Here is a 122,246-nt window from a genome sequence, read left to right as displayed (position 1 = left end):
TTAATGATTTATGTTATGAAAAAACCTTCCTAACAAATAGCTGCAGACAGAAAAGATGACATGCTCACTTCTGCCTTGCTGAATAAATATCAGAGATGACTGGTGATAAATGACGGGCATGTCTGAGGCATGCATAACTTGGTATGGCACTTTAAACAATTTTTTAAAAAGACATTGGCCCTTCCTTGAAACTGTTTAAATCTGAGTGTCTAAAGCTATGCTCTTATTAGGGACCTAAATATAGGGGCCCTGATTTTTCAAAGGTGCTGAGCAATCCCAGATCCTGTTGACTTGAAATAGATTTGTGGATGTTCAGTTCCTCTGAAAATCAGGTCACTTATATTTAGATGCCTAAATATGGATTTAGGAGGCCCACTTCAGGCTCGCACAGCCCTGGTCTACACTAGGGCATTATTTCGAAATTATCCCTTTTAGGTCAAATTTATAAGTGGAGAGTCCATATTACCAAGCCTGTTATTTTGAAATAACAGACTGCTTATTTCACATCCGTACTTCTACTTTCCTCAGGGAATAACATTAATTTTGAAATAGTTATTTTGAAATAGCAGTATTGTGGATGCGCTGGTGCCACTATTTAGAAATAACTACTCCCCAGAGTAATTCAAACTAATTACCCCCCAGTGCTTCCTTGGGTTCTAAGGTAGTGTGTCTACATTAACAGAGCCTGCCTCAGACTAATTTCAAGGCTTCTTTGTAGCGGGGATACGCTATTTCATTTTTGTAAAATTGGGAGTTAAGTCAAATTTAGTTATTTTGAAATAGTTTTCTAGTGCAGGCTTACCCTTACACTCTGCTTTTGAGAACTTGGGAGAAAGAGCCTATACTACTGTAAGGTTCTGAGCTCTTCCTGAGAGATGCTGATGGTCTGAACTCCCACCTCTCAGGAGATCCTAAACTCCTACAAAGGGTAAGACTTTAAATTAGACACACCTAGAATATTAAAATGAAGAAAGCAAGGGAGTAGGGAAAGGAGGGATGAGTGTAAGGAATATTAAAATGATGAGTCTAATAACTACAAATGAATCATATAAGCTCTGAGATATATGTTGCAGTGACACTTACGCTCAGTGCTGTGAAAAGAGAATTAAAATTGTTACCCTAGCATCAATAATCCTTGGATTTGACTTTAAACAAGCACCTCCTCCACATGAAATAATTAAGATATACAAGGCCAGGCACAGAACAAGGAGAATTCTGTAGGCAGTCAGATTGGGTTTCTCAAAGTGACTAATGGCATTCCACAAGGGGTCACTTTTGTTATGTGAAGGTGGGGAAGAACTACGAGTTTGGATTAAAGATGAAACAATATATTCAGCAAATGAAATAAACATAATAAAACTAGTTGAAGACAAACAACAGCAACTCAGTGCATTTAATGCCCATGAAGTTAGATGGAGTCTTTAGCATGCACAGTAAAATATGTAAAACAGGTAATTTATACTGTCTGGATTAAGTTTCTAAATTACATTGCAAACAAAGCCAATGAGCTCTGAGTGATGTCACAGTCATTAATGGGGCTTCTTTCCTGGACAACCTCACAGGAACTCTCCTCTGTACTGTCCAGTGACATTAAACATGCAAGTTGCTGCAGGAAGTTCTGCAGGCCAGGCATGGTCAATGTTGTATATTGGGTTGTAGATATAGATCTTGTTGTTATGGTAACTGAGTAGGTCACTGGGATCAGCCCAGCTATTCTGGGCTTGTTCTAGTGAGTTCTGTGCTATGCAATAAAATGGACACTTGCACCTACTCCCGCTCTCTGCCTTTCCACTGATTTCTTCCAATGCTGTGAAACTCTATTTGACATAACAGTCAATACCCTGCCTTCTGGGGCAAATGGTATCGTCAGAGTTTCTGGTATCTGGGTGACACTGTGGCGCTAGTGAGGCCTAGTTATTCTGTAGCTGGCACCATGTGGATTCTCTCTCCAGTTCATTTCAGCCAACCCTGTACCCCAGTCCAGTAACTTCTCCCCTATAATGATGTCAGATACAGTCCCCCTCCTTCATTCATATTGTCCCTTTGCCAATAGAGGGCTTGTGGCAAAGAGTAGGACATGACACACTCCCCAAACATGTGTCTCCTTGACAACTAGACACCTGTGGGTAGCCTGTAGTAGATGACCTGGGCTCTGGTTGCGGGGCTATTTCATTGCTGTGTACATTTCCAGTCTTGGGCTGGCACCCCAGCTCTGGGACCCTCCTGTCTCACAGGGTTCTACACCCTGAGCTCCAGACTGAGCCCAGAATCTAGCACAGCACTGAAACAGCCCCACAGCCCTAGCTCTGCAAGCTCAAGTCGGCTGGAATGGACCAGTTGCGGGTGACTAGTTGATTAGGTAGCCATACCCAAGAGCCTCCGCTACCCTAATATATATAAATAAAGATGAATAAAAAATATTCAGCAAGTAGTTTATTTTCTGGAAAATATATTTTTGATTGACCTAAAACCATCTGTATTGTATTCAATGAACAGTTCTGAATTGAAATGTCAAAATGTTTTGGAAATGTTGAAATTAAATGTTTTGTTGTAACCTGGCTTGACATTATTTTCAATACACTGAAATTTTTGAAAAATACCATTTTTAGTTTGTCTCAGAAAGATTCCTTTTTTGATGTTTTGGAATTGCATGGAATAGAAACAATCTATCCTTCATTTAGGTCAACGTATAAGTGCCACATCGAGGCCAGGCTACAAGGAAAATGGGATGCTGTGGCTTACAAACTCTTCCTTTGTTCTCAGCAAAGATATTCCCATAACTGTTGCTTGTGACTAACATTAACTAAAGATGACAGATGATTCCTTCATCACATTTTATCAGTGACCTATAACAAATGTTCACATCTCATGCTGTCAAATTTTAACTCACTGAATGAGTGTAAAAGCTTCTCTGGCATACCACTAGTTAAACACCAGTATTTTCCAACTGCTGTACTTCATCTGCACTAGAACCAGAACTTATTGTGAAAATATAGAAGCCAAATCCCATGTCTGTACAACAATAATTATGGTTTTACCTAGTGCCCCTGGGGCATCACCAGGTAATTTCTTAGTAGGCCTAACCTACTGTTCCCATGCAGATCTTGTAAGCATGGGGAGTTTAGCTATGGGTTGTCCTTCATTGGGCTGAATCTCTGGGGATATTTGAGATTTGAGCATCACTACTGTCATCTCTCCAAGGGTTAGAATCCAAAGGGAGAAACAGTAGGGCAGCTTTCAGGGTCAAACTGCTGTTTGACTCAGCTGTCAAACAGTTCTGTGATTCTAAAATGCCAATAGCAGGTAATACAGACTCAGACGTATCTGGATCCTGCAAGCTGAAGTGCAGGATTTTCTATAAGATACTCATCTTTGATGTCAGTGTAAACTAAAGTCTGCTGGCTGAGGTGGATGAATCAATGCGTGTGGACAGTACACTCTGCAGTTGACTGTCCTTACCCCAAATATAGTTTAAAATGTCTTTTTTTTAATTGACTTCGCAGTACCTGGCTAGTGGTCAAAACGTGATTTTGATTTAAAGTTTTGATAGGTCCTGAACCATCTTTGCAGTTGACTTTATGCATGGCAGTTAGACCATTTTTCTTCAGATATATAGTTGTTTTTTCCATTCAGCTAAGATCTTGTGTATATTTGGATTACCTATGTTTCTTATGAATGCCTGGGCCTCTCAGAGTAACTCCTGATCTCTAACCCAAGAATCGTATCTGGTTTTATTAGCTTATCCCCTTTTAACAGTTGCTTCTGTAGCAATTCTATAGGACTCTTGAAATTTCTGTTTTTAAACTGGGCATATGATGGAAAAAATTGTCTGAGGACGCTCCATCAGCTGAGACCTAGAAGCACAGGTTTGCTGGCAGATAAGCTTCTTACCCAAATATAAGAAATTAGAGTGAGAAGCTGGTAGCATCATGTCTTATGCAGTTATACATATCCTTGGAAATGGAAGTGCTTATTCTACTTCTGCTTTTTCTCTGCACAAATCCTCTGTGTGAAGACTGTGATCACGAACATCAATATCCTGTTCCCTATCATTTCCATTCACCAAACTGTGGGCTACAAAATTAATGGACAGAGAGAAAACCAGTCTACTCCAGGGGCTGAGGGAAGGTGGAAATATTGAGACTGATTTGGGGCTACCCGAGCTGAGACCTTACTCTTTCTATGCAGCTCTGCATTGTGTGACAACACCGGGGATAATGCTTTCAGCTACCAATGCCTCAGTCCTAGGGAAACATTGAAAACTGGAGGAAGTTCAGGGGAAGAACAACAAAATGATCAAGAGGCTGAAGGGATGGGTGGATATAAGAGTAGAGACTGAAAGAGCAAAATCAGGGTCAACTAAGTTGGAGGACATGGTAACCACCTAGAAACTTTTAAAGGGAGAGAAATGAAATGAAAGGACACCTATGACTGATTTATTTTGTATCTTTCAACTATGATTTCAGAGTTGACAGCCCATCAGTAGAATGGGAAAGTTCACAGTTCTCTCAAAGGCCTGAAAAAGGAAGAAGAGCCTTGGTTACATTGGCCATAAATTAGCCAGATGTGATCACTCTGAATCTACCAGGCATTTGCAGAAGGTTGATCTTACATGCTGGTTTAGAACACTTCTCATTGGGATATTATGTGACTTCTAACTTATTATATTTAACTTTCAGGTTGTCCTGGAGACCCAGTTGAGATCTTACAGAATTAGTTGATATAAAATTTTAAGGGAAGGCTTAAAATCCAAAAGGCCATCAAATAGAGTTCAGAGCAACTCTGATATTAGAAAATAAAATAATATTGAGAATACAATTCAATCACCATGGATATTAATTCATACAGTTTTGCATTCCTGGATGTATAGTATCCCTCCTATATAATTATTTCAAGAAATTAAACCGTGAAACATCTGAGTGAGAAACTGAATGTTTCAAATGCTTTTCACATCATGGGTTTTGATTTCAGTGCAATCCATGTGCTAGATAGAACCCACTGAGTTTTTCCTGTAAATATGTAAGAGAAGCTTGTTAATAAAGTCAGTAGTGGGTTTTCACATTTTTATTGTTTTATTTTAATGGTAACAACATCTTCTCATGATGGTGCAGAAAGTATCCCAGGTCAGAGAGCTGGAGGCTAATACTCTAAGGAAATATACTGGTAGGAGCTTGCTATCTGTTTTGTTGCTGCTGAGGGTGAGGAAGTAGAGGAGAGAGGCCAGCCTGCTCATGAATGTTAGACTGTCTTAGACAGATATGCTAATGGGCTCCATAGCTCCCTCTTTCTCATGTAAAGCTGAGGAAAGGTCAAACTCTCGGCCTCCAAAGCTCAGTGGGCTTTATTCCTTGTGCTGTATCTTCTCCTCTTTGTGGGTGACAAGAGCTGTACTGAAAAAAATAGGGAGTTTTGTGCTGCCACCACTTCCTGCAGCATCCTGAGACCACAGGTCTGAACATCCCAATCCCGTGGATCTCTGTGGTTGCTGTATAGTGCATAGTGTTCTTTTTGACAACTACAAGCAATGGCAACATGGCTGATTTCGTGCTATGCTTATAATGGCCTCACCCCCAGACCTACTGATGTGGGGGGAGGGGAAGAAAGGGGCCAGTTGCTCTGGGTTCCAGCAATTCTAAAGATCCCTGTGCTCCAGCTAGCGCGGAGGGCTGGTGAGGGGGGAACCATGTAGTCCACGCAGCCCTGAGGGCTGGCTGCCTCAACATCACACATACACATTTCCCAGGGGCCCAGCAATCTTGTCCATTCCCCTGCTTACCCCAGCCACTTCTGATCATGTGATCTATCCCATGTGGTGGTCACCTGGTGCATAGCATAATTTAATGCTGCTCTGACTGGAAACACAATTATTAATTGTTATGCAGGGAAAGTAGAGACACTTCTGCATTAATCAAACGAGAAACAATAAACAGTGAGAATAGCTTTTGTCATGGGTCTCTGGGTAATTAAGAATCAAAGTAACAGGTGGTGTGTGTGTGTGTGTTTCTCATCTCTCTCTCTCTATCTTTATTCACAGTATCCTTGGGCAACATCTTTCTCTGACTTCCTCATATACCTGCATTCCTCCTGTCAGACTAAGACCAGTCAGACCAGTTTCTGGGCTAAAAGAAAGATTTAAAAAAAACCTCCTCCAGAATCATGGTAATTTCTTTGTTCATTACCCTGAATGAATCTGAGTTTGCCATAGAACCGTGGTATCCAACATGGTAGTCACTAGCCACAAGTAGCTATTTGGCCTACTAAATGTGTCTAGTTGGTTTGAACAGTGTGGCTATTTGGCCACTTGAATGTAGCTAGTTTGCTATGGCTATGTCTATGTCTACACACTGCGGTGTTATTTCAGGATATCGAAATACCATAGGTATCCTGAAATAGCTATTCCACATCTTTTGAGCACGTCCATTTTTCAAAATATAATGGGCTTGCTATTCCGACGTCCCTGTAAACATCATTCCATGAGGAGTAAGAGATGTTTCAGAATAGCGATTTATTTCAAAATAAGTGCTGTGTAGACAGCACCAAATTTCAAAATAAGCTATTTTGAAATTGACTCGAAATAAGCTACTCAATTTGCATAGCTCAAATTGCATAGCTTATTTCGAGCTCCGGGTGCAGTATAGATGCACCCTATAGCAGTGGCCACCAGAGCGGGTACTGCTTCAGAACTGGTTGGACACTAGAGCCACAGAGCTTTTAATGCCTCATTCCTTACTCTGTCTACAAAAGAGATACCAGACCACCTCCCAGCAGCTCAGCATCCTCATATTCTATATTGTTCAGAGCATACGATTGCTTAAAGAGATACATTCCTAAAGAGCTTAATAGAACAAGTTATAAAAAAGAAAAAGCTGAACTGTGTAGCAATCGTTCCTTGTGAATTTTAGATGCTGTGGACCAGCCGTGGGTTCACAACACCGATATATGCAACCAAGCTTTTAAAATGTCAGATATCCTCTCCAGGTGTGCTGTGGCACCTTATAGACTAACCGAAGTGTTGGAGCATAAGCTTTCATGGGCAAAGACCCACTTCGTCAGGATGCATGTTGATACATGCATCTGACAAAGTGGGTCTTTGCCCACGAAAGCTTATGCTCCAACACTTTGGTTAGTCTATAAGATGCCACAGGACTCCTTGCCGCTTTTGCAGATTCAGACTAACACGGCTACCGCTCTGATTCCCCTCTCCGGGTGTGGCACTAAAAGCTCAATTGGAAGCAGATCAGTAGCTATGCTATATGCAAAATTAATGTCTCCTCAAAGCAGAATCAGAAATTACGTAGCTGATACGTAGATACTACAAGCTTGGTGTTAATACCGAAGGAATAAACCAACTTTGCAAGTTTACAGACATACTTTCAAGAAGCACATACAGGAAGCCATCAGGCAGAAGCAGCACCCAATTACAATACAGTTTTTTGGTTGCTTCCAGGCTGCTGAGCGTGCGAGCGCTTCTTTGGAATATGGATCTGATGGGGTAATTCTGATCTCTGCTCAGTTAGGGCTCTTCTCCACGTTATGGGCTATAAAAGTGTCTTTTGGATTCAGCTTCTCTGTGCCATTAAATATTTGTAGGTTATGATGGAAATAATATGCTGAGAACAAGTTTTCTCAAGAGAAAAATGTCTCCTGGAAGCTGGATTTCCCCTATGAGTATTAGATTCCATTAGCCCTCATGATAAACCAGATTTATTTTTCTAACCTTATTTGGGTCATACTGTGTAGCCAACAACAATACACTTATAGGCAAAGCTTCCACTGACTTCAAAGCCAGTATTAGTCTGTGCATAGAGAACAAGGTCCAGCCCACACAGGATAAAAGGATTAAACCAAAATAGCTTTAAAGCATGAAATTACTGGTTGATATTTGTAGGTGCTATTTAAATCGCAAAAATCATTCTGGGAGCCCCCAAAATACTAGGTCAATGATTGGGTGATTGAATGGGACATAGTTAGTTAACCAGCCATGTCAGAAATTTGGTGTTTTCTTTGTCACCTTAAATTTTTGTGTAAAGCTTGGTCTGGAATTTTTTTAGATTGTTAGCCAGTTCTACAGACTCTCATCTCTCTCAGCCCTAGCACTCAATCCTGCTCTTGCTGATGATCCTTTGATATATCTTCCATTACACAACAAACTGTGAAACACCCATTGATTTCTAAGGAAGCAAGCTCAGGCCCCACAAGACATATCTAAATTCCCTTATAAGTAGACTTTTAAATCTTAATGTTTCTGTCCAACTGCTGAGACCCCTCAGGGATAATTCTGTGTTATTTAAACAGAATGTTGCAACTGCAACTCAAAGGTTGAAAAGTGTTGAGGTGGATTTATTGCTTTCACTAATTCATTGGCTCTGTGTAAGCTGCATTGTCCTGGGCCTTCAGTATCTGCATGAAAATTAGACTGGTTTATGGGGAATCATAAGAGGAGAACTGAAATTTCTGAGTATTCCCCTTCAGCGGGGATTTCCTTTCCTATTTCCTTCAATGTACAGCTCACAACATCTTTTTTTTTTTCCTCTGAAAAAGCTACACAAAATGTGCTCATAATTTCCGGTAGCTTTTTCTGATTCTTTTGTCAGAAGAGGCTTTTCTGACATGTGGCCCATCTAGACTGGGCCAAATGTCAGAAAAAAGCCCTTCTTTCAGAAGCCCCTGAAAAGAGCACGTTTGCTCTTCCCCCCCAAAAAGCAGAAGGCAGTATAAATAAAGGTTCTGACATAGGAGGAGAGATGCACTCACTTCTGTTTTAGCTGGGGAATAGGAGGGACTTAGCTTCCAGGGAAGCGACAGCCTTCCTGGCACAGAGCAGGGCTGGGGAACCTCTGGCCAGGAACGTTCCTAGGCTGCAGGGCCTGAGGTTACTAGGGCTGCAGGGAGATAGCCAAAGCAGCAGTCACTTTTTTTTTTTTGAACACTAAGGATTCTGAAAAAAAAAAAAACCAAAAATGTATATATTTTTAGCCCATCATTTTCTTTGACCTGGTGACTTTTACAAACCATCCACTTTTAGTTGAGCATAAAGAAACCAGGTGATTCCTTTAGCTGTAACAGAAACATGTCTGGAACAAGAGAGAAATTGCCCCTCATCTCAGCTGACAATGTTAGTTAAATTATCTCAGCCTCCAAGACTGAGCTCAGTCTTTGCTTCCTCCTTGATCTCAGCATCCTTTCAGTGGAGATGCTGAGAGGACAACTCTTTGCCATATTTTAGGGCTGAAGTCACCAGTCCCAAAGTTCCTATTAGCCCATGCCACCTCCATAAACAGCCTGGAGAGGAGAAAAAAATATTCATGCCTTAACCTAGATTAATGAGTGGGCCACATAAGTGGCCGTCCTTCATCTCAGTAGGCCACAAGATTGATTTTTTTATTACAAATGTTTGCATTAAAAAAACCAAAAGTGTGTGGTAAGATGGAGCAGAGGTGCGGCTTGGGAAAGCTGTGGAGTGGAGCTGAGGTGGGACTTGTAGTGGAGGAGGGATTGCCCTGGGTCCTGCACTTGTGGCCCGGGGTGGGGGGTTGCCCCAGGCCTTGTGCCCTCCTACGGATGTCCCAGACACGGCGTGAAGGTGTCCTGAGGTGCATATGGAGGACTCTGGCAGCTGGAGGATGAACAGGATTGAGAAGCTTTGGCAGCTGGGAAGACAGGTCTGAGTGTCCTGTAAATGAGGAGAGGTGATTTGGCAGTGGGGAGGGGGTATTTGTCAGTGAGCTTTCACCTTCAGCTAGGCTAGCCCTGGTTTGTTTTGGAGCACACACCAATCTAATACAAAGGCAAGTTTCCCAGACTCTGAGTTAACAGAACAGCAGAGGACATCTAGTAAAACCCTTAAAATGCAATACAGCTTTTGCTGTTAAGATATTTAATCAGATGTGGTCCTTGCCCAAATGAGTGTGATGAGATATGCTTCCTTTTAATCCTGTCATTGTAGGAAACATTTAATCAGGAACTGCTGTAATTGTTAAGATACAGACTCAGACCCTCAAAGGCACTTGGGCACCTAGTTCCTATTGGAAATCAGTAGGAATAGTTGCATGCATAAATGCTTTTGAGGAGCCAGGCCACAGTTCTAATGCCACCACAGAAGGACGCTGGTCCACATTTCCACCATAACCATACAGCTGTTTCTGTCATTCCATAGGTTTCTCTTAATTGGAATCAGCAATAACTATGATAACCATTGTATTTAGCAAATGTTGACTTTTAATGATGGCAATAAAATTTACCCCTTATATTTGCACTTTTCATCTGAAGATCTCAAGTCATTTTTCAGAGGGAAAGTATCATTCCATGAGTCTCATGGCATGAAAACTCTGCATCTCATATTCACAGCTTACCAAACCACTGAGAATGATTAGAAGAAATGCATTTGTCACTGGCCAGTTTTCCAAGCACTGTGACTTTGTTAGGATGGGAAATCAGACAGTGACATCTTGTATTACTAAGAGCAATACAGGCAGTCCCCTAGTTACGTGGATCCGACTAATTCGGATCCGCAGTTAGGAACGGGGCTTCTCTCGCCCCCAAGGACGCGAGCGGCGGGATGCCCAGATGCGCCACGTTCCCGCCGCCCGCGTCCTCCGGGGCGAGAAAAGCTGCTCCGCGTCTCCCTGGTCTGCTGGGGGGGGCCCCCCAGCAGACCAGGGAGACGCGGAGCAAAGCCGCGGAGCACGCAGGCAGCGGGACAACCCAGACGCGCTGCGGAGGATGCGGGCAGGACCGCAGGACCCCACCACCCGCGTCTCCCTGGTCTGCTGGGGGGGGGGGGGCGCAGCTAGTGCGCCCCCCCCCCCCAGCAGACCAGGCTTTTCTCACTGATGACGCCTGGGGTAGAGCAGATGGGGCGCTGCCGGGTTGGTCCCGCAGCGCCGCTGCTCGGCGCTACTGGACCAACCTGGCAGCACCCCAGCTGCTCTGCCCCAGTGTCCCCAAGTCAGCCGCTGCTGAAACTGACCAGTGGCTGACAACAGGAAGCCCGCGGCAGAGTTGCTCTGCCGCGGGCTTCCTGGAATCAGCCGCTGATCAGTTTCAGCAGCGGCTGACTTGGGGACACCTGAGGTAGAGAAACTGGGGTGCTGCCGGGTTGGTCCCCGCAGCGCTGAGGTGCGGCGCTGCCGGGACCTACCCGGCAGCGCCCCAGCTGCTCTGTCCCAGGCATCCAAATTCAGCCGCTGTTGAAACTGATCAGTGGCTGATTCCAGGAAGCCCAGGGCAGAGCAACTCTGCCTTGGGCTTTCTGTAGTCAGCCCCTGGTCAGTTTCAGCAGAGGCTGAATCTGGACGCCAGTTCCGACTTACATACAAATTTAACTTAAGAACAAACCTACAGTCCCTATCTTGTACGTAACCCGGGGACTGCCTGTACTCACATAACATAGGAATAGATGTGACTAAGAACAGTGCATTTATTCAGATTTGTGGATGGAAAATTTTACAGTACTGTATATTGAAATGCAGCAAGAAGGAAAAAGTCACTGAATTGGAGTCTATTTTAGTAACAAGTATTCTGAGATATAACATATGTTGCAATTTATATATAAGGAAGTTATATCAGGAATGAAATCTGCCTTGGGATGCCTATTTATAATTAGTCTAATGAATTAAACAATAAATTTGTGTGTTTAAAATGGAAAGTGAATATTCCATCAATCTGCCTTTCTTTTGTCAATGACTGATTCCAGAAATCCCTGGTTTTAGCTAAGCAATCGTTCAGGGTATTGCTAAAGTTTGGTGATTGGATAGACGGACATGACTGCATCTCAAGCAATTAGACCCAAATATTCACTCATCAAACGCTATGGGATTTGGGTATATCATGGCAAGAAAATGAGTGGTTCCTCTGGATCACAAGTGGAAAAAGGCTGAGAATTATTGCTGTAATTTATTACTCTTGCTATCCTGGCTGCAGCAGGTCAATGTGTACAAGATTATGCTATAATTTACAAAGATCAGCAGCAAGACAGAATAATTTTCAATGCCATGTTTGCAAAGGCTTCCCACATTGAGGATGGAAATAATTACTGTAAATATTGTGATATTTAGGATCCTTGTATGTCTGTTTCTAGTTTCCTTGCTTTACCATATTTATGTATGTTAGTCTATCAGTAAACATGATCTCAAAGTAAACAAATACATGAAATAACTTTTGCAATAAAGAAGACAGTGTGATCTGATGGTTAGCATTTGAGTTTGGGAGTAAGTACTACTAGGTAGAAGTAGTTGTGGGGGAGGGGAAAACAACTTCAGAAAAAAATTTAAAAGTTGAAAGTTATTTTCATTTAGAAAGATTAAACTCCTATCCATATTTCATTTTTAAGGCAGAATTATTTTACTGGAAATAACTTTTCACAAAAGCATTACTGAAAACATTGTTATCAAAGCTGTTGCTGAAATTTTTCATTTGCCCAAAATCCAGTTTTCAATAATGATTTTTTAAATTAATTTCAAACCCAGAGTCTAGTAAATACAAATACCAATAATAACTTCAGTAACTTTTCAATTACAAATGTAATGAAATATTTTTGAAAACCAGAAAAAAATCCATAATGTTGAAATTTGTTGTTGCAAATTTAGTAAGAAAAAAGGCATATTTTTAAAAAATTAAAAAATATGAACCAGGTCTACTCCTGGATTTTCTGTTCTTGACTCTGTCACAGCCTGTCTGTGTCATAGTTCATACTACTGCAAAATACATATATTGTGAAGCTTAACATTTATTTATTAAGCACACTGAAATGTGTGTAAGAAAGTTGCTATAATTTTGTTTATGTGCAAATATTCTAGCTTAAATGGTGAAAATCCAGGAAACATGGAACTAGAGCTGCATTCTGTTCTGCTAATTAAATACACTATATCAATTACCCACTCACTATTTTGGGTACAGCCTGTCAACCACAAAACTTAGCAAAATCATCAGGATTGAGCATTTCAGCCTTAGCTATGATTCTTTTTGCTTTTATTAGTTTCAACCAAAGTTTTAATATTGATTTTACATAGAAACATAGTTTTTATGAGGCAATTTCTTTCTGTTTTTAGTTTTGGGGAAATAAAACCTTGAAGTGTAGAACAGCTGAGTTTCTGAAATATACAGGGCTTGATTCTCATTTACACTAAGGTTGCTTCCTGCTGCCAGAGTAGTGTAAAAGGGTGCGAGTGTAGAAAAGATTCAAACCCAAAATTTTCAATCACAGTGGCACTACTGTTCTTTCAGAGCACATGTGACTAATACAGATTTTTCCCACCGGACCCGAGTCAGATTCTACCTTGTAAAATGACTGTGCTATTTCAGTTAAAGTCAATAGGGCTAATTGACTTAACTGAGTTTATGACACATACACCATCTGAAGAGCTGTCTCAGGATGACTGGTCAGCATATATAAATGGCAGAATTTGACCATGGATCTCTGGGAAAAATCAATATATTCAACACTCTATGCACTTTGAAGCTATCTGTTCTGGGATCATAAAGTTCTATGCAGAATATATTCGAAATACAAGCTGGTCATCAAAATTTAAAAGGTTGAGACACTAAAGCTTGCAAATTCTGTGCAGTTACATTAAACCTATACAGTGCTGGAACACTCACTGTTTGCAGTTGACTTTTTCCAATGCACCATGAAATTTTGGAATAAGTATTTTTAATCACGTAAATAGCAAGAACAATATGGACCAAATTTACATTTCACACCATGCCTGAAACTGATGCTGCCCTGCATGTGCAATATATAAGCCATTTAAAGCACATATTGGAAGTGTGTGTGTGTATTATAGTTTAAACAGATAAAGGTATATATCTTTCTCTCCCACGAACCTCTAATCAGCAGATGGTACATAGAGGGCTGTATTGAAGTTAATGGCCTATTTGCACTAGCTGATGATCTTATTTAGTAGTTTATATATATATAGATGTGTGTGTGTGTGTGTGTGTGTGTACACACACACACACACACACACACACACACACACACACACATCTATATATATATAAATTACTAAATAAGATCATCAGGTAGTGCAAATAGGCCATTAACTTCAATACAGCCCTCTATGTACCATCTGCTGATTAGAGGTTCGTGGGAGAAAAAGATATATACCTTTACCTGTTTAAACTATAATTTTAGGAGGTGTTTGAATACTAAAGTTATGGGTGCTATATTAACTAGATAAAGGTTTTTGAAAATTACTCAGTACATGATTTCTGCAATAAATAATTTAAAGGTGACCTGAAATGGTAAAAGTAACTTTATCAGGGATGTATGAAAGCTCCTGATAACAGCTAGCATACGACATGTCTTCGGAGTCAAGGGAACCCACATTCATGTAGTCTCTCATGAACCCATGCACAGTAAATAGAGCTTAAAGAAACTTGCTAATTCCGGTTTGAGTTGTCTTTTTTATCATATCAGGACTGAGTTTTGTTCTAAGTTCCCAAAAGCATGAAAGAAAAAAACATTGCATCTTAGATAATGTGCTAAGTAACTTTTGACTATATTGAACATTTATCGTATTCTTAGAAACACTCATTTATTATTTACATTTTTATGTATTGTTATTATACCTGTTTTAAGCATTCGCTCTGTGCTTGAGCTTTAAGTCATGTAGAAGTCAATAGCTCTCCTTTGGAAACCTATAATGCTAACATTATTAGAATCACTGTTACTTTTGCAGATAGTCTATAAGACATTAAGCATTTAATATTAAGTATTACATATTTAATAATAATTCAGAGTGAACTGTTTTCTCCAAATGCCATATCAGTGACCAGCAGAGGGCGCCATAGTCTTCTTTTCTGTAAAGATTTATTTGACAATTACCTTGCCGCAGGTTCAAAGGGATAGCCGAGTTAGTCTGCAACTGGAAAAACTTAAAAAACAATGAATAGTCTAGTATTACCTTAAAGACTAACAAAACATGTAGATGGTATCATGAGCTTTCGTGGGCAAAACCCACTTCTTCCTCTGATTTATGTATAGACACATAAATCGAATGCTGAGAGCAGCTCCAGCTGGCACCTGTACTCCTTGCAGTTGCTTGTGTTGGCCTCTGGCTGTGTGGACACCACCAAGCTCGGCTTAAGGCAAGCTGACTCCAGCTACGTATCTTAAGCCAACCTTCCAGGTCTAGTGTAGACCTGGCCTTACTGAGAAACTCATTGACTGAAAACAAGTCAATTTGGGAGGAAGCATGATCTAGTCTAGTGTGTTTTGTAAAGTCGCTTCTTGATGTTAAAAGATCTCAGTCCCATTTGCAGCTCTGTCCCTGATTTGCAGCGCGACTGACATAGTCTGTGGATTTGTCATTTATAACCTGTTTTTGCTTTCATTTTTGTATCTGTAAAGTGGGGATAATAATATTTACCTAATTTAAATGTAGAGTATAAGGTTTGGCATTACAGAAATGAAAGATGCAGCTTGTGATATTATCACTACTGCCACATGGAAACCTGTGCTTTGTTTCCCAGTGCTGCATAATATGATCACACTTAGGACAGGGCAGATGTCTTGTTTTGTGCTATTTCTATTAACTCTGCTATCTAATATAATGTGTGCTTTTAACTATTGTTCCTTTTAATAATTGCATTGCAACATATTTTTTATGCTGTGTTTTCAGTGAACAAATAGACACGTATATTATGAATAAGGCCAAAGGATAGATGGACACAAATCAGACATCAGGAATGGTAACACACATAAACCTGTAGGGGAACATTTTAACCTCCTGGACATTGTATAATGGATTTAAATGTAGCCATCCTTCAACAAAAGAATTCTATCACCCAATTACAGAGGGAGATAGTTGAACTGGAATTCATTTACAAGTTCAATACTATCAGTTTAGGATTGAATAAAGATCTTAACCGGTCAACACACTAAAAATGCAATTTCCCCACCTTTAATATTCACGTTTTCACACCAAATACTGTGAATGAGGCACATGTAGCCTGACTTAATTAGCTTCATTAATATCTGTCATACAATTGACAGGTAACTTCTTTTGCTGTTATTTTCTGCAATTTCCACTCCAACTCATCTGATGAATCTGGTGTTGGTGAGTTGTCTGGTCACCTCAATGGGTTTTACCCATGAAAGCTACCACAAGACTGCTCGTTGCATTTCCAGTTCAGACAGTTTATATACTTATGGCCATGGTGTGAGTGTATGGATGGGATTATGGGACTATATCAGCAATTTATTAACAATTGCATAGAACACAACAGTATGGCTATGTCTACACTCGCGGCTTCTTGCGCAAGTACGGCCGTTCTTGTGCAAGAATCTGCAAAGCGTCCACACTGCCCGCCTGCTCTTGCGCAAGTAAATTTACAGTACAGCATGGTAAGAGGGGGCTCCTTGCGCAAGAGCTACACTCTTTTTTGACAGGTGTAAGCCCCCTTGCGCAGGAGCTCTTGCGCAAGAGGGCAGTGTGGACGCTCAGCAGGGATTTCTTGCATAAGAAAGCCCGATGGCTAAAATGTCCATCAGAGCTTTCTTGCAGAAGAAAGCATCCACACTGCCCTGGGCGCTCTTGCGCAAAAGCGCAGTGCGCACATGGCAGTGTGGATGTTTTCTTGCGCAAGAGTTCTTGCACAAGAACACTTGCACAAGATGTTCTTGCGCAAGAAGCCACGAGTGTAGACATAGCCTGTGAGTGTTACTGTATTTCAAGAAAGCATATAGCTGGGAATTAAAAATGAAATTCTGATAAGCTCATTCATGCTGACTAGTACCTTACTCCACGAGTAGGTCCCATAATTTCAATGGTCCTATTCATGGAGGAGGATGCTACTCAGGATAATGAAAGTGACCCTAAAATTGGTCCCTAAAAATGTAGTGAGCTGCTCTCTAGGAAGAAGGATTAAAATGATACCAGCACAAGATATGTTAGAGATCCCTGAAGACTTTACAATGAAGTAAATAGGCATGAATTCCTCTTCAAAAGAATTCAAAGAACAAGAAATGGCTAGTGTGGTTTTAAAAGGATCTGCTCAAAGATCTGAGAGTTAATTAGAGCCTGTACTAGAAGCAGAGAAAGCAGGAAGGAAGGAAACAAGCAAAATATTCTGTACAGAATTAAAGCCTTTTCAGGGATGGAAAAGGCGGTAGGAGAACAGGAGCATCGCTTCGGCATCAGCCTCGGTCGGCAGCCCCGCTGTCTCCCAGCTTCACTGGGCAACTCAATAGGTGGCAGTGGGACTGCTGGGCTCTTTGCTGTGCAGCAATCCCACTCCCAGGTTCTTGGCCCCACTGCCAGGCAGCCCCGGAGTCTGGCTCCTAGCCCTGTTGGGCAGCCGTGCTGCCTTCCTGTCCTTCCAGGCAGCTGTGCCACTTGGCAGTAGCAGGGCTGCCAGGCTCCTGGTTGTGCTGCTGGGTAGCCCTGCTGCCTCCCGGTCTTTTCAGACAGTTTCACTGCTGGGCTCCAATTTTGCTGCCACAGGGCAGCTCCACTACTAGGCTCTAGCCCCCTTGCAGGGTGCTCAGCCACCAGCCTTTCACCAGGACTCTCTGGTCCTGAGACATCTGTGGTCCTGACGGATCAGGGATGTTGCTGGATCAGGATAGTCTCAGTTAAGAGAGGTTCAAACTGTACTGAAAACGAGGGTTCTTGGCTTCCTTTCCCCCAAGGGACTGCCCACATGAGTCAGGGTTACGGCATCAAACATTATTATTTGCTAATAATACCTTTTTCCCCAGGAGTAGATAAGTTTCTATTTCTTCTACTGAGTTGGCCAAATGCAGATATTTATTTTTTATTGCTTTTCTGTGACAAAACCACAGTTAAACTATGTTTGGGAAGAAACTATGTTTGAGTCACTGTTTGTACTTGTCTGCAGTTACTAAGTGGAATGAAATGCCTTGTAAGTGAGGAGTCCTGGGGTCAGGAAGAATAAATAGTTGTAATTCATGGAATAGCTGCTGATTTCTGGATCTGTAAAGCTTCAGGGCAAGGGAAAATTCACAGGCTTTGCACAAAACAATGTTTAAAAAAAAGAGGAACATCTTATTCAATGTGGTCAGCATTATGGCTACACAGTGTTTTATAAACAAAACCTGTATAAAGCTGACTAATTTCTGTATGGAAGTTTATCTTTGTTGAATCACGCACTACACAGAAAAGCGAGAGCAATAATTATTATGCATACTAAAGGCATTTGCCATCTTCAGTTTATTTGGATATGAAACAGCTGCTTTACTCTAATTTTGAAAAGTACAGATTTCAGTACAGACTTCTGCTTTAGTTAGCCAAGAGAAAGATCAGGTACACAAGCATCCTTTTCCCTTGAAGTGACTTTCATTTTGGGCATGATGTGTATGTGTATGGGGGAGAAGGGTGTGTGTGTATATGGGAGGAAAAGAGGCTAGCAGCTACTGAGACTCTATCTCTCTATTTCCTATCACAAAAAAACATGCACAAGCTCTTATATTACAGGAAATAGTAATATCTAATGTTCAATTCTCAGAAGCTTGTACTTCTACCTTTTGATTTGGTATACTTCAAAGCCTCCCCATGGATTCCAGAAAGCTGACTATAAATTAAATGGCAAGCCAAATTCTAATCGTGGGGGCTTCAGTATTAGCCAGTACAGCTGGCAACAGTTGTAGTAAATCTCTCCTCTCTCGTTCTGTCTTTCCATAAAGCCCAATATCTGGAGATTGTGGGTCCTGGTTTCATTTTCCAAAGCTGCAGTTCCCCCTATTTGGGATTTCATTCTCTCTCATCCTAGAGCTCTGTCAAGCTCTCTGAGCTGCACTGGCAATGGCCTGAGTCAATGATGATTGGTGCTAGCAATGCCCCACTGCTATATATATTGGACAAACAGGACAGTCTATGCGGGAAAGAATCAATGGATACAAATCAGATATACGTAAAGAAAACACTTTAATCTTCCTAATCACTGTTTAAAAGATCTTCAAGTGGCTGTCTTGTGTCAAACCAATTCTACTAGCCAGATACACAGAGAAGCATTGGAATTAGAGTTCATCCACAAATCCAATTCTCATGCTAACGGACTCAATCGTGATGAAGGATGGTTGGGACACCATCAATCTAACAGTCAATAAAGGTGCAAATAGCTCTTTGTGTAGATTCTTACATCCGGAAGGATACTATCAATTGACTTTGATTCTTATCTACTTCGTTTTAACTACCCAGTCTTCAGATACTTACTGATTCCCTCTGCCTTCCTGATTTTCTATACCCTCTGCTCCCTGTCTCCCACTCCCCTCCTTTTCTCTCTCCACCCCTCCTCTCCCCACTTCTCTCCTATTTATTTTGGGTCTGCACATCCTAAACTCAAAACTCCAGTCATCTGAAGAAGTGAGCTGTGCCCACGAAAGCTCATGATACCAGCTACATGTTTTGTTAGTCTATAAAGTGCTACCAGACCATTTGTTGTTTTTTTCTATACAGACTAACTCGGCTACCCCCTGAAGCTTATTTCTCTACAGTCCATTTTAACCCATGTATTTGGGCAAAAGAATCACTTTTATCTTTTCCTAAGATCCTCAAACAATGTACAAAGACACGCGATAGCCATATTTTACTATCTGGAAACTATATGCCCCAGAGTGCTCCAGCCCGGGCATTTTAACAGAGCAGGACAGAGGAGGAAGCAATTTTGGATATGTCCACACCCAAATGAAGATGTAATTGTTGCTTTAATTTAGCTAAGTAGGGTTAACCACCCAATACTTGCTCACCAAAGACCCTGGGCACATTCTCAGTTTGCTAGCTTACACTGAAATCCATCTGTGCCACCACATCCTCACTACTTTTGTTACCTGCACCAACTAGATTAAAACTAATATGCATACACCTCCCCACACACCAGTTATACCTTAATTTACTATGGAGACATACCCTTTGCAAAAGAGACAGATTTAAGCATTTCTTAAGCACAAATAAATATTGGAGGGAAAAAGCTAGCTTGTGTTCCATTGGCATGGCAACTCTACCTTTTGTTTCTCAGCTATTAATATCTCCTGCAGAGAAATATATGAAGAATTTTCCGAAACAGATTCCAACTCTCCTCCGGAAGGACTGCCTAAAACGGATCATCAGGCAGTTAAACATCCTTCCTTCTCTAATAACTTTGATGAGCTATTTAATAAATAAATATCTACTTATCTCATAGAGCTGGAAGGGACTTTGAGAGGTCATTGAGTCTAGTTCCCAACCTGCACAGCAGGACCAAGGACTTCCCTGATAGATTTGCCCCCACATTCCTAAATGGCCCCCTTAAGGATTGAACTCATAACTGTAGGTTTAGCACACCAATGCTCAAACCACTGAGCTATCCTTCCCTCCCGCCTTGTAGGGTCCCCTGAACTTTGATGATTTGGGGAAGGGAAAATCAGCACTTGTGCTGTCTAAAGGTTCATTTTGCTTATTTACAGTTGTTTAGACAGAGAAAAAGCTTTTTCTTTAATTTATGTATTGCATGCATTATTTTAGCATCTAGAGACCCAGCCACAATTGGGCCCCTTGTGCCAAGTGCTGTACAAACAAATTCTACAAATAACAGTGAAGCAGCGAAGGTAAAGGTAAGGTGGGAGGTCATGAGCAAATATCTTAATTTTCACTGATACTTTCTAGATTATCCTAAATCAAAATGTCATGTCTTGGCATATATGGGATGCTTCTTTTTCCAAGTAATTTCTATTGCATTTTTAACATCCACTAATACCATATTTATACTTTATCTTCGTCTCCTTGTTGATCATAACTTGAAAGGTCCAGAGATAGCACTGGTGGGTCTGCTGTTAGAACATATGTAAAATTTGAGACAGTCTTCCTTGTGCATCCAAAACACTCACTCACTTTATTGCTGTGGAAGTTTTGGGTGAACACAGAATCCAGGATCTAATTAATACTGACATTTTGGATTTGCAAATTTTATGTGATGGTAGAAGTATAAAATCTCTCCTCATCTCCAAACAACAAGATGTCTAGAACATTTTCCTTTTGTTTACTGTCTGCCTTTCAAATTCTGATAGGATAAGACACCAATGAGCCTGATAGTAATTAACAGCATGTGGAGATAAAGTACAACTTTTGCATATCTGTTCCATTGTTCCACTGTCACTTGCTTTTTCACATGCCATTCCTATTGTTCTGTGAATAATAGTGCTTCATCTCTGTTCACTGCAATCAGTTCTTTGTATATGTTAGAAATTGGCTGTACCTATTGTCATTGGGTTTCCTCTAATCATGTTTTTTGCTATTCTGAAGTCTGTACATAGTGCCTCTCTTTTGTGCCTTTCCTTGCATAAGGTTTAAATGTGCAGATAGTGACAAGGTCAATGTGGTAAATCTTGAGATGTTTATACTGTGCTTTTTATGTACATATAGAATTTTAAAAATTTATTCTTGCTCCATCCCAACCCTGTCCTACTTCCTAAAATGTCCTATTATTTTCCTTTGGTTAGGCCTCCATCTTGGGAGAGAATGGGAGACAGGATGGATTAAATTTTTCAGATCAGAAGTTTAATATTTCTCATATGACCTTATGACAGTTGGGATATTTGTGATGTTTGATTTTTATGTAGCCAAATTCCTTGTCCTTGGTGACCATATTAATTATGTTCTGTTTCCCATCTCCTTTCCCCCAGATTACATCCTAGTTTTTAATAAATGAGGAAGAAGAGTGTTTGTGGTTTTGTGGAAAGTAATTACATAACTCTAACAATGATTTCTTTTTCTGAGTCCTTAACATAGATATTTATTTTGAAGACTGTACAAAGTGGCCTCTACTGTAGTGGGAAGAATGCTTCACCTAGGCTATGTCTAGACTGCAAGCCTCTTTCGAAAGAGAGCGTCTAGACTACACGTTGAACTTTCGAAAAAGCGGCTTGCTTTTTCAAAAGAAAGCATCCAGTGAGTCTGGATGCTCTCTTTCGAAGAAGCCCTATTTACATTGAAGAACGCCTTCTTTCGAAAGAGGAACTTTCGAAAGAAGGCGTTCTTCCTCGTGAAATGAGGTTTACCGCCATCGAAAGAAAAGCCGCGTTCTTTCGATTTAATTTCGAAAGAACGCGGCTTGAGTCTGGACGCAGGTGAGGTTTTTTCGAAAAAAGGCTACTTTTTTCGGAAAAACCCCCTGAGTCTGGACACAGCCCTAGGCAGGGCAAGGAAGATCTGAGTACAAGTCCCTGTTCTGTGGAAATTCAAATTGGTGTCTCCCACATCCCATGTATGTGCCCTAGCCATTGGATTAATGTTTTCAAGGAGGAACATGCTCACTCAAACTTGTGAATAATTTTGAGTCAACCAAAACTGCACTTTTCAGAGAATAAACTATTCTGCAGAATTTCATCCAGATCCACTTATAACCTTTTACTTCCTTGCACATATATGTAAGATGAGATACACCCTTGCCCTTTGTGTGCCTCTTTCCCTTGGGCATCTGAATTTGCCTGTGGGGCAAAGTGATTTGCTCTCCCCTAACAGAATTTTGCTATATAGTATCCCTTTTCTTTCTCTTTTCTGCCCATTGTGCTTCCATTGCTGTATAGACATATTTAGATTTATGATGATCAAATCCCAAAAGGTTCATAGGTTCAACTTTAATAAACAAACATTCACATGCCAAGTTAGTGTGAAGTAAACTTTATGAGGCTGAGTCCTTCCTTCAAGCCCCCTCCTTCTGTGTGACCTTCTGAGATTCCCATGGTCTGACCTCAAAAACAATTTTCCTTCTCAACAGGCCTCAGTTCCGTCCTTCCCAGTGGTCAGCCCTCTCCTTCTACAGTATTCTGTATTTTTTTCCCTGGCATAACTACTGTATTGTGTGTTTACACAGTGAGATAAACATATACCAATGTCACATTATCTTTTGATGATCTATTCATCAGGTAACTCTACTCTTTTTGGACAATAAAAACTTTCAATGGGCCCATGTCAGTAGTTGCCCCTTCACATCCTTGATATTAGGTGACTGTAGAGGGAAGCCTATAGCTCTCTTACCCTGTTAAGAATAATAAAAAAGGAGGCTAAATTCTGTAATCTAAGATGACATTTGGAGAGAAGTCAGCACACTCTTCTCCCACAGTCTTCGACAGTCTCAGCAGAAATCTTCAGGCGATTATAATCTGTAGGGATATGTGACCTATTTGAAACTTCTTATAAATATTTCTGAAAGTTTGTTTGTTTGTCCCCAAAGATCTCAGAAACAGTAAGAGCTAGAAACACCAAATTATGAACGGATACTACTGATTTCCTAACTTAAATAACTGGATTGGTTATCTCTCAAAATCGGTTCCCCCGGTTCCTCCAGAGCCCCAATTGGGCCCACTGATAATTCCAAAAGATCTAAAAAATGGTAAGACTAGAAACACCAAATTTTGCACGGATACTACTGATTTCCTAACTTAAATAACTGGATTGGTCATATCTCTAAATTGGTTCTCCCAGCTCCCCCCAGAACCCCAACTGAGACCACTGATAATTCCGAAAGATCTCTGAAACGGTAAGAGCTAGAAACACCAGATTTTGCATGGCTACTACTGATTTCCTAATTTAAATAACTTGATTGGTTATATCTCAAAATCAGTTCCCCAGCTTCCCCAGAGCTCCAGTTGGGCCCACTGATAATTAGCTTTTAGTAATGCCTGATCATAGAAACACAACATTTTGCACGGATATGACTGATTTCCTAACTTCAATCACTGGATTGATTATATCTCAAAATTAGTTCCCCCACAGCCCCAACTGGGCCACTAATTAGCTTTTAGGCATTTGCTGGACTCTTCTGTTAAGTGTGTCACATAAACTGCAACTACGAGATCCTTTCCCTATGATAACCGAAAAAGTACTAGCTATGTTAATTTCTTAAAGTAATATATAAGAGAAAAGTATTTCCAATAAAATATGCAGTGTTAATATCATTGCCATAGTTCATTCATCACACCTTTTACTATATTTTCCCTGGGTGACGCTGGGTATTTCTGCTAGTATTCTATAATCACAGAAGTTGGAGATGGAAAACATCTATTTAAATCAGTTGTCCTTTCCTCCCCTCCAGGGGCAAATGGAGGATTGTTCCCTACAACAGGGTATTCAGTATCCTATACAGTAGAGTGTTAAGTGACTGTAGGAGCGAGGCTTCTACCATACCTAAACTGTGAGTTTCTGAATATAAATCTAACTGCTAAGAAGCATTTTCCGATACTCAAATATTGTTTCAGTTATTTTGATCCTCTCTCTCTCCTATTTATGAAACTTGGGACTCCTCTAAACAGTCACCTCCCTCTTCCATGTTTATGCCTTTCATATTTGTACTGGAGATTGATCATATCCATAACAAGTAATGGTAATTTAGTCCTTCTACAGTTGTCACTTAGCTAACCTACAATGCACATATTAGTTTGTTAATAATGCTTTGTACGTCATTCCCACTCTTAATTTTTACTGCTTTTTTCTGAATTCTCTCCAAGGTTTTTTAATGTGTATCCTTCTGGTGTTGAAGTACCATAAATTATCTCATAAAAATAATGTCACCCTATCCATATAGGAAAGGGCACTCATCTCCCTACTCTGTAACATAATAATTCCTGTTTATATGCAACATGGAATTTCATTGGATATTTTTTTACATATTGCTTTGTAAACTATTATATCTAATTTATAATCTGTTAAAAACCTTATATATCCATGTCTGTTTTTAATTATATTTCCCCCATTATGTATTAGCTGGTGGAATTCCAGGTTGATTTGGAATATATTTCTGACTCTCATTTTTAATCTAAAACTTTGCATAATTTCTTAGTTCTGATTGGTGTTTGTAATGTCTCCCAAGATAATAAGTAACATCTGCAAATGCTTTTTTGCTCCTCTTCCAGATGTCAGTAAAGATGCTCATGTCAGGACATTTTAAATAAAATATTATTATTGAGATTTGTTACAAATAGACAGCAATATTCATACACAATGGAAAATATTCACATGTTGCAGATAACACTAGCTAAATTAAAAGAATTTTGAAAAAATCCAGGACTCAGGGGAAAAGAATTTATGACCTGACATTACTTATGCAAATATACAGACACAAACATTTAAATAGCCAGTGTTCTTATCAAATTCTTGTTTATCCCAAGAATCCTTCAGCTTCCCAGAGTTCTTTTGCCTCTCAATTCAGACAAGAGAAGGATTTGTTACTACATCAGAAATAACAGCTTAATGCAGTTGGATATGGAAGTTTTATATTTTGCATATTATGAGTCCTCATAGTAGGAGTACGGATGTCGCATGTAAGCTGAGCTAAACTCTGTAATTAAGACAGTGTGTAAGAAAAGGAGTTCTCTCTCCTTTTCCACATGTAAATGTATGTGAACACGTTTTTGTTGTATATACATTTTCCCACACAAGAATGAAAATAGGATGAAAAGCAAATTTTAACCATTTATAGTTCTCTCTTTTGGGAAATATACTGTCTACCTTTCTTCTGAGTTTGCTGCTGGGCTGTACATGAGCCCTAGGTCCGTTGGTGGAATGTGTTGTGTTTTAACAGTCCTAGAAAGAACTTCCTTGCTTTCCTTATAATTTATGGCAACATGAGATTGAGTGAACACACTACACGAAATCTGCTCCATTTTCTAAACTTACAAAAAGAATTCATCTGTCATCTGAAGAAGTGCCCACAAAAGCTCATGGTACCGTCTATTTGTTTTCTTGGTCTTTAAGGGGCTACTAGACTATTTGTTGTTGTTTAAGTTTTTCCCGTTACAGAGTAACTGGGCTGCTCCTCTGAAGCTTTTATTTTTCGTGCTAGGAAAAGAGAGAGAGAGACACGCAGTGATTGGGGTTGGGATGCAGTGAGGGGTGGGGGGAGCCCTTCCCCTCTAATTTTAATTGGCTGGTTTTCTCGGAGCTGCCTTGCTCATTGGTTGGCTTCTCAACCCCTCCGGAGTCCCCTCACCCCTCCCCATTCCTCGCCCGAGCGTTTAAAACTTTTTTGGGAGGGGGGGGGGGCTTCCTCGTTCTCCGCGCGGGAGAGAACATGTTCCCCGGGCGGAGCTGGGCACTGCTGGGGGCGCTGCTGGGGCTGGCCGTGCCCGGGGGCTGCCTGCTCTTCCCCTTCGGCTCGCAGCGGGGGGACGCGGAGCTGGAGCCCGGGGACGACGTGAGCTCCCCGCCTTTGGAGCTCAGCACCCCGCTGCGCTTCTATGGCTCCCGCGTCGGCTCCCTTTACGTGAGTGGGGGGGGATGAGGGGAGCCGGTGGGGGGCGCTGCAGAGTCACAGGGCGGGGGGGGGACGAGGCAAGGGCGGGGGGGGGCGCTGTCAGCGGGCCGCTGAAGTGTGGGGCGAGCGACTGCAGCAGCCCCGCTTGCTGGTGGCCCCGGAGCGGGGGCTGCTCCCGGCGCTGGGCGTGGGGGGCCCGCGGCCGAGTGCAAACCCGATGGAAAGCAGATGGCCCTGGAGCCTTTCTCAGCGGGGTGGTTCCCGCCCCCGGGAACGTGCTTTTGTTGCCTGAGCCTCCTTCCCCTGCAGGAGCAGAGCCCTGCGCCGCTTCGGCAGGTGTGAATTCAGCTACTTCGGTGCCACTGGGCAGCTGCGCATCAGAGAGGTTTTCAGAGCTCAGGGGTTTTTTAGCCTTTTTGTTCTCATTTGTGGACACCCCCATCCAAATTGCAAGTGGAGGGGCAGATCCCTCTGGAAAGCTTAGACACAGTCAGCTGAACCCCAGAGGCTCCCGGGACTAGGGTTGCCAGGTGTCCAGGTTTGAACCAGACAGTCCAGTATCTGAGCTTTCTGTTCGGGAAACAAATGAGAAAATATCAATGTCCGGTATTTTCTAAATAAAATGTAATGTAGGTTGTGATGTAATGTCAAGTGTGTCCGGTATTTTTGTTGAAACCGTCTGGCAACCCTATCATGGACCACAGGGTGAAACCCACTGGGCTGTAGTTACTAAAGTCTTTTGTGGACCTCTTAGACTATTTAGGGCCTGTCAACACGGGCAAGTTACTGCATGAAACTTTCTTGCTCAGGGATGTGAAAAAATCACACCCCGCTACCCCTGAAGCACAGTAAGTTTCAGTGCTGTGACTTGCTAGGGTAGATGGGCGCCCAGTGCTGGGAGCTTGTGGAGGTGTTTTTCCTAAAGCACAGGAAGAGCTGTCTCCCAGGGGACTACACCTTCACGTGTAAAGGGTGGAGGATAAAGTCACAGTCTGCTTCAGGACCCAGATTGAAAACCACTGAGCTAGCCCACGGTCTCGCCTAACAGGTTGGACTTTTGAGTTAGTTTGTTCCCTTAAGCATGATCAAACTCTCCCCTCCTCTACCCCAGGAGTAGTGGTTTGAGAAGGGAGATGAGTTAGATGGCGACCCAGTGTGAATTCCTAAGTGGATTGCCTTCTGTGGCTCTCTGTCCAGTTAGTGAAAGGAGTTGATGCTTTATATGGTGATTGTTGCTGGTGTGTGAGTTCAGTTTCATTGGCATTCTGACTCATCTGACTGTAGTCTTTATAAATTTATGGTATCTTTTGTAATAAAATCTTAATGTACAGACAGGGCCAGATTAAGACACACTGAGACCCTAAACTATGTCAAGTTTAAGAGGCCCCATAGCATTACCAAAAATGTACATTATTCTAACAGAAAAGACAATGAAAATAGGAATAATTAAATTTTATATCCGCTCATATACTCCTGGTTAACTGTAACAGCTCCCTGTTCCCTGAGAGTTCTGCAGAGGCAGCAGTGTGGAGTAGCTGGGGGCATACTGGGAGTGGGGTAGCTGCCGACCCCATCTCCTAGGTCATCAAATAATTGTATAACCACTAAGAATTGTTGCAGTTACATGATTACTAAATTAAACGGTTTCTAACTGGTTGATAAGCAAGGATGCAACTAAAACTACTAGTACACTTTTTGTATTTAGAGTCCCCTCATAATCTGAGGCCCTAAAGTGTAAATTACTTAGTTTATGCATAAATCTGACACTGATGACAGGGTTGTAAGACTTTATTTTTTTATCAAGTTTCTGATCTACCCACTGCTAAATACTGTAGCACAGCGTTTCCCAAACTATGGGCCGCGGCCGGGAAAAAAATGCTGGGCCTCAGCGTGGCTGCAGGGAGGGGAGCAGGGCAGGCTGGGAGGAGGTGTGGGGGGGCGGGAACCGGCCGCCAGGAAGCAGGGTTGGGGCAGTGGGGCTCTCTGGTGGAGATGAGGGGGGAACCGGGCGGGTGGCCGGCGGAAGCAGGGCTGGCTGGGGGAGATCGGGATGAGGAGGACGGGAGAACCAGCCTCCTGAAGCAGGGCTGGCTGGGAACAGCAGGGCTGGCCAGGGGAGATTGGGAGGAGAAGCGGGGGAGAATCGGCCGGGTGGGGAGAGCGGGGCTGATCGCGGGGGGGAGCAGGAGAGTGCGGGGGGAACCGGCCGTCAGAAGCAGGGCTGGACGGCGCGAGGGGGGAAGAAGCGAATCAGCCGGCGGGATGCGGGACTGATCCGGGCACATGCAAACCAAGGCACACGAGTGAGTCCGGCACCGGGGATTCCATTTTTCCCCTCCCCCCGCAATACCCTCCCTTGAGTAGTTGCGAAGTGCCTGGCTGGTAGGCACACTTACGCAGCGTTAGCACATCTACCAGTCAGGCAGTTTGCAGCTACGGACTGATACACCTAATTATAATAAAACTTACCCAATTAGAAAATACAGGACATTTTATATGTCTGGTATGTTCTCAATTTGTTTCCCAGACAGAACCCTCCAATACTGGACTGTCCGGTACAAAACCAGACACTTGGCAACCCTACCCGTCCTTGCAGCCTCCCTCCTAGCCAGATACCCTACCCTCAATCTGCTCCTGCTCCCGCCTCCTGGAGTGCCTGTGCAGCACTGGGTCCCTGAAGCCCTGGCCCAGGCTGGGCAGAGGATGCTGCTGGGTGAAACACTGAAATTTATTTATTTTTAATTCTTTTTTTATATGTGTTTATATGTTTGGGCTGCAAAAAACAGTACTAAAAAAAAAAGGGTTCCAACTCAAGTAAAAAGTTTTGGAAACCCTGGTCTAGCCAGCTTTCTATCCATCTTACAGTTCATTTCTCCAATCCATATTCCCTTACCTTGCTGGCAAGAATATTTTGGGTGGCTGTATCAAAAGCTTTGCTATTGCTGGCACTGGGGACTTTGGGAGGACCAGAAACAACTTATTTGAATATTCATCATTTGCTTAATGAATATGCAAATATATGTTACCGGTCCTCCAAAAGCTCGTGAATGGATTTACTGGTCCCCATGTCAAAAAGTTTGGGAACCCCTGCTGTAGCTCTTTCTGATTTTAATGACAAATATTTTAATATTGGGAGGCCATGACTATGCAGTCTGCAAAAGGAAAAGGCACATAATAGCATAGCCAGAGCATGTACATATTTTGAAATACAGGTTGTACCTCCCTGGTCTGGTACCCTGGGGATCTGACTAGTCCCAGACCAAAGAAATGCTAGACCCTCTGCAGTTGCCGCTTGTGAGGTTCTGCTTCCTTGACAGCGGAGGGACGGCATTGACTGAGGAAAGACTGGGGGATGGGAGGGAGGTGCAGAGAGAGTCATGGTGGCTGCAGAGCCCCACAGCTGAGGGCCATGATTTAGTCCCGTAACTGGCCCCCATCATTGACCACAGGGCTGTGCTCCTGGCATGGCAAGCCCCCCATATCAGCTCCTAGCCTCTACTGTTGGCCAGTTCCTGTTCCTCCCCCTTCTTCCCTGAACTTGAACACAACCACATTCCGGAAGCTCTGGAAGGGCAGGGGCGGAGTTACTGAGCAGGAGACATCCCTCCTCCAGATTGGGAGTTTCCACTGGGATTCCAGACAAGGGATGTTGCTGGATGAGGAAAGTCCATCTTGTATTAGCTGTGCTCCTGGAGAGACTGTGTCCTACTAGCTAAGAAATATCATTTTTGTATGGTGTGTGTTGTGTGAGCTACATAATTAGAGGAAAAAAAACTAACTAAAAACTGGGAAATTCACGGCTTAAATTGTGTTCTGACTCCCTTCACCCCTTGTCCACTCACTGTCTTGGGAACTCTCAGCATGCGGTTAATTGCTCAGAAATCTGCTAGTGTGCACATTCATGCATACTATCCAAAATAACTTATTACCTATGTATGACCTGAATCACGTGCTAATTCTGACTTCAAATACAAATGGGATGTATCAATATTTTTGTTGGAAATTAATCAAATAAATATTAGAAGTGCTACAGAAAGTGATGTATAGTCATAGAAACTAGGACCCAAGCTTGAATTTTTGGCAGGCATAAGTATCTATTTCTGAGTTCCTTTACAGGAAGGAGAGAACTCAAGCTATTTTTATTTGTTTCCCAAGATATTGAGATATTTAATTTATAGAAGAGTGCTTTAGATTTTGTCCTATTGCATTGTAGTGTCACATGGTATATAAGGAAGGCAGAGACCAGAAAATCCATTTATGTGTAACTTTCAGATTATTGGTAACATTCAGTTATGTGTTTTGGTTTTTTTTATTAGGGATATAAAATCCTGTTAAATGGTTAAACATAGTGCTAGCACTATGTTTAACCATTTAACTGATTAAACTGGTGTAGGCGGGGGCCGGGAGAGGGGGCAGAGGTCCCTGACACATTTCTTCCCCTCCCCCCGCGGGAGCTGCCACCATGGGCAGGGGCTGCTCCCCCGGTACTGGTTAACTGTAACTCGGTAAGCATCACCAATTAAAGGTGATGCTTGCGGGATAACCGTTTATCTGGTTACCCTTTAACATCCCTTGTTTTTATCAGTAACTTCAAGACTAGTTCAGCCCTTTTGTAAATTAAATTTTATAGTGTATGATATATCAGCATTAGTCTTGTTTGTTTTATCTTCTTTTGATAATTAACAAAGCAAGTCCCCACACTGATTCTCTTAGATTTTATCGCCTGTTTTACCTATTTTATTTTTGTAGTTTTACATGTGATAATACTATCAAACAACCTTTTGTGTACAAACTCATTTTTACCCAGAAAGTATCATGTCCCTGCAATGTCTGGTAACTAAATCATTTACTGTTTGAAAATTGGATTTTACAAAAGTATTCAGTGTTGTTTTTCTGCCGACCTCACTGTCCTATATGATTAATTGAGTCAGAATTCTATAGACTGTGTGGTATATTTTACTACAGACAATAAATGTAATTTAACAATGTGTGTTATCGACCAGTTTAAAATTCCTAAAAAAAAAGGTCTGCCACTGCTTCCTGTTATTATTAAATAGATTACAATACCCTAAAAGGCAAAATAAAAACCTCATACAGTTGTTACTCTCTTTAGACAACACAAATCTTCAGTGTTTTTGTCTTTTTTAAATAAAAATGCATCTTTATTAAACTGTAATGCATATCTGTTTTGTGGCTTTCTCTTAGTTATATTAATACTGATCTAGCATGTGCTTATGAAGTTTAAAGAGATATGGTAAAGTTAAATAATACTTAAACTAAATTTACTTAAGTGTTAATTAAATATATTCTAACATTTGAAATTAAAAAATGCTTTTTGTTACTTACAGTGAGTGCTTATTTTGTGCAGTTGACTCACTGTACACTGGGAATTCAGACTGCTTGATTTCTAATATTTTTTTTCATGATTCAATAGTCTGGCTTTTTTGCAGTAGAGCAATAATACAATGCCTGGTTGCATATAATGCAGGGTAATGTTTAAATCTGAACAAACCAACTGCTTTGCAAAACAAAAAATGAAAATATTCTATTGTTTTTGTGAAACTAGAAACTAACAAATTACTTGACAGCGACCTTTTTAGGTCTTGACAAACTAGGAAGACTTCAGAGGGGTAGCCAAGTTAGTCTCTGGTTGTATCTTAGGGCTTGGCTGTATACCAGAGTTGTTGACTCGAGTCCCAGGACTTGAACTCGAGTCCGACTTAAGTCATCTAGGTGACTTGACTGAAGACTTGACTCGGGTTCATTGTTTGTGACTTGAGACTCGACTTAAGACTTGCTAATTTTGATAAATCGACTTGGTGAAAAAATTGTCCGAAAATGCCGATGTTGATGGATTGTACAAAAGTGACTTGACATTTTTTAAATTAAGACTTGAGACTCGACTTGGGACTTGACTTGAAAGTGACTTCAGGGACTCGAGACTCGACTTGAGACTTGAACTGTAGTGACTTGAGACTCGACTTGGACTTGACAATGACAACTTGAAGACAACATTGCTGTATACAATAGATTGAGAAATGTGTCTGGGATGGAAGCTGGAGGCATGAAGGTGTAAGTGTCGGTCACTCTGGAAAGTACCCTCCCTGGTGCTGATAGACCAAGGGTGGGCAAATACTAGCCCGCCTGCTGGATCTGATCCACCAGGATTAGCCCCGGTAGTCTGCTGCTGCTATATTTATCTGTGCCTCCGCAAGTATGAGCAGTTGCAGCTACGGATCACTATTCCCAGCCAGTGGGAAACGGTGTCCCGGTCCACAGCTCTCATTGGCCAGGAATGGCAATTTATGGCCAGTGGGAGCTGCAATTGCTGGTACCTGCAGAGGTGCAGGTAAATATAGCAGCGGCGGGCCACCCAGGGGCTGGCCCCAGCAAACTGCCACTGTTTTATTGCACACCCCTGTGATAGATAGACATATGCCAGCTTTGCTTAAGCAAGCACACTAAAAATAGCACTGTAGCCGCAGCCGCACAGACAGTAGATTAATGGGGACGTTAAATTGCGTGTAATTGACTAATCAAATAGTCTATTCATTTTGCATCGACTATTCGACTAGTCAATAGGGAGTCTCTGCTTTTGAAGTGTAGAAACAGCCCTGGGACTCCCCGCTGACCCTGGGCTCCGTGCGGCGCTGCTGCTTTGAAATGCTGCAGGAGCCTGGCGCCAGGCTCCTCCTGGCATTTCAATGTGGCAGCGCCACATGGAGCCGGGGGTAGCTGGGATTATTTTGGATTTATTATAATCTGGGAATCACATAAATAACCTTTTTTTGTGGCCACAAATCCAAAACAGTGATGAATTGTGAATTTATGTGACCTCTAAAAGATTCATGTGAAATAAAGGAGAAATTGACATAGGAAAGTTTCCACAGTGAGTAAATTGCTCCTCCAAATACCCCCACCTTGCTTATTGAGGTTATAAAGAAAATAAAACACTGCACATATAACATAAATAAATGTTTTAATACAACTGCTGACTAGCACTCCCTGTCTTTCACAGATTCAGTGACTATTAAGAGACCACCTAGATAAAACACGAGGGCTACGTCTACACTGGCCCCTTTTCCGGAAGGGGCATGTAAATTTCACTAGTCGTCGTAGGGAAATCCGCGGGGGATTTAAATATCCCCCGCGGCATTTAAATAAAAATGTCCGCCGCTTTTTTCCGGCTTTTAAAAAAGCCGGAAAAGAGCGTCTAGACTGGCCCCGATCCTCCGGAAAAAGTGCCCTTTTCCGGAGGGTCTTATTCCTACTTTGAAGTAGGAATAAGACCCTCCGGAAAAGGGCACTTTTTCCGGAGGATCGGGGCCAGTCTAGACGCTCTTTTCCGGCTTTTTTAAAAGCCGGAAAAAAGCGGCGGACATTTTTATTTAAATGCCGCGGGGGATATTTAAATCCCCCGCGGATTTCCCTACGACGACTAGTGAAATTTACATGCCCCTTCCGGAAAAGGGGCCAGTGTAGACGTAGCCCCTGTGATTCATTTACATAGTTCATTCCCATTACCTTTACAGATTGTGCAGCAGATCTATTGGTATCCTAGGACTCTAATGTCCTAAACGCAGCAGGGGAGAGATCTCTTTTGTCCTTGGCTTTACTAGTTTACATCTCTAATTTCACTTTTTCTCCTCCCTTTGCATTTCCTTCCCATGCCTTTGACCCTTCAGAGTTAATAGTCTGGAGAGTGCTAAGAGCTAATTATCTATCTTCAATCTATCAATTTTGCAATTGCCATATTTGGGTGCCTCATATTCAATGATCAGAGTGATGGATCAGCTGCTGTTGTGCAGTACTCTGTCACAATGGGGTTCTGTTCAATATAAGTCAGGTTATGGTAACAACTTAAAAGTGTTACCTCTGGGGTACTCTGAACTTGAATGAGTTTAGTTTGTTTCAGTTATAAATCTACACTGAAAAGAATGAATATACAAGAAATACACATTGAATTGGTTTATGCCAGTTGTAATAGTGGATGAAATTTTTTTTGGATCATGCTCTCAGTAACCATTTTAACTGTCTCCGTTTTTTTAGTTACAAATTAATTTCTTAGCTACTATCTAATTACTGGCCATCATCTTTGTGCTTTTTGACCATTGTTTTCAATCCCATTTAATGGGCATTGAGATTAAGCTTTTGCCAGATAATGCTGAACAGCATATAGGGGCTGTAAACCAGATAGAACCCATCCCTGGGGAATACCTTGATAAAAAGGATTCTCTGATGGCCTATATCTAACAGAACGACTTTGTATCCCCACTCTCCTACAGCATCTGGTGATGCACCGAAGGCATATCTGGGACTGAGAATTGTTGTGAAAGCATGCCAGACTCTGGTTTCTACACTTGCAGAAGAGTTCCTAGTGAGCTGTTGGAGCCAAGTTAAGTTAGAGCAGTCTTGATGCTGGATTTCAGTTTTGCTTTTTGATCAGAACAGGGCACATATAGCCTGAAGTAAGTGTCCACATACAGATTTGCACCAAAATAACAACATTGACATTGATTTAGTTATTTTGGTGTAAGGCTATGTGTAGATCAACCCTTCATTTAAAAATTCCCTAGTTAAAGTCTAAACTTAAAATTGCTGCAGTCTTGAATGCAGGGAAGGAATGTGAGGAATGGCTTGATTGTGCAATTTACACACAGTCCTATGCAGGGAAGTTAATATGGTTAGGATCTGTTGTGGGAAGTTGCCCAACATCTGTTTGTGCTGTGGGTGGGATACAATGATGTTGGTGATCCCTCACTTTCATCAACCCCAAGCTCTCCTACAAGTATATAATATCATCCGTATTATCACTCCTGTGTCTCACAGAACAGATGTAGTTCTTGTCCAGATTCTACGGTGGTGTACATTGGAATAGCTCCATTGACATTCATGGAACTTCAGCAGTTTGCATCATGTGAGAATCTGTCTCACTGGTTAGCTAACAAAGGAATTGTCCTCAGTATTTAAAACTCTTAAGTTTGAGTATTTATTTCATTCTGGCGTTGGAGGGGCGGGAGGAGGGGTGACTGCCCAGGGCAACATGGTCAAGGGACAAAGAGTGGGGTATCCCAGGGTGCAAGGCTGCAGAAAGGAGCATGGAGCAATAGGGGTGGAGAAGATAGCGGGAAGTTGGAATCTGGGGAGGCAGCAGGGGCTGGGGCATTTGGGAGGAATGGGGGAGGGCGGCAGTGGGGACCAGAGGCACCAAAATACAAGCTTGCTCAGAGCCCTATTTCCCCAAAGTCAGCCATGTTTCCATACATATGTAGATACTAGTCATTCTATTAATAAAATTTAGTCCTCTAAGAGAATCCATACAAAAGACTAAATGCGCTGGGTTTTGATCTATAAAGATTGAGAGTTCTGGAGTTTGAGAGATGTGGTAATTTTGTACTACTTTGCCTTAAGTGGAGGTAAATCTGGGACCTTCAGAAGTACAGCTGTTTGAAATCTTATACTTCAGTGAGAAAAATGTTCTTATTGTAACCTGTTGTTGAACTATGAGAATTTAAATCCCCAGGATCCCACCAAATAGATTAAAAAAATTGTTTTTAGAATTATCCTACAGATTGTTAAACTTGACTTATATACAAGCTTCCATTTCAGTGGTATTAGGTATTTGAGAAACAAAAATATTTCAGAAGCTTTGAAAATTCTACAAAAGTGTGTAGACTTGTGAAATAGCCGTCTGGACGATACTTAACTGCCCTGTCTAAATGGTTTTACTCTTTTTATTAGGTGGCTACTAATGGGATCATTGCAGTGAATGAACCATCAAAAGAAGAAGAATACCTTAGTCAATTTCCACTGAGTTTTGGAGGTATTGCTCCATTTTTGGCTGATCTGGACACTACAGATGGACGTGGGAAGGTCTTTTATAGAGAAGATTCGTCCCCGGATGTCTTACAGCTTGCTGCAGACTATATTCAACAAGGTTTCCCCAACGCCACTTTTGATCTAAGAAGTGTTGTCATTGTTACCTGGAAGTTTGTGGCTCCTTACCATGTGCCTGGAGAAGACCCTACTCTGGAAGACAAGGTAAATGTTAGACAGAACCCCAATATAGACCAAGTACAACAGAAGTGTTACTCCAGGGTCTGTTGTTTTTAAATGTCAGCAGTAATATTTCATACTTCAAAAAGGTATTTAAACTGAAGTATTTCCTTACTGCTTTGTTTTATACATTTACCACAGCATTCATGAGAAGGACATTTTTTGGAGGAGTTTCTCAAATATATTTAAAAAACAACAGAAGCAGTTTGGCTTGTAGTACGTGGGCAGAGCAGAGAACAGAGGTCACATTTTTATCTTTTTATCCAAACTATCCTTGGACTCTGATGTTAACTTTTACAACATGCAGATATGTGCCAGGGATCTTGGATGTATTAAAACTTGGATTTTTGAGGCTAAATTAACAAGGAAGATTCATGTGGGGACACTAAACATCAGGCCTAACTTTGAGGTGCCAAGGATTCACAAAGGCTGGTTTAGGCATCTAGGCTACTTGCAGAGAGATGAGCATTTCAGAATTGGAATCACAAAGCCCGCTCGGCGATGCCTCACCAAAGGGGGAACATATTAAGCTAAGAGGCATGTGTTAAGCATTTCCCCCTTTTTCTAAGACTGGGCCACAGGGAGGTAGGTGCCTTCTACCACATGGGAGTCTCATCTGCAAAAGCTTTCTCCGTGTGAAACGCCTGTGTTGTTTTTAGTAAGAAGCTCGCAGGGAGAGAAAGGAGGTAAAGCAGCACCTTCATAGTATTTAGCCCAGTATATTTAAGGTGCTCACCTGGGATGTGGAAAATCCGCCTGTCCCTGATGGGAAGAAGAGAAGGTTTGAACTGGGTTTTGCTGTCTCTCAGTTGAGCACCCTAATCACCCAGTTACGGGTTTTCTGACGTAGGACACTCTCTCCTGTTGAAGCTGTTGCCCTCAATGGGACAAAGAATGGAAGTATATGTGGGATTGGCTCAGTAGCCTGGTGTTTAATGCACTACTCCAAAAGGAGGGATATCCAAAATTGACTCCCTCATCTCTAGTGACTTTATTTAAAACAAAAAGTTATTTATCACATGTTGACAGGGGCGACAGCAAGAGCCCCACCCTAGAATGTACCATGGCCCAGTGGCTAAGGTGTGTACCTGAGAGGTGCCAGAGCCCAGTTCAAATCTGTTCTTTGCCTCAGTTGGAGGGTGATATTTAACTTGAGTCTCCCACATCACTGGTGAGTGCGCTAACCACTAGACTAAATGTAAGGAAGGTTGTTCTTCCCTGCCCCTTCCCTTGTATAAGCTTATCTGTAAGGACGTGATCTGGTAGCTGACCTCTGAACATGTTTTCCAGAGCAAGCCCTTCAGGTGAACCAGGCAAAGGAATGTTTGCTTCAGGGCTGAGGTGTCTAGATGCCTAGTGAGGGGCTACAGTGGGTGTGCTTAAGCAAAAACAGACACCTTCTGAACCTTGACTGCAGTTGAAATACTAAGCACATTTTGGTGACTACAGGTTATGGGGGCGGCTGAACAGGGACTTTGTGAATCCCAGTGTGGCCCAATTCTGAGATTTCGGTGTCCAAAGTGGCAGTTAGGTATTTCAGTCCTCTTGTGAATCTAGCCCTTGATTTCTTTTTGGGTTGGTCACATCTCATTCACCACAGACTTGCATATCTGAGATCAGGCTTTCCACAGTAGACTTTTCAAGATCCCTCTGTGATGATCCATCTGCATTTAAGACTTCACTTCATGATTTATTTGAGAGCCCCAATCCCTCTTCCCCATCCCATCTTGTAAATTGTTTAGGTCCCATGCTGCAAAGACATAAGTAAGCACTTGCTTTGTTTTATATATTGAGAGTGGCTCCTTTTTCAATGGGACTGCTCAGCACATGTAAAGCTAATCGTGCTTCTGTCTGCTGTCTTCCCAGGATCATGAAATCATGAAATTTATGACAAAGGTTGTGCTGGCATCCCATGGAGCAACCTTCCCTCTCCATCCCCCCACACTCAGAGGCAGCAGCTTGGTGGGGGGGCAGGTGCTTCCCCCCAGGACTGGTTCCTGCCTGTCCCCCCTCATTGCCTCTGTGATAGAGAGTCAGTAACCCAGGGATTTGGGGGCAAGTGGTTTATATGAGCCGATACACGTGGAGAGCTGGCTTGAAAGCCAGCTACCTGCGTGTACCGGCTTTCAGCTCCCCATCTTGCTGCCTCTGATACATGTGTTAAGCATTTCCCCTTTTTTCATATATAGGTGTCTAATATATGATACAGAGGCAGCAAGGGAGAGGGGAATGTGTGTAGTTGATAAGGTTAACTGATTAACTAATAAGCCTGGGCTAATCAAGTATTCAACTATGCTATGATTGACTGATTTATAAAGTGTCTTTTTTTTTCCTAACCTTGAATATTTTTCCTACAAGTAAATGGATTTTAAATCTTCCCTACAGAGAAACACATTCCAGGCTGTTTTAGCCTCCTCTGATGCCAGTTCCTATGCTGTTTTCCTTTATCCAGAAGATGGTTTGCAGTTCTATAGTGCGCACTCCAAGAATGCTGAAGAAAAGATACCTGCTACAGTTGGCTTCAGTCAGGCCTCCACAAACTACTTCTTGTGGATAAAACCAGGATCCTACAATATAGTTGCTAATGATGAAGAGTCCATCAGAAACCTGCATGAGTATGCCTTTAAAATAAATCAGTAAACCCCAATCCCAGTTCTTGTTCCTGTCTGATACGTTTTATGCAGTCTGTGATCTGAGAAAATGGAATAGCTAATAAGCTTTCATGTGCCACTGTATTAGAAATTGCAAAATCTGATCATAATTTAGAAGAACAAGATGCTTTTGGCCTAGATTTTTCAGTGTTGTGTGTAGTGTGAGCTACTGAGTGCTCAGCCCTTTTGAAAATTGGAAAATTTTCTGAGCCTAGCTTTAGGTATCCCTTTCTGAAAATTCTTGGTGCTGACGCTGAGATGTTGGGGGCACTGTCATGCCCTTCAGGTTGAAGTGAAGTTTTCATCTTCTACAAAGTTTACAGTTTGGTTCGATGGCTCTCAGCATCCTCAGTATACACTTTGTTCCCCCTGCCTCACTCTTTGTGGGGGAAAGGACAGGAAGGAAAGAGAGCGATTTAAAAAAGGTCAGAGTACTGCTATCAAGCTTAATTATAGCACCTTTTCCCCCAATCCTCCCTAACCTCCAGATAAGTACTAAAGCAGTTAGTTCCCACTGTAGATAAGTTGCTAATACTATAAGTTGCTAATACTATTCAAAATTTGAGCTGTGCCCTAAGATGCCGTTTATATAGGTGGATAAGATGTAGCTGTTTTGTACCACGATAATTCATTCAGTTGTAAGTGGTATTTATCAGTGGAATATAGACTCAAATATGTAAGGCTTTTCATGTAGAATTTATAACATTATATTTACCTGATGTCATGTTTAGTGTGGTTGTTCTCTCTTTCTAGGAGCAGCAATTCTGGAAGGAGAGGAATCTGGGTGTTTGAGATTGGTAGCTTATCTAATAGTATTGTGCCTGCCAAAATCAGCAGCAGTCCTGAATTTCATGATGAGGAACAGTATCAGGAAGTGACCTTAAAACCAGCTGTACGGCATCATGACTCAATGGAAATGAGCCATCAACAGGTATCATATGATGTTCCCAGCAGGAGAGGGGATCAACAACATATTACACATAGAGCTCCACAGTCAGCTTCAGAAGATGATTTGCAACCACAACATAAAGTTGTAATGCCAGAGACCCCTCTGAGAGAGTCCTCTTTCAATCAACAGCCAGAATTTGTCACTGGGAAAACTCCACCTCAGTTTCCAGTCCAGCAGTTCCCTCAGCAGTATCCTCAGGTTATAGACGTAGAAGATATTGAGGAAAGTGAGATTGGTAAGCTCATTTGTACTATTTAGGCAGTACTAGAGTTGGCACCTGACTCGTCTCCCCACCCCAACTACCTACTAAGGTGTTCACTCTGTCCTGAGACCGATTTACCCCCTTGTTTTCCACTTCCCCCATTAAAGGAATATGTGAATAAAAGATCCATGTGGATAGCATGAGCCACTCCTACAAAAGGCTGCAATTTAGGATTCCCTGTTTTCGTCTGGTAAAATGTTTTCTGCTAGCAATGCTACTTGTTAAGGCAATGAATATAGAAAACGTGAAACCAATTGTGCCATAGAGAATGACAGGACTCCGAATGTTCCCTGGGGTCAGATTTGAGGGATAGTTATATTTGTGAACTTGGATGTGGGTTTTCAGTGGGTGCATGAGGTTTCCCTTCTGGTGTAGGCTGGAAACCAGAACTTTGAGAAACTTTCCCCAGTGAACCACTGAAGGACTGAATTAACATGTGACATAAATTAGTGTAGTTCTGTTGTCATAACTTAAGATAGTAGAGCTTCCCCTACTGATTACATTAGCTGAGGATCAATCCAGTACATTTTACTGAGAATATTTGGGCAACTTAGTTACATATTGCAAGGCAAGAAAAAAATCTATTACAGTCATGTGCCCTTTCCCAAAAGCTGATCAAATGGCTAAAATGAAATTCTGACATTAACTCAGAATTGTGTTTAAAAACAACGAGCAGTCCTGTGGCCCCTTAGACTAACAAATATATTATACCATGAGCTTTTGTGAATAAAACCCACTTCATCAGATGAATTGGACTAATTGGCTCTATTGTGAATCTTTATAGATATTGTGGTTGTAATATAACATGGAGAATAATAGTTTGTTGGTCTTTCTTCCAACAGTGTTCCGTTACCATACAGATGCCCAACAGACCTGTGCCAACAACCGTCAACAGTGTTCCATTCATGCTGTTTGCAAAGACTATCCAAATGGGTATTGTTGCAGTTGTGTTGCTGGTTACAAAGGAAATGGCAGGCAGTGTGTAGCAGAAGGTAATTTTATTTTTTCAAAAGTATATAGCTGTTCTAGCATTTTGCATGAGACATTTAATGTAATTGTAATGTAATCAAGTTATATGGATACATAGGCAACTTTTTTTTAAATATTCTTTAGTACAGGAAAGGGTGAAGATGCCACATTTAAATGTTTTTATAAGTCTTAGTTGAAAATCATTTAAGTAAAACTTCCTAAACTACCTTGGAAAATCTTAGGCCATGTCTATACTACCAAGTTATGTCAACAAAAGTTTTGTTGACACCCAGAAGTCAACAAAACAAAAATTGCTAAAGGATGTTCACACTTGCTCCCTCTGTCGACAGATCATGTCCACTTTGGGACGCCATTGATAATGTGAGCATTGCATGGTGGGGTAGGTATTCAACAGTATAGTCTTGTGGGAAGGCAAATCTGATTGCTCACGTTTTGGGGATTCCCTCCAAGTTCTCCCTCAGCCTCCTCAGCTGCAAGGAATGGCAACCTGAGTAGTTCTGTGGGCTCTCCTTGCTGAGGAATGTCAAAGAAGCACAGCAATCTCTTGCCCCTCCCTTCCTTCCTCCTCCTCCCCCCTCCCCAGCACTCTGCCTGCCTCTGTGTGCTAGTGCAGGGCAGAACAAGAGATTTCAATGCTTTGCTCTTTGTTCCCCAAAGGGAACACTCAGCTGTTAGATAACTTACCTGGGGCTTTGAAAGAGTTGGGGCACATGCCTTCAGGACAGCAAAGATCAAAGCACTGAGCACAGCCATCAGGAAAGGCATTGTGGGACACTGGTGGAAACCAGTTCTGTCAACAAAGAAACTAGCAGTGTCTATGCTGGCTTTTTGTTGAAAATAAAAGAAGGGGGAAAGGGGAAAAAAAACTCTCCTGGGGTAGAGGTTTTTTGTTGCCTACTGAAACCAGGCATTTTTCCCAACAAAAGCCACATTGCAGTGTAAATGCTCTCACTGTTTTGTCACCAAAAGGCAGTTTTGGTGACAAAACTTGGTAGCATAGATGAGACCTTAATTTTGCATATTTCTCTGAAAGCTGTACGTAAACTCAATGTTCGGTTTAAGTGGACGCATAATAAAGAAGATATCCATGATGAAGATGAGAATGTAACTTAAGATGGCAAAAGCACTGCTCTTTGGAACCTATGCTCATAGCTGAAGTGCTTTCATACCATTGTCATTAGCGCTAAGTGCCTACTTGTTTTGCATGAAAGTGTATTTCTGACAGGCAAACCAAATTGCCCCAAAGCTGCAGAGATTGCTTATGTAGGCAGGTCTCTCCTTGAAAGTAGGTTCTGAAAACAGATTTTTCCTTACACAATTACCCTTTTGGTCTGTAGTAGAATTAGCCATGAGCGGTGAGTTATATGGGCTTGTGGTGCCCAGGCTCCAGCAATATTTAGAGCCGGGGGCTCTGCTCCACCAATATTTGGAGCTGGGTCTCTCCCCTGGCTCTAAATATTGCTCCCCCCCCTCCCCGGCCCCAGAGCGTCCCCGGAGGAGAAGAGGACTTGTAACGGGGCGCCCGCAGTCCCAATGTGATGGAACGCAGGGGCTCCACCACTGGTCACACCACGTCAAGCTGTCGTGGCAGGCTGGCCCCACCCCCGTGCCCTTGCGGCGCATACGCAAACTGCGTGCCTGACGGGGTGCCGGGATGCAGAGGCCTTGCCCCTAGGCGAACGCTACAGTGAGCAGGCGTGGCGGGCCAGCCTTTGTGGTGCATGCTTACGCCGCGCTGGGTATTTTAAATGACAGCGGCGTGGCAGGCAAGGGGGAGGGACTCCGCCCAGGCCCAGGCCCGAGGCAGTGAGGTGAGCTCAGGGAGGTGGCCACTCTCCTGCATCAGCCGGGACCCAGCAGGGTGATGCTGGGAGAGGAGAGGGTAAGGGTATTGGGGGCTAGAGAGGGATAGGGAAGGTGCTGGGAGAAGGTTTGAAAGAGGGGGTGGGAATGAGGAAGGTGGGGATGGAGCAAGTCATATGTGAGGGCACAAGGGCATGAGAGGAATGGGGGCAGAGGGTGGTTATCAGGGAAAAAGAGGACAAGGTAGGTAGGGGCAGTGTGAGGGAAGAGAGAGGTACCAGGAGGGTGCAGGTGCCAGGGGATTCTGGGGGTGAAGCAGAAGGGCAGACACCTGCAGGGGAGGGACCAGCACCAGAGGAGAGAGGCAGGGCAGGTGTGTAGAGGGAGGTGTTAGGAGAGGGGATGAAGAGGGGTAGCTCATATGATCAGAGTGGGGCTACTGGAGGAGTGGGCACAGGGGGCAGAGAAGGGCTGATGGGGGGGGCAGGTCTCAGGAGGGCTGAGGGCAGTGAGAAGGGCAGGAGTCAGGACAGCTGAGGAGGGTGAGTAGTTGGGGGGGGGCAGCAGGCACCAGGGGAGCTGATAGAACAAGGGGAGAAGACATGGCAGCAGAGAGAAAAGGTAAAGGTTTAAAAATATGTATGAATAACAGTGCCACAGTGGCACATCCAAACAAGCCACATGAACTCAGTACTGGTGCACAACACAAAATTCATTCTGCTCATGGGAGGAAACTCTTAGGCTATGTCTACACCGGCGGTTTCTTGCGTAAGAACATCTTGCCCAAGAACATGCCCACACTACCATGTGCGAGCTGTGCTTTTGCACAAGAGCATCTATGGCAGTGTGGATGCTCTCTTGCCCAAGAAAGCTCCGATGGCCATTTTAGCCATAGGGGTTTCTTGCACAAGAAATCCCTGCTGACCATCCACACTGCCCTCTTGCGTATGAGAGCTTACACCTGTTAGAAAAGAGCAGTCATTCAGTCGCCATTTTTGCGGAAGAGGCTCTTGCGCCAGAAGGAGCGTCTACACTATTCCTTCCTGCGCAAGAAAAACCGTCTTGCGCAATGCCCTGATTCCTGAAAATAATCAGCATAGTGGCATTGTGCAAGAGGGTTTTTCTTGCACAAGAAGGGGCAGTGTAGACGCTCCTTCTGGCTCAAGAGCCTCTTCCGCAAAAATGGTGGCTCATTAGATATGCAAATGAGGCTTGGTGATATTCCACACTTAGCCTTATTTGCATATTTTTGGTGCAACAACCTGCCAGTGTAGACATAGCCTTGGTGTGTAGCTGGAGGAAGAAAAGGAAGGAAACCCCCTTAAATTAATTGAAAAGCAACAAGTACATATCCTGGTTCAGGATGAAACCATAAGAAAGCTGATGTTATGAGTCCTTTTTTTTTTTTTTTTTTTTTAATTCTGTTGTACTTGTGCATTGGGAGGCCAGATGCCTTGTACATAAACATGACACTTTAATGCACAGTTGTCTTGTCAAATTTTGGCCTCACTTCAGATTTTTTGAATAATTTATTTAGACTATTAGTTGAGATTGAGATACAGAGCACCAAGAACTACCGCTTCACTAATCTCCAGTAAAGTGTAGTATCTTACTTTGAGCAGACACACTGTGTTCCTGGGAACATTCTTAAGACTAAGGCCAGATCCACACTGCAAAGGAGATTAGCTCAAGAAACACGGCTCTAGCTACATAAATAACGTACCTTAAGCTGAGCTTGGTGTTGTCTCCACAGTGGGAGGTCGATGGGTGAAATGCTCTCGTGGACTTATCAGTGCCAATGGGGGTACCCTCAGTGTTCGATTTAGTAGATCTTCAGTAGGCCTGCTAAATCAAACCCTTGACGATTGATCATTAGAGCATCAATCCTGTAAGTGGAGATGTGTCCTTTATTCGACTAACAAGTTGACGGTATTGCAGTGAGGTTCTCTCTCGCAACATGCTGGCTAGAGAGTGTAGACTCTCGATAATGACTAGGCACCAGCTCTCTTTTGGGGTAATTGCAATGTGAACTGCTCCATAGTGTAAGCCTTTCTGAAAAGCCTTCACTGCACTAATATGAATGCTGACTCTGAATGCCAGATGGGTCCAAAAAAAGTACATTTTCCATGTAGTCATGGGGTCAAGAAAATATGTAAACCACAATCTGGAACACATGTTTAACAGAATAAACAATTAACAATCTGATGCTCTCTTTGTGTAGCCTAGTTCTCTTGCTTCCCTCCTCCCCTCACTCTATGCAAATAAGCAGATAAACTCAGAAGTGTTGCTCTGTAAATTTCACACAAGCAAATGGGAATCCTGCAGTCTTTGTCAGCACACTTCTTAAAATTGAACGAGTGTTTCTCAGGAAAATTAGCTACTTTAAATAGCATATATTTAGGAAGCCAGGGATTTGTTTGGTTGTACAGGTTGTTCCCTCTCATGTGCACGCCTGCACAGCCGCACACAGAAAATTCTAAGCCCGCCCACCTCTTTTCCCAGAGCTATGCAGCAGCACTCATCTGCCTGCTGGACCTGGAAGGTGAGTGGTATGGCTGCTCCCAGAGCCTGGGCTGTGTGGCTGACAGAGGCTCCCGGGGGGAAGGAAGGGGGGCAGGAGGCTGCTTGGGGGTGGCTGCTCTGGCGGCCGGAGATGCATTGTGGGGCAGCTGCTCCCGCTGCTGCCAGGGACTGAGGCTGCATGGTAGGGATGTGAACAACTAGCGAATGCTTATTGGATAGTCGACAAGATGCTTCCCCCTCCCCTTGCTGCCTCTATCAGAAAGAGAAGAGGGGATGCTTCAAAGCAGCAGTGCCAAGTGGAGCCTGGGGCCAGATCGTGGGCTCTGTGCGATGCTGCGGCTTTGAAATGATGCAGGGAGCATGGGGCCAGTGGGGGACTGCTTGAGTCCCCCACTGGTCCCCTGCTCCCTGCAGTGCTTTCGCCTTTGAGGTGTAGCATCAGCTGTTGCTACACTTCAAAGACAGACATGCCCTTATGGACTAATCATATAGTCGATGCAAATTGCATCGACTATTCAATTAGCCAGTTGATCTAAATTTAACATCCCTACTGTGTGGCAGGCTCAGTAAGCAGCTGAAGCTGCCGCCGGGGGCGGAGGCCACTGGGAACTGGGGCTTTGGGAGGGCGAGTGGATGCCATCGGGGGTTGGAGCAGCATGGTGGGCTTGAGGGTGGCCGCTGCTGCTGAGGGACGAGGTCGCTGGGGTTGGAGCCGCAGGCTGGCAGGCGGCTGCCACTGCCATCGGGGGCTGAAGCTGCTGGGGGTTGGAGCCATGGGAGGATGAGTGTCTGCCACCAGCGGTTAAGGCAGTTTGGCGGGCTTGGTAGGTGGCTGCTGCTGGGGGCCGAGGCCTCAGGGTGTTGGGGCCGTCAAGGGTTGAGGCCGCCTGGGGATTTCTAATGCCATTAACATTAATTGTCCTGGCTCAAAAATTGTAAACTACAACATTATAATCCTTTCTTTGACACACTTAATTTTAAATCAGTAATGACCACGTGATTATCATATAAAGAATAAGAAAAGGAACCCTAAGGTTCTTTCCTATACTGAAACAAAAGACAGGACTATAAAGACTAACAAGATGGCTTATTAGGTGATGAGCTTTTGTGGGCCAGACCCACTTCCTCAGATCAAATTGTGGAAGAAAATAGGCATGACCATATATACCAAAGGGATACAATCAAAAAAAGTGAACACGTATAAAATTGACAGATCAGATTTTAGAACAGAGGAGGGAAGGGGAGAGAGGTTAGCGTCTATGAGATAATGATATTAGGGGGTGATAACTGGGGAAGCTCCTCTTTAGAGTGTCCTTAACAAAGATGCTAATTATCTTACCCATTACAAAGATAGCTTCCCCAATTATCACCCCTAATATTATCTCATAGACACTAATCTCCCCCCTTCATCCTCCTCTGTTCTAAAATCTGATTTGTCTATTTTATACGTGTTCACTTTTTTTGATTGTATCCCTTTGGTATATATGGTTGTGCCAATTTTCTTCCACAGTTTGATCTGAGGAAGTGGGTCTGGCCCACCAAAGCCCATCACCTAATAAACCATCTTGTTAGTCTTTAAAGTGCTGCATAGTCCTGTCTTTTGTTTCAGCTACACCAGACTAACATGGCTACGTCTCTATTACTTTCCTATACTGAGTTCTGCTTGGCAAAAGTGTTAGGGAGCCAGTTATGTTTTTCTGATCCTCTGGATTGAACAGTATCATTTCAGCACAGAGTAGAACAGATAGTACCAGAAGATTATTAGTGCAAACTGCAAACCCTCATGCAAGCCTCTCCTCTTCTGTACTTTCTCCACTCTTTCTCACCCCCCAAATACTGCTCCTACACAAGAGTGTGACTGGAAAAAAAAAGACAGTTACATCAGCTGAAAGTACCCCTATGGAAATGGAATTCTCAGTTGGCCAGAACCAACTGCTCTCTGGGCCCCACTTTGAACAGGGATGGCAATTGGTAAGAAAGAATTTGACCCTATGAATTAATATTAAATTTACCCAGACATTGATGCAGGGCCTCACACAGCAGAATTTCTGCCCTGGAATTGAGGTCTCAATCTCTCCTCTTTAGCGTGTCCTTGTGCAGAGAAACCTAATCCTGCCCCATCTAATCCTGTAGAATATTCTCCAAAGCAACTTCTGTGGATAGAGTTCCTATGCAGTCCACAGTGCTGATTTAAGCCTCCTCTGCCAATGGAAACCTTTATAGAAGATGCATAGGGTGCATCTAGACAGCAGCGCTATTTTGGGATACTTCTGGTATCCTGAAATAGTGTTTTCCGTGTTGATAGTGTGCCCATTATTTTGAAATAACATGTGTGCTATTCCAACATCCCTGTAAAACTCGTTCCACGAGGATTAAGGGACACTTCAGAATAGCGCTTTATTTTGAAATTAACTCAAAATAAGCTACGCGATTTGCAATAGGTCAGCAAAGCTGAACAGAGGAAATATATAACATGTTCATTTTTAAAAAAAGAAAAGATTATTTGAAGGGAGGAAAGGGAGGCATTCTAGAATGTACAGAGCTGAATTATAGCAGTACCATAGCTGGAATTTGGGAAACAACAAATTATATTACAGATTTTGGGAAAAAAAAGATCTCTATCTAGGTATTTGAGAGGAGAACCAAAAATGAACTTCATCTAGCTACTTTAACACCCTTTTCTTTCATTCTGTAGTTTAAAAACCATTTTATTTTGTTTTTTTTAAATTCCAAGATGTTAGCCTTTAATGTGGATTAATCCCTGTGGGTATGTCTACACTGCAAAGTTATTTCTAAATAACTTTACTAGCGTCTACACAGCCAAACCGCTATTTCAAAATTAATTTGAAATAGCGGAGCGCTTATTTTGAATTTAGTAAACCTCATTCCACGAGGAATAATGCCAAATTTGAAATAGCTATTTTGAAATAAGTGGCGTGTAGACACATATATCGAAATAGGGGGCCTCCAGCCTTCCCAGGGTGCCCTGGTGGCCACTCCAGCCTCAACCAAGAACACTCTTCTCCCTCCCCCCTCCCCTGAGCCCTTAAAGGGGTTGACTCTGGCCACAATTCCTGGGCTAGCTCTAAGCCTGCCAGCCCAGAGCCAGCAGTCACTGCCCCTGACCCAGTGGTCCCAAAACATGAGCCAGCAAGCCACTGGCAGCCAGCCCTCCACTGCTCCCCAGGAGCAGTCTGCCAGGGCCCGGACACTGTTGAAATCATTTTGTTTCTCTTGAGTTTGTAATGATCTGGAAATCAGAGGAGGAACTCTGCAGGAGCAGGTTAGGCTCCTGTATGGGAGCCCAGTAAGAACATTTCAGTGGAGCCTGAGTGGAATAGAAAAATATTGAGGCTAATCTAACACACTGAAAACTGTGCAGTATTAATTTTCTATTTATTTGACTTTGTACTAAATAAACATTTAAAGTCATGCACCTTGATAATTGTCCCTCGTTTTAGTATTCTTTCTTCCATGAAATTTATATATGGGTGTGTGTGGGTGTGCATATGTTGGGTGCCACAGTGGCACACATCTGAACAAGCGTGCACGACCTCAATATTGGTGCACAAGACAAAACTGACTCTGCTCATTTATGGAAAATCTTAGAGGGAACACTGCCTCCCTGGTCAGGCCCTCTCAGGACCTAACCAGTTCTGGACGAGGGAATTTGCTGGATAATGGGAGGTCCCCGACACCAGCCCTTCATCCTGCTGCCTCTCCTTATTGCTGGCTCCTTTGGCTTGGCCAGATGGCCTGCTGGCCAGCTTTGGCTCTGCTACTTGCTGGGTGGCACGTGGCCAGGTGCACTGCTTCTGCTGGGCTGCTGCAGCCAGGTTTCTCCTCCTGGGCTGCTGCATCTGCAGCCCCAGCCTTGCCGCTGGGTGGCACATGACCTCCACTGTGCTGCTTCTGTTGGGCTGCTGTGGCCTGGCCCGACTTCTCCCTCCTTGGCTGCTGCGGCTGCAGCCCCTGCTCTGCTGCTGGGAGGAAGACAGTCCCAATCATGCTGCTGCCACCACCGGGACAGCTGTGGACCGGCTCCTGCCACCCAGGATATTATGGCCCTGCCAGTGCCTGGACTGATGTGGCCCTAGCCATGATCTTGGCTCCACTGCCAGGCAGCAGGCAGCCCAGATAGCGCTCTACTGCTACCTGGGCTGCCCCGGCACTGCCGCTACCCTGGCTGCTGTAGCTCCGCTGCCACCAGACTCACGGGGTTTCCAGCTGCAGGTCCTCCTGCTCCAGGGTTCTCTCAGATAGGAGCATCCGGGGTCATGTCAAATCATGGATGTTGCTGGATGAGAGAGTCCTGGTTAAGGGAGCTGCAACCTGTAGAACTCTCATGATTACATTCTGAACAGCTTTGTTTATTTTATGTTAAAATGGGCTGCTGCAGCTGATGGCACCCAGCTTCTATGAGCCAGACACATCAGGACACACAAAGCTTCCACATTACTCAAGTCTCTCCAGACTTCAGTAGTCTAGCACAGAGGCTAGAATAGCTTGTTACATTTGATGTTACAAATCAGGGTGGTGTTATCTGAATTTCTAGTTTATGGTTCTTTGTTTGGAGACAAATAATTGAAGGCTGCTCTTTAGTCCCAAAGCATAGGTTAAAGGCAGGTAACCTTTTTACTATTGCAGTCAAGATGATACTTTGGCAAAATTAGCTGACGCTGTCTAATTTTGTCAATACACTGACAAAATTAGCCGAATGTTTTCAAACTACTCCATTTTGAAAGGGAGATAAATGTTTCCAGGGGCAAAGTTATGCATCTCTTAGAAATTACATACACTTTTAATCCTTTTCAGCCATGCCTGCTAGGACTACTGAACATCTAAAGGAAAACTAGACAGTAATTATTTTCTAATTTATGAGATCTGCAAAGTTCAGGTGGTGTTTAGGATACAGGGTCCTGGGTTGGCCCATCTCTAGGAAATAAACTGCTTTAAAATTGATGCACAATCTGACTTTTAGTACTGGGGTCAAAGTCTGACTCCTGTTTCTCTGACATTTCATCTCCTATAGCAAAGGTCTAGGTTGCCTGATTTTGTTGAATCTATATTTAAACATGGTGCTTGTGTGAGATCAAAAAAGGAATTTCTTATGTATACACTTGTAATCCTTCGAGTGACTCAATCTGTACATGCATTTCAACTGTTAAGTAACTGACTAAAAGTTTTCCTTGCTTTCCTGGTTTTACCAAATAAAAAACTGCACTTCAGTCAGTATTAATTACAAAGGTAAACCAGTCCAGACCAAGAAAAATAAAAAGATCTGATATTAATGTAACTTAAATATAGAGCATGTACTTTATACATTAGAAAATAATATATTATTATAAATAATAATCCAGAATACTACCTCTGTGCAACACTAGTGACTAATTGTATATGATGGAATTTTGAGGAAAGTTGAGGTATGAAAAATATGGGACTAAAATTGGACTTGGTATAACTTTAAATACACCAAGACCTGTCATAAGTGACCACAATAGGGACCATTACAATAAAACTTGGTCGATTAATGGACGATAACATCAAATAAAGGAGGAGCAAATTTGTACTCTAGCTCTGAAGAGACAGACCAGTCTCTGAAGGGCAGGAATTTATATAATTAGGGGGTTTGCTATACGGCATTCGGATTTTACTGTATGCCATTCACTATTTGCAGATGTTATAACCACATAGTTTGCTCATTCAACTTTCTGTCCTTGGGGAAAAATGAAAGAGGATAAGATCTAATTATTGAAACTCTGCCCACTCTCTCTCTTTTTATAGCAATAAAACCATAATTAAGTATTCAGCTTTACACCCCAGTTGTAGGTGGCTTGCATGTCTAATTCTGTGGTCATCTGTCTCTTGCCCTGCATGTTGACACTAATTTTTCATTCCTGTTTGCACAAAATGGTTACACTGATTAGAAAACATAGCTCTGAACTGTGTGTTTAATTCTGTTTTTGCTTTGTTGAAATTCTTTACCTTCTATTGTTGTGTTTTATTTACCAGGTTCACCTCAGCGAGTAAATGGGAAAGTGAAAGGGAGAATCTTTGTAGGAAGTAACCCAGTTCCAGTTGTATTTGAGAACACTGACCTCCATTCTTACGTTGTGATGAACCATGGAAGAGCATACACTGCTATCAGCACTATTCCGGAGGTGCTGGGGTATTCTCTGCTTCCTCTTGCTTCTGTTGGTGGTATCATAGGGTGGATGTTTGCTGTGGAGCAGCAAGGATATAAAAATGGATTCAGTATTGCAGGTAACTTTTTTATTAGAACTTGTTCAAAAGCCGTTTCATACTTTTCTCTGGCTTGAGGCAGATAACTGTTAATTTGTTTCAAAGTATTCTTGTTTATTAGAAAGATACAGAAACTCCCTATATCCTTATTTGTATTAGTTTGTTGGTGTTAGATTAAAGCTTCAGCATGTTTTTCCTGCTGATATAATATAGATATCTGGAATTGTTACTTTACACTAGGCACAAATGCTTAGCAGTCACCCAGAAACCATGAGCACTAAGTCAATGTTGATTAACCAGTTCCCATTCAATAAACCAATGTTATCATGAAGCAGGTGAACTATTTTGGAATCCCTGGGTAGATAGCTCCTCTAAAAATTGGTCTCTGTGTGTTAACGGACTAAAATTCAGTTGCACTCTTTGTTTTTGTAAAAATTGATGCAAGAGGCATGAGTCTGCCTTTCCTTCATACCTTCATTCCTTCTTCCGTCCTTCCCCTCTGTTGGTGTTTTCTAAATATCTCACGTGTGTTGGCTAGAACTTACTCTGAATTCACTAACTTGTACAGATGCAGCAATTTTTCAATTTAGAACTCATAATATGCATATATGCAAATTCCTAGATATCTGAAAATCATGTCAATTAGCAAGACAAGGTGGGATAGGTAATATCTTTTTATTGCAATGGTTCTCAATCAAGGGTCTACAGTCCCCTGGGGGCTATGAGCAGGTTTCAGGAGAGCCACCAAATTTAACCAGAGAGCAGGGACAGCATTGGACTTGCTGGCGCCCGAGGCAGAAAGCTGAAGCCTGAGCTACTTACCCCCTGTGGCAAGGAGCCCCAGGCAGTGGCCCTGCTTGCTAATCCCTGTTCCTAACTCTGGCTTTTAATCTACTGCCGTGGTGTCAACCAGTTTTGAAGCAGTAGCAAGTAGTGGCTGTTGCTATAGTGAATTAGCCACACACAACCAGCCAAATAGTCACATGTGACTAGTGGGTGGCGTGTTGGACATCACGGAGCTGGATATGCAGAAAAACAGTTGTGATGCAGGTGAGTTGTTACAGCATGTGAGGGGGCCTCAAAGAAAAAGACTGAGAAATCCCTGTTTTATTGGTGAGAGTAAAAAGCTTTTGACCGAGCTCTTCTGCAGTTTTGGAAATTCCAGATAAAAAGATATTAACTTGCTCAGTCTCTGTAATATCCTGGGACCAATATGGCCAAAACAACACAGTTACGTCACTTGAAAGATAAATTTCCTTAGACTTGCATCTTTCACGTTACTACGTCACACATCTGTCTATTTGGTAGTTATGTAAATAGTCATAAAAAATAGCAAATGGGTCTCAATTCAGTAAATCACAACTATTGCAAAGTATGGAGACTCTCTCTGCATACAGAAATCTTTATACTACAGAATTAGTATAAAAAGATGCTCCTCCCAATTTAAATCTATAGGACCATTTTGAAATTATACTTGTACACAAATTTATAAAATTAAAAATACACAACCAATCAATAAGTCCCGTTGTACCCTGATATGGGAACAAAGCTGGCCTTGAAACACTTGAAAGAAGCAGCCAGCAAACAACAAGGTAGAAAGGAAACCCCCTCAAAGAATGGAAACCCCCCCAAAGAAAAGTTTAGTATAAATGTTTTGGTGTCCTCAAATACTCAGTATTTACACATGTTCCTTTGCAACAGCTACTGCCTGCTGACATTGCCTAAAACGTGCAAAGATTTTTGTTTTTGATACCTCAGGAAAAGAGCCCTGTGCTTTCCAAGACTATACCCTTTTGCTGATGTGCAATATTATCCTACTCTATCAGTGTGCTACGGAGAGGCTACCCTGCTAGTGGCAGATAAATTGGAGCTGGACGGCCTGTTCCTGAATGGTGCTGAGCACCTGCAACTCCTATTGAAATGTTACTTCCAGTCTCTCTGTAGTTATCCCTAAATGGGGAAATCTCTTTTACTCTCCCTCTGATTACTGTGAAATCATTTTGGGGCATATTTATCACCTTATATTGTAGAAGTCTTTAATGAGGCACCAAACAAGGTATATAATAACAGGTAGAGTGGGGTTTTCCATACTCCGTCCCACTGAATTTCTCTACTAATTGTGTTTCTAAGTCAGTTTGGGATTTTTGAAAATCCCAATAAATAAACAAAATGAAGTGACAGTAGATTTCACACCTTAAATGTGAACTTTTTACCATCTGAGACAAGTGTAAGGATCTGTGTTTTCTTCTACAACAGCAAAAGACTTTCAACCCACATTCTCTACTATGCTTAATTTTTGCTTGGCACAAAAAGGATGTGGGGTTATCAGAGAGCCTGAAACAGCACTCTTGATTATCCTAGTATAGCTGTGCTGAGTCACCATGTAGGTAAAATATTTTAGTTGCTTATAGTCCCAAAAGAATCACATGGTAGCTGTGTCATATCTTGTATCTCTGTGCTGAGCTGCTAGACAGTGGCAAGGGGCAACCTAAGCTAGTGAGCGGGCTACGAGTGGTCCTCCTTTGTCTCAGTGTGCTGCAAGATTGTCATAACTGAGACGGTTTCCTCCTGCATACTTAGAATTTGTGAGGTATTCCAATTGAACCATAACAGCATTTTCATTGGATGCAGAGGGAGTGAACATCTCTCACATCAATATTATGTACAATCAGCAGACACCTCACTATGCGTGTCCTTGCTTTACATGTGTGCCACTTTAATAATACTGGTAAAAATATGCAGACAAAAACCAGTAGAATCCGGCAGCCCTACATGTGGGCAACACTAAACAGAATGTCGCATGGGCCACACAGAGAACCCCAATGGGTCACAGGTTGCCCACCTTTTCTATACAGCCACTGATAACTACAAGGCCCCCATGCTGGAGGAGTTCTCAGCTAGAAGCATCTGGGTTCTTTTGAGCACCTTTTTCCCACTTAAGTGGTGCAAAGAGGCCAGAATGAATGCAATGAAAATCTGGCCCTGTGAATACCTAAACATGTTAGGCTTTAGGTGCTAATGATACCATCTGGGGAAGTGCTGCAGGGAAAATGCAGAATCTTGAACTGAAGTTTTAGCAAGCGAGAGATTCACTGAGGTTTTTTATTCTATTTTGTTTTGTTAAAATTCCTGCATATTTCAGAAATATTTTTTGTAATTCAGTACTACATATAATTAGAGATGAGCCTGAATTTTTGGACTGATTCAAATTCTGCCACTCAGACCCAGTGTAATCTGATTTAGAAACTTATACATTTTTTTTATTTTAGACTTTTCAATTCTGTGATATGAATTTTGTCAACCTCATCAGTATGTTAATTGCATATATAATTTTGTTCTTTTTTGTTGTTTTGTTTTTGTGTATTTTTTATTTCTTCAAAGCTAGTTCAGGAATTTATAATGTATATTTCAAATTTTTTTATTTGGGAAATTAAAAAAAACGATCTGTTTTAGATCTAAGTGCACTCTTAATAGAAATACAGTATTTTCTGCTAAAAAATTAAACCACTTTTTAGCTATAACACACATAAGACCCACTATTGTATATTTTGGGTCTTCCTCAACTCTTCTTTTGATATGAAATCTTCTCTTTTGTCTTATTTGCAGTTCAAGATGTCAAATGCTTAAAAAGTTTGAGTTATTTTACTGTACTTAGGACTAGTGTGTCAATGGCTATTTCTTGAACTGTATTTTTCCTTTATATGCAGAAGATGATCTATTAGAAAATCTTGCATAATATCTTGGAGAAAATATTTGTTTTTGTTTTTTTAAGCGTAGAGGGCAACAGTTTGGTTAAAAGGATTCAAACTAACTCATGGTTTACCTAATCTTGACTTCTAGGTGGTGAGTTTACTCGGCAAGCTGAAGTTACCTTCCTTAGCAGTAATGAGAAGTTGGTTATCAAACAAAAGTTCAGTGGAATTGATGAACATGGTCATCTTACAATCAGCACTGATATGGAGGGCAAAATACCTGAGATCCCATTTGGTGCATCAGTCCACATAGAACCATACAATGAGCTCTATCACTCTTCTAGTTCTGGTAAGAGGCAATGTGATTTAATGGAGTTGATATCAACCATATTCCTCAGAATGGAAAATAAAAACCTAAAGGGAACTGCCTGTTGTAGGTTCATATCTATTTTCAGTGCAGAGTTTACTAATATATACTTGTTCTTTGGCTCTTTAGTATGTGACTGGTGTAATATATACATTACCTTTTTACTTTTTAAACATTTATTTCTAACCTTTATTTTTGAAAATTGCATTTTCTTGGTCTCATGTGAGATTTTTTTTTTTTTTTTTTTTTTAGTGGTGTGGTGTCCAACAATGTTGGATTGACAGCTCAAGAGACAGTGTAGGGGCCTTTCTTTTATCTACAAGCTGATGCAATGTAGACAGCAGCAGTACAAATCTGCACTTCTTACTAAAGTTTCTCTGATCTAGAAGGTTCAAAAGGAGAGGGTAATTTGTGTTTTTCAGCCTATTCAGTCCTCAGTCTCTTTCCTAAGACTACCATTAGCTGTGCCTGTAATTTTTTAGGCTTTTTGCAATGTGTGCAACACTCCACTAAGAACTGGATTGAGACCTATGTATCAGTTCACATTGGTCACTGACCAGTTACCTGGCAGTCATAACTATCTGTCACTGGATTTGGGCAGGATACGAACAACCAACCTGGAAGCAAGAGTCTGTTTTTTCCATTTCCAATTACTTGTGCCACCCCATCTACTCTTTTTATCTTCCTCCTTCCAGAACCGCAGAAATATATGTCTGCTAAATTAGACCTTTTGATCATAAATAGCTGCTTATTTCACCAGTGACAATGACAGCCTATTTACTTACCTTGACACTCCTTGAAGAAGCTTATTATAGCACACTTGACTTGCCTGAATAATGGACTGCCAATTATCAGGAATTCATCTTTGACACAAATTCTGCAAGCAGATCCATGAAGGTAGAGCCCTATACCCATTTAGCGCTCCACTGACTTCAGAGGGGGTTGGGTATTACAGTTCATCCAGGCAAACTTGCTTAAAGGATCACAGCCTTTGTCTGTTTTCCCCCATGCAGAAAAATACTATGGAAAGTGCAAATGTGATAGTTTATTCAAGATTTTGTCAGAAAATCAAGGTAACACCTTACAATGAAAAAGAACAAATGGTTTTGATATTAGGGGCTGCTGTTCTTAGATTTTTGCACATTCAGTGGCTTGTTTTGGTGAAATACGTTTCTTAAACTGAATTTTCTTATTCTTCGTATCTTACCAACTGTACACGTTTGCTAAGTTATGTTTAGATAAATACTGGAGGATCTACCTGCCATTGCTAGGGTCCTTGTGTGGGCAGGAGGTGGGAGGTGCAGGAGTCAGTGCAGGCGGTGGGGAGCTCCGGGCAGAAATGGAGGGGAGGCAGGGCAGGCGGTTGTGTGTTGGGGGGCTTAGGGCAGGAGGTTGGGTTGTGAGGAGTCGCCACCAAGCTGGCCAGGTGAGAGCTCCCCAGGACTGCCTGGCATGGTGGGGGCCACACTGCCTAGCCCACCACCTCCAAACCCAGGCTGTCCTGGATGGGTGGCAGCTCCCTGGGGTGGTGGGGATTGCGCTGGCCAACCTCCTGGCTTTGGAGCCAGGGTTAGCCAGGGCAGTGAGGACCATATGGAGTGAGCAGTGGCTCCCCAGGGCTGGCTGAGGCAGAAGAAATCATGCTGCCTGGCTCACCGCCCCTGGAGCTGTGGTCGGCCGGGATGGTGGGAGCCACAGTGGCTAGCCGGCGCATCCCTGGGGCTGGCTGGGGCAGCAGGGGCCACCAAGTATGGTGGCCAGCAACAGCCAAAGCCCTGTCCTCAAGCACTCTGTTCCTGGTGCGACCACCCCCCCGTGGCCATTCGACAGCATGACCGTCTCCTGCTAGCAGGCACCTCCTTTTCCATTTGATTAGAAACAGTTGAATTCCAGTTATACCCCATTGTCCTGGCACAACCGAATCCTAAATTTGCTTTAATTTATGATCGGAGGAATCTGCATGCCAAATTTGGTAGTCCCAATTCTTACTGTTTAGGAGGAGTTCTTGAACAACCTCACTCACTCACTCGCTCACATACAATCTCTCTCAAATATATAGTAGTCTTAGCACGTTGTTATACTTTGATATGTGGAAACAAAAGATAGACCAAATCCTAGTGAAATTTCCTTCCTTCGATTAGAAAAACAGGGCATTGCCTATAAAATTCTGTTTATTACTATCCTGCCTTTGATCCATATTTGCAGATGGAAATGGGTTTTGTACTTTCCCTTTCCTCTCATATCCATGTGATATTTATTGTATTTCAGTGATCACATCATCTTCTACCAGGGAGTACACAGTGACAGAACCAGAACGAGATGGGATTTCTCCCTCCTACACTGTAGCCTACCAGTGGCGACAAACCATCTCATTCAAAGAATGCATTCATGATGACTCATATCATGCTGTTTCTGCCACGCAGCAGCTATCAGTCGACAGCGTCTTTGTCCTGTATAATAGGGATGAACAAATTCTGCGATATGCTATGAGCAACTCAATTGGCCCGGTCAGTGGTAAGTATAGTGGTAATTCTTCATTTTCTCTTTTTGGGGCTTGGATTGTGGGAGACAAGCTCCTTTATATTTGAGTTTGCATTAGGTGAATGTTAATGAAATAGATTATATAGATGGGCCAACAGACTCACCAGGCCCCTAGGCAAGGTGTGTGTGTGGGGCGGGGGGGAGGGCTGCTTTGTACTCCTAGAAGGAATGGGGCCTCAGGCAGCCCTTAGCATTACCCAGAGTGCACTACGCTGGCCTATCTCACCCCCCCCAGCCAGCCCTGTGACTGCCAGGAGCACACCAAGTCAGCAGCCCAGTATAGTTGTGTTATTTACCTGGAATTCAGAATGTCTATTAACCTTTTTTAACATAGGTCCACAAGGATCTCTTATTAATTGAGCACCTAATACCTATTGACCTTCATGAAAATACCAATTTTTGTATTGTCCTTACTCTAACATCCAGCACTGTCTGGTCTGGCAGGACCACGGTAGCTCCTGAACCAGAGAGCCCAGGAGCCTAATGGCAGGAAGACCATCAGCTCAGTCAGGGTTGGGAGGAGGAAGGGCAACACGGCTGGAGGAGCCCCATAGTAGTGCTGGGGCCGTAGAACCCCAGCAGCCTGCAACAGTGTGGCGCCAGGGAACCTTGGCTGCCCACAGTAGTGTGGAGCCAGGGGCTGGAGAACTCCTTCCACCTGCAGCAGCATGGGGCTGGTTGCAGAAGAAGACTGGCAGCACATGGCAGTGCAGAGCCAGGGAAACCTGGCTATCCTCAGCAGTGCAGGGCTGGAGAAATCCAGCAGAATGCAGCAGTGCATGGCCGGAGAGCTTTAGCCACTCGCACAGTGCGGGGTCGAGGGCAAAGAAGCCTCCGCAGCAGCACAGAACTGGGGGCTGGAGAATCCCAGCCACCCATGGCAGCATGGAGCTGGGGAAACCTGGCCATCCATGGCAGCACAAGGCTAGTGCTGGGGCCCGGAAAACCTTGGCTGCCCATGTCAGCCCGGAGCTGAGGAGAGGGGCAATGGCAGCATAACAAACATGATGGCTAGGGAGGGAATAGAGGGGGACAGAGACAGGGGGCTGGCTGGCACCAAGGGAAACCTCCCTTGGTCCAGCAAATTTCTCATTTGGTCCCGACGGTGCTGGACCAGGGTGGTCCAACCTGTAATATATCCATGGAGGGTTTTCAGTTATCTCATGTACATATTACCTTTAAAATGAATAACTTTCTGTCATCAGTGAATCATTTTTTTAAATACTGCATAGAAGCTCAAACCCATTGCTACTAAAATGAACCATGTGCCATTAAACAGAAGTTAGTTTCCAAGACCCATCATTCAGCCAGTCATATAATTTCATTTCTGGACAATGTGCAGTAGCCAATTATACCAAAAGTTTTATTTGACTCAAATGATGAACTTGTTTATATGTATGGTTTTAATTTTTGTTTTAAATCTGAAATTTTTTAAAAAGATTTGTGTGCAAAGTTGATAAATATGGGCACATTTAATGACAAGTTAGTGAAGTTCTTTTTTGCAGGAATTAAATTACGTTTGAATGAAGATAAAATTTGGTGTGTTTAGTTTTTGATAGAAAGTTTATAGGTAGAAATAAGGCATCCATGCCTACTGGAAAAAGAACACCCCCAACTCCAACAAAACAATGCAATTTAGAGACTCAAGAGGAAGGTAACTGTACACGTGATTTGACTTAACCTTGCCTTTTAATTATATATGTGTAATTTTCTGAGGGCTTTTCCTGTGTGAAGTGTTATCTGTATTATTTTTATAATTATCCATGTTCCTTTGTACAGTTTGAACCTTTCTAGTTGAGCACTCTCTGGTCTGGCAACATCCATGGTCCAGCATGATTTTGGTTACCCAGATGTGCACTTACCATGGGTGTGGCCAAGTTTCCCGTGGTCGCATAAAGTTTGTTTGCAGCCACCAATCCTGGCTCTCAGTGTTCTGTGCAGTTATTTAGGTCTAATTTACCCCTAAAAAAATTCTAAGAGCCCAGTAAGCTGTGGAAGTGTTGGTAATGCTGATAGACAATATTGACCTCCTTTGGTCCAGTAAATTCTCTGGTTTGGCCCAAATAGGTCCCGGGGGTGCCGGACTAGAGAGGTTCAACCTGTAGAAGTTCTTGGGAAGACCTTGTACTGTCATATTTGAGGTAAAAGGCATGTTTTGAGGTTGACCTAGAAATCAACTATAGACCGCCTTCTCTGATGAGTACATTAGCTCAGAACTGGCACCCTCTCATACAGCACTTATAAGCAACCTCTTCTAAGTCTCTGCCTCAGACCTCCTATTGCTGCAAGAATGTTACATTCAAGCTTACTTTTCAGTTTGGGCAGTAGCTAAGAAACTGTTTGTCAGCTAGTTAAATTTAACTTGGCTTCATTTTAGCTTCTTCTAAATACCATCTCTCTTAACAGATGGTTCTGCTGATATCAGCCGGAATCCTTGCTACACTGGTACCCATGGCTGTGACACCAATGCAGTGTGTCGTCCAGGAACAGGAAATCAGTTCACCTGTGAATGCTCTATAGGCTTCCGTGGAGATGGACGTGCTTGTTACGGTAGGAGAAACGTCGATGCATCAGAATGATTTCTTGTGTAGATTGTCATACATAGAATATATCAACTCTCAAAACCAGCCTTTTTGGCCTAAACTATTAAAGCATTATTTTAATCTTGCTTGGAATATGGTTCTGTAAAGCTCTCTAAGGCGCTCTTATTCTTTCACAATGTGTTTTGTACAATGCCTCACGCTAAGGATTCCAAAGGTGATTGGAGTCTGAGTGCTGCTATTGTACAAAAAAAATTCAATACTACATTTTAATTTTTTTTTCCCCCACTATGCATTTTTTCATAGTAGCGGAAGAAGACCATTCAAAATAATTACATAGACTCTTTCCTTAGTTTATGTGTATATTAGAATTTCATAATGGTTGACAGAAATTTTGTAATATATTTACCTTTTAAAACCCAACACGTTTATTTCTCAGCTACCAATCCTACATGCATAGCATATTCCAAAAAATACTGCTTTTTTCTGTTCACAGACAGCCTATAACAAATGCTTCAGTGACCTTAATCAAAGCAGTTGATATTGAAATCAATAGCAGTTTGTTGTCTTCAAAAGGCCCAGTCCAGAATCCAATCTTTGTTATTTTATGCAGTAGGCTTAATTAGTAATGGAAGCTGTCATGTTATTGGATTCTAAAGATCACTGTTGCACCCATGGGGGTGGAGTGTTTGCCCCAAAAGTGTGTACATAGGGGTCGTGTGAGGTATTAAATGAAAGTACTCATTCATGTACTCATTCAAGTCAATGAGTTCGTAACTTGGGGACCGGCTGAATTGGATTCTAAAGATCACTGTTGAACCCATGGTGTGGGGGGGTGTTTGCCCCAAAAGTCTGTACAAAGGGGGTCTGTACAAAATGAAAGCTTATGTTCTACTGATTCTGTATATGCTATTCATGTACTTGTATAATATCTGTATGTGGAGTTATAAATATGTACTCTGTTTTGATTCTGGAAAATTCTCTGTCTGAGACAGAGCAATGGGCAAAGAATGTTCAGCCAATGGCTATGCTAATTAGCAAGGAAACAATGAATTTCTAGGTGCCAATACACACCTGAGGAATGTGACTGATACCTGCAAACCAGCGAGGGCATAATGGCTGCCAGCATGTGAAACAGAGATAGGTCGCTCGACCACGTGACCTGCTTTGGCCAGAAGGATGCCAGGAGAGGTATATAAGTGCCATGTGGCAACGTCCATCTTGTCTTTAGTTCAGCTCCTGATCCCAGATGCAGCCTTGCAGGGAACAACGAGCTGGAAAGAACCGTGGACCCATCCTGACATAGGATGTACATCAGAGATTTATAAGATATCAGTTTATAACATCTCTGCTAAGAGCCTGCACTGAGAACTTGGTGATTTGATGCATGTAATGAATTCTCCTTAACAACCTTACTCTCATGCTTTTCTTTCTCTTAGTAATAAACCTTTAGATTGTAGATTCTAAAGGATTGGCTCAGTTGATCTTGTGGGTAAGATCCAGGGTGTAAATTGATTGGGACCTGTGGCTGGTTTCTTGGGACTGGAAGAACCCGTTCGGGGTAGGTGAGATTGGGTTCTACAACCTCTCACCTGTGTGCAGGCCCGGGGCTGATAGGGACACAGGAAAAGCTGGGTTGTCAGAGGGGTTTTGCTTGTGAGGCTTCTGGCTGGCCAGATTGGCAGCTGGCGTGCTCGGCATGACTGGTTTGTGACCTGTTTGGAAGGTCTCCAGTCTGGGGCTGTAAGGAGCACCGAGTTTTGAGCTATTTGCCCTGAGCGGAAGCCCTCAGCTGTGCCCAGACCTGTCCCGGTCCGTCTCAGTGACGTAGTCGGCAGGATCCACAGATCTTGGTCATTTAAGCTTTGGATCAGGACCCCACGCTGTTCTAAATTTGATTTTTGGTATTGAGAGTTTGTTTGGTTAAAGAGTGGCTGCAATGAATCAGCAACATTGTGAAAGTCTGGACAGAGCGGCTCTGGAAGCCTTGTGCTTGGAGGGAGGCATTGCCTTTAGTGAGGAAGCTTCTAAGCCAGAACTGAGGTCTTTGTTAGTGGCCAGAAATGCTGCAGAAGAAATGAGATTGCAGGATCCAATGAGAAGAATGCAACTTAAATATAAACAAGAACTGGAGGAATTTTCGTCTGCTAGCTGAGCAGAGAAGGCAGAAGCTAGATCAAGAACATTCAAGGAGGATGGCAGAGTCAGACAGATGAATCAGACAAGACAAGGGGAAAACTGCCAGACTTGAACTTCAGTTTAGGAGAATAGAAGAAGAAAAGAGACTGTATCTTCCTGGGAGTTCGATATATAACCGTGTGGGTTTGTGGTGTGACCGTGACATGGCAGATGTTTTTAACCCAGCTGATGTTGTAACCCAGCCCGAAAGCATGTATGAATGCAACTCTTCAGTATTACCTGTAGCTAACAGGGAGTTTTATGAAGGAGGTGCATGTGATTCTGGGCAGTTGTCTGTGGCTAGTGGATCCTACTATAACCAGTGTCTCTAAGGGTATGTCTAGACTACATGCCTCTGTCGCCAGAGGCATGTAAATTAGACATAGTCGATGAAGTGGGGATTTAAATATCCCCCGCTTCATTAGAATAAAAATGGCCGCTGCGTTGTGCCGGCTCAGCTGTTTGTTGGCACAAACCAGCAGTCAAGACGGGGATCGGTCAGCAAGGAAAGCCTTTGCCGACCAATCCCTTATGCCTCGTGCAACGAGGTTTACAGGATCAGTCAGCAAAGGCTTTCCTTGCCAACCGATCCCCGTCTTGACTGCCGGTTCATGCCGACAAACAGCTGAGCCGGCACAACGAGGCAGCCATTTTTATTCTAATGAAGCGGGTGATATTTAAATCCCCACTTCATTTACTATGTCGGGTAGTCTAGACATACCCTAAATGTTTGCCTGAGGGAGATAGTTGTGTGTCTCTGTGAGTGAGGGTTTTGGGTGCCTGTCTGATGTCTCAAGGGTGAGGCTGGAGTCAGAAGCAGGGCAGGGGGACCCCAGGACTCAGGGCAACGCTTCCCTGGAGCAGGTTGCAGGGGATTGCCAGAGATTCCTCACTGTGGAACAAGATAAAGTTCTGAAAGGTGATAGATCATTAGCTGGTGATGCTTGTGAGTCTGAACCTGCACAAGCTGGAAGTGAGTTGTGTGACGGAGCACAGTGTGAGCAGCCACAGTGTGTGCAAGCTGGCAGTTTGGCTGCTGAGAAGAGCAGTGTGTCAGTGAAAGAAGCTGTCTCAGTCGCTAGCTGTGTGCCTGAGAATAGCCAGGGGTGTTGGGACAAGGGAGAGACTGTCTCTAGGGGTATGTCTACACTACCCCACTAGTTCGAACCAGCGGGGTAATGTAGGCATACTGCACTTGCAAATGAAGCCCGGGATTTGAATTTGAATTTCCCGGGCTTCATTTGCGTAAACTGGGCGCCGCCGTTTTTAAATCCCTGCTCGTTCAAACCCAGTGCCGCGCGGCTACACGCGGCACAAACTAGGTAGTTCGGACTAGGCTTCCTAGTCCGAACTACCGTTACTCCTCATGGAATGAGGGTCCTTGCAGTGCTTTTAGCAAGCAGTTGGCAGTGACTGAGAGAGATGACAGTGCCTTGCTTGGAGAAGGCCTTCAAGGGAAAGCTCTGCCTGTAAAAGGCAACAGTTTGATGTATGCGATACTTGTTTCAGTGCCTGATGGTCAGAATTTGTCTGTTAACAGTGACTCCACTGACTTGGATCTAGAAATATCCAATGTGGAGGATTGTGGAGAGGTCTCAGAGGGACTGAGGATTGTTACAAATGAGGCAGGAATCAAGTGACTGTGTGACCAGCTTGCTGGGAAGTCAGGGTTTTTGGGACAGGATTGTTCCCAGGTTGAAGATGAGAGTGGACAGTGTGTGTGTCAGGTTCATGGGAAGGACTATGTAGACAAGTATGCAGAGCAGTACAGCTCTGTGGTTACTCTCTCTATAATACAGGAAACGGCAGTTAAGCTCCCATCTCTGGACACTGTGGACACTTGTAATCGATCAGGGAATTTGATATCTGGTTCCATGTGGAAACAGAGGTTAGAGATGGAAGGATGAGAGATTTGTGAGTCTACCGCTTATTGTTGTTACCCCACTGATTGGGGGAGGGAGAGAATTCCATGGCCATTGTGGGCAAGGGAGACACACCCAGACAGCCCTTTGTCTTTGTCAAGCCAGGTTTTGAGCCCACAGGACAGGGGAAAGGGCAAAACTTGCTTTGGCAAAGGAAAATCACAGTTTAAACCTGAAGGGCCAAAACTACAATGGTATGGAGCCAAAAATGTGGCATGAGAGAAAATACTGTCAGTGTACACTGGATATGGATTTGTTCCTATTACTCATGTTAACTTTTGTAACCAGTGTGCTGTGGTTACCGAAAATTGTAAAAATATACAATGTGTGTTATGTTTTGGAAAAACCATGGCACCTGTCAATAAATGTACCAAATGACAAACTGTATGTTAAAAGACCTTAGAATGTTGATATTTCATGGTTGATACCTGTAACTTATCTGGGAACTTCTTACAGGAAAAAGGTTCCGGCCAGAAGGTGCTGTGTGGAAAGGGAAACTGAGGCACACTTCCATTTTGTTTTCATGGCTAAGGCCAAGATGCCTATACTGTGGGGGATGAGAATACCTACATTAACACAATGTTAATTTGACTGCAGCGAGTTGCCAGAGTTGGGATGGATACATTTACTATTTTCTTTCGCTCTGGGCAAGATCACATGATACACATGGGGATCCTGCTGCAAAAGCAGATCCAATTAGCCATGGTTTTTACCAAGTTTTACCTTGGGTTTGTAAAACAGTGCAAGGACATGGTTGTTGCTGTGACAGGCCTTGCAATGAGGAAGCCTATTTTAGTCAAATTTGGTTTTCATACACTTGTCTAGTTCTGTACTGTGGTTTCTAATTTTGGATTAGAACGTGTAATAACACAGAGCCAAGATATGGGGAGGCCTGTGATGCCCCCAGTGATGTTACTGGCATCACTTCCTGCATCAATTTTGTGTTGGGGGTGTCACGTTACAGCCGGTCCCCGACTTACGAACGAGTTACATACCAAACACTAGGTCTTAACTCGATCTTTTCGTGAGACGGCTTACATTCACTTACGAATGGCCGTGCTGTTTGTAAGTGCGGATTTTGTTCGTACCTCGGGGACTGGCCGTATAGGAGATTGATCATAAATACGAACAGTCGTAAGTCAATGAGTTTGTAACTCGGGGACCGGCTAAATTGGATTCTAAAAATCACTGTTGCACCCATGGCGGGCAGGGGGTCTGTACAAAGGGGGTCGTGTGAGGTGTTAAATGAAAGCTTATGTTCTACTGATTCTGTATATGCCATTCATGTACAGTACTTGTATAATATCTATATGTGGAGTTATAAATATGTACTCTGTTTTGATGCTGGAAAATTCTCTGTCTGAGACAGAGCGATAGGCAAAGAATGTTCAGCCAGTGGCTATGCTAATTAGCAAGGAAACAATGAATTTCTAGGTGCCAATACACACCTGAGGAATGTGACTGATACCTGCAAACCAGCAAGGGCATAATGGCTGCCAGCATGTGAAACAGAGATAGATCGCCCGACCATGTGACCTGCTCTGGCCAGAAGGATGCCAGGAGAGGTATATAAGTGCCATGTGGCAACGTCCATCTTGTCTTCAGTTCAGCTCCTGATACTAGATGCAGCCTTGCAGGGAACAACGAGCTGAAAAGAATCATGGACCCATCCTGACATAGGATGTACATCAGAGATTTATAAGATATCAGTTTATAACATCTCTGCTAAGAGCCTGCACTGAGAACTTGGTGATTTGATGCATGTAATGTATTCTCCTTAACAACCCTACTCTCATGCTTTTCTTTCTTTTAGTAATAAACCTTTAGATTTTAGATTCTAAAGGATTGGCTCAGGGTGATCTTGTGGGTAAGATCCAGGGTGTAAATTGATTGGGACCTGTGGCTGGTTTCTTGGGACCGGAAGAACCCGTTCGGGGTAGGTGAGATTGGGTTCTACAACCTCTCACCTGCGAGCAGGCCTGGGGCTGATGGTTTTGCTTGTGAGGTTTCTGGCTGGCCAGATTGGCAGCTGGAATGCTCAGAGTGACTGGTTTGTGATCTGTTTGAAAGGTCTCCAGTCTGGGGCTGTAAGGAACCCTGAGTTTTGAGTGGATGTCCTATTCGTCCTGAGTGGATCTATTCGTCCTGAGCTATTCGTCCTGAGTGGATGTCCTCCGCGGTGCTCAGACCCCGCCCGGTCTGTCACAGATGCCAGTTTGGGGATATGTATGAAGATGAAGTGCAGTTGTACAATTATAGTGCAGTTTGCACCAATCAACAGGGTCTGGACAAACTGTGTTACAACATGATTGAGCCACAATAGAGTTAATTAATCATTGTGAAATTAATTTGTTTGGGCTGTGTAGTCTGTCTCCATTCCTCTTGGTTCACTGGATCCTTATGCCGTCTAAGCTGTTGTTGACTGGGAAAACATGGGCTAATAGCCAATACTATAAGAGTTTTTCTAGAGTAAAGAAAAGTTGTGGTATCTCTAATACTACTTGGGGTAAATGTAGAAAAATAGTTAGTTTCAATGTGCAGTCCAAAATCTTTGCAACTGTCCTGATTTTTTTTTTAAGCCCAGGCCAGCCACTGTAAACATTGCATTGTAAGGCTTAAGAAATTTTCCCTCTCATCTTTTATAACAATGGTCTTTGGATTACACTTGCTTTCTGGCTCTGATAACATTTTCACTTCCAGAAACTATTAAATGTGTAATTATGTAATTTTAAAAGTGTGTCTCATCCTCCTCCTCTTGGTTAATAATTAAATATATCTGTCTGGGCTGTTCCACTGCCCACGTCCTCCGTGGCTTTGCTCCGTGTCTCCCTGGTCTGCTGGGGGGAGCCTCCCCCCAGCAGACCAGGGAGACGTGGAGCAAAGCCGCGGAGGATGCGGGCGGGACCGCGGCGCGTCTCGGCAATCCTGCCACCCGCGTCTCACTGGTCTGCTGGGGGGGGGGGCGCAGCTAGTGCGCCCCCTCCCCCCCAGCAGACCAGGCTTTTCTCGCCGAGACGCCTGGGGTAGAGCAGCTGGGGCGCTGCCGGATTGGTCCCGCAGCGCCGCTCCTCGGCGCTACTGGACCAACCCGGCAGCACCCCAGCTGCTCTGCCCCAGGCGTCCCCAAGACAGCCACTGCTGAAACTGACCAGCGGCTGACTACAGGAAGCCCGAGGCGGAGTTGCTCTGCCCCGGGCTTCCTGGAATCAGCCGCTGATCAGTTTCAGCAGCGGCTGACGTGGGGACACCTGGGCTAGAGCAGCTGGGGTGCTGCCGGGTTGGTCCCTGCAGCGCTGAGGTGCGGCGCTGCGGGGACCTACCCGGCAGCGCCCCAGCTGCTCTGTCCCAGGCGTCCAAATTCAGCCGCTGTTGAAACTGATCAGTGGCTGATTCCAGGAAGCCCAGGGCAGAGCAACTCTGCCTCGGGCTTCCTGTAGTCAGCCGCTGGTCAGTTTCAGCAGCGGCTGAATCTGGACGCCAGTTCCGACTTACATACAAATTCAACTTAAGAACAAATCTACAGTCCCTATTTTGTACGTAACCTGGGGACTGCCTGTAGTCTGCGTATTGTTAGAGGACTCTAAAAAGAAATCTGTTCTTGTCAGTTGTGTTACATTTCTGTTGTCTAAAATGTCACATCTTAAGTATTTCACAAGACTCTGCAGCTTAATGTATCACTTACAGAGTAATAACTATTTTATACTGGATAACTTATTGTAACTTATTGTGTGTTATTAGGCACACAAAGCTAAACTGGCTAAACTGTGATACTGTATTTTGTTTGACTCATAATTTAGTCCCTCCTACATATGGTTGTCACATTAAAAATTCCACAGATGCCTAGACTAGCACCTCCTGGCTGGCGATCTATAAAACCTGATCATACAAAGCCGAGAATGCATGACGTACAGTTACATGTTATGGCTCAATATCACATCTGTACAGGTCCTCTGCATGTTAAATTTAGTTTAAACTGTAGTTGGTAGCTGCTATATGACACATTTTAATACAATATTACTCCATTTTATTTTCTAAATGTGTGCTTTTTTTGACATTTTCATGCAGTAAATTTATTATGCAAGTCTTCCACAAGTAAAAAGCCTCTAGCATAACTTGTGATGCTCCTGCTGTACATAGCACATATATGAACTACAGCATATATCATTTTAAAAATATTTAACTTAAAATTTACATCAGGAATTGTTGGTTGAATCCAATTGTAAATTAGTGATAAACTTTACCGCTATAGCTTTGTGCCATCGTCTCTGCTTAGGAAAGGAACTTTTATTGATGTGTGGGAAGTTCCTGAATATCTCTTAAATGTTAAAGAATAACAACATAATATGTGTATGGATTTGTTTTTTAGATGTGTTTTATTATACGATAGCAATATCACTGATGGGGGCCATTTATTAATCCGTAGTTGTGGGATGCCCTTCTTTCCAGGATCTACATTGTTACTACTTTTTGTAATAACTGGACTCTTTATAACACTCTGTAGATGTTGATGAGTGCAGAGAGCAACCCACAGTGTGTGGCGGCAATGCAGTCTGTAATAACCATCCAGGAACTTTCCGATGTGAGTGTGTTGATGGCTATCAGTTTTCACCTGATGGACGGACTTGTGTAGGTAAGTTCTAATAAACCATCTTGTTAGTCTTTAAAGTGCTACATAGTCCTGTATTTTTTTTTTAGTTCCAGATTTTCTTGAATTGTGTACTAGCATGTTTTGGGTAATGTGAACCATTACATAGAGCACAGACTTGGGAGTCAAGTTTCCTGGTTCTGTTTCTGGCGCTGCCACCGGCTTCCTGTTATTTTGGGCAACTCACTTAAAAGTAACTTTCAAAGAATTCTTATAATGTTGTGGGTGTGTCCTGCTTTCACAGTTCAAAGAGCCTTTTAGTATCCACTGCTTTTTCCCTGTTTAGGTACACTGTAATTAAGCCACTCCTAATAATCTTTTTGATAAGCAAAGCAGTTTGAGCTTTGTAAGGCATTTTATCTAGCGGCCCTTTAAAAAAGGGAAAGGTTGTAAGAAAGAGACATACAATTATTCAACATGCTCTTTAAAATATGGACCGCATAATTTTATGCAATATTCCAGTATCAGACTGACAAATACTGTATGCAGAAGTAAAATCACCTTCCTACTCCATGGATTGGATTAGATTGCTTTTTTTGAAGTCTAATGCAGACTTTTAATAAATTCGAACTAGTAAATAAGTTTCCATAGATTTTTCCTTCCAAGAAAAAAAAAGGAAGGAATTCAGGAGAGAGACCGTTTCTCAAAAAGACCATATTAAAGGCACAGCTTCAACTATCCCACTGCAAAGAAAAAAGAATATTAAGAGACCAATATGGCTGCATTACGATCTCTTAATTGACTTGAAAGTTAAAGATAATTTTACCCAAAAAAATGGAAACGGAGAAATTATTTTATGGATTAGTACAAAAGAGTAACACAAACATGTAGGGACAAAATCTGAAAGACTAAAGCCCTAAATCAGGGGCCTCGAACTCACAGCCCATCAGCCATCTCCAGACAGAGCATTTTCACAAATCCAGCCCTGGTGGTGGGGGGTGGGAGGCATGAACCGAACCTGTGCCCACAAAACTTGCCCCTTCCTGCCATCATCCCGCCCTCTTCCCCCCATTGCTCTCTGTCTCCCAGCAGGGAATGTGTGGGGGGGGCTACCACTGTTGCCACCCTGCTCCAGGCCCCTCCAGTAAGCCAAAAGCAGTGCCTCTTGGGGAATGGGGTGCAAATCATGAAGGGGGGGGGATAATGGTAGGAAGAAGTGGGGTTTGGAGAACAGGATTGGGTACCTCCTAATACACCAGACCAGATTGCAAAAAATGCTCCGGCCAGAGATGTCCTGCAAACCGAGAGTTTGACACTGCGTCCCTAAATGAATTGTATCTAGCATGGTACATAAAAGGCAATTAAAAGAGGCATATAGAGCCTTATACATCAGAAAGAGAAAGACGAAGGAAAATGTAGGTCCACTGGGTAGCAGGGAAGGAGAGTGTAGAATAAATTATGTCCATTTTTCTCCCTCCTTGTAACAATCTTTTAGGTACTTGAAAGCTATTATCATGTCCCCCTTCTCTTTCTCCAGACTAAGCAATCTCAGTTCTTTCAATCTTCTCTCATAGATCATGTTTTCTAGACCTTTAATCATTTTTGTTGCTCTTCTCTGGACCTTCTCCAGTTTGTCCACATCGTACCTGAAATGTGGCACACAGAACTAGACACAGTTCTCGGGTTGAGGCCTAATCGGTGCCTAATCGGTGCAGAGTAGAGCAGAAGAATTACTACTTGTGTCTTGCTAATTACAATCCTGTTACTATATCCCAGAATGTGGTTTATGACTACAAGGTTTCTGTTTGCTCTGTTTCTGAGAGCTGGACTGGAGTCCTGAAATGAGCTGGCTGCAGCCGGGGGACTGGAGTAGGCTTAGGGGCACATAGCCCCTCCCACTTTTTACCAGTTGAAAGAACAAGTGATTGCGGGGGAGGAGAGAAGTGAGTGTGTGATGGGGTATTGGGTGAAGCGGGGGGAAGACGCAGTGCCACAGCCTGGAGAAGGAAGGGGTAGTATGTGGGGAGGGATGCTTCAGGCACCATTGGCACCTCCCCCCTTTTTATCAACCTTCTGCTGCTCCTGGGCTGCAGATCCGTATGAGGAGAGTGGAATAATGGGTAGGTCCCAAATACCAATGTTCAAGAGGCCCACCTTCCTATTCTTGTATTATGTTTTTTATGGAACTATATATTTCAACACTGTTGGAAATTCCTACTATGTTAGGACTAGAAAAGACTATTTTGGCACATCTTTCCTTCCTAAAAAGGATCTGCAAGTGGGAAGAGGAAGAATTCAGCATGTTTTGCTCTCCTGTTTTAGTCCAGATAAGGGTCTGTCATCAGCATGTCGTTCTGTGTAACTCTCAGATTTATCATTTGGACAGTGTAATGTGCTATTTAGAGCAAGTCCTACTAATGCTTTTGTGGACCAGTGCTCCACGTAGGTTAGGAATCTTGAAGTTCCCACTGAAACTTGCTAAAAAGGAATTGTAACTGCAGAGTGTTGGAAGGGATGGGGGACCCTGCTAAATCCTGCTTAAAAAGAAAACTAAGCCTCAAGAGTTTTGAGAAGATTTTAGTGTCAGCAGTGTAATGTCTGATAGCCTGTGACAGCTTTAAATAAGTAATTTTATTGGCTCTGCTAAGTAACTTTTTATTAAATATTTCCTTTCTTACATATTTGGTTGTTTCAACATCTGCTTGGTGGAAACTTAAATTTAAGAATATATAGTCAGGCATTTACTACTCTGGGCAAGTACAGGCTCACACAGTTTTTCCCCTTTCTTCCTTCTAGGTATTTCCATTTACAGAAGTTGAACTTTTATGGTAGCTGGCTTAGTCTGAGGGTGTTGTACAGAATGCATATTTAAACTGGATTTCTTTGTACACAGATTAATTTCCCTTGTGGAATTTTCATCCTGTTTGATGTTAGATAGATCTTTTTAGGGGTTGAATGCCTTTGCCTGGAGAAAATTACAAACTTCAGAAGTTTGAAAAAAAATCATGCAACTTGGTTAAAAATGTATGACTCTCTTTTGGGACAGTCTTGTAAATATTGAATGGTTTTAAAGGGAAAATATGCCACCCCATTCAAAATTTATTTTTAATTTTGTTGTTGTTTGGTTTTTTTTGCCTCTTCCTCTTCTCTTAGACATAACAAGTAGGAGTGGGGAATTCTGGAAAGATAGAAGTAGTGTTGGTCACAGAATAGCTGTTGTTTCTCTTCAGGAAATGTGATAGCAGACACAGCTGTAAGTAGGTTGTGTGATCACTGCTGTAGTTAGCCAAAACTTCTCCCTATTAATCTACAAATGTATTTGGCTCCTACTGAATCACAGCTCGCATCTCTTGCCAAGTGACAACAATCCTGGGTCATTTGTGGGTTAGTGTAGTGGGATTGTGAATTATTCCCAGTATATTCCACTGATAGTTCAGCCAACATTGTTGATAGGCTGCACAAGGTTGTTTTCCTGACATTTTCTCATCCACTACTTGATTGTAAAAAGGAAAAATATCTTGGAGGCTAGCATTTGTGCATTTTTGGCCCAAATGTACAAGGTGCTGAGTAAAATGGCTTTGTCCTGTTAGGTACATAGTAAGTACAGACAGATACATAAAACCAAAAGTTCCTTTCTAATGTATACTTTAAAAAAAAATGCTTTTCTTTCTCTGAAATGTATCTCTAACGACAAATTAAGTAGAGGGCAATTTAAATGTGTAAAATCTCATTTTTAACTTTGTGTTTGTCTAAACTTATAGCTGTCGAACATGCTATTGACCATTGCGTAATGGGCACACACAACTGTGATATTCCTCAGCGTGCCCGATGTGTGTATGCGGGTGGCTCTTCTTACATCTGCGCATGTCTAGATGGCTTCTCTGGAGATGGACACTCCTGTGTAGGTGTGTAACACCATTTATTGGTTTAGTATAGTTTTGGTGATTATTATATATGCTAATAAGTCAGTTGGTTTCTGCCTTGGTTTGATTTTAAACCATTTATTTCTGATTTTCAAATAGAAAGTGTCTTGATAAGTTACCTGAAATATATACAGTCAACCATTATTACCCCCTCACTTTACTTTTTAAAGTCACTGTCATGAGTCGCCCACGTTGGCAACCGATGTGTTTGCCCCTATATGCCCGGGGTGGAGTGGGGGTCCGGGCCCACCCTCTCTCCGGACCCCGACCCAGGGCCCTAACGCTGAGCGTATCACGCTCTGCGGAAACAGACGGGGTATGTGCCCCCAAACTCGCCTGCTCACGGGTTCCACAGCCCACCCTGGGCCCAAGACACTCCGCCCCTCCCCCTTTACGGGCCGGGCTCGGCCCCTCCCGTACCTTCCCTCCGCGCCGCACCCTCGGCGTGCACTTCCTTCACCCCTCCTGTCTGCCCATGTTCCTCCGCCGTGCGCAGGTTGCCCCCCCCCCAGTCTCCTCCGGTCGCCCGTCTCCCTGCTCCGGGCCCCCCCCCCCCCCATGTCTTCCCTGGTCTCCCTTTTATGCCCCGTTTCCGGGGCGCCCTCCTCACTGCCACGCCCCAGCGCGGCCGTGACGTCAGCGGCCGCCCCCAGCGCGCCCGTGACGTAGGCGCCCTCGTCAGGCGTCTGTCCGTGCCGCGGCGTAACGCCGGGCGGTTGCGCGCTCAGCGCGGCTGAGTCCACCGCGCCGCTTTTCTGCTCCCCCACCCTGTCCGCCGCTAGCGGGGGGTGACGGGGTTGCCTCACCCCGTCACAGTCACTCTTCAATATTTGTAACTCAGGATGTTCAAGAGACATTCATTACACGCATGGTTGATAAGTAGCTTTGCTCGTCAGTGAGAGTTGCAATAACATTAAACATTTATTAGTTTATGGTCACCTAAACAAAACAGCTCAGCTCCTCAGATGGGGTAAATTGGTGCAAAGCAATGCCAGTTCATACCAGTTGTGGATGTGGCCCACCACGCCTGTTACACCGCATTTGTAATACAGGTTGAACCTCCCTAATCTGGACTTCCCTGTTTTGGCATCATCGGTGACCCAGTGTGTGCTCCCGGGTTGGAGCATTCACAGGGGAAAACCAGTGTGCTGGAGCTAGGTGTGTTGTGGGATCAGGGAAGAGCTGGGCAGCAGGGGGCCAGCAGCCAGGAGCCCTGCTGCCCTGTGGACTGCAGCGGAGCCCCAGGCAGCCAGCAGAGCAGAGCCCTAGGACTTTTAGGGAGCAGAGCCTTGGCACCCTTGGGGAGGGGAGCCTGGGGGCCAGTGGTTGGGAGCAGGGGTGCCACGGCATTTGACCTCCTCTTATCCGGCAAATTCCCTAGTTCAGGACCAGTCAGTTCTTCAGGGTGCCAGACCATGGAGGTTCAACTTGCAGTAACATACTTTTTTTAACACTGATTGGACAACATTGAAGTGGCAGCTTCCCATATTTGTATTCATTGGAACCCTTGCCAGCCATTAATCTATAGATCTGTTGCTTCAGAAATCCAGAATTTTGGGGGACGGGAAATTGGTTAGGTAACTATCAGTAAACTCAACAGTGTTTTTTCTTCGAATTTTCTGTATACATTTTGAATATTTTACCTCTGTATTAATAAAAATCGAACCCAGGGCTACTCAACTTTGGAAGCCCCGGGGGCCACGATGATACAACACAAGCCAAGGGCCACAACTTAAGTGTGGTTGCATACACATGCAAATATATATGCAAATAGCTTCTTTCACACAGTACTCCCGGCACCTCCTCGCTGGGGGCTAGAAACGCTGACACCCTGTACCTGTCTGTTCCAGCCAGCCCATCTGAAACGTGTTGCCAGTGTAGGCCATGTTCAAAGAATGCCATCCGCGGGCCGTGTGTTGAGCCCCACATAAACTCAAACCGCACCATGGGCCTCAAACAAATGCGCTATGGGCTGCGGGCTGCATGTGGCCCATGGGTTGTGTGTTGAGTAGCCCTGATCTAACCTATATATGAAGGTAAAACTTTCAAAAGCACCAAAGTGGCCTAGGAACTAAAGTTCTATTGAAAGTCAGAGGAATTTAGGCTCCTGGGTGTTAGCCACTTTTAAAAAATGAGACTTCTGCTTCTAAGCCACTTTGCCATCTTAAAAGAATCCAAAGCAAAACGAACAACTTAACTGTGATCTGTAAGCTATTCTGTATCATGAGAAATTTTCTCTCCTGATTTTCTGTTTTACAGATGTAGATGAATGTCAACAGAGCCGTTGTCACCCAAATGCTTTCTGCTACAATACTCCTGGGTCCTTCAGTTGCCAGTGTAATGCAGGATACCGTGGGGATGGTTTCCAGTGTGTGTTAGGAGGTAAGCTTTACAGTTCTTCAGCTTGGGACTGGAAATAAAGCTCAGGAATCAGAGGATAAATGTTCAACCTATTTCTTCACTAGGACTAACTGTGCTGTTCTAGGGTATTCTTTATTACCATTTTAGCTTTTATTTACCTCTTTAAGCTTCACCAAGATGGTATCTATAGCTATTAATCTGTGTTGAGCAAAAAAAGTAGCCTGAATGTTTTAATGTAATATTTAATTGATTAGTGGCTAGTGTCGAAGCACTCTGAGACTACCAAGTATGTTTAGGGCTTGACTTTCTAAAGGTCAAATAACTAGGGCTGTATGTAGTGGGTTGACATTAGGGATGTTAAAAGTTGGTTACATAGGTAATTGTGTGACTGCTGAAAATCTCAACAGTGACATGCTACGGGCTCTGCAGTATAAAGCTTTAATAACACTGCAGAGCCCACAGCGAAGCCTCCCCAGGAGCGTGGCCAGTAGTTTTTGCCCCCCGAGTGGTGGTGGTGGAGAAGCTTCATTGTCTTGGTGCAGTGAAGCAACCTCCCCAGGAGCCACTGAGTGTGTTACGGACCATTAACCAATAAGCAGCAGGTTATCAGTCAAACGGTCAATTTGTTACACTCTAACATCCCTAGCTGATACTACAGTTGTGTATACACAAGGCCAATTAGGCATTCAACTGGCTATTTGCTCATGCAAACCTAGCAATTGAGTGTTCAAATTCAGCATTCAGATATTAGTGTGCTATCTCTGTCTCCTGAGGTGTTGAAAATCAAGCCCTAATGTTAATGATTCAGTAGTGTCTTCACTTTTTCAAAAGAGGTCCACCTCTGTATTCTCTGTATTTTTCAGTCCCCTGCCCTCATCCATCTTATGGCTTGCATACTTAAAACTGAGACCTTTCAAATAGGTCTTAAAGGCTCTTAGGGTATGTCTACACTACCACCCTAGTTCGAACTAGGGTGGTAATGTAGGCAACCGGAGTTGCAAATGAAGCCCGGGATTTGAATTTCCCGGGCTTCATTTGCAGAAAGCCGGGCGCCGCCATTTTTAAATGTCCGCTAGTGCGGACTCCGTGCCGCGCGGCTACACGCGGCATGGACTAGGTAGTTCGGATTAGGCTTCCTAGTCCGAACTACCTAGTCCGTGCCGCGTGTAGCCGCGCGGCACGGAGTCCGCACTAGCGGACATTTAAAAATGGCGGTGCCCGGCTTTATGCAAATGAAGCCCGGGAAATTCAAATCCCGGGCTTCATTTGCAACTCCGGTTGCCTACATTACCACCCTAGTTCGAACTAGGGTGGTAGTGTAGACATACCCTTAATGTCTTGTCCCACATCCCTCACTTGATTGAAAGTTTCAGAGGGGTAGCCAAGTTAGTCTGGACAGGATAAACTTAAAAAAACAACAAATGGTCTGGTAGCTCTTTAAAGACTAACAAAACATGTAGATGGTATCATGAGCTTTCGTGGGCACAACCTACTTCTTCAGATGACCAGAGTGTTGGTCACTTCTTCAGATGATAGGACTATTTGTTGATTTAAAGTAACTATCTCTAGGGTATTAACATCCCTAGCACAGATGTGCCCTAAGTGATTTTAGTCCCTATTTAGGAAGGTCAGTGTTTTGACATGATGAGTATATAAAAGAGATCTATGTCGGAACAACTATCCCCCCCCCTCTTTTTTTTGGTTAGGGTAATAGCTCCCTATCCATTTCATTTTTCTTTACAGTTATTTTTCCAGATGCTTTCAGCTATTAGAACTATTTCTCCTCCTATGCGGAGTTTGTTTAATTGGCAATACTTGTTTTTTTTTTCACATATGTCAAACTGAATTTAGCTAATGAGAGAAAAAAATATACCTTATGGTATTAACAACTTTTGTTTAGATGGGACAGGCTATCCAGAGGCATAGTACCATGTTCCACTGGTAGTGTGTGGTTCATTAGGTTGCATAAGTGGAAGAAACAGGCATATTGGTTTCAGATTTGTTACTGTAACTGCTGTTGCATTAATTCTATGAATAATGTGTCACTTTTTATTTAAATTACATTACAAACTTTTCTAGACATTTTGCAATAAAAATGCTGTATGTGGAAAGAAGCAGTTTCAGTAACATAAGAATTGACCCAAAGATGAACCCAAAATTTGGCCAAACTTTTCTTAAGAGTTGAAATTGTAGATGTTTCCCCCCCCCCCCCCCACTTATCTCTTCACATTCAAAACCAAAGCAGAAGTATTGAAACTATGAGAACCATTCTTCCTATTCTGGAGGCTAGAACTTCAGCTTGTATAAACACATGTAACTCCATTGGCTTCATTTAGGCTACACCACTTATACTACTGGACAGTCTGGCCCAAAATAGGCATAAGGCAGAAGTGGGAAACCTAAAGCCCGGGGGCCAGATGTGGCCCCCCCCCAGCTTGCCTGGGTCCAGCCCCCGAGGCTCAGGGTTCCCCCCCAGCATTGGGGAGCCCAGGCTGGGGCTCCAGCCTTCCCACCACCCCACCATGGGGCTGGAGCACACAAAATCTACTAGCCTGTGGCCCCCGAGACTCTGGTGTGTAAGGGGAATGTGGGGAGTGTCTCTCTGCTTCTCAGGGGCTACGTCAGTGAGGATTTGTTTGGGGGGGGGGGTTGGTTTGCTTTGCTTTGCTTTGCTTTTCACTTGTGTGCAGCACACTGATTTTTCTGAGGGTCAGCGGCCCCGGACCTAAAAACGGGTTCGGCATGGCTAGTGGTCTTGTGGATGCCCTGGTCGATATATGGAACATTGAGGTAGTCTGGGTAGTTGATATGATTGCTCCTAAGCGCCCTTTTCAGGCCAGTTGAGCCAAGCTTGCTTCCGGGTTTTCTGGGGAGTTGCAGGCGATGAAACGGTGCGTGTGACGATTAGAGCACTGCTGAAGGAGAACTCGAGCCGAGTCCAGTCAGTTGCAAGTTAGAGCTGAATTGTGAGCCTATTCTGTAGCGGTGCTGATGGCGAAAAAAAGTTCCTTTTCTGCCTGCATTACATCTCCACAATGCCCTCTGGCAGAATTGTTTCAAATGGTGCAGGACCTCATACAGTTTGGCCCTCGTGATGAGATGGAGGAGCACTCGGCAATCCACTTGACTTGTTTATGAAGCATTTTACAGATCAGATTGCTTGCATCCAGTCTGACTCAGACTCCGGCTGTCATGTAAGCAGAGTACAGAATGCATTGAGCGGACTGCCTAATCATTTTTCTTTGGATCAGTTTCAGCTTTTGCAGACCAAGGATGCGGATTAGATGCTTGGAGGAGTGCGACTGACCATGTGCTTGCTCACCCCTTGCCCTTTATGGCTTATTAAATCAAGCCGGGAAGGGATGATTGGTTGTGCCCAGGGATTATTAATGTGTCTTTTGGGTCTGGGACAGTTCCCGCTGCCTTGTAAGAGGTGGTGGTAAAACTAGTCCTTAAGAAGTCTTCCCTGGACCCACGCCATTTGAATAACTAATGCCCATTCACTCATTTTCCCGTTTTGGGCAAGGTACTCAAGAGGGCGGTGGCGTTGCAACTTGAAGCTTTCTTGGAAGAAACGGATGATCTGGATCCATTTCAGTCTGGCTTCAGGCTTGGTTTTGGTTGTCCTGGTAGATGACCTATGCTGACAGATAGAGAGGGGGAATGTGTCCCTGTTGATTCTCTTGGACTTCTTGCAGATTTTGATACCATCAACCATGGTATCCTTTTGGAGTGCCTGGTGACATTGGGAATCGGAGGCACTGTCTTGCGGTGGTTCTGGTCTTACTTGTTGGGACATTTTCAGAAGGTGGAGCTAGGGGGCTGCTGCTTGACCCCATGGCAAATGAAACCGCTGAGAGAGGTCATAAGGAGATGTGGAGGACGGTGCCATCCATAGATGACACCCAACTCTATTTCTCTGTGACCCCGGATCCAGGTGTGGCAGTGACCAATCTAAACCGGTCTGGAGGTGGTGATGGACTAGATGAGGTTGAATAAGCTGAAGCTGAATCCAGATAAGACCAAGGTCCTGTGGATCAGGAAGCCATCTGACCAGGAATGTGATGTGTTAGCTGTTCTGGACAGGGTTGCACTCTTCCTGAAGGAACAGGTGTGCAGTTTGGGAGTCCTCCTGGACCCTTTTCTAGAATTGAAAAATCCAAGGTGGTCTGCTTTTGGGCAGATTTGGCTGATCCGCCAGCTGTGGCCCTTCCGGAGTAAGAATGACCTGGCCATGGTGATTGATGCTCTTGTCACATCCCCATTGGACTACTGCAGTGTGCTCTTCGTGGACTGCCTTCAGAGAGTCTTGGAAATCTTAATTGGTCCAGACTGCAGCTGCTCAAGTTCTAATCAACAGTCTCTATACAGAGCACATTATGCCGGTGCTCCGGCAGCTGCACTGGCTTCCGATATGTTTCTGACCTTCAAATTAAGGTCTAGGTTATGACCTATAAAGCCCTAAACAGGTTGGAACAGGGGTACTTGAAGGACTGTCTCCTCCCATATGAACCTGCCCGAGGATTAAGGTCAGCTGGAGATATTTGGCTCTGTGTTCCTTCACTTACGGAGATAAGGCTGACATCTACAGGGAGCAGGGTCTTCTCAGCTTTTTCCCAGGCTATGGAACTCCCTCTCCCAGGCTGTTCGCATGCTACCAGTGCTGGCACTGTTTCATCGCCAGGCTGAGTCCACCCTTTTTACCTGTGCTTTTATTGGTGCTTGAGTTTGTGTGTGTGTGTCCCTTCTCTCGGTATGTCTTAGTAGGGTTTATGCTCCCCACCTTAGGGTCTTTTATTTTACTTTTTTAATATATATATATATATTTGTAAGCTGCCTCGAATATTTTAAATAAAGAGGCATGGTTAAAAATATATTTAAAGAAATAAAAAATAAATAAATTGTTTAACTTGATAGACCGAAGAGTTTCAGATGAACAAACTTAGGTATTTAATCAAACCTCTTAGCTATGACGCTCGCCTCTTCTTAGTAATAATTCTTCTGAAACTTCTTTGCAAGAATGTTTTTTTCTAGTTGTTATAAATTTTTGCAGTACAGCACAAAGTATCAAAATATTTATGTAATTGACAGAGTGTGATTTAAAAAAAAACCCCTCAACTTTTTAAAGCTTGCCAAAAGGTGTACTTGCATGACACCTAATTTGAACTACCGTTACTCCTCATTGCAGTGAGGAGTAGCGGTAGTTTGAATTAGGAGCTTTAGTTCGAACTACCTAGCCCGTGCCGTGTGTAGCCGCGGGCAGGTAGTTTGAATTACCGGGCATTTAAAAATGGCGGTGCCCGGGAACATGCAAATGTAGCCCAGGTTTTTTAAATCCCGGGCTTCATTTGCAAGTTCAAATGACTACATTAGTCACCCAAGTCCGAACTAGGGTGGCTAGTGTAGACATAGCACGTCTACATGGGTATCTCAATTTCGAGCTCCAGGAGGAATAACGTAGAGTTACCCTGATAAGGGGCTATTTTGAAATAGCAGAAGTGGAGCGTCTACACACACCTTATTTGGAAATAGCTATTTCAGAATAGACATTATTCTTCATAGAATGAGGTTAACAGAAGTCGGAATAAGCCGTCCGTTATTTTGAAATTATTTCAAAATAATGTAATTGCTGTGTAGATGTTCGCATAGTTATTTTAAAATAACAGCCATTATTCTGAAATAACTTTGCTGTGTAGACACACACTAATATCTCTCCAGGTAGCTCTCAGTTTGGAAATTTTCATTCAACTAATTGTTCAATCCTTGTGTTATATATAGTCTTCCCACCAGCTTTTACTACTTAGTAGTTTATGATTTTTTTAATTGCAAAAAAGTGAGTCTAGCTACTGCTGAAATGGGCCTCTTGAAACAGTTAGACTGACAAGTAATGGTGGACCACAGCCACAGAGTTTGTGCTTTGATCTGAACTTTACTAATCATCAGAATTTCAGTTTTAAGAACTGGAATCAGAAATAAGCATCTTCTGGGTTTAATAGACAAAATGCTGCTTTATGAAGCCTTTATACTTATTGATACAAAATTAATCTTAAACATTTGGTTCCATACAAAAGTAACCATTTGTTTTATGCTTTTTTTTTTTTTTTGGTAACCAATACATGAAGTAGCTGTTGGAATTTATTTGGAATTTCACATTCATTCCAAACCTAGCCCCCCTTGTTAATGAAAGAGTTGATGTGAGCAGTGACATACCAGCGGCTATTAAAAATGTCTGAACTTCATTATTTCCTCACGCTTCATTTTTTCAGTTAAAAAAGAAACAGATGTTTGAGCCCTTCCACCCTTCCAAATCCCAGAGGCTATGTTGTCTAAACAGAAACAAATCTAAATTTTTGGATTGGGACCACTAAATACTACTCTCTAATGTGTATACTGTTTTTCATATGAGCAATGCATTGACAACATAAGTCTATTTAGTATTTGTAGAAAACCACTACAAATGCAGGATGACAAAAGCAAATGTAAACTGATAAATAGGGTTGAGATTTTAATGTTGATATTCTTAATCTGATCTTTGAGACTGTTCCTCTTTGCACTGTTAACCGATGAGCACAGGCCCCCTTAACTCCCGCACTGCTACCTTTATATCAGAGGCAGCAGTGTTGGGTGCAGGGGTGGGGGGCAGGTGGCTCCATGGGAGCTGATATGCATAGGGTAACCAGCTTGAAAGCCAGCTTCCCACATGTACCAGCTCCCACCTGCCACCCTCACCCTGCCTCTCTTTCAGAGGAAACAGCATGGGAGTGGAGTGTAAATCAGGAGTCTCTGCATGATCCAGTGCTCATGAGTAGCTGGCTTTTAAGCTGGCTCCCTCTGAGCACTGGCTCCTGCCTCTTCCCCCCTCCCTGGCAATGCTTCCTCTGTGGGAGGCAGCAGTAGGGGGATAGGCAGCTCTGCAGGAGCCAGCATGCATGGGGAGACGGCTTTAAGCCAGCTCCCGACAGGCATCAGCTCCCACCTCCCCTCACCTTGCTGCCTCTGTATCAGAGGCGGCAAGGGTTGCGGGGGTTGTGTGTCATTGTTTGGAGTAACCAATAAGCTTAGTCTTATTGGTTAGTGATTTAAACGGCTATATGCTAACATCCCTAAAATCCAACATGCACTTGTCACATGTAACAAGTTCTTATATTTAGGCAGTTGTGTAGTTAATTAAGGAGATGATAATTAGAGAAATTAGTACTTACTTGATACACTTTTATAATATATAACACTTTTATAATACAGTGATTGACCAAACAGATTGATTCACTTGCCCTTGGGGAATCCATGTTGACTATTCCTGATCACTTTCCCTCTTCCATATGCTTCAAAATGGATTCTTTGAGGATCCCCTCCATGATTTTTCCAGGGACTGAGGTAAGGCTGACTGGTCTGTAGTTCCCTGGATTGTCCTTCTTCCCCTTTTTAAAAATGGGCACTACATTTGCCTTTTTCCAGTCATCTGGGATCTCTCGCTATCTCCATGAGTTTTCAAGACAGTGGCCAAAGGCTCTGCAATGACATCAACGCCGTCAGTACCCTCTGCTGCATTAAATCCGGGCCCATGGATTTGTGTATGTCTAGCTTTTCTAAATAGTTCTTATGTTCTTTCTCCACTGTGGATGTCCACTTCCTTCCCACACTGCGTGGCCTAGTGCAGTAGTCTGGGAGCTGACCTTGTCTGTGAAGACAGAGGCAAAGAAAGCATTGAGTACTTCAACTTTTACCACATCATCTGTCACTAGATTACTTCCCTCATCCAGTAAGGGCCTCACGCCCTCTCTGATCACCCTCTTATTGCTAACATGCCTGTACAAACCTTTCTTGTTACCTTTCATATCCCTTGCTAGCTGCAATTCTAATTGTGTTTTTGCCTTTTTGATTACTCCCCTGCATTCTCGAGCAATATATTTATACCCCTCCCTAGTCATCTGTCCAAGTTTCCACTTCTTATAAGCTTCCTTTTTGTGTTTAAGCTCGCCAAGGATTTCCTTGGTAAAACAATCTGGTCACCTACCATATTTGCTTTTCTTACTGTGCATCGGGATGGTTTCTTCCTGTGCCTTCAATAAAGCTTTTTAAAATACAGCTATCTCTCCTGGACTCCTTTCCCCCTTCATGTTAGCATCCCAGGGGATCCTGCCCCATCAGTTCTCTGAGGGAGTCAAAGTCTGCTCTTCTGAAGTCCAGGATGTGTATTTTGCTGCTCTCCTTTCTTCCTTTTGTTAGGATCCTGAAATCTACCATCTCATGATCACTGCTTCCCAGGTTGCCACCCTCATCTACTTCCCCTACTAATTCCTCCCTGTTTGTGAGCAGCAGGTCAAGCTGCGCATGGCCCCTGGTCGGTTCCTTTAGCACTTGTACCAGGAAGTTATCCCCAACATTCTCCAAAAACTTCCCAGATTGTCTGTGTACTTCTATATTGGACTCCCAACAGAATTCAGAGGCGTAGCGAGGATGTTATGTGTCCAGGGACAAAAGCAAAATTTGTGCCCCTCCCCTCCCGCCACCATGCGGCAGGGCCCCGAACCTGGCACATGGCTGAGCCCGACCCTGGGAAGAGGGGGGGAGCTTTTACCACATTTTCCCCCAGCCTTTCCAGTTTGGGGCAGGCCCCCACACACTATCCCACTGTCAAAGATGGAGGAGGGTCGGGCTGGAGGCAGAGAGACAGAGAGAAGGCTCCAGCCAACGGTGGTGAGGAGGAGGAGCAGGTGAGTTGAGGGATGACGTGGAGTGGAGGGGGACTAAATTAGTGCCTCCCTACTGTGGTGCCCCGGGGGCCACTACTTGCCCCCCCAACCCTCTTTGCTACGTTAGTGAATGTAAGAGATTAACTTACGTGTTAAAATAACACTCAGAAAAACTTTTCAATAACACTAACACACAACACAGGAATCACCCTTACTTTCTTGAAGGCACTTGAAGCAATAAGTAGCTTAATGCTGAGGTTACACTGAGGTTAAGGATTCTGTCCTTAAGTAAAGGAGAGAGGTCTCTGTGAGCTGCTCTTCCAAATTGCACACAAGCCACTCAACTGAAGCTATAGCTGTCAGATTCAAGGCCGCCTTGCCTTTGGCAGACTGCTTCGCCAGGTGTTCACAATGTCTGAACACGTATAAGACTTCTAGTTGAGAAAGCCATGTTAATCCTAAGTCTCTGCTATGACTGGGGGACGTGGGTGACCGATAGAAAACAGCAGCATTTTCTTTGGAAAATCCACAACAAAACATGGAGGGAATCGATTACCTCAGTTATGCCAACTCCTTTAGAATTGAGGCCCGGATTATCTAGCACAAGTTGAGGCAAAGTGGGCACTGTGTGCACATGTCTGATGTATTTTTACTAAAACGGATACCTGCCCAACTCACCAAAGGAGAAAGGAAACAGGGAGGCCAAAAAGAATAGATTAGAGCAGTGTTTCTCAACCTTTTATTAAAAAAAAAAATTATAAGTTCCCCCCTTAAAAAATAAGTACCCCCCAGTACCTACAGTTTTTAGACACACACAGTTTTTTTTCTACCATTGCAACACATTTGTTTAAACCACTTAATTGTAGCTGGGCGGGTGATGAAATTTTTGGGTGTAAAAAGTACAAAAATAATAAAGTGCTATAAAACTTAAAACAAAAATTCAGTTTTCTCCAGATTTTATTTGTGTTGACATACCCTCTCAGACTTCTCTCGAGTACTCCTAAGGGTACTCCTACCACTGGTTGAGAAAAATTGGTTTAGAGCAGTGTTTCTCAACTTATTTTTTTAATTAAAGTACCCCTAATGCAACCATCCCTCCTCCAGAGCCAGGCATCCCCAGCCCCCCTGCTCTAACCTAATGCCTCTCCTCCCCCAGAACTCCCCTCCCCTCACCCAATGCCCCTCCCCCAGAGCCAGGCACCCCCAGCCGCCCCCACTGTAACCCAGTCCCTCTCCCCCTTCTGCAGAGCCAGGTGCCGGAGGTATGGGTAACCCTACCTTTAAAGTGGCTGCTCCTGCCTCCTGGCCCTGCCTTGGAGGCTTGATTGCACAAGGAGCACATGGCCGGAAAGTGCTGGTGTAATGTAGAAAACTGCTACCTTATAGAAATGTGCTACCAGTAGCATTTTCGTATTTGTACAATCGTAAGGAAATGTTCCTGTAGGAAACTGCTACCAGAAGTAGCACAATCCTACAGGGAGCAGTTCCATATAGTACTACATTACACCAGGTTCACCGCTCGCCGCGACTCATGGGACTGTGTACTCTACTTCCACCCCAGCCCGGTGCCCTCCTAGCATGGCACCTAGGGGCAACTGTCCCTCTTGCAGTTCCCCCTCTACGCCTCTGATTAAGGTCCCTCATGAGAACCAGGGCCTATGATCTGGAAGCTTCTCTTAGTTGTCTGAAGAAAGCCTTGTCTACCTCGTCCACCTGATCTGTAGGGTTGCCAGATGGTTTCAACAAAAATACCAGACACACTTGACATTCCATCACAATCTACATTACATCTTATTTAGAAAATACAAGACATTTATATTTTCTCATTTATATTTTCTCAATTTGTTTCCCGAACAGAAAGCTCAAATACTGGTCTGTCCATTTCAAATTGGACACCTGGCAACCCTACTGATGGTCTATAGCAGACACCAGCTACATCACCCCTCTTGCTCCCGCCTCTAAGCTTAACCCAAAGACTCTCAACCGGCTTTTCTCCCTCTATATACTGGAGCTCTGAGCAATCATACTGCTCTCTTACGTACAGTGCAACTCCTCCTCCTTTTCTCCCCTGCCTGTTGTTCCTGAACAGTTTATACCCTTCCAAGACAGAGCTCCAGTCATGTGAATCATCCCACCAAGTCTCCGTTATTCCAATCAAATCATAGTTCTTCGACTGTGCCAGGACTTCTAATTCTTTCTGATTGTTTCTCAGGCTTCCGAAATGTATAGATTGGTCTTTTTCAAAGGCACAAAGCGCAGTTAAGCACTCCACTCTCACAGGAAATTAATTGGCACGGATGTTTAGTCTGTCTTCTGTGTCCTTATAAGCTAAGTTTTTCAAAGTTTAAATATTTTAAAATAAAAAAGCCATGAGCTCCAGATTCTGGAAATTAGATGTCTGATCCAACAAGCTCTTCTTGATGTGAGGAATCCCATTGGCTTTATTGGGGCTAATTGCATAAATTAATGTCTGTAAGATTGGTCCAGAGTGTTGGAATACGCAGGGCTCGATAAATCACTGAATCTATTTGCCTGTGGCAAGTAGATTTCAGCCGGTCGCCCCGTTCACCGGCAGCCCATACATGCACAATGCAGGTCTTACGCATGCACAGTGTGGGGCTGGCAAGTAGGTTTTGCTGCCGTTTGTCAAGCCCTGGCAATAGGAAATAAAGCATATGATTTTTTTGGGGGAGGAGGTTTTACAAAATATCAAGGTGAACAGCCATGGTTATATAAAAGTTATCTTTATGGGAGCTGCCTGTCTGTGGAGTGAAAGTGAAATTATTTTGCTTTGCATTCCCTTTTCCTACAAATATTTTTGTAAACTCTCATCAGTTGACTCTGGCTTCAGTTCCTGAGAACACTGGGGATATGCTTTGGAAACTTGCATTCTTACCATCTAAATTCTTAACTGGTTGTTTGGAAAAGAATTTTCAAAATTAAGGCCTCAGCTCTTCAATTAGATCCAGCATACCTTTGAGCCTGCATGGAGTTCAAGGGTCTGCCCACATGGCTCTAATTGCAATATTGGCCCAAAGCCCCTAATCCTGCCAACAACTATGTGTGTGCTTGCTTAATTAAGGTTGAACTTCAAATTAAATTATAAATATTTGCACGATTTGGGACCTAAATTGGTAGTCTTGAATAACTTGCGACTTACCGAATATCTTTGTTTTTTGACATTCCTATAACCAGTGTGGAAGGTATCCATATAACTAAATTCCTGTACATATGTGAACTCCCAAGATTCTTGTGGCATTTCTATTTAGCTGCACTTAGACTTTGTTTTATGTAACAACCGGATTACAATAGGAGTGAATGCATTCCTTTCTATATTATGTAATTGCTAACTCCTTTTAAATACATGTTCCTTCTCTTAATTTTTATTCAGAAGCTTAGTAAATTTTAGTAAAATAAATGCTAGTTTAACTTTGTTAGAAATGCAGCCGTGACTGAGGCTATTACACTATTTGATTATTAATTATTGGAGCAGAGAGGAGCAATGGCCAGCCTCTGGGATTCATACTTGTTTCTGGATCAGGAAGGGACTGATGACTTCTAATAAACATACATTTGAATGGATAATTCAGTTTCTTTTTAAAACCCTAGAATAGTACAAAAACGTGGGTTGGCCTCCACCTGCTGTACACCCTCAGCTTTCATTGGCAAATGATATACACAGAACGTGTACACAGAACATGACTTCTTAAAAAAGCAAAGTGTGGCTAAATGAGACAGTTTCCCTGCTTTTTTTTATAGTGCATGGTTAGGAAGATGATCATTTCCTAAATGATATTAGCTCTATGGTGTTCCATAAAAATCTGTGCTCTACCTTGTCTCAAGGTACTTCACCGCCCACGTGAAAGCTGAAGCCAAATATTTCATTTGTTTAGAGACACTGAGCTGTTTTCCAGACATTCACATTTCTTTATTTTAATGATGTCCAGGTGTCTGAGACATGTCCCAAGCCTGTTCTTGCATAACTGGTATAACTTTAAAAAAATCTGAGGGACTAAAATCACATAGATAATCTGTGGTGTCTACAGAGCCTGCTCTACTCTAAGCTGCTTCACAGGGGTGTCCGGCTGATGCTCTACAAGGCTGTTGGGAGTAAAATACAAACAAATGGAAGGGGTGATGTTAAACCTTGTTGTCAAACAGCACAGTGTGATTGTTACTAGCTGGCAGGAGAGCTGGTTCTGCAGGTTGAGGGGATGTGCACTTGTACTCTCTCTTACCACCCAAACTCCGCAGGGGCCCCTGGAGTCAGTTAGCTCTGGAGACTCTGAAAAGTCCTTTGTCTGTGCTTTGACGTTGAGTTTGTTTTTGTTGAAAAGCGACTCAAAGGAAATGTTGGTGTTTGGCACATGTTGTTGTTGTTCCCTATTGCATGAGGTCTATGATTACAATGTATTTTTCATAAACTGATTTTGCCATGTCTTAGGAAAACCTGTTCTTCAGAAGACTGTGCCCAACCTTTCTGATAATATGGAATGCTAACATTTCCTTTGTGACCTCTATATTAACACGTCTCCACAGGTGGTGGCCTGCTTTATGTCATTAGCCTCTAGACTGGTATAGTTGTCCTGCCTAATATGTCCTTCTTTTCAATACGTTGACAAGACAGTAGAATCTAGTTCTATGATTTCCCCTTCTTCCAGCCTTTGCTTGTGTTCCTCTTTGGACCCCACTACACTGTCTTTGCAGACACCAGAGGAATGATGTGACATAAAGCTACACTTCCTGGATTCAGTGGAGAACTTGTAATTTCTACTGTTTAGCATGACTTGCTCTTGTGGATCTGATAGGAGACTATCTCTTTAGGGCTTGGGAGAGGAAGGGAGGGGAACACATTAGTAGTATGGCATAGCTCATTAGTTTCCATTCTTGGGGAGAAGAGGTGTTGCAAATTGCTCAGACGTTAAACTGCCTCATCCTGGAGGAATGAAGTTCCATTCTAGCTCACATGGACAGGCAGCATGATCTTATTTTAGTGCATGTTGTTATCTAAATACATGAAGCATTAAAATCTAGCATTTGCTTATGATCTCAGAAGATAGAAAGTTGCACTTTTAAAATTGAGTGTGAAATCCATTTGTGATAAATGTGCCAGACTTCCATATTATCAAAGTAACTTCACATCGTCTCAGATATGACATATAAGGACTTGTAATAATAAAAACTCTCTTTAAAGGCTGAAGTCTGGAATATTTCCATCACATTCTGCTATAGTAGGATCCTGTAGCTGGTCAGCTGTATAAAATAAAATGTTCACTATTTTTGTTTGGGTTTTTTTTTGTTTGTTTGTTTGCAGAACGAGAAAAAACTAAATGTCAGCGTGAACAAGAAGATGCTTTGGCCAGTGGAAGCTCTTCCTACCAGCAAGTGCCCAGACCCATTGGTCAGTTTGTTCCTCAGTGTGATGATCATGGGAATTATCAGCCAACTCAATGCCATTCTAGCTCTGGCTATTGTTGGTGTGTGGATAGGAATGGTAATGAGATTGATGGAACCAGAACTGGGCCAGGAATCCAACCCCCATGTAAGTTGCTCAAAGATTTGCCTCTTCTATGAGAATCTTTTAAATTGTTGCAGCATCTATTTTTCGATAGATTCTGGTATGCCATGCAGGTGCAGCACTGGATTGGAGTATGGCAGAAGTGTATTTTCTCTATGGGAGCATGACCATTGCTAAACCTCCTGAGAGGCTATAATATACTCTATTCCTCTGTCCGGTGTGAGAAAAATTCAGAAGCTGTAAAATGTTGTACTACTTTTCTTGTTACTATTCATTTATTTCTGTTTCTTTCTAAGATGTGTGTCTGTAATTACGCATTGTTGTTGATAATGGCTGGATTTGTTTCATTTGTGTTAACTAACTTTTTCATCTTCTTTTCATTATCTGTTACCAAGGTCTGAGTACAGCTGCTCCTCCTGTTGTGATTGGGCCCTCAGTTCGACCAGATTCAATTCCTCTGCCCCCAGGAACACACTTGCTGTTTGCCCAAAGTGGGAAGATCGAACATGTCCCCCTGGTGGAAAATAGTATGAAGAAAACTGATGCAAAAGCTTTACTGCATGTTCCAGTAAGTATCTATTATACCTTCTCTAGCCACTGGTGATTGGGGGGGAAATGTTCTCTTGATCACTGAAGAGACGGATTTTAGACATGGTTTAGAGGGAGAAACCCTCTCAAATCTCCTTATGTTTGTATGTGGGAGCACCTTACCTCCATACTCCCGGTTTTCATCGGCTTTCACTCTACTGTAGCTTCCAGTATAAAATGCCATATTATTCTCAAAGATCTTCCATGGAGCTTGTTTTTTTTTTCTCCTCCTCTTATCTGTCTCAATTTCATCCTTTTCTTCAGTCAGTTCCCTAACCACCTCAGATGTCAAACTTGTCTGTACCCTGTCTCGAGGTTTGGTCCCAGTGAGTGGTAAATCTTTTCCCCACACTCTTCCCTACTGTCTGAAAAAAGCCTCTTCTTTTAAATAACTCCTGGATACTTTTCAAATCCCATCCTCTTTTCCCTGGCCTGTGACCCTTAACTCTATTTAATGATACAAACAGACTCTTAGAACTCCCAAATGTCAATACATTACTTTGTTCTCCCTGACACTTGGCATTACCCTTTTGTTCCAGCCTCACTGTATTTAGAGTGGCTATCAGTTCCAGGAGATGTAACTGTCATACTTTTGTATTTATTGGGTACTATTTGTAGGCTAAATTCTGATCTGCGTTATACTGGTGCAACTCAGTGAGTAATGTCAGTGAGGATTGCCCTAATGTAAGAGTAGAATTGGGCCCATTGTCTCTTTTGTGAAGATTCTATTCAGAAATTAATTGATGTTGTAGATCAGACCAAGTGCAAATTTGGCTCACTCTGTCTGGTCTGGAAAAAAAAAATTAAAAAGAGTAACTCCAGTGAAGTCCTTCATAGAAAAGATTAACTCTTAGTTTAATCATTAATGAAACTTGTACCTACCTTTTTCCTTTATGCTGCTAAGAGCTGTGATTGATATCAATGTATATATATATATTAGAGGGTTGTGTGATTGTCTATCTAAGTCCATCCATCCATGAGTCTGTTTGTTCAAGAATGCCTTCTATATTGTAAGAGCTTAGATCACTAAATTTGATGTGCAGCTTTCTCTTATCCTAGCTTTAAGCAAGGTCAGGGTTTAGTTGTGCCAGGAAAATGGGATGTTCCTGGAAGGGGATTATTGTTTTCCATAACACAGAAAGGGAGGAAGTTGATAGGCGGGTCACTTATAATGTAGAGTGACCACAGGGGGCGGCCACACTAAGAAGAAAGTGGCCAGGTGGGATCGGGACGCTCCAGTGTTGCCAGCCACCGGACTAGCTAAGTGGTCCCTCCCCCCAGCCCTTGGTTGCAGCGCTCCCCCGTGAGCCAGCAGCACCACCACCCTGGAGGAGTCACAGACCTAAGGATCTTAATTTGCAATTATCTGGCTAATCATGTACTTGATACAATTTGTATCAACTACACGATTAGTTGATAAAAGGCCGCTCCGCAGAATTACAGAGGGGGTAGCTGAGCAGTCCCAGCTCGCGCCAGCTCCGGGCACCACCCACACTATGGCTCTGCATTTTAAATGTAGTAAGAGCCACTAGGCAGAGGTCGAGGCCAGCAGCCCCTGTTCGTGGAGGCCAGGGCTGGCCATGGCCAGGGGCTGCTGCTGGAGCAGCTCCTGCGCACAGCCAGCCCTGCTGCCTCTGAGAGAGGCAGCATGGTGGGGGACAGGCAGCACTGCAGAGATGGTGCTGGGTGAAACAGGCTTTTAAGATGTCTCCCCCCAACACCAGCTCCTGTTTCCTAACTCCTTGCTTCCTCTCATACAGAGGCAGCAAGGGGGAGGGGAAGCGAGTAGTCGAGTACTCCATTCAACTTATTTAGTTGTCTTATTTAGTATATAAAAGCAGTATGTTGCAACATGTAATCATGCTGATCATCCATGACCTCTAGTTTGAATGCATGGTCAAGAACACCATGCATAAATAATCTCATTTTAATGGATGTTTTTTAAATGGCTTGTTAAGAATTGCTGGACTCCTTGTACTCTTCCATTCTGCCAGAATCTGATCTTCCTAAAACATCAAAAAAGGTAGACTCAGGAATCCATACAAAATGGATCAGCCTAAAAGTCCAATCCAGTTGCTATGATAAGGATATCTCAAATCCAAATGTGTACTCTTCAGGTTCTGCTTTCTTTTGCAATAGCTTCTTAAATCTTTCCTGCTTGTCCACTGAATAGCTAGGAAAGAGAAAAGGTAATGGTTCATTTAAAGAATAGTTTGTGTGTTTAAAATACAGTTTTAATTTAATACAATACACATTAATATAATACCATTCATACAAAGCAGTTCACAAATTACAAATACAGCCACCTTGGTTCTGTGGTTTAGTGGCAGGCAGCAACTAAATATTGCATACCACATATTATAGGAATGAAGGGTATAGGAGGAAGAGAACCGACTTAGTTTAAGGGCTGCCTGGGAGCCCCAGCATTGGGAGAGTAGATTGTGGGGACATCGTTAGAGGCCCCTAGCACTTAACTGAGTGAGGAGTGGATGCATGGTGTCTTGTAGACAGGATGAGGAGATGGTGCATGGGAGTGTGGGTGGCACTCATAGTACAATGTGGGTACATGGAAGAAAGGCATGATGCTGGGGCAGTGGTGATGTCTAGTGGTGATGTCTAGCAGTGGGCATAGATACTTTGGGAAGAGGCGGTGTGAACAATGGGTGGAAGAAGTGTAGTTGCATGGTATATTGTTGGCCGCGTGTTCCAGAATCTAGTGGCAGTGCATGTGATGGGTGTGAGCAACTATTGGATGTAAGAGAAAGATTAAAATGTTAAGATAACAGAAGGAAAGAAAGATGGGACAGTTAGAAGTTGAGGAAGGAGGAAGGTGAGAGGAAAAATGAGTGACAAAGAGGTATTTACGAAGAATGTGGAGAAAAGAGATAAGGAAAAACTGTAAAATATGGAAGGAAATATCAGGCTTCATGGGAAAAAAAATGGGGGGTGAAGACAAGGAGAAATAAGTAAAAGACAGAGACTTCATTAGTCACTGAAGTTGTCATCAAAATAAACAAAACAAAAGTGCATGGCATGTAATGTTGTATGCAAAGGAGACTTTTGGAGCTATCCACAAAATGCAGCACTCAGTAGGTTCCATGTAGGCAACAGAATTGGAAATGATTAATTAAAGGTCTGTTTAAATAAAGGAGTTTTGTTTTGTGGACTACTGAAAAGAAAATTAACTGCTTCATCAGCTGCTGTAACTCTTCTCTTCCGGTGCCCACCTCCCACCTGCCTCTGTAGCTCTCCTCCGTGCTCAGAACCCAGCAGGGCCCCTCTGTTCATTTGCCTGCTGGCCCCTTATTCTTAACTCTGGCCCTAATACAGTCAGATTCCTAGGCCCCCTAAGCCACTCTTTCTAGGTTTAGAACTGTTGCACTATGGGGCTGTAATAATTCACTTGTTGACTTACAGGACAGAGTTGTTATTGGAGTGGCATATGACTGCGTGGAAAAGATGGTTTACTGGACGGAGATCAGTGGCCCTTCCATCAGTAGAGCCAGTTTGCATGGTGGGGAGCCTACAACCATCATCAACACAGGTAGCATGATCAGTTTCTGCTTCATCGGTTTCTTTCCAGCTGTAAATGTGAAGACATGCATACGCCAACATGCACTTACTATCCAATGTCTCAACCTGGCTGCTGCAAAGCTTGATTGTTAAAAAGAGCTCAAAGTGGCAGAAATGTAAGTGATGCGATAATTTTAGGTTTTAAAAATCTTTACTTTTGAAAACCTTTTTCATGGAGCTAGGCACTGAACAAACAGGGCAAAAACTCAGTCCCTGTCCCAAGGAACTTACAATCTCTGTATAAAGTGTATGGCAACAAGTGAATACATCAGATATGTTAGGGGGAACACAAGATAACAGGGAGATGACTATGATCTGAGTAAATAACAATCACCTCACATCACCTGCCTACCCATTGTTGAGTTTTGTGTAGTTGTCACAGCTGGAGGGATTTCAAAGATGAAGAAAGCTTTCCTAATGGTTCTGCAATTACAATAGTTAGGACAGGTCCCCAGACATTTGTTGTCATAGGTAGGGCTGTTGAATAGCACCATAAACCACCTTTCCACAAACTTTCATCATGAAATACAAAGGGTTGTTCAGCAGCCATAGTGCTAAACTGTGCTCGTATTTTTGTAAGTAGCAAAACAAACCTCATACCTATTAAGTTATATAACACAGATTTAGGAAAGAAAGTTAATTTAGCAAAATAGCACAATCACATTTACAATTTTATTTTTTTGCATATCTGCTTAAGAAACAAGAAAAGCTAAAGTATCTCCATTAGAGGGGTTATTTCTTTTGGAAATGAAGGGTGCCTCATTCTCTTGTTTGAGATCAATGCCAGTTTGGGCTAAATTCAGACTCGTGCAGGACCCAGACCAAATCAGCCTGAGCCTGTGTTTTTAACCTGCCAGGAGGTGCTCCCTTCCAGCTCTGTCCATGCCCTGCCCCCACTCCAATGCCGCACCCTTGCCTTCTTCTTGCCCCACCTCTTCCCATCCAGTCCCCTGAGCCCACTCCCTTGAGCATGCTGCTTTCTCGCTCTACCCTCTTCCCCGTACCTCCTAATGCCACAAAACAGCTGACCCATGGGAAGCTGTAGGCACTGGGAGGGAGGAGGAGATGCTGATCCGTAGGGCCTGCTGGTGGGCAGGAGACTGGTGACAGGGAGAGGGTTTGATACAGGGATCCCTGGTGGGTGCTGAGCACCCCATTTTTTTTTCTGACAGTGGGCCATGTTTTGGCCGCCCCATTGTAGAGCTGTACTGGCAACCAGGGAGCTTTGTGAACAGGGGCAGCTAACAGGGAGTTTCGAGAGGGAGTTCTCCAGGTGACGGAGGAGTGAATATTGGACCCTAGAGGTAAGTGGCTGACTGTAGTGTGTGTTTGTGTTTGGGGGTTACTTGCTAGTTGCCTGAAAGAAACTGTGTGCTGAGCTTGTGTTTGTGTCTGTCTGTTTGTTTGGAGATTCAAGTACTGAGCTGAGGTACGTACTGAGGTACATAGATGAGGCTTTCAGGGACACTGTAGAACTGTCCCACCTCCTGTGCTGTTAAGGAGGATGAAAGGCTCAGGGAAGGAGAACATTCAACTGGAGCAGAGGGAAATGATCGTATAGTTGGGACCCTCCTTCCAGAGGATATTATGGTAGCCTCTCTCTCTGAGGATACATCTCCAGGGGAAGAAGGCAGGTGTTAGTAATGGGGGATTCAATCATTCGATCGTTAGTAATGGGGGATTCGAAATGTAGACAGCTGCGTTTGTAATGACTGGAAGAACCTTATGGTGACTTGCCTGCCTGGTGCGAAGGTTGCAGATCTCTTGAGGCATCTAGATAGTCTTGTGTGTATTGCTGGGGAGGAGCCGGTGGTCATGGTACATGTAGGTACCAATGACAAAGAGAAGGGTAGGTGAGAGGTTCTGGAGGCCAAATTTAGGCTGCTAAGAAAGAATTGAAATCTAGGACCTCTATGGTAGCGTTCTCTGAAATGTTTCCAGTTCCACACGCAGGGCCAGGTGGGCTGGCAGAGCTTCAGAGTCTCAATGCGTGGATGAGAGGATAGAGTAGCAAGGAGGGGTTTAGATTTAATAGGAATTGGGGAAACTTTTGGAATAGGGAGAGCCCATACAGGAAGGATGGGCTCCACCTAAACCAAAATGGAACCAGACGGCTGGTACTTAACATTAAAAAGGTTGTAGAGCAGTTTTAAAACTAAGGGCTGGGGGAAAGCCAACAGGTGCAGAGGAGCACATGGATCAGACAGAGACATTAGGGGAGGTTCTATTAATACAGATGCTCTATGCTCTAGTCAGGAGGAGAGGATGGAAGTATAGGTCGGATCAGATTAGACACCATCAAGTAAAAGAGTCTAACACATCAAGAAATGGCAGACAGCTAAATAGTGACGAATTATTAAAGTGCTTATACACAAATGCTAGATGTCTAAATAATAAAATGGGTGAACTAGAGTGCCTAGTTTTAAAGTAGGATATTGATACAATAGGCATCATGGAAACTTGGAGGAATGAGGAAAATCAATGGGACACAGTCAGTGTACAAACTATATCGGAAGGACAGAACTGGTCAGGCTGGTGGGAGGTGGCACTATACATGAAGGAAAATGTAGAATCAAAGTAAAATTCTTAAATGAGACAAAATGTTCCATAGAATCTCTATAGTAATTCCATGCTCCAATAATAAGAATATAGCAGTAGGGATATATTATCAACCACCTGATCATGACAGTGATAGTGACAATGAAATGCAAAGGGAGATTAGAGAGGCTATCAAATTAAAAAACTGGATCATAGTGGGGGATTTCAACTATCCCCATATTGACTGGGTACACATTACTTCAGGATGGGATGCAAAGATGAAATTTCTTGATACCTTCTGGGTATGTCTAGACCAGTGGTCCCCAACCATTCGAAGCTGCCGGGCACCAGGGGACGTGCCCGTTTGCCTGCCGGGCACCAGAGGGCGAGGACACTTGTGCACCCGGGGGCGGGGCCACGCATACGCCACATCCCCATAAGCCACGTGCCTGGGGCCAGCAACCCTATGTGCCGCGTGGCCACGGGCAGGGCCGCCCATTTGCAGCAAGCCTGGGGCCAGTGTCCTGCAGAGCCATGTGCCCAAAGCCAGCACACACACACATCCCCCGCCCGCATAGCTGCGTGCCTGGGGGCGGGGATGCCAATTTTCCGCACTCCCGGGGCTGGTGCCCCCCATACCTGCGCTCCTGGGGCTGGTGCTCCCCATAGCCATGCTCCCGGGGTCGGTGCCCCCCATAACCGCACACCTAGGGCGCCGGCAGCCAATTCGCCACGCTCCTGGAGCCGGCGCTCCCCATGCACCATGAGCCTGGGGCCAACTCCGGCACCGCACATGCGCTTTGTGCCCGGGGCGGGACCAGCCCTCAGCACTCGGCGGACACACACAAATGCCCCCGCGGGCGCCATGGCGCCCATGGGCACAGTGTTGGGGAACACTGGTCTAGAATTCCACGAGGAGTAACGGTAGTTCGAACTAGGAAGCCTAGTTCGAACTACCTAGTTCGTGTCGCGTGTAGCTGCGCGGCACGGCGTTTGAACGAGCGAGGATTTAAAGGCGGCGTCCCGCTTATGCAAATGAAGCCCGGGAAATTCAAATCCCAGGCTTCATTTGCAATTGCGGTATGCCTACATTACCCTCCTAGTTCGAAATAGGAGGGTAGTGTAGACATACCCAAGGGGAGAGGCTATTCTGGATGTAGTCCTAAGTGGAGCGCAGGATCTGGTTAAGGAAGTAAATATAACTGGACCGCTTGGAAATAGGAACATAATGTAATACAGTTTAACATCCCTGTGATGGGAAAAACACCTCAGCAGCCCAGTACTGTGGCATTTAATTTCAGAAAGGGGAACTACTAAAAAATGAGGAAGTTAGTTAAACAGACATTAAAAGGTACAGTGACAAAAGTAAAATCTCTGCAAGCTGCATGGAAACGTTTTCCAAGACAGCATAATAGAGCCCCAACTTAAATATATACCCCAAATTAAAAAACACAGTAAGAGAACCAAAAATGTGCCACCATGGCTTAACAACCAGGTAAAAGAAGCAGTGACAGATAATAAGATACCTTTTAAAAAGTGGAAGTCACATCCTAGTGAGGAAAATAGAAAGGACCATAAGCTTTGTCAAATTAAGTGTAAAAATATAATAAGAAAAGCCAAAAAGGAGTTTGAAGAACAGCTACCCAAAAACTCAAAAAGTAATAGTAAGATGTTTTTTAAGTACATCAGAAGCAGGAAGTCTACTAAATAACCAGTGGGGCTTTGAACGAACAAGATGCTAAAGGAACGTTCAAAGATAATGAAGTCATAGTGGGGAAGCTAAATTAATTCTTCATTTCAGTCTTCATGGCTGAGGATATTGGGGAGGTTCCCAAATCTGGGCCATTCTTTTTAGGTGACAAATCTGAGGATGTCCCAGATTGAGGTGTTTAAAGGAGGTTTAGAACAAATTGATAAAATTGATCACCGGGACTAGATGGCATTCACCAGAGAGTTCTGAAATAACTCAAATGTGAAATTGCAGAACTATTAAGTGTTGTTTGTAACCTATCCTTTAAATCAGCTTCTGTACCTAATGATTGGAAGATAGCTAACGTGATGCCAATATTTAAAAAGTGCACTAGGGGTGATCTGGCAATTACAGACAGATAAGTCTAACGTTAGTACCAGGCAAATTAGTTGAAACTATAGTAAAAATAAAATGGTAAGACACATGGATGAATATAATTTGTTGGGGAAAAGTCAACATGGTTTCTGTAAAGGGAAATCATGCCTTACTAGAGTTCTTTGAGGGGATCAACAAACATGTGGACAAGGGGGAGCCAGTGGATATAGTGTACTTAGATTTCCAGAAAGCCTTTGACAAGATCCCTCACCAAAGGCTCTTAAGTAAAGTAAGTTGTCATGGGATAAGAGGGAAAGTCATTTTGTAGATTGATAACTGGTTAAAAGACAGGAAACAAAGGGTAGGAATAAATGGTAAGTTTTCTGAGTGAAGAGTGGTAACTAGTAGGGTCCCCTAACGATCTGTCCTGGAACCCTTCCTATTCAACTTATTTATAAATTATCTAGAGAAAGGAGTAAACAGTGAGGTGGCAGAATTTGCAGATGATACCAAACTGCTCAAGATAGTTAAGACCAAAGCATACTGCGAAGACCTTCAAAAAGATCCCCCCCAAACTAAGTGATTGGGGAATAAAGTGGCAAATGAAATTTAATGTTGGTAAATGTAAAGTAATGCACATTGGAAAAAAGAATCCCAACTATATATACAATATGATAGGGACTAAATTAGCTACAACTACTCAAGAGAGAGATCTTGGAGTCGTGGATAGTTTTCTGAAAACATCCACTCAGTGTGCAGCGGCAGTCAAAAAAGAAAATAGAATGTTGGGAGCCATTAAAAAAGGGATAGAGAATAAGACAAAATATCATATTGCCTCTATATAAAACCATGCTATGCCCACATCTTGAATACTGCGTACAGATTTAGTCGCCTCATCTCAAAAAAGATACACAGGCAGTTCCCGAGTTACGCGGATCTGACTTATGTCGGATCCGCAGTTACAAATGGGGTTTTTCTCGCCCCGGAGGACGGGAGCGGCGGGACGCCCAGATGCGCCGCGATCCCGCCGCCCGCGTCCTCCGGGGCGAGAAAAGCTGCTCCGCGTCTCCCTGGTCTGCTGGGGGGGGAGCCCAGCAGACCAGGGAGACAGGGAGCAAAGCCCCAGAGGACGCCGGCAGCGGGACAGCCGCGGCGCGTCTGGGCTGTCCTGCTGCCCGCGTGCTCCGCGGCTTTGCCCCGCGTCTCCCTCGTCTGCTGGTCTCCAGCAGACGAGGGAGACGCGGAGCAAAGCCGCGGAGGACCTGGGCGGCAGGACCGCGGTGCGTCTCGGTCCGCCGCCCGCGTCTCCCCGGTCTGCTGGGGGGAGAGGGGGCATAGCGCCTCTCCCCCCAGCAGACCATGCTTTTCTCCGGACGCCTGTGGTAGAGCAGCTGGGGCACTGCGGGTTGGTCCTGCAGCGCCGCTCTGGGCACTACTGGAGCAACCCGGCAGCACCCCAGCTGCTCTGCCCCAGGCGTCCTGATTCAGCCGCTGCTGGTCAGTTTCAGCAGCGGCTGAATTAGGACGCCTGGGGTAGAGCAGCTTGGGTGCTGTTGGGTTGGTCCAGTAGCGCCGAGGAGCGGTGCTACTGGAGCAACCCAGCAGCACCCCAGCTGCTCTGCCCCAGGCGTCCTGATTCAGCTGCTGCTGGTCAGTTTCAGCAGCGGCTGAATTAGGACGCCTGGGGTAGAGCAGCTTGGGTGCTGTTGGGTTAGTCCAGTAGCGCCGAGGAGCGGTGCTACTGGAGCAACCCAGCAGCACCCCAGCTGCTCTGCCCCAGGCATCCCCAAGTCAGCCGCTGCTGAAACTGACCAGCGCTCACTACAGGAAGCCCGAGGCAGAGTTGCTCTGGCCCGGGCTTCCTAGAATCAGCCGCTGATCAGTTTCAGCAGCAGCTGACTTGGGGATACCTGGGGTTCTTAAGTTGAATCTGTCTGTAAGAACTGGCGTCCAGATTCAGCCTGTTGAAACTGATCAGTAGCTGATTCCAGGAAGCCCAGGGCAGAGCAACTCTGCCTCTGGCTTCCTGTAGTCAGCCGCTGGTCAGTTTCAGCAGCGGCTGAATCTGGACGCCAGTTCCGACTTACATACAGATTCAACTTAAGAACAAACCTACAGTCCCTATCTTGTAAGTAACCCGGGGACTGCCTGTATTGGCATTGGAAAAGGTTCAGAACAGGGCAATAAAAATGGCTAGGGGTTTGGAACAGGTCCCATATGAAGAGAAATTAAAAAGACTTGGGCTTTTCATTGTAGAAAAGAGGAGAGTAAGGGGGGGAATGATAGAGGTATATAAAAGCATGACTGGCATGGAAAAAGTGAATAAGAAAAAGTTATTTACTTATTCCCACAATAAAAGAACTAGGGTTCACCAAATGAAATTAATAGGCAGAAGGCTTAAAACAAACAAAAGGAAGTTTTTATTCACTCAACGCACAGTCAACCTGTGGAACTCCTTGCCAGATAATGCGGTGAAGGCTAGAACTTTAACAGACTTCAAAAAAGAGCTAGATAGATTCATGGAGGTTAGGTCCATCAATGACTATTAGCCAGGTTGGGTAGGAATGGTGTCCCTAGCCTCTGTTTCTTTGGAGGTGTGTGACAGGGGAGGGATCACGTGAGGATTACCTTTTGTGATCCCTCCCTCTGGGGCATCTTGACATTGGCCACTGTCGACAGACAGGATACTGGGCTAGATGGACCTTTGGTCTTAGCCAGTATGGCCATTCTTATGTCATGAAGGGGTGAAAGCAAGTGCAGGAAATCCTCATCATTCACAAACACTGGAAGCCATGCTCCCAGCCCCTGTGGTAAGCTTCCCGCGACTCCCAAACTCACTACAGGGACTGGGAGCCATGGTAAATTCCCCACAGCTAGTTTCTCCTGGTCCCTGTCACCCTTCCCCTCCACCCAGGACAGGACAGAAGACCTGCGAATAGCAATTCTGTAAATCATGAGGGTCTCCCGTATGATCAGTGTTCCAAGACCATAGATGATTCATCATAACAATGTTGCATTATCAGATAATCTTCCATATCTTTTTGCCTGCTACATAGTCTGCTAAAGACTAATACAGGACTTCTGTCACCTTTGTGGTTGTTGCAGATTCTTACAAATCAAGTACTTGTGAAGGGAGAGTAAAGCAATGGTGTTCTTAATTTTCATGATATCATGGAATCAAAGCAGAACACTAAAGGGTTGACGACTTGCTCAAGTGTGTTTAATGAGCATTTACATGGCATGTCCGCTAGCCAAAATTGAAATTCAAAACTGCAGAATCACTACTCCCAATCTCAGAAAACGGAGATTATCCTGGTTTTTATCCTTTTTCCTTTCTGTGTGCTGCAGCTGCCTCGCTCCTTTTGCCATTTGTTTTTGTATTGAACATTAACAAAAAATAATGTTCCTGTGATTGGAGTTTGTTTGCTTTGCAGGGCCCTGTTTTGGTACAGGGCTCCATCCAGTTCTCATCTGCCTCTGCAGCTGCATAGTCTCCAGAGGCTACAAGTTTCCTGCCTCTGCAGCTGCAGGGGCTACTCCACAAGAGGCACTTCCCCTCTGGTGCAGTTTAAATCACATGAGCCATACATGCATACATACACTTGTCCACTTCCCCAGGGCACACCCCAGAACTATGTCCCGCCTGTCTCCAGTACTGGGATACTGAAATCATGGCACCGAGAGTGACTGGTGAGGTTGGGGGAGGGATGCACAGAATGTGCTTAGTATATTCTAAGCATGCTAGCCAAGTTCCCCTGTGGCTGAGTGTGAGCCAGCCCAGAAAGACATTTAAAGAGGCTCTGTGTGGCCTGAAGTAAATCTCCTGTCTGGCAGCTCAAAATAGAATTGTGCCATGGAGAAGGGCTCCTGGGAACCATTGGCAGCAGATCTCTAACCCTCTACCCTCTCCTCTTCCCCACTAATTGGAGTCGGGAGTCCTCCTATTCAGTGCCTGGGTGTGGGATTGAGGCTTCCTGCCCATGTGAGGCAGCTCCCACTGCCTGCTGACCTCAGCAAAAGATGAATGGCTATAGAAGCATGATTTGGAGTTGGGGGAGGAAGCTAATTTACATTTGCCCTCTACACATTGGTCAGTTCTTCACAGAATTTGGAGTGACTGAGGTAGTTATATTTACACATCATGTTCACTCCCTCTGCTCCAGCATGTACACACAACATGTGCTTGTGTGCAAGCACATGCAAATTTCTGTAACCCAAATAAGTTACATGCCCAGAAAAGTCAGTGTAGCTTCTGCTGATGATTGTCCAATATAACTCTCATTAGTATAAACACAGATCAGGGGTTTCCCATTCAATGTTTTGCCCAAGTGTTCCTCTCTGGAATCCAGTTTGGATTGAGAAATATGAGACTTATTTAATGGCTGAATAATGAATAAATGTGAAAATGAATAGACAAAGTAATTTAATTTAATCTTCCTTTGAAATTCAGAAATGGGGAGGGTAGTTCTGCCTTTGAAAGCCTCCCCGGCAGCTGGTTTTCATGAAAGGTCACTATGACACTTTTGAAAGAACCCCATGGAATCTTGCCCTGTTGGTTCATTCAGAGTTTATACCTCTGGAATTCACATGAAATTGAATTATATTTACATTCAGCTTCAGTTGTGTGCAGCCTGTTCTTCAATATGGGGCAATGTGTCCTGAAAACAGCAGAACAAGGTTGTTGATCAGTTGTTTTTTTTCTGGTTGAGTTCAAGAAATTGTAACATGCCTTTATTTATATGTTTAAAGTATTTGTTTCTCCTATTATTTTTTAGAGAGAAATCACTGGGGCCAGGGTAATAGATCATTGTCTGCTATTTCCTGTTGTTTTTGGAACAAATAACTGTCCAAGAAAAACTATGCACGTACAGTACTAAAACATGTTCCAAACAAAATCCTTCTGCAAAACCCAAAATTACATCTAAATTCCATCCCGCTATTTAAGATTAATTCTGTTAGCACTTTGGAGATTACTATTAAGCTTGACTACTTCCTAAATATTGTACTGGTCACAATTTAAAAATATCATTGTAGTTTTGACAATGCATTGTTTCTTCTCCTTTTGTGCACACTGGTAAGCCCACCCTGATCTTTGCAAAGACCATTTTGTTTTCTTAGAAGAGAGAACAAGCTCAGTTCTGATGAGCAAAAGCGTTCGTTTCCCTATTAGCCATTCTTCTAAGGCAGCAGTGGGGAACCTCAGGCCCAGGGGCTGGATGCAGCCCCCGCTTGCCTGGATCCGGTCCTCAAGGCTCCCCCCTCCACATTGTGGAGCCTGCACTGGTGCTCCAGCCCCACCCCCCACCCCCCGCTATCCACTGCAGGGCCGGAGCACACAAAATCTACTAGTCTGGTCCCCCATAGGCTCTGGTGTGTGAGTGGAATGTGGGTTTTTTTGCTTCTCAGTCGGGGGCTGCAGTGAGGGTTTTTTACTTATGTGCAGCCCCCAACTGATTTTTCTGTGGGTCAGAGGTCCCCTACCCAAAAAAGGTTCCCCGCCCCTGTTCTAAGGTCTACACTGTACACCTATTTTTGTATTAACATTACTATATTGCAGGGGTTCTCAAAGTTTGTGACACCGCAACCCCCCTCTAAGTTGCTCGCGGCCTTCCTCTAAGTTGCTGCAACCCCTCTCTAAGTTGCTCGCGACCCCCCAGGGGGGTCGGGACCCACAGTTTGAGAAACGTGACTATATTGGAATAAAGTTGTCCTGGTTTGGGGTGTGGGTCTTTAATTTGTTTTAAAAAAAAAAAAAAAAACTCCAGGTTAGGATGTGTTTCTGTTTATTCTCTTTGGCTAACAAACTTGTTTAGCTTTCTTGTTACAAATATTATTAATTAATAAAAAGGCTTGCTAACTCTGATTTTTTTTCTTGCTGTTTACACTCCTGTAGCAGCCCAAAAATCTGATCCAAAGCCCATTAAAATCAATCGGAGTCTTTCTGCTGGGCTTTGGTGTATTTTAAAACTAATTTAAAATTGTCATTGAATTGTTAACAAAACACTTATAGGAGGCTTAGATTGTGACTGCAGCTTGTATTCTGTGGGAGGCAGCAATACCTAGTGGTTAGCATAGGAAACCTGTACTCTGTCCTTGACCTGGGGCGCCAGTCCTGCTAGATGTACCATTTGAATTGATCCCTAAACCTATGAAGAGCCCTATTTACCTCAAGCATTAACTACCGGCATGACCTTTAATTTTCTCTCTGATCAATAGTGAATCAATATATCTAGTCACTTTTGTTGTTGTTTCAGGTGCCAATTAAAGAGCTCTTTTGTAGAAGTGCATGCCTTACAAATAGGTTTTTGTAATCTATTTTTAAATTTTGTAAGGCACAACTTGTATTCCTCTTATAGCAAGTTAACATACTCTGTATTTCATGGTCTGTTGACCTTAATTGTGATTGGACAGGCGTTAGGAAAATTACTGAATGGAAACTTTGCTTCTAAAGCTGAAATAACTGTTGAGTGTTTAATATAACTATATTAGGAAACAAACTTATTGTTTGTTGTGTTTTCTTTGTTCTGTTCCAGACTTGGGAAGTCCTGAAGGAATAGCAATAGATCACCTCGGTCGCAACGTTTTCTGGACTGACTCTCACCTTGATAGAATAGAAGTGGCCAGACTGGATGGTACCCAGCGCCTAGTGCTGTTTAACAGTGATCTGGTGAACCCAAGAGCCATAGTAACAGATTCTGTGAGAGGGTATATAGATAGTTTATAGACACATTTGTTTTTAATACATATTTTATGTATATTTTCTAAAACCATCTACCTTTTAACACTGTCTTCATATGTTGATATAAAGCTTCAATATCCTTTTTTCAGTCCCAAAAATCCTTCTATAAAGTAATATATTACTAGGTGCTTTATTGGGGGAATGAAAATTTCTTTCAGAATGCTTTAGAAGCATTTTTCCCCAGGCACAATACAGGCAGTCCCCGGGTTACGTACAAGATAGGGACTGTAGGTTTGTTCTTAAGTTGAATCTGTATGTAAGTCGGAACTGGCGTCCAGATTCAGCCGCTGCTGAAACTGACCAGCAGCTGACTACAGGAAACCCGAGGCAGAGTTGCTCTGCCCCAGGCTTCCTGGAATCAGCCTCTGATCAGTTTCAACAGGCTGAATCTGGACGCCAGTTCCGACTTACATAAAGATTCAACTTAAGAACCCCAGGTATCCCCAAGTCAGCTGCTGCTGAAACTGATCAGTGGCTGATTCCAGGAAGCCCGGGGCAGAGCAACTCTGCCTCGGGCTTCCTGTAGTCAGTGCTGGTCAGTTTCAGCAGCGGCTGACTTGGGGACGCCTGGGGCAGAGCAGCTGGGGTGCTGCTGGGTTGCTCCAGTAGCGCCACTCCTTGGCGCTACTGGACCAATCCACCAGCACCCCAGCTGCTCTGCCCCAGGCATCCTGATTCAGCCGCTGCTGAAACTGACCAGCAGCGGCTGAATCAGGACGCCTGGGGCAGAGCAGCTGGGGTGCTGCCGGGTTGGTCCAGTAGCGCCCAGAGAGGCGCTGCGGGATCAACCGGCAGCGCCCCAGCTGCTCTACCACAGGCGTCCGGAGAAAAGCCTGGACTGCTGGGGGGGGCGTACTAGCTGCGCCCCCCCTCCCCCAGCAGACCAGGGAGACACAGGCGGGGGACCGAGACGCACCGCGGTCCTGCCGCCCGGGTCCTCCGCGGCTTTGCTCTGCATCTCCCTGATCTGGAGACCAGCAGACCAGGGAGACGGGGAGCAAAGCCGCGGAACACGCCGGCAGCGGGACAGCGGCAGCACGTCTGGGCTGCCCGCGTGCTCCGCGGCTTTGCTCCCGGTGTCCCTGGTCTGATGGAGATGATCCCCAGCAGACCAGGGACACCCGGAGCAAAGCCGGGGAGGCGGAGGGGTCCCGCTGCCGCTGCGGCTTTGCTCCCGGTGACCCTGGTCTGCTGGAGACGGTCTCCAGCTTTTCTCGCCTCGGAGTTCGAGGTGGCGGGACCGCTGCGCTCTGGGCGGTCCCACTGCCTGCGAGCTCCGGGGCGAGAAAGCCCCGTTCGTAAGTGCGGATCCGACATAAGTCGGATCCGCGTAACTCGGGGACTGCCTGTAATTCTTTTTTATTAGCAATTAAAACATTGGATTAGAATAAGCATTTTCTTGCTGTTTTTTTTCCACATAGCAGCCATATTTCCAGTGCTCTACTTACTTACAAAAAACTGGATTAGTTCTGTCTACATCTCTGCCCTTATCTATTCCTGGCCTTCACATTTCCCATTCATTCTCTCTGTCTCCTTTACCTACACCTGATAATTGTGTTTTTTCTGACACTGGTATACTCGGAACAGCCTTCTAATTAACAAACACCAAGACTCTTCCAAAAGTTTGAAAATTCATCTGTGTAATGAAACATGTCAGCTACCGTGCTCACCCGTAAGCCCTGGCCAGTTTTATTTTAAGGTCTGACTTAAACTGCCCTATGTGCATTATGTTGTCTATCTACAAAAACAAAGACAAGTGGCAAGTGCTAAGGGATGAACACTGTATAATGGTCCATATTTGCTCTATTACACTCACTTGTTCCTATGAATTTTATGGAAATATCTCGTTCGTTTAGCACATTTTTCCTAATGTCTTCTTAGGACTCTATTTCTTTCATTGTTTAAAATTCCTATCTTTACCCTCAGCAGCATATAACAATTAAAATCATACCCATAAAGTAACCTCCATAACAAATAACCTTCCCAGAACTGCTGCTCAGAATTAACAAGCAATATGTGACTTCGAGAGGGATAAAACAAATGTTCATTATGATGAAGTAAGCAAGCGGTTCCCCAGCTGTGTAATAAGGTGACCCACCAACTGCATTTTGTCTTTTTTCTTTCTTTTTCTTTTTCTTTTTTTCTTTTTTTTTCTTTTGCACTGACCTCTTGCAGCAGCACCATAACATTGCAGCCCTAATCCAGGCCTAGTGAAAAGAGATGTAACTGAGGGTGTGTCTACACAGCACCCTAAACTCGGTAGTGCTGCTTTTGATTTTGATCTGTTGATAAATATGCTTCACGGTTATACTGAGATATATATATATATGTGTTGAATTAAGCCCAGGTAAACCCATGAATGTGTGCTGAATTCTCCCACTAATCAGCCTGGGTATGTCTACACTACCCCGCTAGTTCGAACTAGCGGGGTAATGTATGCATACCGCACTTGCTAATGAAGCCCGGGATTTGAATTTCCCGGGCTTCATTAGCATAAGCGGGGAGCCGCCATTTTTAAATCCCCGCTGCTTCGAACCCCGTGTAGCGCGGCTACACGGGGCTCGAACTAGGTAGTTCGGACTAGGGTGCCTATTCCGAACTACCGGTACACCTCGTTTCACGAGGAGTACCGGTAGTTCGGAATAGGACCCTAGTCCGAACTACCTAGTTCGAGCCCCGTGTAGCCGCGCTACACGGGGTTCGAAGCAGCGGGGATTTAAAAATGGCGGCTCCCCGCTTATGCTAATGAAGCCCGGGAAATTCAAATCCCGGGCTTCATTAGCAAGTGCGGTATGCATACATTACCCCGCTAGTTCGAACTAGCGGGGTAGTGTAGACATACCCCCTGAGAGTCGGTAGAGGGGAGGAGAACTCTGCAGAGCAATTTATTTATACCTGGACTGACTTTGTATTGTTGAAATAGATTTTTCTTTTGTGCACATGGTAAATGAGCTTCTACACAATGCTGGAAAAGCAATTTTAAACGGATGCCACTTCACTGTACTTCAAGTATCCCCTTCTATTGAAATCAGATATGCTACTTTCTGACACTCTGTCTAAATGTTCTCTATTTCCTTTTTTTTTTTTTTCCTTAAAAGTTTTCCTTATGTTAAAAAAACAACACTTGTGCTTGATCAGCTATTTTAACTTTTTTGCCTTTTCTTTCTTTCTAGAAATCTTTACTGGACTGACTGGAATAGGGATGCTCCTAAAATTGAAACTTCATACATGGATGGCACAAACAGAAAGATTCTTGTTAAAGATGATCTCGGATTACCAAATGGGTTGACATTTGATACTTACTCCTCAATGCTGTGCTGGGTTGATGCAGGTAAAGAGAAGTGCTGAAATGTGTCATCATAATGTATAACAGACTACACACGGTAACAAGTGCTAAGATTCACAGCATGACTCATGAACAAATCCTTTGAGTTGTTTGGACTTTGTCTTTTCTCAGGCTTGAGAGACATATTCTCTCTGGCTGATTCACCAAAAGTAGGTCCCCAACTGAAGGATTCTAGTTCTGAAAAGAGAAAGTGCTACAAATGCTGTAGACTTATTTTTTTGTTTGCTGTAAGCAAGTATATTTTAATTCATATTTAGCCCTCGATATAGGGAATTGGGTATTCATAGAGGGTAAGGTCAGAAAGGGCCATTAGATCATCTAGTCTGACTTGTATATTAAAAGCTATAGAACTCCATCCAGTTATCCCTGGAATGAGCCCAGTCACTTGTGTTTGATTAAAACATGTCTTCCATAAAGCTATCCAGTTTTCATTGGAAGGCAACAAATTATAGAGAATTTACAACTTCTCTTAGTAGCTTGTTCCAGTGGTTAATCACCCTCACTGTTAAAAACTGGTACCGGATTTCTAATCTGAATTTGTGTAGTTTTAGCTTGCAGCCATTCATACTTGTTATATCTTTCTCCACTAGACTCTTTTAATACCCAGTATTTTCTCCTCTGTGAAGGTACTTATATACACTGTAGTAAAGTTACCTCTCAATCTTTTTTGATAAGTTAAATAGATACATTTCTTTTACTGAGAGACTTAAATCATTCTCCAGCCTTTGAATACTATTTTGTGGCTTTTCTCTGCACCCGTTCCAATTTTTCAACATCATTTTAAACATGTGCACACCACAATTGTGTGCAGTATTTTAGTGTCCATCTCACCTGTGTCATGTACCAACGTAAAATCTTTTCTCTACGCCTCCTTGCTACCCCCATATTTATGCATCCAAGGATGGCATTAGTCTGTTTCCTCACAGCATTTCACTGGGAGCTCCTGATGAGTTGTTTCTCTACTGTTGCCCCTAAATCCTTTCTAAAGTTGCTGCTTCTCAGGATACAGCCCCCTTTCCATAGGTATGGTCTGCATTCCGTGTTCATAGACATATATGTTTGCATTTGGCTGAATTAACACTTTTTTTTTGTTTGAATGGGCACATCTTACCATATTGTTCTGTATAACTGCCATGTATCTTCACAATTATTGACCATTGGCCCAATCTTTGTGTCATGTACAAATTGTATATGCAGTGATTTTATATTTACTTCTGGTGAGTTGAACAACATCAGCTCTAGCACCACACCCTCTGGAATTCTATTAGAAATACCCCCAACTTGATGACAGTTCCCAATTGACAATTACTTTTGAGATCTGCCAGCTAGCAGTCTTCATCTATTTAATGTGTCATCTATATATATTTTGGAGAGTTTGTCTGTTTGATGAAGAACTCTTCCTAAATGGTAAGAGCTAGGACTACCAGATTTAGTATACAACTTCCTTTTATTATAACTTAAAGCAACACAAGCATTTGGTTGTGTCTGGAATGGAATTGCCTCAGTGGTCCTAGCTTTTACCATGTAGGAGGTGTTCTTGATCAATCAAACTCTCTAAAATATATACTAGATTAAATAGAAAACTCAAAATGCATACAGGAAGTAGACAGCAAACAGAAATGCAAAAAAAAAAAGTTTTGTAATCACCATAGTTGCCAAAAAAATAATGGCACATATGGTTCATTTTAAAAACTTAAGCTTGTGCCAAATGGGACCCCCTACTCTGAGTCCCTCCTCACTCCCCAGCCCTCACTCTTGCACCACCCTAGCCTCCTGTATTGTCCTCACACACATCTCTAAGGCCCTGCCCTGAATCCTGCACCCGCCACACTACCATCCCGCACCCTGAAGGACTCAGGCAACCATTTTGACTGACATTCATTCCATTCTTATCCCTTAATTCTTTAATAATTATCAGCTTTTTCATTACCTTTGCGCAGGACTGATATCTGGCTAACCAGACTGTAGTTACCCAGATCATCCATTTTGCCCTATTAGAATGTTGCCCTAGTAGAGAAGCATGGAATTGAATGGGAACTTAGGGTTAGCTGCCTTCACACTCACAGAATTGCTTTCTCCCCAGCTTAGAGTAAAAGTACACTGTTGAGGCACTATGGAAAAGCGTTCCCTGTTGCCCCTATGCTGGAACTCTTCTGTGGAGAAGTCATCTTTTAATCTCCAGGGTGGTCAGGCCTGCACTATTCATGAGCAAAACCTGTCGTATACCCACAAATTGTTCCTAGCAATCTTCAGCAGCTGTTGCTGTAATCTTTTAATCCTACTGACCATCCAGACAATGAGCTGTATGCACCTTCCTCTGTGGCTCTAACCGAGTCCCACAGGCATAAAACACTGATACCAAAGTGGGCACATAGGAATAAATGAGACACCTTTATAAAAACCTTAATTCTCGGCATAGAGGGAGATGTGATCTGGACAAGAATGTCGCTGGGTAGGGCGGAGGAGGACTTTGAGGAAATTATACTCTACATATGCTCTTTTGATTATATCATTGTGTTTTCCCTCCCACAAAAGAACTATTTATCATAGACAAAGACTAAATTGTTTTACTGTATACAGGCACCAAGAGGGTGGAATGTATGAACCCCAGTCAGCTTGGTCGACGAAAGGTCCTTGAAGGAGTTCAGTATCCTTTTAGTATTACAAGCTATGGGAAGAATTTATATTATACAGACTGGAGGAGGTAGGTTATCTGTTTAAGAAATTATGTAGTTGTATTTTAATCTGATCTTCTGCCTGATAGAAACTGAGGTTCACTCTGCCTGTTCTCTTGGCAGTACATGTATTCTTCCTGAGAGTTTTTTTCCTTTCCTGGCAATCAGCTGAGGCAGAGAGTAATGGAAATTTAGAGTTGGATGCATTAATGTTCTTAGTTAACTGGTTGCTCAGTTTAATAATTTCTTCTGTAAGAAGATGCTTTAACATTGAATGTGACAGGAATAGGTTTAATATAAGGGGGTCCTTTAATACATCTTACAGCAGTACTTTCTTTGGCTCTTCTTACACTTATTGGTATGTAAATGTTCAGTCCGTAATAAGAAGAAAACATTTTAGCTGTTGACAAAACTTCTTTTTGTTTGCAAGAGAGAAGTGATTTAGGCCTTTGCCACGTTATGATACAGGCATAGACTTTACTAGAATTTGCAGATTATATTCCAGACTAAATGTTTTTAAAATACCAATAACTTGTTTTTAATCCATACAAACGTGTGACTGTGACTGTATCTGCACACTCTTGCACAAATAGCTCTGCTGATTTCAACAAAGCTACTTAGGAGTAAGGGGGATTCACATGACTAAGGTTTTCCAAGGCTGAACTCAATATCTAGGAAATAATATTTCAGAATGCTTTTTAGAAATGAGAAGTAGAAAATGTCACCATTCTGCCAGCCAGTCCTCTTTTGTTGACTTCAGGCAGCTGCACCTGAATGGCTGAACTCTTCTGAATGTCAGATTCCTCTTGAAGTGAAACATTGTCCACTACAGTGGACCATTCCATTATGGCCATGCCAGGAATAATATTGTAGGGGAGAAGAGTATCTAAATTACCAATAAACTTGTTCCATTAAGGAATGCTGTCAAACTGAACACTCTGTTTACTTTTCCTTCCCACGAAAAAAGTCTTCTACCCTACTTCTAGAACAGTGGTCTCCAACCTTTATACACCCAAGATCACTTTTTAAATCTCAGAACAAGCGAAGATCTACTGCCCCACCCCTTCCCCCAAGACCCCACCACTTACTTGAAGCCTTGCCCTCTATATTTTCCTCCTCTCCATCACTTGCTATCCCCAGCCCTTATACACTCTATACTGCACTTTTTTTTCTGATTCTTCTGTGGAAAGAGATTTTTCCAACCTTTGGCCTGTCTAGACTGGACCAAATGTCCAAAAAACCTCTTCTTTTGGCAACCCCCTTATTCCTCGTGGAACGAGGAGTATAGGGGTTACTGAAAGAGCATGTTTTCTCTTCCACTAAAAAAACGGAAGAACAAACACATCCCTGGATGCAGAAGAGTTTTTCCGGGATATCTCTGGAATCCTGGAAAAACCCCTGCAGTCTAGCCATACCCTCACTGGGTTGAGACAGGATGTGTGGGCTCTGGGGTGGGAATGAGGGATTTGGGTGTAGGAAGGGGTGAGAGATGCAAGCTCTGGGAGGAAATTTGGATGCAAGAGGAGGTGGAGAAGGGGACGCCGGCTCAGGAGTGTTGGGGTCAGTTGGAGGGTTGGGCCACTAAGCCAGCCACAGGCTTGTGGATGTGAGGGTGCAGGAATTTGAGTATGTGAGGGGTTCAGGGCAGAGGGTTCCAGTGTATGATAGGCTCAGATCTAGTGTCTGGTGGGTTCAGGAGTGTTATAATGCTGTGGCCAGATGAGGGCTTGGCCCCACTTGGGGGTTTGTTGGCCAGACTTCATTTTTAAATAAAATACTATGTCAAGCACAAAAAGTTTCTGCATTGTCTTTATTTATGAGAAGGGCAGGGAACCTTTTTGAGTCAGGGGTCACTGACTCTCAGAAAACTCAGTTGGGGCCACACAAGGGGGATTAAAAAAAAACCTCCCCCCAAAACTCCAAAGGATCACTAATGTGGCCCCAACTGTGCTGGTGGGAGCAGGGGACATGGTACTGGGAAAGGGTATTAGTGGGTGCTGGGACAGGGTGGCAGTGGGGGCAAGGGACAGGGTTCTGGGGCGGGGGCAGGGTTCTGGGGCAGGGGGCCAATGGGAACAGGGAGTCCCCTGCACTCGCCTCCTCCCAAGACTCCTCCCTCCCCCACCACAGAGCAGAGAAGCCCCAGCGGGCACCTCCTCTGGAGCCGACTCCCCCCTCCCTCAGAGAAGGGTGCACCTGGGCTGAACATCATGACCAGCTGGCCAGGCAGCCCTCCTCTTTGCTTAGCCACGATGTTCAGCAGAAGCAGAGGCTGCGCCCCACTCCAGCTAATTGGGCAACTTCTCTGCTCCAGCCCAGGTAGAGCGTGGTACACCTGGACTGAACACCATGGTCAGCTAGCCGGGCAGCTGCTCCTCTTTGCGCCAGCCCAGCTGCACCGCACTTAGCCCGGGGAGGCTGCACCTTGCTCCAGCTGGGCAGGAGCAAAGAGGAAGGGCTTCCCGGCCAGCAGGAGCATGGCGCAACCTCCCCCGGCTGAGCGCAGAGCAGCTGGGCTGGAGCAAAGAGGATCGCCTGTCCGGGCAGCTGGCCATGGCACTCAGACAGGGTGCACCACGCTCCACATGGGCCGGAGCAGAGGGAAAGCGGACCAATCGGCTGGAGTGCGGCGCAGCTTCCTCTGCCATAGCCAGCTGGCCAGGGTGTTTCAGCCCTCCTGACTCAACAGATCCCACCACAGCTACTCACACGTGTTGCTGCTCCATGAGTAGCTGTTCCGCACAGAGTATCAATTCAAAATTAGTTGTGCACAGGCGCGCAGTCCAGAAGGAGCTAAAGATCGACTCAGAGTCCCTGCGATCAACCAGTAGACCGCGATCTACCAGATGATGACCACCGTTCTAGGAGATCCCTCTTCTGTTCCCCAGAATCAGGGCTGTGGCATATTAGGATTGTCCAGAAAAAGTGGGATTCTATAACAAGCAGTTCTGGGTCACGTGTGAGGCTGCTGGCTATCCCTCTGCTCATCCTGTATATTTCAGCATTACAAGCAGGCAGGGTGCTAAAATGTAATAAGGTATTTGGTGCTTCCTCTTCTACTTTTTTTCAATTCTGAGGTCATCTTAAGGGATAGCTCTCACTTACCTTTAAACATTTCTTTTGTATACTGTAGGGATGCTGTTGTAGCTGTGGATCGCACAATTTCAAAAGAAAACGATAACTTCCAGCCTTACAAACGTTCCCGTCTTTATGGAATAACCACAGCTTTTGCTCAGTGCCCACAAGGTAATCGCAAAATCCCTATGTTTCTCCAGTAGTTATGGAATATGAATTAAGTCACCTGTATGTAGTTCCCAAAGTAGTGGCCCAAAGAGTACTTGCTATTGGTCAGCGTAGAGCACACTGGTCACATGGCTTCCATCTCTTAACATTAACAGATGCTAAAAATACAATTCTTTCCATGTAAGCAATTGCTCTCGCCACCAGAGGAATGTTACTGAGTGATGAATGGGAGAGGAGGCAGCGGTTTGCTCAGTCATGAATGGGAAGGCAGCTGTTTGCATAAGACGCTGCCCCTTAAGATGGGATCTACGCTATGGAAATAGTTTAGGCACCTTTATAATATTACACACAATTGTCAATCAAGTAAACAAATTGTTTTATCCATCCCCAGTGGCATTAGTTAGGCCTCATTTTATTTTAAGCTCATAGCTATAGTAGTATCTTGGTCTTCTAACTGGGCTCAATAATCCTGTGTTTTTAGAAAAGGAAGAGTTAAGGCTGCCGTAGGTGATAAAATAGGTGAAATCATTGAGTTTATATAATTAAATATTCATGCATTCCAAAAGTCTCTGGTGAATTTTGGAAATATGGTAATAGTGATGGTCATTCTTTTCAGAGGAACAGCATTATTTATTTCTCCTCATCTTCATACTTAACTTGAGCAACAGAGGCTCGAAGGATGAAATTAATATCCTTGAAATAACAATTTTTATTTTTCTGGGAAATAATGCCACTGTTTGGTCTTGTTATTTCTGGCCAAATTTCAGTATGGCTGTTTTTAGAATGCTAGATGCTAGATTTGTGAGATGTTTCTTTCCAGCAAAGACTAACAAAATCTAAGGTATGTTTTTGTGACAGGGCTTGGGTTTAAAGGATATTTTACTCTTGATTTGGAGTGATTTAATGTAGGTGCTTATTTAGCATGAAAAAGAATGCGTGTATAGTGCTCTCCCCTTGCTACATGGTTTTTATACATATTGCAGTATATAAGAAGAAACATGTTTAAATGTTTTTAATATATATTACAGTAGCACCTTACGGCCCTACTGTGCTAAGCAATGTAGTTATATAACAAAGAGAGTGTCCTTGTCCCAAAGAGAAACATCTAAATAAATTTGAGATTTTCACATTTTTTCACAGATAGCTTTCATTGTTGTGCTTCATATCTGTGTGTTTCTGTCTCTCTCTTCAAACGTGTTTTTGTGTCCTTTTTTTTTTTTTTTTTTTTTTTTTTTAAATCTGACTTTCGTCTCTAAATACTATCCCAATTCCCTGCCCCTCAGAGCCTAGAGATACAGGTAACTCTTGCTGTCTCAGGCTCCTCAAATCTGGCTGCTCCCTCATCATTAAAGTGAAACATTGTCACTAATGACCTTCCACTCTGTGAACTCGTCAGCTTTGGTCCATATACTACTTTTGATATACTCTCTTCCACATCCTCCCGTTGGCTTCCAGCACTCACTGACTTTTCTCACTTACTCTGTTTTGCTTGAATACGCCTTTGCCCTCTCCTTCCTTCACCCTCTCCTTTAATAGCTCCTCATCTCCCCTTTCTGCTTATGTGCATGATGTCTCTGAGGGTTCTGGACTTGATCCTCTCCTTTTCTCTCTGTGCAATTGATTTTAAGTATATTTTAAGTATAATCTTTCGTGTTGCCTGTAACCAGTCTTAGAAACTCTTTTCCTTTCCTGTACCATCACTGTTGCTCTCTGTGGGCCTTTCCCCACCCATTGTGACATCATCCCCAATTCCAAACTCCTGCTACCTGTTTCACTGCATGATACCCAGATTGGTACTTGGTATCTGATGGGTATTAGGGATGATACGCACTAAGGATCTCATCAGTCAGAAACCAAAAGTAAAGCAGTTGCATCTCTAATTCTAGGGTGGTTTTTATTTTCTGTAATGTTCCTGTTTTTTCTTCTGTGAACTGATTTACCCTACAAGCCTTTGTTATATATAAGTGCCTGTTCTTTTATAGGGCATAACTATTGCACGGTGAATAATGGAGGCTGTACTCATTTATGCCTGGCCACCCCACAAAGCCGCTCTTGCCGCTGTCCTGACAACACGGTTGGAGTGGATTGTATAGAAAGAAACTGAGCGCTAAACCAGGAAATGTGTGAGAACAGAGTCTCCCTTTGGAAAAGTACTGTAAATAGTTCACAGCTCTTGGCATAAAATGAAGACAGTAAAGATAAGCTCCATGCTGCTTACAGGGGGCAAGCCACCACACACACACACCCACCCACCCACCCACCCCATAGCATGGTGGCATTCAGGTAAGTCTGTGCTGCCCAGAGAGATCCCACTCCATGCAGCATCACGTTCTTGCTTTTAAAGAGGAGCATGGGGGCTCATTTGCTCATGTGCTGGGCTCTGAACTTCCCTTTGAAATTATTGTGCATAGTGTTTTATGGGGTGTCTTGAATCCCGATGTGCATGAGAGATTGGAATTTTCAGCACCGCTGATTCCTGTGCATTGGTGCACACAGTGATTTAAGCCACAGAATGGAATGCTGTAGCCCAGCATAAGCGCACTGGGTTGCAAATTCACCTTAAAGTTAGGCAGTAAGTCTGGGCTTCAAAGAGTGGTCAGTGAGGGGGTAAGAACATTAATTGGCAACATTAAGTTTATACCTTAAAGCTCCTCTCTCAAGCCTTTGCTTTATGGCTGTTAATAATGTTACAGGAAGTTAACCAGTATGCTTTAGTACTGGTATAGCTCCTGTACTAGTTGATAGTGCCTTCTTATACTGTGTGCAATTATCTTAATGCCAGCACAACTTTAGTGGGTATTGTGAAATTTTCCCTGGATTTTCCCATAAGAGATTTATTTTTTTGTGGTGCTAGTAGACAGGTAATCAATAGCTTTTAGATATCTCTAAAAGTTGGGACTTGGGATATAGATCCCAATTTCAGTTACTCAGTAAAGAATGTTGATTGATTGGTGATACTTTCAAAGGGATGCTATGAAGGATTCTTTAAACAGTGTTTCAATTTCCTATTTTTGTGGTGTTATTTTTTTAAGTTTAAAAATGACATTTCAATTTTGCCCTACCAATTTTTTTCCCCTTTTGACAATCCTGGATATTTTGTTTTCTTGCACACCATAAATAACCATGACAGTTGAGTATTTGTTAGACAATACTTTTGATAATATCACAGGGCTTTAAAAAAATTTTTTTAAAAAGCGCCCTGTTCATGTGTTTGTTTACAGCAAGGGCAAAACATCTATGCTGGAAATCAATGTGAAGATGGAGCATGACTCCCCTGACAGCAATGCATGCAGAGCAGTTGGGAAAATCCAGCACAGATTTCACAACAAATTACACATTCTAATAATAAAACACTTTAAAAAAGCCCCGCTACCACCGACCATTTCTGGGAACAGGATTTAACTTTTGCTCCTGTTGCTACTGGCAGGGTAGCTTATTTGCAATAGAAGAACAAAACTTGATCATGAGAATTATGTATCCAAATAGCTGTCTTTATAATCTCTTGGTCTCAGAGATAAATTACAATAAAAACCCCAAGCTATAGTGGAAAAAAATCGAAGCCATTTTCCTCTGGATTATAATATTGTTTTAGCCAAGCCAGTTTTGAGCTTGAACTATCTGACCATTTTCTTTTTAATTATGTATTTATCACAAAAATATTAAACTCCATATAAAGGGTTTTGTGTAACTTTTTATAACTTTTAATTCATTGTATTCACATTGTATTTAAGACATTAATATGTCTTAAAACTGTAAATACCAAAAATGTGCTGAAATGAAGGTGCTTAATAACTGTTCCTCCAAAATTATTCAACTGTCAGGTGATACAGTAAAGTTTACACTCTGTACAGCTATTTGTAGTACAGCCAATAAAGAATTTTTTGTATAAAAATGTATTTTGTCTGCAATATCCAGTGTGTCTTGTGTCCTTAACTTGATCACTATGTAGACCAGAGTAAGATTTGCTCCCTGACTCCCAATACTTGATCCTAAAGCTCCAATCCTGCTATTGACACTAGGGCCAGGTCTATACTACACCTGAAAGGTCAGCTTAAGGAACGCAACTCCAGGTATGTAAATAACGTAGCTGTAGTCAATATACCTTGGTGCCATCTCCACAGTAGGAGGTTTGTTCCTGTCAACTTCTCTTATACTTCACAAATCAAGGAGTACTGGTGTCGACTGGGGCACTCCCAGCAGGTCCTTACTAAAAGCGCTAAATTGAATGCTAGAAGAGCCATCTCCACTGCAGTAAATATAAACATGGCCTAGGTGAGAGCACCTTGTACCTGTAAGTACCTCCAGTGTTGTCCATTGCATTCCACTCAGGTGTGGCAGTCTGCCTGACAGTCATCCAGAATCAACTGCAAGATTGGGTTCTCTATTAGATAATGCAGTTCAGATGCACAGAGCCTGACCCTAAACCCATTATCGCCAGTGAGAGTTTCTATGGTGGCTGTAGCCTGACCCTAAACCCATTATTGCCAGTGAGAGTTTTTATGGTGGCTGTAGAACTATCTACCCCCTTAGCTCCTTATCCAATGACCTATCTGAAAGCCATAGAAGTTTTTTTAATGGTACATGTCTGTCTTTAGTGGATGATCAAAAACATATATTTTAAGGAAAGATTTGAATGAAGAGGTTGGCCTGATAAGTCTTACTGGTACCTATTCTGTGTTCTGCTCTAGCTGTCACACATGTCCTGAATTTATATCTTATCTCCTTTAGAAGTCTCATGGGGGTAGCCATGTTAGCCTGTAACTGGGGAAAAAAAAGAATGGTCTTGCAGCACCTTAGGCTAACAAAACATGTAGATGGTATCATGAGCTTTCGTGGGCACAGACCCACTTCTTCAGATGAATGATGGGATGGTGCCTGCGAAAGCTCATGATACCATCTACATTTTTTGTTAGACTCAAAGATGCTGCAGGACCATTGTTTAAGTTTTATCTCCTTTAGTACCACCCATTCCCAGATGACACTGAATCAGAGCATCACAAATATCATAAGCCTGTATTTTAAAAAAAAACCTCTAAAGCAGGAAATCCGAAGTAAACGTGTATGTTGAGCTTATGTATAGGAGGAGTCTTGTGGTGGTGCTAGTGGGTCATATAAATAATGCCTGGACATAATGTGGTAGAAGTATGTTTACGCAGTCTTATCTTTGGTATTTTCTGACTATAGAGTGCTTATTTCAATCTTAATTTTCTCATGAGATAGTGGAAGTTTTATATAGCATTGCCTAGGTGTTTTGTACATCTGTAAGACAAAACAGGAGAAGATTTAAGAATCTCCTTCACAGTTTGCCTAAATATTTTGTATAGGCAGCAACAGGAGGCCCACAGTGAAGCCAGATTTACACACAGTGCGAGTTTTTTTGCAATTTATTTCAATGCCAGCTGAATCATACTAAGCCATTACAGCTACTCTTAGTATTCAGAGACAATGCACATCCTAGGATATGTACCATCAAGCAGAACTATTGGATAAAACTGTAACATGTTTTTATTTAATATTTCAGGATAAAAGTGTTTTGAAATGGAGTTCTACTCTAAAAATTAAATACATGAAAGTAGCACCTTCTTAATAGATTTGCTCCTAATTTGTTCAGAGTTGCACTCCTGACACAAAGTTTCACTGATTTTATTCTTGGTAGTCAACACAGCTTAGCAGACACAATCATGATTCTGTTCCTCCTTGTGCATTGTGTTCAGACTTGTTTGCTAGGTTCCAGACTACTAGCTCTGTGCAAAGTTACTAAAAGCAGTGAGATTCTATAGATGTCATTGAAGACTTAATTTGTCCTGCAGAATGTCTATTACTAGTGCCATAGAGGAGGACTGGGTCTTGGAGCTCACATTAAGTTTGCCAAGCTGCCAGAGAAAGTCTGTTTTAAGTTAGAAACTGAATCCAGTTCACATGAAATCAGAGACACAACAAACATGGTGCCACTTTTATAGAGTCACTTTTTCAGAGTAAAATAGTATTTTAAAATAATCCTTGATGGAATAATCATTACACGTGAATTACAAACCACACACCTGGGAAGTGAAGGGTAATTGCTACTGACTTGCAGTAATCTTAAATAGACATATGTAAAATATTTTTAAATCAGAAAAGTTATAATAGCTTGTATTGAGGATATTAGAAGTTTCCAGCTGGGGAAACATCCTATAGAGGATTGGCTTAGTAGCTTAAGCATCAGATAAAGAATTCCTAAACACGCTGTAATATAGGAATGTAGGAATTGCTGGACTGGATCAGAGCCATGGCCCATCTAGTCCTACATACTGTCTCTGAAGCCTTTGGTACTAACTGCTGTCAGAAAAAGGATCAAAAACACCATGGAAGGCAAATGTGGTCATCTGCTAATAACTCTGAAGATTTGTCTTATCCATATATATATGGGCAGTCCCTCCTTTAATCTTGCTAGAATCTCACTGAAGCCAAGAATTTGTTTGTGAGTTCCACAGTATAATTGTACTTTGTTTGAAGAGTATTTCCTATTAATAATTTTGAATTTGCCTTCCTAAGAGGGTTGACTTAGCTTTCAATCCTTTATTGTTTGGGATTCTTTATAAAAATCTGTGTTTTTTGCTTTCTCTGTCTGAACATCAAAGGCCACATAGCACCAGCCAAATGAAGGACTTGCCCTGCTATTCCTGGTGGAATTTCCTCCTCCATCTTCGCCCCTGGGCACCAAGTTCTATGCACCAGTTGGCGCTCATCCTCCACCACACAGGTAACTGTATTTCAGTGGTGCTGGTATATACAATATCGGTGAAGTGCTTTGGGGTTGGAAGGTGCTGTCCAAATTTATTTTTAAAATGATGAGTTTGGGACTGGAGATTAACAACCTCTCCTTAGGTGCTGTGGAGTATTAAAAAACTTGCTAGAGTTGATAGAGGTCAGATTTTCTTGCATTTCAAAACAAAAGGGGAAATGCTTCAAAAGAAAACATTTGCATGGGGAGGAGAAAGGTAAAATAGTTCTCATTTATTAGAGATGTCAGTTAAGCATTTTAGCAATGACTTCATTTCGATGTACTAGTGAAAGCTCGTGAATGTGTATTGTTACACCGTAGCAATGTATTAAACAACAAAAAGTGAATTCTGTTTCCCATTGCACAGTTGTGAGTCCACAGTACTTAAGAGCAGGATTTGACTTCTGGTGCTTTAAAATAATGTCAGCAAAGATCTGTGAAGAAAAGGAATTTGTTAATGAGCACTGAGTTCTTCATAATATCAGTAGGGTATGAGGTTAGTCAGGAGGGACCCATACTATGCAGTGCAATTAAAACACAAGCTATAGGACATAAAATATCAACACCTAATAGAAGGAGTGTTTTAATTCCATAGACTGCTTTTAAAATCTTTAACTGTCAAATCCACTTGCAGGCACACTATATTCCACACAATAGGGAAAAAGCAGTCCCTTAAAAAAATACATCTGAAAACCTGTCCATACCATATGTTGCTATGAAATAGATCTC

The 122,246-nt window shown here is 43.2% G+C and overlaps 1 protein-coding gene across 1 annotated transcript; it reads left to right on the top strand.

Annotated features, from left to right (window-relative positions):
• The first annotated feature begins 25,963 nt into the window (after positions 1–25,963).
• On the top strand, positions 25,964–118,650 carry NID1 (nidogen 1). Its single transcript, XM_075924803.2, has 20 exons — positions 25,964–26,199; positions 35,932–36,231; positions 38,632–38,861; positions 39,651–40,081; positions 40,951–41,100; positions 51,437–51,688; positions 55,508–55,708; positions 57,995–58,240; positions 60,674–60,817; positions 69,409–69,537; positions 73,254–73,397; positions 75,675–75,797; positions 89,784–90,011; positions 90,383–90,555; positions 93,993–94,119; positions 105,285–105,456; positions 108,664–108,821; positions 111,417–111,540; positions 114,645–114,757; positions 116,737–118,650. The coding sequence occupies exons 1-20, from the start codon at positions 26,008–26,010 to the stop codon at positions 116,856–116,858; spliced, it is 3,759 nt and encodes a 1,252-aa protein (XP_075780918.2). The 5' UTR covers positions 25,964–26,007; the 3' UTR covers positions 116,859–118,650.
• The last annotated feature ends 3,596 nt before the right edge of the window (positions 118,651–122,246 follow it).

Source organism: Pelodiscus sinensis, chromosome 3 (assembly GCF_052426305.1).
Source record: "Pelodiscus sinensis isolate ZL-2025 chromosome 3, ASM5242630v1, whole genome shotgun sequence".
Lineage (NCBI taxonomy): Eukaryota > Metazoa > Chordata > Testudines > Trionychidae > Pelodiscus > Pelodiscus sinensis.
Note: the sequence above shows the minus strand (reverse complement) of the source record. Positions and strands in the feature narration are given on the sequence as shown.

Excerpts from the sequence above, each read along its gene's own strand:
- NID1 (XM_075924803.2), top strand. The coding sequence starts at position 26,008 with ATGTTCCCCGGGCGGAGCTGGGCACTGCTGGGGGCGCTGCTGGGGCTG. Across the intron at positions 36,232-38,631 it reads ACCCTACTCTGGAAGACAAG|AGAAACACATTCCAGGCTGT; the intron begins GTAAATGTTAGA and ends TCTTCCCTACAG. Across the intron at positions 108,822-111,416 it reads GCTGTGCTGGGTTGATGCAG|GCACCAAGAGGGTGGAATGT; the intron begins GTAAAGAGAAGT and ends TACTGTATACAG.